The following is a 144,179-nucleotide window of genomic DNA, read 5'->3' on the forward strand; positions in this document are numbered from 1 at the left end:
GTTTGCTCTGGTCTTTCTAAGAAACAGACATTTGGTGGAGATTTTATCAAGATAAAAAAATGCAAGTCAGAAGTGTCACAAGCTCTGAGATGCAGCAGTGTGGAAAACTCCGTCTGGTTACCTTTCTCTCCTACTATATAATTTATGTTCATTTGTCTTCCCTGAATCCACTATCAGCTGAACGAGAAATTAAAGTTTATAATCTCTGATGACTCCCTTTACAGATAAGGTCTGGAAACACAGCTGGTGTTGGTGCTGTTGTCCCTTGACATTTGGTGAGGCAGCTTGTTTTAGTCACAGCTGGAGCTGGCAGCAGCCCTGGCTTCCTCAAAGGCTTCTTGGTTGCTTTTGAAATAGCCACGGCAATTCTTTGGAATTTGGATTTTCAAACTCAGTAACCCATGCACTTAATTCATTGAAAAATGATTACTTTTGTCACAGATTTGTTAAAAAGGTATTGACTGCTATTTAACGATTTCCTCCCAAAGAGATCAAGCAGCTGTAGATTTCTGAAGGTTTAATATTGGAAATGTTTCATCTCTTCCAATATTCAACAGAAAAGACTTTTCATCTGATTTCTTCAGCAGCAAAACCCAGTCCTTTCTGATTTTCCACTCTCCTCTTGTCTAGAGTAGCTTGACACCCTGTCAATCAGCTGAAATGAGTGTACTTCTCACTGGTAGGCTTATTATTTTCCACACTGGTTAATTATTATCCACACTTAGCCTGAAGCACCTTAGCTATTTGTATTGACACAGAAAGAAATGATAAAATTGAGGGTGTTTCATGACTACTTGCACATAGGAAAGTAACCGTTAATGAATAGTTACTGAACGAACAACTTGGAAGTTAGTTCCAGCTGCAGAATATCCTTTCTTTCTATGGAAAAAAAGATACATTTTTGTCTGCAATGTAGTTATTCATGATTTCCATTGAATCATCAGTACACAGCATGTAGTATTCAAACTTTTGAGTGGATGACTTACAGAAGAAAGGTAATTTCTACTTGACTTATTCTTAAAATTAATCAGAAAACATCTTTCTACATATGAAAGCATGAAAATGAAAAATAAAGTTTTCATTATTTGTAAAAAAGGACCAAAACAAAACCATTTTTACATTTTTGTAATAGTTCAAATGTCAAAATCCTTGAACATATAATAAGTTGGCTGCTCAGCTGGACAGTTGTTTGAAATGCTGCATTAATGGAATAAAGGAGACTCTTACTGTAGACTTAAGAGCTTAGTTCTCACAGTCTCTGTTACTTTTTTATTTTCTTTGCACTCAAGTGAAATATTAGTGTAGAAATTCTCAAGACTGCACCGATGGAGCCTCAGCAGATGACAGCAGGCGTATGCAGGCAGCTCTACAGTAACCTTCAACATGCTGTGAGCTGCACTGCACTGCAGACCAGCAGTTATAGAAATGCTGTATGTTTACAATTATTTTTAAAGGAAAATTGTAGTGGCAGCTTGACTGTGCAACTCAACTGAAATAGAAAACAGAGGAACCACATTTTGACAGGGATCAAAATCACTTCCAAAGGAAATTTTCATTTCACTGTAGCTACTTTTCAGAAAATACAGATTTTGCCAGAAACTATGGAAGTGCCACTCTTTTCTGAGTACATTGACAGCTAAAATAAATCTGCCATAGACTCCTCAAGCCCAAGGAAACCAAAATCATCATCACCTTAGAACTGAAAGTCTAATGTCAATATATATCTTATAATAATTTAAGAAATAATGGAAAATTAGATTATTTTAGGAAGTTTAAGCTTAAGCATACTTTGCAAGTCTTGATGCTACTGAACACTCTCACATCTCTTGGAGAAACGACGAGTAACACATTCCCCGGAGCCGGCAGGTGTAAGGTACACTCAGGTCCCGCAGTAACAGCCATACCAAACACACTGACCCAACTGGCTTTCCTCACGAGCAGACACGGTCGGTAAAAATGCCAACAGTGCTCCTCTCCCTTGCCAAACAGTGGGGCTGAATTTAGTGAGAACAAGCGCGAGATGATAATGTGGAGCAACGTGGTGTCTGTCTAAATACAAGACCCAGAAGGGTACCCAATGGTGGATTTCATCCTCGTGCCACTACATCCCCTGAGCACGGTCTGGAGGCAGTGAGCCCAAAGTCACCCCAAACGAGGAAGAAATGTCCCCTAGAAGTGCACTGAAGCCGCCGGCTGAGCTCCCGCTCCGGTTGTGCGGCTACCCGGCTGGCCCGATGCCCCGTGTGCGGGTATCCGTGGGCGTGAGGGGTGAAGCCTGGCAGGCGGGGAGAGAAGCGCCTTCAGCCTGCGGAGGAGCCCAGCCGCCGGCGAGCAGAGCTGGGGCTGCGAACACGCACCGGGGGCTGGCTGCGTGCGGCCGGCGGCCCCGGCACCTCCCTCCTCCGCGCACACCTGTGCCGCCGCCGGGGCCGCCGGGCGCCTTCGGGGAAGGCCGTGGCACCGCCTCCGCCCGCTTCCCGCGGCGAGGGTCGGGCGGCGGAAAGTTTCTCCGCGCTCCCTGGTAAACACGGCCCGGCGCCCTCCCCCGGCCGCTATTTTGGAGCGGCGTGATGTCACGGCGAGCTGCCACCGCACCTCCGCTGGCCCCGGGCCCCGCGTCTCTGGCCCGCAGGGAGGGGTGGCCGCGGCCCGCCCTCACCTGCAGGGGAGGGGGCGGGAGGTGGGGGGCAGCCGAACGGGCCCGCAGGGAAGGAGGGAGGGAGTAGGGGGGGAACAGCCCGCTCCCTCTGCTTGGCCGCGGCCAGCGGGGGTGCCAGCGGGGGAGCGGGGGCCGCCGGCGGCCGCGCTCCCGGGAGGGGCGGGGTCGGGCTGCCACGCTATTAATAGCCGTGGCGGCGGCGGGCGGAGAGCAGAGCAGAGCCGTGGGGACCATGCAGGGCAGCGGGCGGCAAGCGGTGGGGAAAGGCCATGAGGACTGTGTCGACGGGATAGGGGCGGCTGACGGCGGGCAGCAGGCTGCGGCCGTGCCCATGCTGCCGGCCATGGAGGTGGCCGAGGAGCCGGAGAAAGCTCCGGGAGGCAAGAGCAAGGACCCCAACACCTACAAAGTGCTCTCCCTGGTAAGGGCTGACGGCCTTCCCCGGGGCTCCCCTCGCCGGTGGGTGCGGGGGGAGCGGTGCGGCTGCGGGCAGGTGTTTTGCCCCGCAGGGCTGGGGATAAGTCTCTCCCCGGCCCCTCGGGGATGAGAGAGCAGCCCATGGTGAGGCCTCCAGAACGTCCTGGGGAGTCTGTCCCGCCGGCCTGGAGCGGTGTCGGGAGGGGGAAGCCGCCCTCGGCACCAGCGGCTCCTCGGGAAGCCCAGGGCGGTGGTGCTGGGGACGGCTCCTGCCCATCTCGCCTCGGGAGCTGGCTCTGGACAGAAGTGTGGTGCTTTCGCCTGTGTTATCGCCCATAGACAGCGACCTGCCTGAAAGGGGGGTTGTAATTTTTCAGTTTATTTATTTTACTCTTTTGACAGCGCTCAGGATTGAATCGTCTCAATTATTTTGTAGTGTTGATGTTTGTCCCGTTTTCTAGCATGTGGTTTTAGCTGTTTGGTATAGGGGCACATTGGGGAAGGCAAAACCGGGTTAAAACAGGAAAACATGTCTGGAAAAGCTAAAAAGAGCTCAAGAGCTGAAAGGATGTCAGAAGTATAGAAACGTGCATGTCACTGAATTTGAAGCACTGTGGATTCAAAGTTTGTCTCCAAGTGCTACTTGGAGCCCCTTTCAGCCCTGGTTCGAAGGCCTTGGTGGCCAAAGCCATTGTTAGCAGGTAGGTCACTTTCCAGTTTTAGCTATTCTGCTGTATTATAATTATCCTTCCTGTAGAGATGTGAAAATAAGAACTTCCAGACTGCCTGGAGTGATCATTGTGAGGCTAAAATAATTATTAAGGTAAAAGAACAGCAGCATTCTTGGAAGGAAGCTTCAGTGGAGCTGCCGTAGTCTTTATCACTATACATATATATATAAGCAGTCCTCTTTCAATGCATTAAAGTGTAAGGATCAAGATGCCTTTCCAAATTTACCTATAGCTTTGCAGTCTGGTTACTGTTTCAAATGAGCCATCTACTGTATCACAGTGACTACATGTTGGATGTACTTTCTGGCATGATGTGTGGTAAGTTGTATGTCAAAGTTTGTCAGAACATTATAAGAAAAATACCAAAATTCATATGAGGGTCTATGGTAGTTGTCACGTAGAAGACTTTTTGGCAAATATTTTGATGAAATATCCTCTTAAATAAAGATAGCGGTTTGTAGCTTGTGTCATTACTTTGTTGTCTTCTGGGGAGTTGAGGTCGTGCCGTAAAAGCCATCACAGTTGGATGGTGAAAACAGTTCAGCTTTTTTTCAGGCTTAGAAATAGGTAATAATAGTGGAAAATAATTATATGCTATTCAAAACCTATTGTTGCTTGGAGCTTTTTAGGCTCTAATGCCACAAAATGATTAGAGATACATAGCCACTTAAAGACTGGAGTTCAGCACGAGTTAAAAGGTTTGCAGGTACTTACTCTTCTGAATTAAATCCTTATTTTCCAAACCATTACTGTTCTTTGAGAATTGGCAAAACGTTCATCCTGTGCTGACGGAAGTGTCAGAGTGAAATATATGTCAACTATACAGAAATAATTTTAAACTTCTAAATATGAACACCCATGCAATATTGGTTTTGGCTGTTGCAGACACTGAGATAATTTACAACATTCAGAGAGGACTTGAAAAACTTTGTAAATACTGCAGGTGATATTGGATTGAGTAAAATAAGAATATGTTAGAAAGTGGAAAACTGGAGATTGAATCTAAGTTTGTTGTTTCTCACAAGCCAGTGCATTTATAATGCATTGATGATATTGTCCCTGTGTAAAAAAGAAGTGAGTAGACTTATCTGCTTAGTGTTTTGGGTTGGGCAATGTGAAACTATAAGTGACTAGCCATAGGTAAACTCTGTTTGCCTGCATTTACCTTAGTTGTATGCACTGTTGCTTTCTTTATTTGGGTAGATAAATTTACCCCAAACCAGTTTTTCTTCTATGTTGAATTTTTTGTAAAAACTGACGAGTGCATTTCTGGTGATCAGAGAATACTTGAATTACTTTTTTCATTTTCCTGGAAAGCACAGGCTGGTTTGCATTCCCCTCTTCCCTGTCCGTGTACTCGCCACCCATAGATGTTTGCACAATTCGCGAACACAACCTAGATGTTCCCAGCTTCCGTCCATGACCTGACCGTACCCAATTAGAGACAAACTGTAGAATTCCCATGCACAAAAGGTTGTACCCTGTAGAATCTACCCATGGGTTCTGTTGGTTGCTCCAGAAGTCTCTGTGTTATGTGGCAGTACTTGGTTGTTAGCTGAATGTGTGTTGGTTGAGGGAGGATGTAGGCAGATAAGAAGCGCTATAGTCACCTCCACTTCTAACAGTGTGTGTTGTGGCAGGCATAACTTTAAGTTCTGCTGTAGGTTTTCATACCATACAGGTTGCTCTTCTGTCTCTGCTGCACAGAGACTATTCTGGAAACGGTGGGATGGGACAACAGGGCTTCACTAACCCATGGTGCTTCCCTGAGGCAACAGAATTAAAACATCCAGCTTTGAGCAATCATGGGAGATGGTGATCCTTTTGTCCATTTATCTAATTTCTGTGCACACCTTTTCATTTAGTGCCTTGCCAGTTTTCCGAGCTCGTACCTTTATCCCTCGAAGCCCAAGGAGCTGTCTGCCTGTTTGTGGTCTCTCCAGGCTCACCCGTTGCTGTTTTGTGACTGAGCAGCATCCTGCTGCCCAAGGGCAGTGTAACTCTTGCTTAGGTTTGAGGTTTTCTATTCCGACTTGACAACGACTCTCAGGCTTTGCATTTGGTCTGATTCATTCGTTCCATTAAAACATTTTCCATGCATTTATAACAGCCAAAACACTGAGGAAAAGGTAACAAAAATAGGCAGTGTTTCTTTTTGACAGTTTCAGGCTTTCTTTGTCAGAACTGGAAAACTCATTTAAACTGACACTTTTGTTAGAAAATTTTGTAAGGAGTTTTTGCAACTTGAGAATTCCTGATGAGAAAAAGAATTATCAAAAAATTCCAGGTAAGGTCCAGACTGAGACATTGAAAGTGTGTTAGTCTCCTCTAAAGAGAATAACTCAAGCATTTCAGAGAGCATAAAGATAATAAATTGTGAATTTTTAAAAAATATGGTGGTAATACACTTAGAAATATTCTATAAGACTGGGGTTATTTTTTCCTTATACTTTTTTCATTAAGGCAGTCCAGTCCTTTTTTTAAGACTAGTGTTTTATGCGTGTGCCAAACACTAAGCAGTCTTCTGAAATTTTCTTTTATTCAATTGCCTTCTGCAATTCACCAAGAGGTCAGCTAGTACTTGTATAATACCTGTGAATTGAAATAGTTTTACTTAACAAATTAAGACAGTATAACTCTTGGTTCATACTCCCAGAAAGCTGCTCTATGTCTTGCAGATGCAGTGAGAAGCCGTCCAGGATATGCAGTTGCACTCCTGTAGGTTTGATTACTTTTTCTTTTGAATGGTTAGTGAACTCTCTATTGGCCTGAGGATCAGACTGAGGCAGTAGGTGGGACAAGGCCTTGTAATCATCTGTGAACTGAAGCCAGTGAAGGATACCACCATAAAGATGGCATCCTTGGGAACCTCTCCACTGATCTTGGTTGTCTTTTTATCTAAGTTAAGTGTGCTGGGCTGTACCCTGGGACTGGTGAACCGAGAGATGTTTTCTTTCCTTATACTTAGCACTTGTTAGATCCCACCTGGAATCCTGTTTCCAGGCTGGGGCCCTCCAGTACAGGAAAGATGAATTCAACAGGAGTGAGTTCAGCAGAATGCCACCAAGGTGGCCTGGGGCTGGAGCTCTACTCCTGTGAGGAGTGGTTGAAGGGCCTGGGCTTGTTCAGCTTGGGGAACAGGTGGCTTGGGTGAGGAACACCTAACAGCAGCCTTCCAATACCTCTGAGATGTCATCAAGAAGATGACACCAGGCTCTGTACTGGTGTGCACAGTGGGGGAAATGAGACAATGGCAATAAATTGAAACAACTGAGGTTCTTACTGGATACAGGGGGCAAAATCACTTTGAGGATAATTAAGTGTTGGAAAAGGTTGCACAGAGAGATTGTGTTTTCTCCACCCTTGAAGTTTTCAGGACTTAACAGCACAAAGCCACGAGTTGGCAGGTCTGAATTTGGTTTTGACCCAACTTTGGGCAGGAGATTGGACTAAAACCCTGTTGAGATCCCTTCTAGCTTTATTCTATAAATCTGTTTCTAGTTGTCCATTAGTCTCTATATTAAAATTAATGTGTAAGGTCTGAATCATAAACTACCATAAATCACAAATAAGTGAGACAGCCTCTGCCTAAGGGAGAGTAACTCTTCTCAATATCTGCTATTGCTGCAGTCAGGAGAGAGTCTGACTGTAGAAGAGATATTTGTTGGCTATCAAGGTATTTTATATGAGAGTCCTGAAAGTTTTTCATCACTTCCTTCCAAAATAACCCATAGCTGCTGACTTTCTGCTTGTACAGGGAAAGATGGGTGTGCCATGTCAGGATTTTGGAGACAGCTGTAGCTTTGTTTGTATTTTTGTTTTTTCTTCCCCCACAGAGATGAAGGTGTGGAAACAACCTTTTCTTACGTAGGTGTCTGAAAGATTACATGCCTGTTTTGTTGTTTTAATGCTGATTGTTTTCCTCCTAAATACAAGGATGCCCAAACCTTCATATAGGTTAGTACTTCCTTGGAATAATGCATTTCTATATTCTTTCTCCGGAAAAGATGAAAAATGCCTATTTTATTTAATATACTTGTCAACTTAATCTTTCCTTCTCCAACAGCAGATGTAGAAGAGAAAGTAAGATGGGGAGCAGTTAGTGGGGGAGCAGTTAGTGGGGGAGCAGGTGGGAAATGAGGTGGACTTGTTGAAGTAGTGTGTTGGCCCAGACTCTTCAAAAACTTGTTCTGCTCTCGGGTTTGGGTTCCTGAGAGGGATGTGATCACTGGATGAACTCATCTGTCTTCTGCTCTTGCTGCAGTGTGGTCTTGACTACCTGGGGAAGGGCTGCACAGAAAGCTGGTTCCAAACTTGTGGATTTTTCCCTTTATGCTCATCAGACAGGCTTGGGAATAAACATAACTCATGTGAGTAAAGACAATGATAGGAAAGTGTTCGTGCCCAAACCTTGTATAAAAATCTTCAAGGCAGAGTAGGGACCGCCTTTGTTTATACCTTTACTCAGAATTAATTTTAAATATTATTGACAAACTAGGTTGACTTTGGGTGTGGCTGTGTCATGGTCAAAGGTGTGATTGTGACTTTGCTAAGCATACCTCAGCTTGCTTTAATCTGGGTAGTTCAGGTATTCAGCATAGACGAAACAGTGTGGAGTTCAGAACAGGCTGCAGGATGCTCTCTTATGTAGCTGAGCTGGAGGATTTAAGCCACCTGGAATGTTTCGGTCGCCCCTCAGTGCAGTGTGTGAGTGCTGCTGGCTTCCTGGACTCCAGCTGGAGTGCAAAGCTTGGTACAGGCTGAAGTACACCTGGCTGTGTGACTTGTGTGCCTATGTCAACACTGCTGGCTGGTTACCTGCCTGAAAACATCCACGTTGAGCCTAGGAATTTGAGTATAGACTATCTGCTGATGGATTGGGCTGTAGTATGCTAGGATCAGCCATTTGGTCCATCTAGGTAAAATGAATGAGTAACTGGGGCCATGATTAGTGTCATGTGTGCTCAGATTTCCTGCTCAAGCGTTCAGAGCTCTGACTCAGTCCATGCCTTAGAGCTTTCATCACATTTCTTTAATTTTGCAGTAATAGTCTTTGTCTACATGTCAGGCACCAGATGATGGCAGGTAGTGCTGAAAGAGAAAGTAAAACTGTGTCCAGGAGGGACAACAAGGCAGACACAGGCGGTGGCCTCATTAAAAAGTGACAGTCTCATCATACCTAAGCAAGGTGAGCAAAGCAGGATTGGGAATGCTAACCAGGTTCAACCAATAGTCTAGATTGCCAGATGAGTATATAGTGATAAGACAGGTCTGAGGTCAAGGAAGGATGTGAAGTCTGTGAGTTAGGGTCAGGGTCAATAGAGTGCTTGGCCAGGATGGACATGACTGCAGCATGGCTCTGTCACAGCTCAGGCAGGGACAGAGGCAAGACCTGGCTAAGACAAGGTGAGGGGTGACTGCTGGAGGCTTCTGCTAGCTTGTTCTTGAAGAGCTGTCTTTGAGGCTGGTTGAGGTTTCTCAAATAATGCTGTCAACAGCTGAAACCGTGTCAGAGAACTGGCCCCAAGCACAGGCAGCCAAACTCCTGGGAGCGGGGGGCTGTGTGCTCTTGGTCTGAACACCACCACCATGTGGTTCTGCATGACTTTCTGATTCTAAAATAATAAGGAACATATTAATAGTTCAAATGTATAGACTTTCTGTAGAGACAATTATTAACTTGAATTCAGAACAACTTAGTTACTGTGCTAAAACTGTGAGATATCAGGCAAGGCAAACAGTATAAAAATTATGCAAGGCTTCCTTCTAACCCCTGCTCTTCAAAATTTTCCCTTTGCATTCTTTCACTAATATCTAGTCTTACACAAGGAGTGAATTGTTCTGATTTGACCTACCATGGGAGCTACGTTTCTGTTGCTTTCAGCTGAAAGGAGGAGCGAAGCAAATTAAAGGCTTTGAAAACATGAAAAGTGTGAAAAGTTTCTTACATTGGAGCCAATATTGGAAATTAATATATTGGCAAACATCATGGTGACTGTACGCTATGCATGGTGGATTTTAAACTTATTTTAAAGAGTGTTTTGTCTGACAGAATTTGGCAGTGTGTTGCATCTCAGTAGTGTCCCATTTGAATGAAATAGTAGAATATATGACTTTTAGAGAAGCTGTTTTATAATGATCAATGTTGGAATGGTAATTTGAAAACAGGACAGGAAAGATATCAAAAGAATGTAAAAAATACATATTTTCTGCACTGAGAAGCTAAAAATACTTTCATGCACAAGTGTTGCAAAGATCAGCTGTATAAAGTTTCCTTTAAGGATACTTATAAGGCAGCAGTGGATTTTGTTGTGATTGGGATGTGGTGGAGGACAAAGGAAAGTGGTATAAGTAAGGACTTTTGGCAAATAGGCTATTGTTTAACTGTTTAACAGCAAATAAGTTAGCTAAGGAGAAAAGGGAAGTAATGGGAAAAGATGAAATATTCGCATTTCTGAAGAAACTCAAGTGAGCATGAACCTTGTCCCAGTTCTGCAAATCGACCTGTATAGTGATTTATAATATGTGGTAGTATTTGGGTACAAGTTTGTGTTAAAGGTTGGTGGTTGTTCATAGAATAACAAAAAGTATAATGTTACAGCTTCTTGCAAAAAAGTCAATACAAACTCAGCCAGTTATCTTTCATTGTGTTTTTTTATCTCTGGTGTGGTCTAGTGGGCCAGTTTTTGAGTCCTTTTCTGGCTGAAATTTGTTTCCATGTTGTGAAGTGAAGAATTTAGTAGTCTGCCTTTTGTTTTTTCAGGGGCTGTATTCAAAGGGTGCAGAGGTAAATAATGGTCTCTGTCAGCTCTGGATTTTGTTTTGGGAAAATGTGCAAATGGTTTAGGGCTAAAGATGTGCCTATGATCGATACCAGTGTGCTTAGTCAAGACCCATAGTGAATAGCTTTGAAACTTGGTTTGTTTCATCTTCTTCCCATACTGCTTTGTGGTTCTGCGATTTTTGACATTTTGACATTCTTAGAGTGTTTTACAGGATTTCTTCACTTGCTCTTTCAGTTTGTTGTGTCTTCCTGCTCAGCCTAATATTGCTGTCATGGTGGCAGTAGCAACAGCATCTGCCATCAAAAAATGGACGTGAATATAGGTTTACTTGGTATATTGGGTGATATTATCAGTAAGCAGTAGAAGCAGTCTCTGTTTATGCTGTTATTCTTACAACTCTCATGACAGTACTACAAGTTGGAACAGCTTTAGCTTTATTCCAAAAATCTGTTTTCAAGAATAGGAAGAGCATGAAAATGGCTCAAGGTCATATTTTCTTCTCCAGTTTTGATTTTATTCATGGGTCAAGTGCAGCTTATTTGCACAACAGGTTTGAGTTGGCATAATACTGACAGCTGCTTCTCTCTATATAACTGTGCATTCCCGTGTGTGTGCCACTAAAGCAGATGGCATGTGGTGGTCTTTATTCTGTGTTTATAGTCCGCTGTGCTGAATAAAAGAATTGTGTTTGAAAGTGCATTATATACTTTTCTCATAAATCAGCATCAGTTTTCAGTCCTGTTTATCCTTAGGTTTTGACAAGAACCTACCTGCTGATTAAATAGCAGAATCAACTGCTATCTGCTTTCTGAGAACTTAAGCAGAAGTTTTATTTATTCTTCTCTGTGTCTAGCATATAGTTGCACTTTAGTTTATCTCTAAATTCTCCCACGACATAAAATACATTGAAAACCAAAACAGATGGGGTAAAATATGTGTGCTTTGACAACACCTCATGTGTTATTGCCTTCTAGGAGAATATGTACCTCTACAGTTGGACAAGCAACAAATAAGAAAAATATTTTAGATCCTAGCTGCCAGATGCTGACTCTGTATCTTTTTGTCTCTTTCTTGTTAAAAACCAGATGTTTGAATAATTTTGGAAAGTATTCAGAGAGTTATAATACAACAATGTCTTCTGTTGATAATTTTCTGCTGAATGAACAGTTATCACTCTTTGGTAAGCTCTGTGAAGGCTTTTTGTAATACCTTTCAGCAGCTCAAGCTACCTTTAAAATGTTCTTGTCCTTTGAATGACGTTAGGTTGCAATAGTGTGTAATAACAGTCTTGAACATTCAACAGAAGCAGAGAGAGAGTAGACATTCTGTGTGCTGCTTTAAGAAGAAAAACAATCCCTATATGTTTTTAGAGTAAATCTTTTCAGCTCTGAAAAGGCTTTGGGTCTAAGTTGCAACTTTTCCATCCACTAACTTCAGGATAATTCAGTCACCTTCAGTGTTTTAGAGCCCAGGAGGAGGAGGAGAACTGCTGAGGCTCTCATGTCCTCGTTGTCCTAAGTGTGGAATGTGGATCAACAGGAGCATGTCTTTGAAGAGCATGAAAATATTTACAATGGGGAAAGAAGAGATGAGTGGTGCAAGAAGGAAGTGGTATACTTGTTTCGGTGCTGATAAGTGGTTTGGGGTTCTGTTGTTGTGTTTCTTTTTTTGTTGTTTGTTTTTTGGTGGTTGTTTTTTTTAGAGTATTTATTTAGCTATGTAGCTGTGCTGGTGCTCCTTTCAGTTTGGTAAACTTTAAGTATCCCATGCTTTTGAGTAAAACTGAGCTGTCAGGGTGGGGGGGAGTTATCCCTCTTTAAAAATAACTTTTACAAGCATTATGCTGCCTTTGGCAAGTGTGGATAAGACTTTTTTTCTGTACAGTGTGCTTTCTGCTTTTTTAACAGTGCCTTTTTAAAGACAGAAAGTGACTCTGTTCTTACTTGAAATTCATTATTTATTACTATGCTCTTTACACTTCTGTAGATGAGATTCTTTCTCAAAGGTATTTCAGTGTTAAGGTCCAGGTCATTAGTCATCTATTCTAGGTGCACAAAACAGTGAAAACATAGTATGGCCTTCATAGATTCCAGTGCTTTTGGAAAATTCCATGGGTTTTTGTAATACTGGCATTACGGACCCAGTCGAGACATTCTCCCTTCATGGATAGACATGACACAACCGTGAGAGTCAATAATGGAGATTAGAATGGAAAACCATTACTTTGCATTGCTGCTTTGTTAATTGTGTTGTTGTTAATGGATGTGCCTGGAACCTTGGAGTGCCAAGTTTTGTTGGCTGTGGAACACTAGGGATGAAGAAAGGCAAATGGAAAGCAACAGAGTACATGGTAGGTAAAGAGTGAGGAAGACCAATGCAGAAAGAAACTTGATTCAGAATGATTATTACTTAGAGGAAATATCAATGCATTCTTTGCCAAAGAAAATGCAGAGTAGAAGAGAGGGAATAGGAGAGGCAGACAAAGCAAGGGAAGAGTGAAAAGGAAGGGGTGGTAGCATTTGCTGTGTAAAGGAAGAGTAAAATACGATACCTAAGGCTGGTGAGACACTTCTTTGTATGTCCCTAAGACCTGTACAGTTGACCACCCTCTTTGGGGTCTGGTGTCTGCAGCCTGTGTGCCTGCAGGCTCTGTGGCCCCTCCACCAGCTCCCCGGAACCACTGCTGAGAAATTATCTTCAGCTACAATTCTAGAGATGAGTGACGGAAGTGGTCTGCTCTCTAACCATGTTATCATATTTCCATCTGCCTAGCTCAAAATAAAAGGCTTTTGAAATGTTTTCAGAATTGCAGTTTTCCAGACACTCAACCACCTATTCCCAGCCACTATAATGTTTACAAAACAAAGCTTTTATTGCTTCCTCCCACGTAAAGGAAGCAGTGATGGGACAGAGATTCATCCCTAGATGACAATGTTTCTTGATTCCAAAACAAACTTTCTAAAAAATATTTTTAAAACAAAAAGGGACACTTCCTTCTCTGCAGTTGTTACTGTGTTGGTTTAAAAACATTTCTTAGATATTATATTAAAACCAAATCTGACATTTTGTCCTAGCAATCTCTCAAGTTACAGACCATAGAAAGTTCATGTGCTGCTTTTGTGTACAACAAGGCCAGGTTCTTTAATTTTATTTGCCTTCCTACTGAATGTTGGATTCCCATATTCTTTCATAATTGCACCTTTTTGTCAGCTCTTGCTTTCTCTTTTGAGGGGAAGAGTATAGGAGAGAGAAAACAGGTAAGAGTTTTTTCTTTTCCTTAAGAAGGCAGATTAAACCTTGAAGGCCGGAGTTATGTTGACAGTGTGGTAGTAGCTAGAGACTTGAATTTGGTGCTTGCAGCAGAATGCTGCAGGGTTCTAATGAGTTTCCTAATAGTAAGTCTTTAACTGCGTATACAGCTACTTGTCTTCAGATAGATTTAAAAAAAAAATAAATATACATAATCTTTACACAGCAGACTGAAGCATCCCAAATCTGAGCTACATGTGTGTAAGATGATTCAGGTAATATTAGTAACCTGCCTGCTGCAGTTTGCAAGAAGCAAAGTGAATTAGTCCACATTTGGGCTGCAGCAGTGAGATGGCTTTCTGTACCTGGGTGACATTTAAAGCTAGCTTGAACATTCCTCGTCATCTGCAGAGCTGATTGTCAGTGCAAAGGCTCTAAGACTATAGGTCACCTACGAGTGTAATACCTCTTGCTGTGTCTAGTCAGGACTGCTGCTGCTTTTGGCCAGTATTAGTTGCTCCACGTTGTTCCTGCTGAACATTTGTGTGGATAATATCTACATGACTGAAGTAATTCAGACTTGAGACAAAGCTTTGATTCCAAGCCTTAAACACTAAGCTGCAATTACATGGTATAGCCCACTACATTAAGCTGACTGCCCTAGAACATTGTCAAATGCTTTACCTCATTTTTGTGAGGCTTCTTTTTTAAGCATTGAAGAAAGAAGGTAAAAAAAGAAGTGTGTGTGTGTGGGAAGCCTTAGTATTTTGCAGTAAAATATTTTTAAGCCTAAAATTTAAGCTAGTGGGACTAACGTTAAGAAAGCAAAGGCGTGAATGTAATGAGTCAATAGAAGTTCCCATATCTTCATTTATTGTAGATGGACATGGTATACCAGGTAAGAACCTGGACCATATTTTCCCATGTGTATATGTAAGAAATTTGAGAGAAGAACTAATTCGTAATAGAGACATGAAGAAAATTTGTAGTATGCTGCGGTTTGTGACTCTATGAGGTTTCCAGAGTATTGCTTGCAGGAAACACAAGTTCCACTATTGCATCAAGTAGCATTACCATTTTGTAGTATTTCCTACCCAAAAGAACATTCATATGCCTCAGTGAACATAATCCTTTCATGTTTTTGCTTGTTGGAATTAATTATGTTCATGGAAGTGTAAAACTGAAAATCTGGAATACAATAAAAAACTGTGATTTTTTTTTTTTGGGGTAATATTTGGTGTCAAAATGTCAGGAATTATTTGTGAGAACTTTAGTGAGGATTTATCAGTTTTAGTTGGGAAGTATTGTAATGCTACCACTTTGGAATAGGTTTTATTTAGATGTTAATTTTATATTAATTTGGTGTCACAATTGAATTCCTGGTTTAAACATGCATTACCTACACTGAAGCCCCATAAGGGAGTATCAATAGTCCATTTACTGGCACTGTAATGTGTTTTCATTACAAGGATGCCTTAGGTGGCATAAGTCCTATAGATGATGTAGCTGTTTGATGATATTGGAATAAAGCTCTTAGAGTAGGTGTGGGGGTTGTTTGTTTGAAAGCGTGTTTGTGGTTACATGTCAGGGGACATTCTAATCTTTGATCTTAGAAGCAGGACCTGGTGGGAGTAGACAAGCAATATATCATCACCCTAAAATAATAAAATGTTCTCAAGTTGGCTTTTTAAAAACAATTGAACCAATTTGTAATTTCCAAATAATATGTAAGTTAAAAAGACCATAACAGGTTTTGTGCTCTCCACTGATTTTGCTGAGGTTTGACATCCTGCTTCTGACGTGCTACCTACCTAGCTGTGCATGTACTCTTGTCTAGGTGATATTTCATACGGAAGATTTCAAAGGTCAGAACAATTTACATGGAAGATAATACTGTTGATACTGACTTAGCAGAAAATGTTTTTGATATGGCACATGTTATTATGATTTAAAAAAAAAAAAAGGCAAGTGCAGGACTCTGCCATTGTGGTCATTCTTGACAGCTGGGTTAATGGAGACTTGCACTTTATTATCAGTTGTAGTGTATCTGAGTGCACTGGTAATGCCTGCCTTCTTTTTTTTCCTCATTCTTTTTATTATTTTCTGTCCTTCCTTGTCAATTCAGAGAGAGATTTGAACTCAAAAAGTACTTATTTCTCTGCCAGACTTCGCATTGAATAATCTGATTCCAGACTTGCCTGATTCTGAATTATAAGCCAAAGGTTCATCAGGGCCAGTCTATCAATGGATCATAGAATGGTTGGGGTTGGAAGGGACCTCTGGAGATCATCTAGTCCAACCTGCCTGCTAAGGCAGGTACACCTAGAGCAGATTGCACAAGAATGTGTCGAGGTGGGTCCTGAATATCTCCAGAGAAAGACTCCACCCTCTGTGGGCAGCCTGTTCTAGTGCTCTGTCACCCTCAAAGTAAAGAAGCTTCTCCTCATGTTTAGATGGAACCTTCTGTGCTTCAGTCTGTGCCCATTGCCCCTCATTCTATTGTCGGGCACCACTGAAAGGAGTCTGGTCCCATCGTCTTGACATACAGCCTTGAGATATGATTCCCTTTTTTTCATTAATGCTATATGGGTAATATTTTTGATCTTGATTAACATGTTTTATGATAATTTGCACTTCACAAATCCAGAATAAGATCTGAATTTCAATTCTACACATTCCAGAAATTGCTTTCTTAATGTCTATTAACTGCTTAGTGAAGAAAATTGTATCGTGAACTGTATGTTTGTTAAAACCAGCACAAATATATTTTTTTTTTACTTAAATGTACAGACTTGAAAGAAATAACCTTGAGAAATAATCAGTTGTATTTTAAAATGGGATGAGTTTTTGGCACATCACAACATGATTCAGGCATCATACTCAAAAAATCTGACTCGGCAGCTTTTGCTGATAGGAGAGGAGGAGAAAAGGGAGAGACTTTGTGTAGACATGTATATAAAGTTATTGAAGTGTTGCTTGAAAGCAATTTTTCCTCAGAAAACAATGACTGGAAAGATTACATATATGTTTCCCCCTACCCATACTTCCCCAAATACTTCTGAATAAGAGATTCTGCATTGAAGTGCCTTCTCTTTCAGGACTTTTGGCAAACTACCTTATTACATTCTACTCTTGAACAGAATGGCTATCATGAGTGCATTGTTGGCTTTCCTGGACTCTTGAATTACTGTATTTGCAATTACAATATATACACTTCTCCTGAAGAGTTTATGAACCAAATATAATACTTAATGATGTTAAAAGGAATCTTTCCCTGTATTTGAGTAAGCATTAGATCTTGCCCGAAAATGCTGGGCAAGGACAAGATGGTGCTTGTTTGATGACTTGTATGCATTCAAAATCCAAAATAAACATGGCCATAGTCTCTGGTCAGTGTAAGACACTGGTCAGTCTTATGTGACATCCCACAGTTGCTTACCATGGTGTGGACCAACATCTAGTATGAACTAGATCCTAGGAAGTGGGAAAAGGTTTTCCTGCCTAAGAAAATTATAGGTATCACTTAAGGCCCATGCCTTCTGTTTGTAGTCTGTGGTCAATGGCAAAACTTCACTTTCTTAGAACAACCTAGGAGGAAGGAAGAAGTGGAACAAAGAAAGCTTTCTATAAAATTTATATATGAGTAACCGTAAATATTTTGATTTTTTTTTTTAATTTGTGAGAAAGAAATATATCATCATGTATACGTGAAATAATTTGATAAGACATGAAATACACAGGCCCAGTCTTTAGAATATCCATGTTCATGCAACAGTAACTAATTGCAAATAACGTAACTACTTGTGTGAGTGAAAACTGCTTGTGAAAGCAGTGAAATCAGCCTCCTAATCTGCATGTTCATAGTTTTCAGTACAATCATATAGCATTATAGATAAAATGAGGGCTTACAAAACCATTCAGTGGTCATTGAAGATTAATTTCTTTTCCTTCCTGTCCCACAGGTACTCTGTGTCTGCATGTTAACAACAATCCTAGGATGTATATTTGGCCTGAAGCCTAGCTGTTCAAAAGATGGTAACTAATATGCCTTTTAGTAATTTTTCTGAGCATTTTTTTTCTTTTTGTAAATTAATTTTGATATTATTAGAATACCACCCTTTCTTGCTGCAGCAAGAGAATTGGATGCATTGCTTGAAGCAGTTTCAGTTACAGGGGAATGAAAATACCAGGAAATAAACCTCAGGTGTACTCAGTACTTGTGTGTGCCGACTTGGGAGGTAAACTGATCCTGGCACTCATTGTCTGGTCTGGCAACTTCCTTGTATCCCAACTATGACTGTGGTGATGTCACGTGGCTGTTTTTTCTCAGTTCACTATAAAAAAAAAAACCCAACAATTTCTATTTCATGTTGTCCTGGAACATTGGGTTTTCATCTTTTCCAGTCAATTATGGGGGGGGAAACAAGTTATTTTTTACTTGTTAAAATTGTAGTCTGAAAATGTTTCTTGTGGAATTCCTCTGGCTGTTTTCTGTCCTGAAAAATGTGGGTTTTTTCAATGGTGAAGTTTCTTCAGGTAGAAGGTTATGAATGATATTTTAAGAAATCAAACTTTGCTTTGGGAGCAACTATCTAGAATGATTTCAAAGTTGATTTGTTTAACAAAGAGTCCTGCAATTATTTTTAACCAAAATGCAGATTATGAATTTTCCACTAGAATTCCCATTTTATTATGGCTTTGCCATACTGGCTTATTATTATCTCATTTTCCTAATACCGTATACCTTGAGATTCTTGAGAAGAGGCACCAAATGAATGAAGGATTTGCCTCATTCCCTTCTGGTGATTGCACAGGATGAAACAGACTGACCAGCTACTTAAGCATTAATGCTTCATATCACCAGTTTATTTTTTTTTTCCCTGGCAACCTCAGTCTAGTGAAAGAATGCTCTGCCATTTTTTGCATTAAAACTGAACAAAAAGTTGAGCCAGTGAGCAGTACAATCAAGTTCATGTCTCTTGTGTCTGGTTTGAAACAGCCCTTCTGTGTTTTGAGATGGTACCTTAACCATGGTACAGCAGGATGTGGAACTGGGGCTTCTTTGGTTCCTCTGATTTGTATGAAGACAGTCATTCAAACAGGGTATGAGCATGGGAGAGTTGCAAGCATAGCCAGTGCAGTCTAGATTCTAATTAATGTTTGTTTGTAGAAAGTGGAAATCATCAGGCCCAAAAGTGGAGATCAGTGTTCTCTGCAAAAGCATTTCACTGTTAAGGGCACCCTTATTGAAAACCTACGTTCAGATTTCCTCCGACAGAGGTCTTCCATGTTCTGAATGACCATCCTTGTATCTTCTGGTGACACAGAAAGGTGGAGACAGTGACAAGTAGAGTTGTAGTCTTCTGTTTCACTTGTTTCTGCCAATAATGAAACGCTGCGTTCCTGCTAAAAAGTAACAGAACCCTGTGTTCAATATGATGAAAACAAATTTTTGTTCAATAAGAGAAAGTAAACACTTAGTTGGATAAAGAGTTTCCTTTTCTTTTGGCTGTCACTGTTCCTGCAGACATCCCGTAAGTTGTGGAATGACCAGCTGTGGTGTTCCACATGCTGACCTTATTAATTTATTTTGCATGCTGACTGACTTGGGCTCAGTCACTGACATCTAACACTATTCCAATATTACAGTGAAAACCTGCAAAGGTCGTTGCTTTGAAAGGACCTTTGGAAGCTGCCGTTGTGATAAAGATTGTGTGAAGCTTGGAAACTGCTGCTTAGATTACCAGGAAACATGTATACAACCAGGTAAGGATGGGGAAAAAAAGCTATGGGTGTGAACTTTCATGTTCTGTGACATGGGACAGCTTTGTGTATGTGAGTACTGTTGTGGTCAAGTGCCCATCACCCCTGACTTCTGCCAGATGGGCTGTGAGTGCAAGCGGTGGGCTGCTGAGCAGCAGGGTGCTTCTCATGCCAGTGGTGTCCCCCTCTTTGTGCTCCTTCCCTTGCAACCACGGGTGGAGTCTCAGTGGTGATGGCAATACTGGAGACTCCAGGGGAAACATCAGGGCTCTGGTGCAGCTGTGGGACACAAACAAAGCTTGTGTTTCATGCAGCCAGACTATGTAGGAGCTGACACAGCCAGTAGGCTGGCTTTCCCATAGCTCCTGTGCAGAGAGAGGCTTCGAGGGACCCCCTCCCCCTCGCTAAGAGGAGGGACAAGTGGAACTCGAGGTCTGAGCCAGCCTTTTGTTCTCTGTCTGGGGGTGAGAGAACAGTGACCCGCATTGTCCCTAGTATCAGGGACAGATCTCACGTTCTCAGGCAAGCCAGGAATAGAAGCGCATTTTGTATATTGCATCTTCCTGTTACCGCCTGTGTGGGGAAAAAAAAAAGGGAAGGACAGAGCAGCTCTGTGAAAACTGCTGTCGCTCTTTACCCACCTACTCGGGCCCTCTGCCCTGTCACTCTGCAGCTTGAGTGTGAAGCAAGGGTCATGTGCTGGCCTTTGGGACAAGGCAGGATGACAAAACAGTTTGCACTAACGGAGAGTGTTTAAAGTGAGAAGCAGTTCTCATCATTGGCGAGAACACAAAGGTCAGATAGGCAAAGGTGTGAAAAATACCATGGGGAAATTTTACAGGGAAAGATGTTAGTGTTGAGTAGTAATACTAGGGGCAGAACTTGACTTGTTTTCTCTAGTTTAGTGTTGCCTTAATATTCCATATGCAGCATTCTTTTCAGTTAACTATTTTTCTTCTTGCTCCCCTTTTATGTGTATTTGTAAAACTGAACAATGTAGTCTCACCCCGAAATTAAAAATTCCAATATTGGCTTTTGAAACCGAATTATTAAACTGAGCTCAGATCCCTGCTTCAACTGACTGTTACTGAAAGGTAACATTTGTTTCATTATATCACTCTCCCTCAGTTTAAAGCATTCTTTAAAAACAAATTGGAGAGTCTGTCTTAGCACTAATAATGGCAATTCATTGCTTGTTGTGGTGTGTGGTGTTTTTGTGGTTGTGTGTGTGTTTTTTTTTTTTTTCTTTTTAATTAGCCTCAGTGTCAGTGAAGAATCAAATTCTGATTTCCAAATAGTATCATGTAACTAGAGCCATAACAGATCCTTCTGTCTCTCACAGAAGTAAAGATTTACTGGCATTGGTGGAATTACTGAAGTTCAGTATTCCTGAAAGTGAGATCAGCCTCCTGAGAATGCTTTTGGGGATTTCTAATTATTAGGCATGTGTGAAGATTGTGTACTGACTGTCCTATACCCAAACATTTAAATTTGGCTTCCTTGTCTATGTTAGGACCTTCACTTAAGTATTGACTCAGTTGGTAAATTCATTCATGTTAATCCTCACTGACTGCATAGGATCTACTCGTGTTTACAACATGGTCATCTTCGAATGATATGATGTATTGGATTACTCTGTTCAGAAAAATCAATCTGATTCAGGAAAAAAAATCTATACTGAAAACAGCAGTGAAGCTGAAGTCAGTAGGTTTTCCTGTGAGCTTATGTATGTAGTCTCAAATAGTGGCAGAATTATGCCTGTGCCTAAGAGGCGCTGAAAGAAGCTGGAGTGCTTGATGATGACTGGTAAAATCCATTGTGACTTCAGTGCAAGTCAGAACAGATTACTGATGCTCAGTGTTTTCTAGGCATTTCAAATTCAGACTCAAGTTTGGGGTTTTTCTATGGGAGTTGTTTGTGCACTTCATTATAATACGCATTTACCAGATTAAACCCACATAACTTGCCATATTTAAAGAGGTCTGTAAAAAGGGTTATTTCTGTTGACCTCTTCTGATCTGTGATATTTATAGCCATATGCTACATAATCGTATTCAGATGGCTGTGCACTTGCATTATTTAGCCATGATTTTCCAAAGTGCTGAAGCTTGTAATGTTATGCATGCATAAGATACCTCAGGACTGTTTGTCAGTGAGTACACATTTGAGATAAAACTTAACACTCAGTTCAGTAATTCTGCACTTACACTGATGTTAATCATTGTTCTGTCCTTCCCTCTTGTCTGTTTTTTAGCCCATATATGGAGCTGCAATAAATTCAGATGTGGAGAGAAGAGGCGACCAGAATATCATTGTTCCTGTTCAGATGATTGTGTGGAAAATCAAGATTGCTGTGTCAATTATCATACTGTTTGTAAAGGTAAATTTCCTCAACAAATTCCTACAGTCTCTCTTATGTACTCTTATTTGTACGAAAAGAGCAAGGGCATAATATAGTTTTAAAAGCATCCAATAAAATTAAAAACTTGCATTTTTCAATAAGAATGTACTGTCTTAAAAATGCACTCATTTGTTTTAAGGAGAGGCAAGCTGGGTTGAAGAAGAGTGTGAGGACATTACTGAACCTCAGTGTCCAAAAGGGTGAGGATATTGTATATTTGCATAGCTCTGCTCTTTGCTTACACTTCATTTTTGAGATTTTTTTTTCCCCCTACTGTGCTTTCCTGGGACCTGTGTACCTTTCTTATGCATAGTAAGAGTAGCTGCCAGACAGAAGGACACTTGTTCAGCCAGCATTTGGTAACGCTTACTAACCGATCAGGTTGCTCTATCCCAGCAGCACTCCTGTATCCCAGCACTTGCTTGACTTGCAAGATATGCCTATTCCTGAACCCTGCTGTCTCACAGATGCGTGTGCTCTGGGCAGCTCTGCTTTGTGCCAGCCTCACTGTTGTCCTACAGGCACTCCAATACCCCTTGTCCCAAATATTTTGAAACCCACCCAGCAATCTCAGACTCCTAAGACTGCCTCTCTCCCCAGTCATTTCTAAAGACCTTTCCACTTCCTTGCTTGTTCCAGCCCCAGAGCTGCAAAATGTGGGCAGGTTGCTGTCCTGATTTCACCAGCAGTGGGACAGCATTATTTGCAAGCTGTCTGAACTACTTTCTTTAAAAGGTGTAAAATGCATTGGGATCCTTTTATTTTCTGGCTCAGCTTCACATTGGGCCTGCCACTCCTGCAAGTTATGTATAAACTGTGTGAGAAGTGACTCATCTAGTTGATGGCATCAGCACTCAGGCTCAAATAGTACAGCAAAGTTCCAGCCAGGAAAAAAACTGTGGGATCTACAAATTAAAGTTGACTGCAAACTATGATTGCATGTATAATTTAGTAATAGAGGTGACTTAAACATTCTTGATTGAAAAGTGTCCCACTGGAAAATAGTTTGTAAATATGTTTTGGGGATGAGTTGAGTTCTTGTCTGAAGTGTCAAAAAAATCAAAACTATTTTCATTTTGATTTTGAAACTATGGTGTGTTGGGGATATTTCTAGTAAAGTAAAACCATTTCATTTTATTCTTATGTCATCACTTTTTTGACTTATGTGAAGATATTTAAGTTGTGCTGTATTTATTCATTGGAGTTATAATACTGTAAAACAAACAAACATTTCTTTTTGGAATATTTTTACACCAGACAGTACTTTTCATTCTGATTCAGAGCAATAACAAATGCTCGCACTTCAGAATCCTCATCAAGACAGAAACTGGAGCTTCTGTCCAGTTTGGAGTCCAAGTCCCTGATGAGCCCCCATGTAGGAGGGTGGTAGCCAGGTGGTTCTGGAAGCTTTTGTCATTAACTCCTGTTCTGAGGTCAGGGGCCATTCAAGACTGTGCTGGGAACTGACTCCAGGATGCTGATTTCCCTGACACAAGATGAGGAAGTGTTACCCCCAAGGAATGGATAAGCAAGAATGAACCATGTGCAGATCCACAGTCAAAGTTAATGGCATAAATGCCATAGGGCAACTCCTGTTGGTTAACTTGTTTTTAGGATTTTATGGTGGTTATTTTTGTTCAACGCATGAAATGGATGCGTAGTTATTCTATTAAAATTGTTTTAATCCTGGCAAAACCAGAAATGTTGCAATAAAACCCAGCCCAGGAAGGGGTGATGTGTGGTCAAAGTTGAATCAAACAGTGTTGGCTGAAGGCTCATCTCAGACTATTGGCACACAAGCCTCTCCCAAAACTAACAACGCTGTAAACAGTCCACTTCTTCCTATGGTGGAGTAGGCAGGGGTGCAGGTGACTTCAGCTCAGTGCTCATCTTGAGGCCTCAGGATATCAATTCTTATTCTGTGCATATTAATACGACATATTTTGTGGGTTCAAATTGCTGGTTTTATACTGGTTTGGTTTTAGGCGAGTTTGCTTGTGTGGTGCAGGATAGACAAGACCTCAGCGAGGTGCTTGATCTGGGAAATGCCACAGATATCAATGAGACTGATCAAAGGTTTAAAATTAAGTACACACCTAAGTCTTTCAAATACTAGATTTTATGTTATAGCCTGTTAACCTTATAATACTATTAAATAAGATTTCAAGAGTGATCTAGTGCTTCCTGTTATTCTAGAAGTGAAATAATACTCTCAGAATCTAAACCTACTTAAGTAACTTATCCTACTGCTTAGCTAGATGGTTTTCCTGATGTCTTAATAGCTTTTGCTGTACTTTAAGCCTGTTACAATTTGTTCTGTCTTCATTGAACTGGAAGAGCAGCTGATTCCTTTTCTTTGCAGATCTCTCCTGAGTATTTGAAGATTGCTATTATGCCTCTTGTTGAGGCTTTATGTATATTTAGCAGAAAAGAAGGCTTTACCTCCTATGCTTTATGGCAGGATATGGGCAGCAGCGTGTGTGTGTGTGGGATAGGAAGTTTTCTATGTAGGATGTTTAGCTTCTCAAGGGCCTTTCTCTTATTTTCTTCTGTGTGTGTGTGGTGTTTTTGTGTGGTGTTTTGTGGTGTTTTTTGGTTTTTTTTTTCCTTTTTCTTTCTCCCTTTAATTGTGGTCTAACTTGCTTGTGGTGGGGCACGTCAGCTTGGCAGTGTGGTCTGTGGTTCTGGGCTCTTGATCACCCAGACTGGTGAACCTGCAAGACCACAGCAAGCCTGTGTTGCCTGCATTATGTTTCCATAGAAGCCAGTTTATAGGAGGGGATAATTACCAGTGCATTTCCTTCAGTTTGGAGTCAGGATGTGACTGTGGCATACATATTTATCCAAGAGCTGTGAAACACCCTTGTCATACTGTTTGGACGCAGCCAGCATGAATCACTGGCAGGGACAAAATTTCAGCCTCCCAGGGCTTGCTTGCTCATGATAGTGCATTTTTGGTGTAGCAAGTGTAACCTTGGCTACTGACAGGAAAAAGTATCACTGATATCTTTCAGAAATGAGCTCAGGTCAGTTTGGGGGTTTAACTGGAGCTGTTCCAAAGAGAGTGCAGTTTAACGTGGTCTGTCACGCTTTGCTTCCCTCAGCACAGGGCAGATCATTAACTATACAAGTTTCAGTATGTGTAGACTATACGGGTAGTGGCCAGTGTCCCCACTTGTGACAATGGTCTACTTTGCCAATTTTAATTTTACGGAGGTATCAGTAGCTGGATTTCCAGACAACCAAAACATATACTTAACAGTTGGTTTACTTGTAAATGCCAAATCAGAAACAGTTGTGTGAAGTCCCTTTCTAAGGTGTGGTGTTGTGTGGTGTTTTGGGTTTTTTTCCTTTTTTTTTTTTTCCTTTAAAAAACAAACACCCCCCCCCAAAAAAACACCAAAAAAAACAAAACAAAAAAAACAACAAAACCAAAACAAACAAGAAAAAAAACCCCAAACCAAAAACCAACAACAACAAACCACAACTACAACAAAAGAACTAAAAAAAGATCAAAAACCCACAACCGTAAACCACCACAAAACCAAAATTAAATTAGACTTGTCAGTAAGTAATATTGAACAGTCTTTGCCTCAAAGATCATATGTTATTGCAGGAAACTTCACAGTGGAGATTTTTAGATCTCTTCATTGAAGGGAATCAATTTGTGGGGTGGGGAATGTAGAAGGTATTTGCAAATGTTGTACAGATCAGAATCTGCAGTGCAAAAAATACTTGTAATATGGGCAAAGGTCGTACATGAAGTCTCCCTACTCTCTTCCTCCAAAGGGCTTTAGTCTTGATCTGAATATCATTCATTTCTTATTCCTAACTGCCCCTACTAGGATTTTTCAAAAGATGGTATTAAATATACCATATAAATAAAAACCAGGCTACAAACACACATCTTACAAATGCATCTTAATGTTTTATTCTGTCTTGGATGTACAGTAGGCTTTGTAATGGTTCTGACTAATGAAGTCTTTTTGGCTGAACTGTTGTCCAAATTGTTAATTAATTTTCTTATGATAGACATTTTTTGTCTGGCTAATCTTCGTTTTAATATAGTCATGTTTGTTTGGCTGAAATAAGACTAATAAATGTTTCACTTGTAAATGAGTGTTTGCATTTTTTTGTGGGGTACCTCACTAAAGAAAATGTCAACACTTTATAGATAATATTTGTCTTCTGTCCTTACTGTTTTATTTTGGGAAATTAAAATGCAACAAAGGTTTTTAAAAAAAAAATCATTTTACTGTTTGTAAACAAAAAGGAAAAATCACCTTGCAGTTGGCATGTAAAATATATTCAATTCTTTCATGTGAATCTGTATTTTCAGTGGTTGTTGCTGCACTGTGGTGATTTTTGTTTTGCAATCTTGCATGTCCTCATTTCTGTAGGTCAAACATAGGGTATTTTTTCTTCAAGGAAGAAATTACTGATGACTACTCCCATCCATGATGCAATGTTTTAAGTACTTACAGTTGGAGAGAAATCATTTGAACAGGGCTGAAGCTGGGAACAAGTCAAGGCTGGAAAACATAGGTCCTGTGGAGACTGAAAGGGGAGAACTTATTTTTGCTAGTTTTAGTGAAATCAGTTTCTGAAGGTATTTGTCAAGTTCCAGGCGGAAGTATTGTTGCAGTGTTCCTATCATGGAGCCACATTTTTCAGTTCGGCAATTAGTAGTACTTCTGATACAGTAACCAAGTTATCCTTGGTTAAATAATTTTTATAAGATGAAAAATACATGTTATAGTTGCCAGTTTAACTAATTCAGTACATTAGACTTCCGTACAGTTTTGTGCACTGTATATGTAAAAAGAGAAATTTTTTTTTTTCAGTTAAATTACAAATTGTTCAGCAGCAAAGTGAATGAAGGAAAGCCATGGCTTCACAGTGCCTTTTCGCTCTCCCTGCCCTTATCTCAGGGTGGGTGTGGAGGGGCTGAGTGTTGCTCCAGTGGGTCCAATTTTGAGATTGGTACCACCAAACCCACCAGACTGAGGACATGAGCATCTTGGCTTGTCCTTTATTTTATGGGTGTTTGTGAAATCAGGCCTTGTGCTGATTTCCCTGCGCGTGCCCAACTGCAATCCTCAGCCCCTCTGGGCAGGGCTGCTACACCAGCCTGTGAGCAGAGGGACCAGGTGGCCGCTCTGCTCACCTCTGCGCCAGCCTGGGGACCTCCTCCTCGGGGGGACTTGCTTCCTTGGCCTGGTTTGTATTCCCATAACAAACATCCCCACAATTTGGGGGAGACTTTATTGAAATAAGTAGTAGGAAATTATTTCTCAGAGTCTGTCTCTTTAATACTTCAATTTCTGTTTGTTCAGATTTACCAAGTCTCCAGTGTTATTATTTTCATTGGACGGCTTCAGAGCAGAATATTTGCAGACTTGGGGTGGACTCCTACCTGTTATTAGCAAATTACGTGAGTAGTTTCTTTGTCTAAGTAATATCATGATGTCTTACCTGGAAAATCCATAAATGCAGCTATGCTTACACTTTAAAATCCTCACTCTTCTTGCATGGAAATAGAAGTTTTTGCCCTAAATGACAACTGTGCACAGAGAGCTTGAGGTGTTGGAGGGTGGAAGGGCAAAGAGAGTGGGCATGAGGAAAGAGCCTTTCAAATTTTCAGTGAAACCTTAAAAATTGAGTAGCCTTTGCTATATTTAGGAGACTGATGCTTTTTGCAGTGAGTTTCCTTTATTTCTTCAAAACAGAAATAGACCCACTTTTTACTCTATTCCACATTGTCTCATATTTTGGTGGAATGGTTTTAGAAAATGGAACGCAAGGTAGAGAGCATTTCATTTAATTTGAAAAAGAAGATAGAGAAGGAAGAGATTAGGAGCAGATGATACCGAAGGGCTGGTAGAATATTGTGCTGGGTCTGAGAAAACCTTAATTTAACAAGCATTTGCAGAAAAAATGAGGGCCTCATAAGTACATATTTTTTTTCCTAAGGCTTTGTAGTGTGTTACTTAACTTTGTAAGTCTAAATAACTTTAGTTACTTTTCCTGTCTCTGTTTTGGCTGAGGTCTGTAAAGAACCGATGGCTTTTTGTGTCTGCAAAATATGACAATCTTCTTGTCATTCATAAATTACTACCTGGGATGGCTGGTTTCATTTTGACTAAAAATAAAAGTAAAAATGCTTGCTTTTTTGTACAGTGGTTGTTACAACTTGATCTGTTCCAGAGGACACCAAATCACAGATGTATTTGAGGTTTTAGGGGTTTTTTTGTGTTGTTCAATGCTGGAATAAAATTAGATGTTTGAAACAATTCCATTAGATGCAGTTATAAAAAACTTGAACTGAAGAAGACTTCTTGGGCATTGAGAGGAGAGACTGACTATTACAAATGGTTATATTATAGCTCTGGCTGAGATACAAGATAACAGTGTCTCAGGTCATCTGTAGGACTTCCAGGCTACGACATCCACTTCCACATGTAAAATTTCTTCATTCTTTGGTCTGGATAGGCTACAGCGCAGCTTCTTTCATTGACTTCTGTAATAAACTTATTTCTGTTTCCACTGAACCCATGATAAATTCCGACTACCAAGAAGTAGAAATATCTTATCCTCATTGAAGTCCCTTCGCTTCTTCAGAACCATGGAGTTTTTGGCGGTCAAAACTTACATTTTTATTTTAAAGTTTTTTAAAACCAGAATGCCTAATAATACATGTTTTAGACAGAATAAAATAAGGAATAGTCTGGGGAAAAATATTATTTCTGCATTATGTATACAGCTCTACATTACTCTGGAACATTTTTTTGTAATCTGATGGACTTTTATGATATACTACAGGATCTTCAGCTTTCTCTTGTTACAAAACCTTGCTTTCTAGTCCCCACCCCCGCCCCCCAGTAAAATAGTGGGTAAAAAGCTCAGATAAGGCAAATATTCTTCAGTACGAGAAAAATAGTCTCATGAATGAAAATTGGTGTCACTGGGGGGTATATCGCATGACACTCTGAGGACCTGTGGCTTCAAATCTCTATGTGCTTCATGTCCCGTGTGTCTGTAGGCACTAAAACTGGATGCAATGATATTACAAAGACAAACAGTTTTATGAGTAAGTACTGTGACAGTATTTTACTGTGCAGGAAAGGGTAATGAAATCTGTTCCTCTGTGGTAGGTAAGTAACAATAAAGGGTAAATTGCTTGACTATCGCTGAAGAATTGTACTGAATCCTTTTGAAGGTCATAGTGATCTATTTACAGGACTAGTAAAAGTTCAAAAAGACACAACTTATGATAGACAGCATTTACAAAGCAGTGAACAGTTGTTCACAATAAATAACTTACCTGGCAGCCTCCTTCTTTATTAAATTAGAACCATGCTAAATCCCTGGATTTTCTTCTTTAAAACACTTGATGACATCCTGTTAGATAACAGGAATATTTTTAATTCAGCTATGTCTACAATGAATTTCAGTCTCCAAGGAGACAAGTTTGTTAGAGCAGATGCCTGTAAGATAGTATTTCACTTTTGGCAAGTTTTATTATACATACGCACGCTGCTACCTACTGAAAGGTGGGCAATTCAGCCTGGAGCTGAGGGTTCTCAGTGAACCCAGGCATAGCCATCATGTGTACGTGTGAGGTTCAGAGAAGACATTTTCAAGTACTTCTATGCTGTGATATCATAATTCTAAAATAAATCCTTCTTTCATCTTCAGTTGTCTTTAACTAAGGCAACAAGACAAAAAGAAGAAAGATAACTCCTATGGAAAGTCCCAGCAAAACCCCCTAGGATTTTGGATAAAACAAGGTTTAAATGTATTTTTCTATTACTTGAAAAACAAACCAAAAAAACCCCAGTCTCCCTCCCTACCACTAAAAACTAGCATTTGGGAAAACAGCCTCAACAACATATTTGGAAATGGTTGAAATGTGTCAAGTGTGTTGCAGTAGCAAAAAAGATACAAGAGATGATTTGTTACTATGGAATGTAAATGGTGGGAGAGGATGTCTATAACTTGAAAGGATTTGTCTTTCTGGCTTGGCTTCTTTTTATCTCAGTTAGCTCAAACTGATTATTTCAACGGAGATCTAATCCAAAGCCCCAATCTAAATGAGTTCAAAATGCCTTAACACAACGCTTCTAATGTTATCATACCTTTCATTTCTATTTTATTTATTATATAATAATGACCCAGGGGGCCAGCGAAGACTGCCTAAAGGTGGTCTTTTTATAAGATCATTACTTTGGGCTCTTTAAGTGCCTTTTTTTTTTTTTCTTCTGAAAATCAGGGCCCATATGTTTTTCTGGAAATTTAGGCACCTAGCCTAAGTAAGATTTGCTTAAGTGCTTTGGCCTAGTTGACCCTTTGTACTAGCAAATATTGTTCATTAATCTCCTTAAAAACCTATGATTGTTTTTATCCAGGTGAAGACAATTTTAAGATTCATCCTAGAATAAAAGCTTACTTTTATTTTTTAAAAAAAAAGGCAGAATGCATAATAAATAATGGTTTGGCAGGCGATTGAGAGAGCCAGGGCACCACAGTGCTAGTGTCTGCTTTACCTCTGGAAGTGCCCAAGGTGAAGTAGCTAGCTGGCCTCAAGCTGCAGACTTCACTTACCTTGCACCAAGGCAACTTTGGAGGGTAGTGATTCCTTTGATTATTCGTTCTTATCTATGCATGCTTTTCATAAGGGCTGTAGGTTTTGCTCATGTGAGCATCGAAGTCAGTCATTAGAAATATGTAAAATTTGTGTTAGTAGCCTTTTAGTCAGCTTGTAAATGAATGTGAGAGGAAATATGAAGTATTAGCTCCAGAACTTTGAAGAATGAAAACTTTCTGGAATTTTCTTTTTTCTTTTTCCTCTTTATAATGGGTACATGTCTTCATAACTTAAACTTGCAAGGGTTTTTATTTCTGTAATTTTGCTGATTTTATTTCTTCCTCCCTCTAGAGAAATGTGGAACATACACTTCCAGTATGAGACCAGTGTATCCTTCAAAGACCTTTCCCAATCATTACTCCATTGTCACAGTAAGCATTCCTCTATGTTATATGTTTTCAATAAAGAGACTGTTCATTATTAAGTTGTCTCCAAGGGAATAATATTTTTTGATGGATTGTTACAATAATAGGATTCTTCAGAATATGAAAATTTATATATTATACTCTTTACCTAATTTAGATTAACAGTCTCTATAAAACACTACAGCTAAGTGGTCAGATCTAATCTAAGGAATCTAATTCTTCCAAGTCTAGGTGCAAGAATTCCCATGTAGGTGGAAGGTCACATCACTTTACAACTCCTCATTTGTATAATTATTTCCACTGAATTGCAGTGCTTTCTTGGAGTGAGAGCAGCCTGACTCCTTTAAACTGCCAGCCCTGTTCCAATTCTTTAAGGTAGCATGATGCAAAGAAGAGTATGAAATTGAAAGATTTGAACATTGCATTGTTGTTGACTCTGTGAGGGACTGTACCCAAACCTGGACAGGAATGTCACCAAGTTGATCTTGTAAATTTATCACCTCCTGCATATAGAAGGAAAAAGAAAAACGGAGATTTTTCAACACTGAATGCAGGGTTGGAATCCAGCAGATCCTTCTTGGCTTCATCATGTCACAACTAAAATTCAATCAGATACTTGAGGATCTGCACCTTCTTTCTTATCTTCCCAGTTTGTTAGGACTTCCAGTAAGTGAGGAGCACAGGTTCAGGAATGAGATGTTTAACCAGGTAATCCTCACAAATATCCATGAATGAATATGCAGCTGAGAGGCAATAGTCATGCCCTGCATCCATGTGAGAGTACCCCTTAATACAGTGTATTATTGTGAAAAGTGGCAAGCATGGTGTTTATCAGGGTCATGCTGGTGGTGGTGTTATATATCCTTTAATGTAAAAAGGAACTAGTCTGCTTGAAGGCAGAGCACACAGCCTGTTAAAACTACCTAACAGCTGGTGCCTCTGAGCACTTCTTATCCTCAGCTTGAGCTTTCACCCCCTGATGTGCAATTCTCCTTTGAAATGTCCCATTTTTGGTCATGGGATGGAGGTCCAGCATAGGTAATTGCTTTGTCGTTGGTACTAAAGGTACAACAAACCTATGAACTGATATGATGTCTTTCAGTTTGATCCTAGAGCAAGTTGCTTGCCTATTTTTTTTTTTCTTAAGCTCACTGAGAAACAATTAAGAATAGGAAAGTAGGGCTTGTTAGCAATGGTAGGTGATGTTGTTAAGTTTGGGTCTTGAGGTGTTGGTGGAGTAGGAGCCACATATAGATTATTCGCTGGGCATATTTGTCTAATGGACATCTGTTTGTGTAGTCGGAAGGTTCTTTTTCTTTATGGCATGTATACTCTCAATTTACAGGGGCTGTATCCTGAATCTCATGGTATAATTGATAACAAGATGTATGACCCCAAAAGAAATGCGTCTTTCACCCTTAGAAGTGAAGAGAAGTTTAATCCACAGTGGTACCAAGGACAGCCTGTAAGTATTAATATACTACTGAGAATGTACATCAGCCTGTTGTTATGTTACTTAATATCACTTGGATGCATACTGATGTTGAAAGAGTACAGAGGGTACTTCTAAATCAGCCAAGAAGCATTACTCATCATGATTAGGAATTGTAATACTAAGAGCTGCAAAGTGACAAATGAAACAAAATGTAACAGATCTTGTTAAACTTAAATGGAATTTTCTCCAAGGATAAAATTAGCTTAAAATAACTAATAGGGATTCCAGATTTTGTTCTCTTTTTAGTATGAAGTGGGCTTGCAGTTAACTTCTCTGAGGAAATGGAGAAACCAGTTAGTTTTAGTGATAATCAGTAGTAAATGATTACACTCTGCCTAAATGACTGCTAGGTCTAAGGATGTGGTTTTAAAAGAAAATGTCTTAGTTCAATCATACAGCTATGGCATATCTGCTGAGACTGCCATCAAAATGAAGTGATGTGGGAAAGTTTGAGTGAGGGCTAGCCTGAAGAACAGCAGGGGAACAGATGCAGCTATTTGGTAATGTGGGGAGGACTGGTGTTGTTTGTGTGTTGTTTTGTGTGCGTGATGTGTGTTGTGTGTGTGTGAGGGAAGAACACACAAGTGTAGACTTTGCAGGCCACAGAGAAGAAAGTGGTATACGATTCAGGCAGGAGAACACACAGAAGGCAGACAGAAATCCTCCAATCACGAGATCAGCAGTAAGATCGGAAGAACTACCCAAAGTCTTGGTCCCATATTTCAGAGTGTGTGGGGCATAGGTCCTCAGAACATTACCATGTCTTCTTGCTTCACTGTTTTTGAGACATTTCCCTTTCCTGGTGTTCAGCCCTGGTTCTACCACTGTGTTACTTCTCCATCCATGGGAGCTATTGGTTCCTGGTCCTGGCTCCCCCTGGCGTAGCAGCAGAAGGGATGCGAGTATCTGCCATGAGGAATGGGGCTGCAAGGTATATTTGGACTGCAGAGAGCAACGACAGCAAGATTGACTATCCAGAGTGCTCCTCTTAATGTTTTTAGTTTTTGATCTTGCTGAAGAGTGTGGAGCTGGTGGGGGCAGTAGTGGATCTGGCAGTTACTCAGCTAATTTGGTGACCTGCACTAATTACGGCAATTGTATTTTCCTTCTGCAGATTTGGCTAACAGCTATGTACCAAGGTCTAAAAGCGGGTACGTTCTTTTGGCCTGGGTCAGATGTAGCAGTTAATGGAACCTTCCCAAACCTGTATGAAAATTACAGTAGGTATGTAAACTCTTGTGTCTTAGGCGAATATTTTACTTTATCTGTTGTAATGCAACAGATGCCAGAGAAAGCGTAATTTTTGTTCCTGTTTTTCTAAACAATTGTACACAATATGAAAAAAAGATAGGATCCAATTGACTACATTTCAGTATAATGTAGATTCTTGGTCTAATCATGTTGTCATTCCTCAGGAAGCATTTTACAGGAAAGATATATAAAAAGCAAATTTAAGAGCAGCTAGCTTTCAAGCTTTAGTGCTTGTCTATTTATAAAAATCTTTCATGGGTGTGTTTAGAGTTACTCAATCCAAACCTCTCATGCAGTGAATGGATCGGGTCTTGATGTGATATTGTCTGAAAACTAAAGTGTTTTGCTGTTAATTGTGGTAAATTGTTCCAGTGTAAAATGAGTTTTGTTGCAAATGAAATGTGGATGCCCTGGGATTGTTCAAGGCCAGGCTGGCTGGAGCTCTGAGCAACCCGGTCTAGTGGAAGGTGTCCCTGCCCATGGCAGGGGGATTGGAGCTAGATGATCTTTAAGGTCCCTTCCAACCCAAACCGTTCTAAGATTCTATGAAGTTTTCAACTATTTCACATTAAGATAGTCATACTTTAGTCAGTGATTGCTCTTTGCTGCAGTTAAACATCTTCTTCCTAATGAAAATTCTACATACATCTGTTTATCAGCATTTCAAATATCACCCAAGAAATCAGGCTTTTTGTTTCTGTCTTCCTAGGATCATTTTCTCTTCCTACACCCTTCATATAGCATTAACATTCTGATTCTTGACTTACTACCTACTGCTTTTTTTTTCTCTAGGAACTTGTACATTGTTACTTGAACTTATGTTAAGTAGCTGGATTACTAACTTTGCAGGTGCCTCGTGTTGTTACAGGTCAACATGCTTATTGGTGGTCTACTTCATTAATTGATATAGAGCATCTACTTTGTGACATAGTATGAGAGCTTGTATTCAAACTGTTTAAACATTTAAAAAATATATATAAAAAAAGAAGAAAACAAAAAACGAAACTATTACTTTTTCAAAACATAACACAGGGATGAAAACCTGCACATGATTTTGCACCCTGAAGCCAATTATCCTCTTCATATAATAAACACAAGCACTACTGGAAGATTTATTCTAATCACATTGCAATCAACAGGGACAATACTCAAGGGAACTTTAGATCGGGCCATTAACTCCTGTGGAGTCAGGAGTAATTAGCATAGATAAACTTGCATCCTGCTAAAGAGCCATTAATGGCATCCGGTTGAATTCTGTTTTCTCTGCTAAAGTCCATTGATTTTTTTTCTAATGTGTGACTAAAAATTTTTAGCTCTTGAACATATATGGCTGGTTGATCTTGTGTTGTTCTGATACAGCTCAATCCCCTTTGAAGAAAGGGTGATGACTGTTCTTCGCTGGCTGCAGTTACCAGAAGATAAAAGGTAGGTATACAGTTGCAAGTATAAGTTCCTGTTTGAGTGGTATTACAATTAATTGCTTTCTAAATATTATTTCTGTTTTAAACAATATCTCATGCATTATTTTAGCAATCTTAAAATATTATTTAATGGAAGCCTGTTTCTATGACTGAAACCCTTTTTTTTATTGTTATATTTCTCTGTTTCTCTTTAATATGTCCTTCCTCTGAATGTCACAGTTGTTTCCAATATTTGATATCCATTGTTGAAATATAATATCTTCAAACTGTCTTAACGTGTATGTAAAATATTACATTTTTGGTACTGTTTGATGTAGACCACACTTTTACACTCTGTATTTAGAAGAACCAGATTCCTCAGGCCATAAATTTGGACCAGTAAGCAGCGGAGTAAGTAGTTTTGTAATTTTTTTGTGTGCTTTTTTTTTTTTTTATATGAAGCCTTGCCCTGACTCTATAATAAACTTCCATAATTCATGTTAGATTAACCAAGACCATGTTCAGTGTGCTTATTAGAAAAAAAAGTTGAGTAGACAGCCCATCCATAATTAACATTTCTACAAAGCATATTAGAAACAGATTATTTAATAAGCCCGATTTTTATTTTCTTTATTTCAATAACTTTTAAATTGCCTAAGCATGTTTGGGTATGTCTTGTATGTTGTTTTATCTGCTCCTGCTAATTCTTTATGTTGATTATGGGGTGAGAGAGGTCAGAAAGTTTGTATGCTTTCAATTCAGCAAGAACAAGGATTTTTTTATAGCAGTGGTTCAAGTTTTGGTGGTTAAGTATTCATGTTATAATTGTCATGCATTTTCCCCCAGTTTCTGTGCAAAGTTTAGATGACTATTGGTCTTATCTCCTCCAATAAGATTTTATGCCTTCTCAGAAAGGGGGTGATAAAAGGCATGTTCACCCTACCACAGTCTGTGAGGTACCTATTGTATAAATAAAAGTCTTTGGGACTGCGACTGTTTTTCAAAAGTGCTAAATAGCCTTACATTATAACAAACCCAAGTGAAAAATGCAAAGGAAAAAGCTTCTGGAAATTCAGGAACACTGTAAAATTCTCCCATTTTAAATGGTCAGGAGGTTTGGGCATCTTAACTACGTGTTTAACCTCAGTGGTGACAGCAGTAAAAAGCTTTTGCCAGTTTCTCTTGAGGTGTGAGCAGTTCCTGGTCCTGTAAGGAACTCTATAAGACAAATGTAAGTGCTCAGGGAAGTAGCAGACAACTAACTGGAACTGCAGTATAGGGAATGCATTTAAATTGATGATCCCTTTATGTGCTTAATAAATGGATCTAAAGTTCTATATGTCAGGAATGTTCTGGAGAGAAAGACCATGAGGGTTGTACAGTCTCCCCAGGAGCATTCATCTTATGTATAAGGCAGCTTATACAAGTAGTTCAATGAGGTAACAGAATTAATTTTAAAATACTTTTTTTTTTTGGTTTGTTTACTTAGCAACTATTCAAAAGTAGCCCCTGACCACAGCTCGTGTTTTGGCTTTTTCAGTCCCTTTCAAGTAGTTTGTTCTGAGACTAATATCCAGGCACAATGTCAAGGGCAGTTTGCTCCTGGGACTCTCCCAACAAGGATTTTGAGGAAGAGTTCTACAGGCTTGGTTTTCTCTGTTCTCCTCAGACCTCTGGTACTATTCCATCAGCATCTGCACCCTTAGGCCCTTAGGCATTCACTGTTGTCCTTGGTTGTGCCCCTGGTAATGCAGCAGACATCCTTAATTTCATACTTTAAAAGCAGCCTCACTGGTTATGATCTGTTGGTGTGTTGGGTTTGTGTGAGTGTGTGGCTTGCTTTTTTTTTTTTTTTTTTAAGGTCTTCAACTGAAATAACATAAAAATGTGTAGCTGGGTCTTGGTACAGTGTGGGGCCCAGAAAAAATTGGGACCAGGAGCTGTGTAGTGTAGATATAGCCAGTATTCTGCAGAGGGAGGTAGCCCTGAGCAGTGCAGGTGCTGGGCAGTCTGCAGGCTCCTGGTTTTATTTAGCAGTATAGGTGTACCTGTTGAGTCCATCCTCAGTAAATGTAAAGTCCATGCATCTTAAGGGTGTACAACAGAAGTAGGAAAAGGCAAAAAGCAGGTGTAATGGGGTATTGAGAATGCTGTAAGTCTCCTGTCCTCACAATTCCTCCTCTTAGTATGTGCTATATGTGCTCCCTGTCATGAGTTTGAGGGTCACTGCACAATTTTAGGTCCCCTGTGTCCTTTGTTTATGTCTGGACTGTGTCTAGACTTGAGTGATTATAAGGAGAGCTCCTTATTCTTTACTAGCATATGCTGTTACAGTTTAAATTTATTCACTTTTCCCTAGAAATAAATTTTGTTTTTAATTGAAGTGATTAGCACTTACTTTACTTTCCTATTCTTGTCCTGCAGGTCATTGTGGCGTTACAGAGAGTGGACAACATAGTAGGGATGCTGATGGATGGTCTCAAGCAAATGAACTTGCATAAATGCCTGAACATTATTATTATATCAGATCACGGTAAATTCAATTTTATAAAATATGTCAGGATTTTGAAGAGGTGTTTTCATAAAGTAATATTCTGAGCTTATATTTGCATGTTTCTGGCAAGGTTAATGAAGCAGCTAGTGGCTAGAAATTATATTTTATGTTATCAAGATGATGTAAGAGACAATGTAGGTGAGAATCAGGCTATTTCATGGGGGAGGAAGAAGTGGAGAACATAGGGAGGGATTAAATATTTTTCATATTTTATTCTTAACTCTTCTTTTTATCAGTTGATAATGATCACAAGAGATAGAATAAAAAATGTGAATTGTAAATAAATATGTTTAATTTTATTATGTCTCTTAACTATGCTACATGGCAATATTTAGCAAATTGCTGAAGAAGTGAAAATACCGGCCATATTTTCCTTTCAGTGATAAGTTCCCTGTCCATTATTAGAGAGCTGTGAATATGAATCCTTGATTTATTTCTGTAATAGCTTTTCTATATTTCCGGAATTACTTCTATGAAAAGTTCTGTATTTTACCAGTATTTTTTTTTGCTTCTTTTCCTGATGAACAAAACATAAGCACACTTCCATGCAGCACAAAATTGACTTGCAGAACTCGTTGCCACCAGAAATATCTACATGCCGAATATCTACAAAGGTTTAAAAATAATTATAAAGTTAATGAAGGGTAAGCCTGTCGAGAATTATTAAAAGAAAGAGTTCAAATGCAATATGCTACTCAAAGTCCCTTTGACTTCTGGAAACTGATAAGAAACTCTGGGAGAAAGATCAGTCCATAGTTGCTGTGCTTGTTTGGTGTTTCTCTAGACATGTTGCTGAACATTATTAGGCAGGATATTGGGCTAAATGAATATTTGGTCTGACCATTACTACTGTTCTTAGGCTCATAAGATTTCATTCCCTTCAGAGAAGAAAACTTGTCTGTTTATGGAATTGGAGTGTGTTGGCTGAGGAAATGGCTGAATGTGTGTTTCTGTATAATGTTTTGTTTTCTTCTGTACATGAGAGGTGTGATCTTCTTGGATCAGATGTCTTTGGGTAACTGATAAAAAGACCCAAGAAATTACACTTCTGACATCTGCAACTTAAGTTACATGTCTCCTCAGCAAGGCTACTCAACATTAATACTCCCATTTTGAAATATTTTTTTTTTCCTTTTACAGGAATGGAAGCAGGAAGCTGCAGAAAAACAGCATATCTGAACAGTTATCTGGATGATGTTCAAGGGTTCATAGTAGTACCTGGTCCTGCAGCTCGCCTAAGACCTAATAATGTTCCAGATGAGTATTTCTCTTGTATGTAATTGCCAAACTAATTTTTGTTACTCCGTTATACACTTTTGTACTTATGAATACAAACTTAAGATCCAAATAGTCCATTGGTAAACCTGAGTGAAGGTCAACTAGGGACAAGCTGGATAATAATGAAGAGGAAATACTGAGTAGTGCACCTGTGTTTTTAAAGACTATTTGATTTTGCAGGTCTGAAAAGTGTATTTTAATCCTACAGATTGCTTTTGTGGGCTGCCTCAGAGTGACCAACTGCAAATGTTCTTGCCTTGTGAATGGCATTCCTTTGAATCAGATCTTTGGTGCTCAAGACGGCCCCCAAATCCCTCACCCATTTCTCACCACATTTCTGGACTTACCAGTTTATATATAAATTTACTGTATTTCTCTCTTGAAGGAATGTTAGATTATTACTGTCTTTTACATACTATTTTATGAGTATTGTATTTCCTACTTGTTAAGGAATGGCCTAATGGCCTGACAGCAGTTGGGTAAACTGCAAACAACAAAGTAATAAAAACCAAACAAATAAGGTAATAAACCTGAGTAAAAATCAATGAATGCTTACAGAGTTTAAACTTCGATTTATTATCTAGTCTTATTTTAGGTGGACATCTAATGCCTATAGTTTCTGGTACTTTTTGATGTTGAATGCAGGTGTTTCCTACATGTTTCGTTGTTTTTTGTGGTGTGTTGTGTTGGTTTTTTGTTTGGTGGTGGTGGTGGTTGTTTTTTGTTGTGTGTGTTGTGGTTTGTTTTGGTTTTTTTTTCCCCTCTCTAGATTATTGTTCTCAATGCCCTTTAAAACTTGCAGGCCTCAACCTCAGTGACTTTAAGTCCTGTTTACTTCATTGTTTGATGTTATTCTAGACTGTTTTAAATGTTTCCTTGGGGAACATGGGAGTCAAATGCAGTTCCAGGTTCACCCTGGAGAAACAAGTTCAGGAAGAAGAAAAGCAGAGTATCTCCTACTTTTGACACGTACACGGTTTTCATGAAGTAGCATGGCTTTCTTTGTAGCACTGCATGTACGGGTGCAGGAATTACTAATGGTTCCCTTGCCAGTGTAATCCTCTACGTACTTCAGTCAAACATTGGGTATTGGACTCAGGGCAGAGTAACTGTGTGAAATGTAATGGGCCTGTGTTATACAAAATGTCAAACTAAATGATGTAATGGTCCCTTTTGGCTTGAGTCTAAGCATCTGAATCTTAGCCAGCTTGCACTTGGCAATCTTTCTAAGGATGCTTGCCAGATAAAACTGCCGTCCTGATAGTTGTATTTGTTTCTTTTTCTTTGGAAGTTTGTTAGCAAGCAGGAAAAATCCAGCTTGATAAGCACAGCATTTAGTTGCCTTTTTTGTAAAAACTTACTTCTCAGATTATTTTTCTAACTGTGGTAATATAGTTTAACATTTTAAAGCTGTAAATAAATAAGCAAGGGGAGGAGAGACTGTGAACTAAAATTTCATAAAAGTAATAGCATGACAGTTTAATGGTTGTTTTGCTCCTTATTGTTTTCATTCTGGAAAAACAATTTCTTCTGTCCAGAAATTTTTTGAAACTAAGCTAATTGTATTACATGATGGGAATGCTTTTGTTTTACATCTGTTTCTTTTTTGAACTTAGGTGACTAATTCTTATATATGATTCTTCCAGTTAATTATGAAGGTGTTGTCAGAAACCTCACAGTAAGTGTTGTCTTATATCTTGTTCTAGTTTAATTTCTGCTGACATTTATAGGTATTTTATAGCATCAGATGTTTGCTGGGCTACTTACATAGCATCTGGACTTTGAATCACTGACCTTCTGTCAGTCAACAACAAAAGCAGTTCCACACAGGGGAAGGGAAGGTCAAAGTTGAGCAAGGTGTCATATGGGTATCTGTGGTTGTGCATTAACTAACATTTTGTGTTCATTTCTTTTCACTGACTCTTACCTAGTACTGGATCATGTTACTCTTCAAACTAGAGAACTTGTCTATCTGGACCATGCTGGCTGAGGGCCAAGTCACTGTAAAGCTCAGCTCCATTTCCCGGACAAGCATAAGATTTTCTTGCTTACACCTTTTTAATGAACAGCTTTGAGAAAGGATGTGGGTTTTTTTGGTGGTTTCTAGCTTAAGGAATTCACTTTTGTGCTCTATACCTGGCTTTTGTTCTCATCCCTGTACCACAGTCTGTTTGCCTCTCAGTTGTGCAGACACTGCTGTCAGTCAGAGCTATGCTGTTTGTATAGGTGACTTCACTGTTCAAATATTCCAGTATTACAGTAGAGGGGTTTTTTTGTTGTTGGTTTGGCTTGGTTTTGTTTGTTGTTTTTCTTTTTAAATCATTAATGGATCTTAGTTGGTGGGAAAAATCTATTTGTTCCCCAAGTGACCACTCTAAAAACTCTTTGGATGTCTGTTACTTTCTTTATTACAGACCTGTAGAATTATTGCACTTGGATAATCTCCTACCATGTGTGAAAGTATCACGATGTTCATATCTCAGTGTAATTCTTCATTAATTTTAAGCAGTGCTGTTTGAGTCTGTACAATTGTAGGCTGTAAGGGGGGGAAAAAAAGGAGTAAGTTATGTCCATAATCCCATATAAATATTCTTTGAATAACTACTGAATGCAAACCCAGTCAGTGTTTGTTATTTAAATAGTTATGAATATTTATGTCCCAGACCAGATGACTCCAAGCCTGATGGAGTCCCATTGTTCTTAGTGGAAGCTATTGCAGACCCTTTGCAATTGAAGTGCTTTTTAAGAACTGTGCATGACATATGCAAAATCTTGGTGAAATGTACATTTTATCTTATTTGAACATTTCAGTGCATAGAACCGAATCAGCCTTTCAAAGCTTACATGAAACATCTGCTACCCAAGCGTTTCCATTATTCCTATAATGACCGGATTGAACCATTGCACTTTTATTTAGAGTCCCAGTGGCAGCTTGCTAGGTAAGTTTCAGTTTTCAGTACTTGCTTAAACAGCAAATAACTTCCTGTTTTCTCATAGCTTTTCTCTCCCAGTTGCTTAGAGTTCAATGGTAGCTATTGGAGCCTGGTATTCTTGTTTGTCATAGCAAAGGCACGGTGCAAAGAAACAAGATGTGCTTTTCTCTACAGTTTTTGCTGGCCTGAGGAGGTTCAATTCTAAACTGACAGCTATAGGTACTCTCCCTGCTGAGTATGCAGGTAGTGGCAGGTATTGTGACACAAATGTTAGAAACTAAGGTTCCCTTTGTCAGATACTTGAGCACATCTTGCCATGCTTCAGGAATTTCTGGTGAGTCATGAAAGCTAAGCATGTGCATAACTACTCAGTTGAATCAGTCTTGTGAGCGAACCACTGGTGTACATTGAACTTACTGAGCCCACTATTGTTAATTACCTTACATGTTCTGACCAGTGAATTTAAAACTCCCAGAATAATGGCATTTGTTCTCATAATATGATTTTGAACAGCTCTGTGATACTCCAGGGCTTTCATCATGAAAGGGTTTTTCAGTCCATGTATTCAGGAAGTCCTGTTGTATAACACCATAAACATATGCAAGTCATGCAAGTAGAATTTGTGTTACTAGAACTGTACAAATTTGAATAATATGTATGGACCTGGCACATGTTGGATATTTGTTTTTATTAGACTGTAAGATGCCCAGCTGAATGCTCTACATTAATTCGTGTTCTTATTAAAAAATAGCCAAACACCACATCTCAAGAACCTACTTACATAGAGTACTGTAAAGTTCTGTTACTCAAATGACAGCGTGGTGAGAATCTGTTGACCTGAGAACATACATTTTGTTCATACATCATCTGATATTTGACTTTAACTCTGGACACTTGAGAATTGCAAAAGGACAACATTTGCAGAGAAAACTATCATTCTGATTTAAAGGCATTCTCTTCCAGAGCTTAATACTTTCTATTACCTATGGACAAGCCTCTAAGAATGTCTGAATGTATTTTATGCTGATATGATTTGTAAAGTGTGAGTTATATAAACTGTGAATTCCTTATAGGAAACCACTTGAGGTTAAAACCTGCATAGGTGGATTCCATGGCTCAGACAATCGTTTCCCCAGTATGCAGGTGAGACTTATGTTAGCTCTTATTTTTAGCTCCTTCTGTTTCTGAATATTGTGTTTGTTACATGTTGAGATTTGTTTAAGATCTGTGACACTATTCCATCTGCAATTAGAGAAATCAAGCATTTGTAGGATTGCTATTGTAACATGCTGGGTAATCCACACAGGGTGGGATTCCGTTGTCGTAAGAGTTGGGCAAAAGCCCAACAGGACTTACCCCAGAGATTTCACTCTGCTGGTAAGGATATAAATTTGTGCCAAGTTATGTTGTTGTAACATTAAAAGCAGGAAAACAGAAAACTTATCAAATCCTCAAATACAGGAATTGTGGACCTTAAGAGAATTCAGCTTGGAAGGGACCTTGAGAGGTCTCTAGTCCCACTTCCAACTCGAAACAGATCCAGCTGTGATATCAGACCAGGTTGTTCAGGGTTTTATGCAGTTGTCTTCAGAACTGCCAAGGGCAGAGGCTCCACAACTTCTAACCAACCCATTCCACTGCCTGACTCTCCTCATGGTGTAAATGCCTTTACTTATAGCCAGCCAGAACCCTTCTTGTTTCAGTTTATGCCTGTTGTCTCTCTGCCTCCTGCCATGTAGCACTCAAGAGCACAGCTCTGTCTCCTTGGTGACCTCATTGCAGGTTCTGGGGGACTACTGTAAGGTCCACCTGAAGCAGTCTCTTCTCCATGCTGAACTAACCCTGTTCTTCCTCGCAGGGCGAGAACTTCAGCCCCCAACCTCCATGGGGTCCTCTGCTGAATTAATGATGATTGTTCATTGATGCCATTCTTATGTTGGAGGTGCAGTATCCCAATGTAGCCTAAAGAAAAGCTGAGTAGAGAGGGACAATCCCTTCCCTCAGCCTGCTGTCTGAGCTGCTCTTTATGCACATGGGATGCTGTCGGCCACCTTTGCTGCCAGGGTGTGCTTGCTGGCTCACGCTCAGCTTGCTGTCCACTGTGTCACCCAGGCCCTTGCAAGCAACGTTGTTCCCTAGCCAGCCAGCCCCTGGTCTGTAAGGCCAGTTCATTTTTGGTTTTCTGGGTTGCCTACGAACAGAAGTAATAGGCTTAAACTGCAATAAAGACGACTTTATTTGGTTATTAGAAAACTTCTTTTTTTAACCTTTAATGAGTACAAAAGTGCCCTAGAAGTCTGTGGAGCTTCCACCACAGGAAATACCTAATGACTAGTCGGACAAGTATCTTTTAGAAGCAACATAATTTTTTTCGATTGTCTTTTGCGAAAGTTGACTAAATGATTTCCCAACTCTGTAATGTTTTGAGCTAGTCTGTTCAGGAGAGAGCATGTCAGTCACATTTAAAATGAGGAGGATCCTGAAATTCTTCTCTTTAATGAGAAATGTGAAGGAATCATAGGGAAACATGAAATCAGATCCTTAGCTCCATCTAATTTGGGAAAGTCACTTAACCCATCGTCTGCTTTAGTTTCTGCTATCAATAAAATGAAAAGCAATACTCTTCATTTCAAAAGGCTTTTTTCAGGATAAAATACACTAACAGTTGTGAGATATTTGGTACTAGTACAGTGAGTATGTCTAAACACACCTATAGAGAACCATATATTAAAAAATTATTGAGAATGGGTTTTATGAAAGACCAACATAGTCCATGTAAAGCACAGATTGCTTTTAAAAGCCTTGCTTTTAATGTCTTGTAGAATTATGTAGTGTTGACATCAAACTTTCTTAAAATGTGTTATCCAAAACCTGTGTTAATTTTGTATCGGTTTACACTTCCAGGCATACTTTTCTACCCAATTTGACAATGGAAAACCTGTTGATAGGGTACCTAGAAAGGGGTTACAGCCAGCAAGGCCACGTGATGCCAAATGCCTGCTTAGGATATTCTCTCTATGCTACAGTTTGACTCTGTAAATTTTTTTCTGTAGGTTGACTCTATTCAAACTTTTCCCCAGATTTGGGGTTTTCAGATTGCATCCCTAATTGGTCTTGTAACAGATATAATTTGTCCTTTTGTGGCCAACGTTTTAGCAGCATGAATTTCATACTATGTAATTACCTCGTTCAACAGAAAGGAGGTAGCATGTTCCTGCCTTATCTGGTTCAATTAGGCTTGTTGAGTAAATAATTAGTTTACAGATTTTTAGTATCAACGAATGAATTCAGCAGAATGACAGCCTGCGTTATGCTTTAATCTCAAAAAAAAAAGAAATTTGAGTTTTTAGCCTCTATTTTTTGCTACACGGCTATGAAATGTGAGACAAATGTGTTATTTGCAAAGAGCTTTGAGATCTTAACCAGGAAGATGTTATAGAGTGCAAAACATCCATCACTCATTCAGTATCTTGATACCGTGGATGGGTGCAGGCTGTTTCACTTCATTAAAAATAAGCTGAATATCTCAGCATAAATTTAAAAACAATCTTTTTGGCAGCATTTGCTGCCCTTGACTCCTTGTTCTTACTCCTGCAGCAAACCCCACTCTATGACTCTGTTAGTGCAAGCTTTGCGTGGCTGCAGTGTTAAGTAGGTCAGGGAACTGAACCAGGTTTTTTTGGTGTGTGTTTTTTTTTGTGTGTTTGGTTTTTTTTGTTGTTTATTTGTTTGGTTTTTTGTTTTGTTTTTTGTTGTTGTGTGGTGTTGTGGTTTTTTTGTTTGTGGTATTTTTGTTTTATTTTGGTTTTTTTGTCATTGTTGGTTTTTTTTGAGCTTGCTCAGGAAGTGGTACAAGAACAGCAGCTGCAAACCAGGCATAGAAGCCTATGATAGTGCCATTGCTTCAACCATTTAAACCATTTGCTACCAACAGCTGTTTTTATAGCCTTAAATTAAAAGCTTCCAAATTGTTTTCAGGGCATGAAATGTGATGGTTATTTTGGCTCAACATTGCCATTAAATCTCTTAAAGCACTTAAGAAAATGAATTTAATGTCTTCAAAAGCAGAGAAGAGCAAGGGACTTCATAAATGGCTGAAGGCAAATTTTTAAAGGCAATAATGGGACTAATTGGGTTTCCTAAGACTCTTTTACTACTTTTAAAGTTTAAGAATAAACTTTTTTTTAAGAAAAAAGTGCTTTTGACTTGATCCATACTATGTTGGTAAAGATTAAATTCTTGGAAGAAAATACCCTCTGAGTATGCAGGTATTTTCCATTTCAACTTGTCTTAAATAGAGTTTCACTTTTCTCTGTAAATCCTAGGCTATCTTTATTGGGTTTGGACCAGGATTCAAGTTTCGTACTCAAGTCGAGCCATTTGAAAACATTGAAGTATATAATTTAATGTGTGGTGAGTACAATTGATGGTGTCATTTTTGTGCAGCAAAATATATTTTCAGGCATTATAAATCTTCTAATAAGTTTAAGTGTCCTAGATATTTGTCCTTAAGACTTGCTGCTGATTTTCAGAAATTAAAAGCTGTTCGTTTGTTTTGTGTGGTCTGTTTTTTTGTGTGTGTGGTGTGTGTGTGTTTGTTTGTTTGTTTCTGTGAAAGGTCCAACTTCTAAACTAACAGCTGTTCAGGATCTACTGGGCAGGCCACCTTGTATTTTTTCTTTCCACTGGTCACTCTGTGTGCTCCTCTGGCTGCTCCAGAGCTGCTGCTTTGACTCACCACAACTAAAACTGACTATTTCACAACCTCTCTACCATCATGAAGAAGGGATATTTCTCTCTTGTGTCTGACTAGAGGCTTTATCAGATATAATTGCTCAGGTGACCTTATTCAGGCAAAACAACAAAAAACAAGCATAGTAATGGATATAGGTGCAGCTGCCAGGCAGCTCGTTTCCAGAAAGTCTTGAGTCAGTCACCACCTCTGCTTTCCACGCACTTAAAGAATTCCTTGTATTTTGTCATGTGTTTTCTTATTTGTTGTTTTCCTTTATCATATTTTAAATTTTAGTTACTTGATATATGTAGGTTCTTAATTCAGATAAAATTTAGATTTTGGTTTTTTGTTTACTTGTTTCTTGTAATAAACCTCCTCCCAAATTCATCATTGCATGTGTCCCTTTGTCAACTTATATATTGTCTCTTAATACTAGATTTGGCTATTTCCCTGCCCATTCTCAACAGATGTTTGAAATATGCTTTTTTTGGTCTTTTAATGGACTGCAACTGTCTTGTTAGTCTGTAGTCCCATTGCTTTGGAGTCTCACTCCAGAGCTAGTTGTCTCTGCAACAGTCAGGTTTCCTGTTTCTCACCCCTCTGTGGTGTCACTCTGGAATTCATGGTTATTTTCTGTTCCATGCGATCTGCTTCTGCATATGAGGATCACAGCCCGCTCCATATACAGATATTCTTCACTTTATTTTTCTGACACTTCACAGTACACTCAATTAGAGCAGTCCTTGTGGCCCTTTTTTGTCACTTTCAACCACAATGTTACTGTGACTCTTTGTTCCTTTATCCCTTCTTTATTCAGTATTTCATGGTTTCTCCAGAAGTCTATTGCTAGTTCTACCTCTTTCTGGTTATTTGTTCCGCTTGAGGTCTTCACCTGTTTTCCATTATTTCTTGCCTGCTTCTCTCTCTTGCCAGGACCTATCCTTGCTCTAACATCTGCATTTGTGAGAGGCAAAGTGTTACCAAAGGGTTTGATCCGGAAAACTCTTAACAGGAGCACTGCACGTGTTTGAGATCAGTGGTGATGTTCAGGTATACCACATTTAAACCATGCGTTTAAATTCTTTGCTGGGATGGAGAACAGGCCATTGTTAGGAATCATGTCTCTTGCAGGCTTGTATGCTTTACTGTCTTATGTCATGGTTGATCTTGAATCACCCTGTTGTTCCCCTGATCTGTTCTGTGTATGCTGCATGGGAAGGGTAGAGTCCTTACTGGTATCTCAGTGTAGCAAGTTCAGTGACCGATCAGACGTTTTAAGCGCAGTCATTGAGGTCTGGGTTTCCTCTGTCCTGCATGGAAAGATTTAGAAGAAAAGGATTGTGCAAAAGCCAGCACATTAACTTTCAAATATAAAATGAAGTGAGGTGAATTACTTAACATTTTCCTTGCCCAGGGCTCGGGTGCATTCTGGGCTGCAGAAAGGCATCTTCTTTCACTTGGTGTTTTGGGCCCTAGCGTTTATCATGGAGATGCCCGACTGTACCTTCTTGCAAAGTGCAGCCAGAGAAGAGATACTGTCTCCCATTTGTCCAGCATCTCAGCACTTAAAGTATGGGCACCAAATATGTACAACTAACTCTCCTGTCTGAATTTGGGAATTTCAGCTCCAGTTTTCCAAGGCATTCAAATTGCTAGGCTTGAGGATTTCTGGGGCATTGTGAATTCTTGGATATTCCACTTAAAGTAATAGGAACATAACATGCAATTTAGTTGTTGAAGTGGGGACCTGAGTTCTGGAACTGGTTCTGATTTGTTTTTTCACTGCTTTTGTGATATATTTATTGGAGCAGGAACTGCTAGGTTTAGAAAGGTTGTTTTATTCTTCTTTCCAAAGCAAAATAGCCTTATCTTCCATGTAGGAAAGGAAGTTCAGCTCTAGCTGTTGTCCTCTAGATGAGTGATCCGGACACCAAGCTTTTGGATACAAGTGTGTCTCATCACCTGCTATGTTTTGAAAACATCTTATTTCATAGATTCAGTATGAGTTAAGTGGAAGAACGACAAACCAATGAATGGTAGCCAGGATTAAGCATGAAACGGGGCTTGATCTATTCAGTATTTTGAAGGTGACTGAAGTGTCCCAGAGCATTGATAGTAAGCAGCTTTTAGTTGTTTGAGTTACTTTAATGGCAGATATTTAGGTGTTTGTGGAGTAGAGATGTTTTTGTGGTTAGACTGCTTTTGGAATTTTGAAGCTTAATGTTTTAGACTTATGTGACAAGCAGAAACCTATATTCTGTCTAGGTTCTTTCATGGCTTTACCCTTTAGTGATGCTTATTAGCTAAGGCTTACATATCTAATTTCCAGATGATTTTAAAAAAAATAAAAGCGCCCCCAAACTTATTCCCCACAGCTTCAATGTTACCTAGTCACTAGCATCTGTGTTTGAGATTACCATTCTGTCCCCCACTGCAAGTTTAGATGCTGCAAGTTCACGTCCCCTCAGATGTAAGCCTCTGTCATTTTTTGTGCTTGTTCTGTCCTTCTTTACAAGCAGACTAATACCATCCTGAGCCCTAGCTAAGAACATCTGTGCTTCCTTTTAAAGGGGCTACATTGCTTTCCCTTTGGTGTGTTACGAGCAGCAAGCAGTGCAGCTTTATTGACTCACCCATACTTGTAATCGCAATACAAGCAGCAATGTATTACAGTCTTTCTCATTCTGTTACTATTACTTGAATTCTTTCATAGATTTACTTGATTTGAAACCAGCCCCAAACAACGGAACTCATGGACGCCTAAACCACCTTTTAAGGAACCCTGTTTACACCCCCCACCATCCCAAAGAAGCGAGCCATCCTTCTGAATGCTCTGTGGTGGGACAAAGAGCCTTTTCAGTGAGCCCTGGCTGCTCCTGCAGGGCAGGAGTAAGTACTGAAATGGTGAAGGTTGTGGAGGCAGACACCTGTGTTGTATTCAGAGTGACACTCTGGATTCTCTAGTGTTTATCTTTAGCTGCTAGTTTTGCAGTCCCCTATGACTGGTTTCAAAATCAAACCTTGCTTGGGGTTAGTGGGTACTAGCCTGTATTTGTATATTCATTTCTGAAGTTTGCTTATGTAAAGTCATATTGAGCTATGAAGAGCCTGGAAGACGCCACAGAAGCAAGCTTTGATGCAGAAGGCATTCATTTCTTCCTTGCTTTACTTAATCATATTGCAGCTTCCCTTCTGTGAATGTTGCATGTTTGGTCAGTGGTTTTCAAGGCTGTAGATTTGCTTGTGGCAAAACCAATTTGTTTCTGTAAATTCTCTGTAGCCTTTTTCCAGTAGATGTCAATGAGTTCTGTACAGGGATAATTTGTAAGGCAGATGTTATGTTCAGTACTTTAAGTGTAGTAGTGGCTCATAATATGCTTTGTAGAACACTTAGAATCTCACTGGTTTTACTTTGTAATTACAGGGCTTGCCAATAAGGGATTTTCATCAGCGTTTAAATCTCACTGAAACAGAAGGTAAGAGCTTCAGATAGTAATATAAAATTATAACAAAAATGTAAGAATTGCTAAAAATATAAAATGTTTGTCTAAACTTTTGAGGAAATCCCTAGTACATCAGGTAAAAATTCTTTGAAATACTCACTGGGACTGTAGTTCTGAGGCTTTCAAATACAGTCCTACTGAACCATTTGTTCTCAAATAAATGTGTATCCTTGTACATGTGTCTTTATGGCACATGTATTATGTGATATTTTTGAATTTTCTAGCACTGAAGTAATGAGCATTCCAGAGTGGGAAGAAAAAGCAGAGTATGGGGAAGTATCTGATAAGAAATCCCTGCAAATACCGCTATCACGATGGCAGCATACTTTTAATGAAACGTAGGGGGTATTTTACGTGGTCAAGTTGTTACATGCTCTTAAGCTGTTGTTTGTTTTACTTCTACTCTATTTCCATTCTTTGGACATACATATGCCATATTTGAGATGCAGTTTGCAAGGCTGTAGATGTGCTCATGACTTGTGAAACAAAATAAACTATTTTGAGCATGAAGCAGTTAAGACAATACATAAATCATGAAAACTAAGTCAAAATTGAATGTAGTCCTTGGTGCTAATATCTTAAAAGATCAAATCATGATGCTTAGGCTGTCAGAAGGATAAACAGGCTGATAGAAACCTTGCCTAGTGTGTGTACATGAAACTTTGTTTCTATTGCAAATAAATTCTGTATTTGATGACATCTCCGTGTAGCTCACTGCTAAGAACTGGACTTCGATGCCTGTTACAGGCAGGATCGAGTACTTGCTGCTAATTTAAGGCTTCTGTTGGTTTGTGTATTTTGTCCTGGCACAAAGAGTGGAGAGAGCTTTCTTGAATGTTTTCCGCTAACAACGGGGCATCTTTTTAACATGTGTCCCAGAACCCTTTTAAAATAATTATTTCAGTATTGTAACACTCGTGAGAGCAACAAAATGAAATTCAGTTAGTACAATGTGGTGCGCTTTCCCCTGAGCATGTAAGTGGTTTCACTGAAACACTCTGCTGATGTGTAGGTGGACACCCGAGTGCCTTGCTGAACCTGGCTTTGAGGAAATATGGCAAGGCCAGGTGCGTAACCTATTTCAGTTCCGTTTTGTAGAGACAGGAACCGAAGGCTTTCATCCTACATTTTTTAAACAGTAGGATTTTGGTTTGGATTATCAGTGAGACCTGGTTTGGCACTAGTCTTAATAGCAGTAGTTTCCTTATAAATTGTATTAATTAAGCACATATTAATTAATGTAAAAAGCATTATCACAGATGAAAAGAATTCTCGTAACCAGCCTAGATGCTCCTTAAGACTATTTAGAGTTTATTACTTACCGATGTTTGCATATTCTCTAATTGATTGTCATAAATTGACAGCCTGTAGGAACAACAGAATATAAACTGCATTTCTAGTTTTATGAAAAAAATGTGAATTGTTCGCCTTTTCCCACATGGGTGAAGAAATAAATGTCATAATCTTGACATCTTTTTGTGTTGTGGAATTACTGTGGAAAAAAACTACAGCATTTGTTGCTCAATTTCTTTGCCCATTTAGTACAGTTGCCTTGAAATTGTAGAACTGCATAATTTGTGGATGGTAGTGACCTATTTAATTCAAAATATACTTTAATGCCATCTTTATAATTCCAGTAATGTAATGATTGAAAAATATTTGCATTTTCAATAGCAAAGTAATATTTTTGTTATTATAAAATATTTCCATGATGTGCTAGTCTTCCTCAGTTTTGATTTTACATCAGAGAACTTGAAATTTGAAAATGTTATTTTTGTTGGCAAAAACTTACATATTCAATGTCTTGATGAAATTGAAGTCTACCTTAGGGCTTAAAAACTGAAACTTTTCTGCTGACATTTGACTGCAGCAGATGATCGCAAGAGCATGTGTTTCTTATTACTTTGTTAATTTGTTTGGGTTTTTTTCTTTAAATGGTATTGACTCTAATTCTGTTGCTAACTCTGCTTTACTTTTCAACTTCTGCCTAATAACTAATAACTTACCTGCTGCTGATCCCACATAGCTTCTTTCTGATAAAGTTTTAAAGGAAAGTCTTCACTCTTCTCCTGGATATGGTAGTTGGCTGATAAACAGGCAATGCCTTCAGTAAGGGTCTGCCAAAACCCCTGTGCAGTATCATACATAAAAAACTTGGAGATATCTTTCTCTGTACACAAACTTTCCAAAGAGATGTGGTCCACGAGAGAGAGGGAGAAGGAAGAGTTTGTGACTGTCACACTCGTTTATTTAGACCTCTATATTTCTGAGTCCTTTAAATGTCACTTTTACGTACGACTTTAAGTTTGTTTCTAAGGTAGTCCCCTCAGCAGATTTCAAATCGCCACAATTGGTTCCCGTCCCATCTAAATGTTACGCAGAAGCAGATCCCACATTACACATTTAAATTGAAACATAATGTCAACAAAGACTTCAACTTTGCAACTTAGATCTATCTCCTGTTTTAAATGGCAAACTGTTTTGTTTTAAATATGAATTTAATTTGTACAGTATAAGTTTAAATGATTGCTTTATACTGGCTTTGTAATTTAATTTATTGCCTTAGTGTAGAAACTATACCTTTGAGACAAGAATGAAATTTTTTTTTGTTCCATTACTGTGACTTCTCTGGCAATTGGAAATTGCAGCAGCCTTAGCTTTATAAAAGAGGAAGATGCTTAACAACCAGTACTGACTGAAATGTAACAAGCACTCTTTCTGCTGCAGTTAAGAAGATAGAGCAGCTTACTTTGCCCTACGGACGGCCCAGGGTTCTGCAGAAGAGACATAATTACTGCCTCCTTTACCATGACCGCTATGTGAGTGGATACAGCAAGGACTACAGGATGTCTCTGTGGAGTGCATACACGGTTAACAAAGATGTAAGTGTACAAAGAAAGGTTAGAAGCCACCTTGAAAGGTAAAAAGCTGGAATGTCAGTTATTCCTGAACGCTTCTTAAATCTGCTCGTGTTATCTCCCAGGGAACTACGTAGAACCACATGAGACAAAAAAGAGGAATTTTGTATAAGCTTTTCTTCACTTTCCTATATTAATAAAGATTGTCTTTGGCTCTTGTCTGTTTCTTGGTGTGAGCTGAAGTTTTACTTCTAGAGCAAGCAGATCCACCAGCAAGTGAGAAGCCCATTGTCATTGATAAAGAAGCCCCACAAGTCTGCACTGGCTCAGTGCTGGGCAGTGCAGGACTGCTATAGCTCTCTGCCAGTGCTGTCCTTAAAATTTGGTCTCCACATGCGTTCCATGCTCTGAAAGCAGTGTTTGCAATGTGGCAGGATCCTTTCGAAAAAATAATCTGGACTATCTTGAACCGTTCATGCCCTGATCCAATCTTTCTCTCAAAATATCATGCTGACTGGGAGGAAAAAGAGGTCAGTGGCGGTAAATCTTGTCTTTGCTGTTCTGAACCACATGCTAGGATGCACATGTTCACGCAAAGCACTGATTTTGTGAATGAATGTTTTTTCAAGTTGTCCTTTCCCATTCAGAGAAAATTTATAAGCCACATCATGCTTAAAAGGAATTAGGACAATAGAGGATGCTTTTTAGTTTGATTATCTAGGAATCATAGGTTTTATTAATGACCGTTATAGTTAAATTTAGCTAAACTCTGGTAAAGTTTGCTTGATCCTAAATATTTTGTGGTTAGTGGCATAAGGCAACCAGTTACTGTAACAAGTGGCCCACTGGAGAGAGATGGCAAACAACACATCTGGCTGCCTCTGATTCGTAGCCTAAATAAACAAGTACCTTTACAGTAGATCAGGCTATCTTTAATGGGCACCTCCAGGTTCTCTTTTGGAAGATGTTATTTTCAACTCAACTAAAAATGCTGCAGTTCTGTTCACTTTCTTTTCAAAATATATTAAATGGATGAGGGGGCTTGTTTTTCACTGACAAGAGAGGAACGATTCTTGCATCTTGAACTCCCTTCACACCATTAAAGGTAGTTGCAGCTATATATTTAGAATTCTGCAGTACCCCACACTGAGACAATTATTGGAAGGTGGCTACCCATTTTACCAGTAATACTTTATTCTCCTTCAATAGGACAAATGGTTTTCTGCTACAGAAGATACCTCCAGCTGTTTACACAAGGATGTTCGTATTCCTTTTAATCATAACCAGACATGTTTGTTTTACAACAATCATCCTCGCCTAACTTACGGGTTCCTTTCTCCTCCAAGTAAGTACATTGCCTACAGCATATCTGATTTAAATAATTTGTAATGTAGTAGGTGTAGTCTTTTATAGATGTTCTTGGTAACTAATGAGAGTATGAAACAGTAGTTGCTGAATTGTTGCAGTTCACTTCAACATATGAATAAGAAAAACGTTTTAGGTATGTCAGAAGTCAGGTTGTCCAAGGTCATTTAGTGCTTCCTAGAAGCTCAGGAGCTTGTCAGGTTTCTGAAGTGGCATCTCATAAAAGAAACTGGAAGGAACATGTAAACCTTGAGTCAAGTCTGGCAAGCTAGTAACTTGCAAATTCATTTTGTATGACAGGTGTTAGTTGGAACTATCCAAAGTAAAATGTGAGGAAGTTTCATTAAGTAATAATGCAGGTTTAAAAGTTTATTTTCTACTTGAAATATACTGTTGTGTGCCATGTGTGGTCTCCAGTAAAGCAATTCAGCAGTGGTCAGAAGAATGTAGCTCTGATTCTCAAACATGTTACAAAATACTTAGCTGTTTACAAGTGGTTAAACTGTTTTTAAACTGTTGCTGACCTGATTTGGAAGGATTTTATGCTCACTGTACAGCATAAAGTGCTGAGTAGTAGGTTATTTAAACATCCATATCAAATGTAATTTGCAAAGTTCCAGTAGAGCTTCTATTTTTATATCTAGATTCTGCAGTTGGAACAAGTTGGGCTGACTCTCATTAGAAGAGTTTTATTCCCTTCCCCACAATTCAGAAGTCTGTTCTGATGGTTTTTTAATCTCATTGTATAAGTGCAATTGCTGCTGCTGCTTATGAGATTATTTATTTTGAATGGGATCCACTATGTACTGAAGTTAGCACTTAGACTCACATCAGCTTTGAAATGTGAAATTACGTCAGCTCCACCTAATGTTATTACACCAATCTTTGAAAGTATGAAAATGCAAGTTTAAAGTAACAAACCCAAGTAATGACTTTGCTTTTTTGTTTTAGATTTTATGACAGATGCAAGGAAGCCTCACTTTGATGCCTTGCTTACCAGCAACACTGTGCCAATGTATCCTGCATTTAAAGGTATTTTATTTGTATGTGTATTTTGTGTGCACAGCTGAATGTAAGAAAGACTGCTGGTTTTTCACTTGCTTTGAAACCATGCAAATGATCCCTGATTCACCTGCCTCTTTAAAAAAAAAGACCTCTCCCAGCTGTGGGCTTCTTACTCCAATGAAAAGTTCCTTGAAGTAGGATTATCACTCCTGTGAAAAAGGCCCACCATTGAGCTTGTGTTTCCTAATCAACTGGCTCATTACATGGAAGCATATTGTGTCTCCTATGTAATGCCCAACGTTTTTGTTTCCATTTCCCTACCTACCTAAACAGGGTTTTATACTGAACATGTTCTGGAGAACCCAGATAGCATATATAATTATGTGAGTTAAATTCATTTCCAGTTTAGGAATGTTTTCTAAACACAGATGAGTTTCCAGGCAGGAATCTAGAGTCTCAGTCACTAAGGAAATGGGAAGATAATCATGTTTGTAGTAGAAAATATATGAAAACCTGGGCTTTCCTGGGTGAGAAAGAATGTGAGATGGTTGGCTGAGGGAGACTGAGCATATTCCTGATAAAATGAAGGATAATTATGGCACTTTGTCTGGACAAAAGAGATGTCCCATTTTGTAAAGGAATAGTGGTCAACTCTTAACTGCGATTAAAAATATCATGTTGGTAAGATACTTCCCAGCTCATAGCTGTGGGTGTACAAGCTTGCCAGGCTGACCTGATAGTGGGGCAAGACACAGGCAGGCACAGTCTTCTCTCACCTTCCCAAGGGCACAAGGGAGCAGCGTCACTGTGCCTCAGCCAGGTTTGTGGTTAGGGTGACTGTGAAACCTCAATGCCAGCAGATACCTCAATGCCAAGAGATGCTGCAGTGCATGCTGCTGCTCAGTTAGATGCAACCTTTATAAATACCCATATAACTTATTATTTTCCTAGCTTATCATGTCTGTTCATACTCCACTGAAAACACCGCAGAGTTATATTAACAGATTCTGCCTTGGAGATTGTTTCCCACTTCCATTTCTGTGTTTCAGTGTTATGGAACTACTTCCATCAATACCTGCTACCTGAATATGCTGCAGCCAGGAGCGGTGTCAATGTAGTCAGCGGTCCTGTGTTTGATTATGACTCTGATGGGCTCTATGATACCCCAGAAAAGGTGAAAAGGTGAGAACCTTTCACATTCTTATCCTATGTTTCTTTCCTTGGCTGGTCGAATGACCCTGAGCAGATACACAAGTGTAAAGCTAAGAAATAAGCAACAAGCACAAAGAGAAAATGTACCCTCAAAATGTGTCACCCTAAAACCTGAAGGTGAAGTGTAAGAGAAGCTAGTGCATGTGGAAGAATGTTTGCTAGCCCGAAATCTTATGACATTGTCTCTGGGAGTGGATGAGGCAGGGGCTTATCCCTGGTGTCATGGCTGACACTTCTTGGGCTGGCAGTGTTCCATTACCAAATTGTGAGTACAAATAGGCTGGTTAGCAAAACTGGTTCAAGCCAGCAGGCAGATGGTTTTCTGGGCTCAGACTGAACTCTCCATCTGCTCTGGATTCTTACATATTTATGATAAATCAGTTTGTTGTTATATGTCATCAAACTTGTTACTTAGATCACCCTACAAGCCAAACCTGGTTAGCAAAATAGTAATCTGGAATTTCCTTCCAGGCTTAAACTTTCTTTGGTCTAAAGAGGTGGACTGCTAAAATTGATATGCCAGAATATAGCTGATTTTTGTCATTTGTTCTTTATGCAAGTACGATTTGGTGCATTTACAGAAAGATCTTTTGTGTTTCAGGCATCCCAGTAATTCAGAAGTTGCAGTTCCAACTCATTTCTTCATTGTGCTGACTAGTTGTAAAAATACTTCTGAAACTCCTCTGGAGTGTGAAGGGTCTCTAGATGCCTTGTCTTTTGTTGTACCTCACAGAGAAGACAACAGTGAAAGCTGCGCAGTAAGTAGTCTGTTCAGTCCCCACAAACATCTGAAGTTCAGGCTTGAGCTTGATTTGCTTGTATATCAGTGATTAACCAGTTAAAGACTGTAAAAACAGTACAGTCTATCATGATCATCCTGGGATAGAAGACAGTGTTTTTGTGAATAGAATTATGTTAAAGTCTGTATGCTCAAATGTGAAAACAGCAGTTATCTGTTCAAAGAGTAAAACTTATAGGTCGCAGGGTACATTGAGTCAGAGTACATTGAGACCATCAATGTGATACATACATAGACTTCTGTAGTGCAAATATCCAGTCAACAGCTGCGAAGGATGAAGAACTTCTAGAAGATGAGTCATCCACAAAAAAAGGTCAAGGCTAGGCAAAGCGCATACCCAAAAGAAGACCCAGATGTTCCTGAAGAGCATTGGTTGCCTCTAGTTCAGGTACCTTGGCATCATGATGGGAATGCACATAGCTACACTCCATAGAAACCAGAACAAAGTGTGGAAAGTGTGCAGACCTGTCCTGCAATGAGGAATTACACAAATCACTACTCAAGTCAGGCACAGGTCTCAAACAGTTTTACCATAGAGTAGGGGTAGATGCTGGACCTCGCCTGCCATTTGCTGTTATCAACAACTTCCACTGATGCAGCTACAAGTTCTAGTTACTTGAGGAAGTAACAGCAAGTACTAAACTCGGGCAACCTCATAGCTATTTGAAATCCAGTGCTCTTTTTTCTTCCTTTTTTTTTTTTTTTTAGATGTTTGCCAACAGTTTCTGCTTTCTGTCTTTATGAAACAACAAAATGTCCTTTGCTAATTGATGTCAGAAAAAAAAGATGTTTTACAAACCTCTTTTTTTTTCTTTTTTTTTTCCTTTGCCCCAATAGGATGGCAAGTCTGAGTCCATGTGGGTTGAAGAGAGAATGAAGTTTCATACAGCTCGGATCAGAGATATAGAATTACTTACTGGACTCAGCTTCTATCAAGACAGAAAACAGCCAGTATCTGAGATTTTACAGTTAAAAACATATTTACCAACTTATGAAACAGTCTGATTTTTTTCCTATGGAATGCTGTTGTCCATTTCACAACCCATTTGTAAATAGACTGTTTTTAATTAATGAAACCTGTTTTTTTAAAATAAGCTGGAAACAGTTATTGAGTACTCTCGACCAAAATGCCAGTAGGGAGGAGAGGGGGTGCCATATTTGTATCTCAGGGACTCCTGATGGACTATCTATGTAACACAGGATGGCAGCTCCTGTCATTCCCACTTGAATGTGGTAGAACCATGTCCCTTATTTAATGTTAACAGCATTTGATCATCATATTCTGAGACACGAACAAAGATGTTATCTTTTATATGCACTGGAGAGGGAGAAGTTTAAAAAGCATGGGTTATGATCAATATTCTACTTTAAAAATACAGATAATTAGCAAATACAATTCTGGGAAATAGCTACATTCTTGTTGACCATTAAAATAAAAACATCAGCACCTCTCACTCCAGTTTTCCTTGAAACGTGAATTACATTCTGAGATTTGGGTTTCATAAAATAATGCAGCATTATAGTGCAAGAAGCTATACTGAGGCTAGCAAGAAATGTAACTGAAACCTCCCCAACACGGAAAAGATGCCTTGTGATGTTGCTGCCCTCTGGTGTCTCCAACACTGAAGGAAGATTTGATGCATAATTTGATGCATGTTGCATATGCATCCTCAGAATGAGCAGGAATAGGATGCATCAAGTGACCTGCAAATTAGAAGGAATTAATTCAGGAACATCACTGAGCTCCAAGGAATAATTATCTTTCTTCAAATTAAACTTAAATTTGATGAAAAGATTTTTCTTTCTTAAAGCAAAAATGTGTTTTGAAATTTCGTGCATGATTTTGTCAGGTATAGTTATGTAATCCCACTTCTGTCAAGAAAAGGTAATTTTAGACTAAGATTGTTGCCTTAGTTAGAAAGATAAGATGATCTTCTCTAATGGCACATCACATCACTACAGTAAATGCCCACAGGCCCTTCAGTTGTCTCTTGGCAGCAAATGACCAGATTCTTGCTGCATTCGTAGCTCTTCTTAGTGCTACATCATCCAAATTCCAGCTCACATGAGTTACCCATCCTGGATGCAGACACTGCCAGATGCAAATTCTGAAGAAGCAAGTAATGAGCTTTCTTGGAAACTTTCAGGCTACACAAACAGCTGCTACAGGCACTCAGGAGTGTAGGAACTCCCTCTTTTTCCAGTACACATGCTATCACCTTTGTAATTCGCCCACTCTCTCTAAAGCTGATGAGCCAGAATTGGCTCTGTTACATATGAAGTTTGGTGTAGTCAATTATACATTTATGTTCTCATTTGAAAAGAAAATACATCACGCACAAGAATGTTAGAGGAATGAAGACTGAGCGGAAGCATTTTACCTTACAGCTTGGTCAGGGGATGTTGGAGGCTGGATTCAAAGCCTGCTGAAGTCAGTGGAAGTCCCATTAACTTCAGTTTGAGTGGGCTAAAATCCTGGGACCATCTTTTCTTTTAACCAAATATATTTTCTTGATCTTCTGTTCCAAGCATGATTTTTTTTTTTCTTAAGTAGTTTCACTGTGTGAAATTTAATTGTGTTGTAGCAATCTCACATTATGATACAACTGTGACAGCATTATTCAGTGTAACTGCTTTATAACATTGCCTGTGACCAATAAAACCATCAGAAGTAGTATGCTGTTCTGACCCTTTCTGTACCAAATACTACAGGCTGGTTAAACACTGGTGCAGATACAGAGCAGTATTTCACTTTTTTTTTTTTTTTTGAGTGGAGTTGTAGGGTGGGGATTGCTTCAATTTGAGTTGCAGACAACTTCTCCAACTGGAATGTTGAAGTTAACATTCATTATTGGAAGGTGAAGCTGGGAAGAAAGATGGTCAAGAGGTACTTTTTTTTTTTTTTTTTTTTTTGGAACTGGTACTGTCTCCTGAATGCAAATGACAGAGATGTTAACGTCTTCAGAAAGTTGAAGCAATGCCAATTTCATTTAAGAGGCAGGACTAGCCCAGCTCCTGGGTAAAGATGGAACAGGTTAGGTTTCAGGGAGCAGATGACTCCTGATTTGACCTGGGGAGGGTTTTGAAAGGGAGAGTGGCTGTGAAAGGTATTGTAGCCATTAAGAGAGAGTAGTGGTTGAAAGGGGTTTGGGATGTGGCTTTGCCAGAAATTGACAAGTCAGCTTCACAAGTAAGAGAGCTCCTCTCATTTAATCTTGGCGTAAGTAATTCTGCTTCTTTTATTTCTTCATCTTTGCTTTTTAGATACATTTGTAACAGTGGTGTCAGAGCATTGTGAATAAATGCTGGTGCTAGTCATGGTGTCCAGTGGCTGGTGATACCACAGGATGGCAGGTACTGGGCTATGTTTTTGAAGCTTGATGGGCCCCAAGGAACATGTTACAGCCACCATCGAACTCATAATTCTGGAAAAACCCTACAGCTTTGTTTATCTGGATGTAAAATATTCTCTGTTTCAGCTGATGAATGGTGTCAGAGCTCCACTGAGCATTCTCAGTAGGTGAAGCTGGAAGGTGCCATAATGATACTGTTGTGACATGACTGTCAGTGTTACTCAATGTAGCTGCTTCTTAACATCAGCTTCTGTTTAGTCTGGCCTTCCTGCAGGTAAAAATGACAGTGGGGGGCAGACTGAAAGTCATTGGTCTGGATGCGCCTGGCAGTGTCTTGTGTCACCAGGCATTCTCAAGGGAGGCACCAGGAGATGATGTGGGCTGCAGTTGGTGCCCACTGATACAGGAAAGGTGCTGACAAGTCTCCATCTCCTAAGCAATAATGTTTGCTTAGGGTAAGGAAAGGATGGCTGAGGAAGGGGGAGGTAGGAGCCTTCACAGATGTCAAAGATTGTTCACAGGTGGACAGAGCTAATCGAGTCCTTGTCACTGCTATGTTCAGGAAGAAAGGAAAGAGGGCCTGAAGGTGCAACAGGGGACATCTGGTTTAGGCATGGGCCATCTGTCTGTGGGATGAGTTAAGCAATGGTATGGGCTGGTTACTTAAGGAATGAAATGGGTTGTGAAATTATTTTGGTCAGGCAAACCTTAACATACCTGAGAAGCTGATGGCTCTTTGTGGAGTAGGAATGAGCAGTGGGACAGAGGACATCTCAGGGTGGTTTTGCTACTGAAAAAGTACATGGAGTAACTGTGAGGTAATTGGCTTGACTAATGTGTTACATGTTTCTTGCTCTTATCTCAGGACATACCACATTTTAAAAAGCAAATGAAGCAATATCTAGCTGCCTATATTTGAGTTGGGCCTCCTCTGGCAAATCTGTTCTTGACACACCCAGCCTGCACTGAACCACCGTGTCCAGCCCCGTGCACAACAGATGTCCACTACCAGGACCCGCCAGAGGCTGCCCTGTCTCATCTGGCAAGTGGGTGGCCTGGGCTCTGCCTTGCCTTAGTCTGAGCAGATCCAAAGTACAAAATTATCCCTTTAAATACAAAGTTATAAACCAGGCTTAGCAAGCTGGGAGGAGCTACCCCTTTGCTGCATGGGGGAGGGGGCACCCACTTTTCCAGGAAAATTACATTCATGAGGGCCAGAAGACAAAAAGAAATATAAAAGAAAGTCTAAATCTGTGGCTCTGTGGTTAGGGCACCCACCTGGGAGGAAAGAACTCATTTCTGACCTCCCTCTTCCAAAACGTCCCACAAAGCTCAAGCCTGTTGCTGAGAAGGCACCTGTGCCAGGATCAGGTGCCCATTGTACCACTCAGGAGTGGATGCTCAGGGGTGACAGCACTGTGAGGGACTTGTCCTATGTCAGAGCCTCAGGGAAGCTGCTATGACATTCTGTGCCCACAGTAGCACTACTGATGAGATTGGGAAACCATCCCAGGACTCACGGTGAGGGCCGTACTCAGCTCTCTTACTGCCATGCTAAAATGTTTTTGCTCTTCTGAGGAGTTCAGGGACTGAGTTAGTGTGAGCCCAGCAACTTACTGAACGGAAGTTTCCAAATATTTTTTGTTTGGGTACAAGCATCACCAGTGGCAGCAGCAGTAGTGACTCTTGCTTACCCTAGTACACCCTGTGGTAATGTCTGGGAGGTGTTCGAGCACTACACTGTGGTGGCTTGTGTACCATGAACAGTACATCTACCACAGTTCAGGATCCTCCATATTGCAGGAAACCAGTCCAGGTTTGGCATCCTACGACTCAGACGCCTTTGGAAAGGAGTCCAAGTCCCTCACTGAACCGCAGTGAGTCACCACACCGGCCCCGGGCCTCAGGAAAGGCTGCTATGGAGACCATGGACAAACTTGCAATAATTATGGAAGCCTGGCAACAGATTTTAAAGGATGCCATTGCAAAATATCATATTCCTCCTCAGCTGCAACGTGTTAAATTTGCGTTGCCCTTTATGGCAGATTTAGTCCTTTCTGTTTTTAGTTTCTCTGCTGAAATAGTGGATACAGAGGGATGGAAAAATTTTGAGTCACTCCGAAGCTCCTGACCGATCTCCCCGTGATCAGAAGGCAGGGGAAGCACCCTTTGGTCATGTCCATAAGGCACGCATGAGTGACTGGAAGTCAGTCTAGATGGTGTTCACGGCACTCTGGAAAAACTGCACTTCAGCACCAGCCTCCATCTGGGGCCTGAAAGAGAATTTGTTTCTGTCTCTTCCTATCTCTCTGTTCTGGAGGCTTTACCTTTGCCACCCTGTGACTGTATCAGAGCTTTGAGTTTCTGGCTGGTAGAAAGGGCACTGCTTGGGGACGATGAATTTGCTTTTAAATGTTATTCCTGTTGGATGCATAAGATGGCACAGCCCACTACAAAATTTTAATTATAATCCTTGTCACAGTGCTGTAGCTAAGTGAATACTGTACCTGGCCCCTTTACACTGGAGAAAGGAATGATGTACGCTTGGTTCTGCTGTTCAAAATAAATTATTTAGGGAGGTGCAAAGTTTGATAGTCATGTATGGATACAATTTACTTTGAACAAATAGTGAATGCAGCTGCAGTTGCTGGTGATATCTGGCCCTCTTCTGGTCTGATATGAAATAACTTGAAAAAGATTGTTTTCCCTCAGTCTACATTTTCTAAGGAAATATGGTCTCACAATAGTAGAAATCCAGGCAAATCCCCTGGAAAAGAATGGACTTTCTTAAGCTTTTTATGAAATACTTCACATTCTTGTAATTAGCTAACGCTCCTACTACAATTTTTCAGAGACAAGAGCAATTGGAAGACTGAATTAGTGGGGTATAAAGAATCAAAAGTCTTTTGCAGAAGAAGGTTATGCTATGACTTCCTGTGACTGAAGAAGGTTTTATTCATATAAATTATTGTATATCCTGTGTATCAGGCATACCAGGGGATCTAATTACACTGCAGATGTTAACACTTTTCTTTCCTTGTACAAATGACCTCAAATCACATAAAATGCTCATTGCTAACTCCCACTGCTGGCTTCAATAGAGCAGAAATGCTGTGTAACTCTACATCATCTACTTCACCGCTGCAGGGAATAACTGTTCTTGGGATATCTTGCAGAAATGACTATCATCTTGGAGCTTGCATAATATAAAACAAGTTGTCCATAGCTTTCTGCAAAAATGAAGAAAAAACAAAACCAGCAAAGCATGCCACCAGACCACTTGCCCCCACACACTGCAAGATCAGAACACATTGCAGCCAAAACAGCCTGATTCAAACGGGAGAGGTGGGATGGTGTTGTGACAACAAACACTCATGACTTCAGATGAAAGTTAGCTAATGGATTGGGTGATAAAGACTGTATTTTGATTAAGTCAACATATTTTGCTGCAGATCTCAGGTTCCAGAGGACAGGACTGGGACTGATATGCTGTTCACATGGAGGAGAAGAGTTTTAGCTTTACTGGACCCTTCTCAGTATATACAAAGGGCGAAGCAAAGAAACTCGGGAAGATCAGAAAACAACTTGAGGAAGAAGGCACCAATTGTTAGACATACCCACTATCTGGCTCCCAGTCCTTATCAGGAGTGTCTTTTAAAATGACTTGCAGACTACACAGCTTTGTCACCTGAGGGCATAGCTGTAGCTCTGGGAAAAGAGTTGGTGACGGCCATTCCAATTCAGCACCTGATGAAAACTTCATTCAACACACGTAGCTTCTTGACATCTACCTCCTTGAGTATATAAAGTGTGGACATTCCTGCAACCTCCAGAATGAATCCTTTGCAATGACAATTTGCCAAAGCATCATCCATGCCAAAATAAAGCTTATGAGAGATGGACTTTTTTGGCTCCAAAGACATAATGGTGAATCCAAAGCATTACAAGAAAAAGACCCACCTACAAGAAAATGGCATGAGGAACTTGATATCAGAGTCCACAAAAATCACGGAGCTGTAGATATTTCAGCAAGGCTGCGACTGTCCCGTTACCGAAAGGCTGTCAAAAGAGGGGCAGTACTTTGAGAATTGGAGGGAATAGATCTATTGGTTGAGAACAATCACATACCTTTTTTAAAAATAAAAAGCAATTAATCTGAAGACTGTTTTGGTCTGGAAGACTTGGATAAATATGTAAAAAGGAAGTAATTTCCACTATTAATGAAAAGATAAATTTGGGGGACTTGGCAGTTGGCAAACACCTTCCTAGAGTGCCATCTTTCAAAACAGAACATACATTGATTTTAGCCCACTCTTTTGAAGATGGTTTTCTCAGACATCATATATAGCAGATGTTGATGGTATAAGAGATGGTACTTTATGTAGGTGATGGTTTTGTTGAGGTGTGTGGGCGACAAGAATTTCAAAGCCATTCTGAAAACAACTGGAACAGCAGTGCTAAGTCTGAATCACAATACAAAATACTTACATGGGGAATTTAGTGCTTGGGAGAGAAATTACCTGAATATATTCTTATACCTGCTTGACTGAGCCACCTTTAACACGAAAACAAGGGGGGAGAGGTATTTCTGTGTCAAGCAAACTACATGAGGAAACGTTTGCCTAATCTGGATCCTTAGACCTACAACTTGAGACCACTACTTGTGCACAGGTAGTTCTGACATGTAGCTGTTGGGAGAGATTAAAAGCTGAAGAATTTGTTCATTTATGACTGAGCTGATGGTGAGCACAAAGCTGGACTGTCCACAAGCCTTTCTAAGGAGGTGGCTGGCACTATGAGAGTGAAGAGTTATTTCTGAACTCTGCCTGACCCACCAGTACTGATATCTAAAGGCCTCTGAGTCCTGCACCAGTCGTGAGGCTTACTGAGCATTTCCAGCCAGGTTAGTTAAGAAGTAAGTGGCAAAGGTCTGAAGTTCTGCAAAGACCCCTTGTTAAAAGTTGTTCACCTGGGAAAAGTGATGTTGAGGAAACTTATCTCTAAAAAGCCTCTTTTTTTTTGTTCATGCAGAAGATGAGGTGCACAGTGCTGCTAAGGAGCAGGTAATGAAAGCAATTCTCAGGTGAATGTCTGGATCTGGATGGCTAAGAATGGCCAGTCCATCACTGCTACTATTGAATAAAGGTATCATTCAAACGAGTTGTAAAAATCTTCATAAGTGTTTGTTTATGAAGGAAGTATATGCACCTAACAAACACCCAGCATTTCTTACAACTTTTTTGAGTCTAAATAATGTAGATGTCCACGTACCAGACTCTTCTCAGCGTTTCAGCTGGGGGGGCCAGCTGCAGTAGAGAGGATCCAGAGGCCAAGGCACAGCAGCCCTCTTGGCCATTTGTATGTCCAAACCAATTTCACAGAAATGGGTCTCAAGCAAGGAGCTTGATCAGCATTTTCTTTACAGCAAGTTTGGGTTGGATCCAGAGCATCAGACTCGAAGTCCTATTTAGCAGACCAAACCTACACAAAATGGATGCGACTCACTGTCTATGCATGTTGAAGAAGTCAGTAGGGAAATGAGTTTCCCTTTCAACAATTAGCCTAAAAGCTTATTGAAACATAATTAGTCAACTGGAAAAAGAGATGCAATTACATAAAATTGTTTCATGGATTTTTGACAGATCACCAGCGCCTACATATGAACCTCTACCCGCCTAAGGAGGAGAAGCCAGCTCCGCTAATTCAAAAACTTGGACCTTGGAGGGTTGATGAGTTTTTAAGAAGCACGCAAGATAAAAAGCAAGACATTTAAAATGTACTCTTCTTTGTTATTGCCTTTAATAAATAAACCTCTTTTTCAGATGATTTCTCCAGGTACCTGCTGGTGACGACTACCGTGATATATTGTGACATATTATTGTGATCTGTTCTTCCAGCAGAGGATGCCCAGGAAGGGTCTGCAAGGAGCACCTGTTCTGTTTCCAGTTCAAAGCATAGCAACGGCCCAAAGCAGGAGAGAAAGGGGATCAGTGAGACCTCATCGGTGTTTTGCAGCTCATTCCAGAGGAGTCTTAACTGCATACTTGGATTTTTACTATCTGCATCTTTAATATAGATAACAGTGATTAGCAGAATGGGTAAACATATGGCTGAGTAATGCTTGGTGCTCAGACACACCTGTGTAGCTACTACTTCAATACTTTATGAGAAAATAAGATTCCCTACATTTCAAACAAGTCTATACCTAGCTCACCCTTCTTAGCAAAATAACAGAAGTTATTTCAAGTGACTAATGAAATAGCTACCACGGAAAAGAGCATAATGAATTTGTTTGCCTTCATTTATAGGCAGGCAAACTCCGTACAGAAGCAGAAGGCAGCAGCTGCTGCTGAGAGCAGCCACACGGGGTCAGGCTGATGCAGAGGACGAGCCCGGTCTCTCCCTGGGCCCGGCTCTGAGCCCAGCGGGGCAGCCCCAGCAGTAGAGCCCGGTGCCGACGGGGACCCCACTAGGCCGGTTTGGCACCCAGCATGGGATGTATTCGCTGTTGCAGGGGTTGTTTGTCTGATACTCGTTCAAGGGCTGTATTAAGTGCCAGCTGGGTTAAATATTAGAAGATATTTCCATACTTCTTGCAGCATCTATTAGCAGCATCATGTAACAGAAATAGCATGCTCTAAATATGCCTCATTAAGAAAGTTATTTTTTACCTAAATGCACTCATGAAATAGAACGACAGACCAACTTTTCCCCCCTCCTTGTTTTGGAGAGCCAGCCAGGCAAAATACAGGTGCCAATGCACAAATTTTTATTTTCTGACTAAAGGACAGGCTGTTTCTGTGCAATCCTATTAGCTCACAAGTTGTCCTGGTGTGAATATACAGAACAAAAATAAAATTCAAGAACTGTTTTAATGAAGTCTGATAAATAATCTTAGAGAGATCATAGAATCATTTCGGTTGGGAGGGACCCTGAGGATCGTCGAGTTCAACCATAACCTAACCTAACTCTAGCACTAAACCATGTCCCTAAGAACCTTGTCTAAATGCCTTTTAAACACCTATTAGACAAAACTGTTAACTATTTGTAACAAGAACCTGTTGCCTCTCACTATCAGCAGTCACTGTACAGCACAAGGAGATTTTGATCAGCCAGCATTATGGTTGCTTGTTTGGCTCTGAGTTTTGTTGAGAGGGTCATCATCTATGTCTGCGTGTGGTTGCTAGCAAATATACATATTGTTTCTAAATTGTTTTGTGATAAGGTCTGTGGAGAATGCCATACAGGAGCCAGAGAAAACATTACATAAACGGTCTCTAATTCTCTTTTCAACTGTATGAAATTAAAGCACTCTTAAGGATAGAAGAGTCTTGCTTGTAGATAGTCTGTTAATTCTTCATACAGAAAATGAATTTTTACCCAGAGACTCCTTGCATTCTGAAGGCTGGCTCTATTTCCAAGCTTTGCTGTGTTCATGATATACTTGAAGAAGTCAGAAAAGCCAGAACTAAAAGTCCCAGTCGTATAGAGTTTTCCAAAGGGTAGAATGAGCATACTCACATTCGTAGAGTGGAATATTGTATAAGATGACACATTTATATTATAACTGCATCGTCATGAGAATAACTCCATAATACAGAAAGCTACAATAGGGATGTATATGTGTGTGTGTATAAGGTTAGACCTTAGGAGATATCCTTACACTAGATGTATCCTGTGTTGACTGCCTCTAAGAGTCTGGTACTCTGGCTGTTACTCAAGGTTGGTACCATTGCCAGTTCTTCTCTAACAGCATTTTGTTGGATATCTAGTCAAATAACTGTAAAATAAAACGGCACTTCTGTAGTGCTGTTGATACTGCTATGGAACACAAGCATGAGCAGCAATGCTGAGCCTATAACACAGCAAGCAAAGCCGAATGTTGCCTTCCCTTGCAATACTGATCCCAGGTGGCTTCTCACAGGCATTAGCAATGCTGGGATCTGCTTGGGATCACTGGCTGGGGCATGTTCTGATCTGCGTAGGGCTTTCCAAAGTGGCTACTTATCGGCTATGAAGCTGTGGCTGGAAGGATCAATGGAAGGAAAAAACCACTTCATTTCTACGCCATCTTATAAAAATCTTTGGAGTCACATGCAGAAGAAAAACCTCAGTTGAGCAGATTTCCCCACATGGGCAACTATAGCTACAACGCTGATGGGAAAACCCACTGATAGACAATCGTGGCAGTTCCCAAGGTAAGATGAGCTGGCCTTCTTCACTAACCCCTACCATGTTAGATTTCAGAAGCTTGATCAATTTATTGACCTTGGACTTTTTGACCTCAGAAGAAGCCTAGGATTAGAACAATATGTATAAATGGAAAAGGTCAAATGTGGCTTTTTACATATTTCCATTGCTTTGCCTGTTTACTCTCATGTATGCATGGTGTTCTTGAGAATCAAGTCAAAACAAATACTCTTTTCCACTGAGATCAATGAACTCTAACACTGACTTTCCTCAGGGTGGCATAAATAGGAAATATGTGAAGTATTTTCTCAGCAAGACCGTGTACTTTTCCTCCCTGGCTTTACAGTGTGTAGTGGTCTTCAACAATTCTCATGCTTTTAATTGAATACACATTTCTCTCTTGCTCTTGATGCACAGATAAGAAGGTACAAATTTTGCATAGTATTATTTTTCTGTCTTGCTCTTGTTGGCTGTGAAGCTGAACCCCAGAGGGATGCTCACCTGTTTATCTGACCTGTTTTCTCTTGTTTTAGCAGTCCTCTCCTCCTGCTAGGCTCTCCACCTGGGGCTGGAGCTGGTGACAGCAGAGCGGCCGTGCCACACCTGTTCTTGGATCAGTGAATGGCTCGGCACGTGTGGTGTAACTAAAGCCTGAGAGTTAGGGCAGAGGAAGTTCCTTCAGAGCATCGTGGTGTGGCAGATCAGAAAGTCCATGATGAGATGATCTCTCATCAGACAACAACAAATGTCTTCTTTGGTTAAGAATAAAGACTTATTTTTTTAATCGCATGATTTAAGAAATACGTAATTAAGAAAGCATAGTTGACACCACACTGTATAACGGTGTATTAAGATTATATCTAATACCTTCCCAGATGTTACACTGTCTAAAGCATGAACAGTATTTCAGATCTATTTTCAATTCTAGTCCATCACATTAATTTACCAGATACACTGGCTTATCACTTCCCTAGTAGCTTGTGCTTTTAGCTATTTACAGAATACTTTCATGTGCAATTTGTGCTCCTCCAGGTGCTTATTGCCCAGCAAATGCCACAGGAGCCAGCCTGTGGCCTCCTGGGAGCCCTCCCAGGCACACAGCCCTGTGCAATTCCCCTAAATTTGTACAGCCTCAGGACTTTGGGCCACAGGTGGTTGAAACCAGCGTGACTGCAGATATGTCGATTAGCTAGGCTGACCTAAGTCCTGAAAACTGACTGAAAAGCTGATTCTTAGCATTTAGCTCAGGAGCAGGAAAACATATTTCATAGCTGCTGAAAGCTGTTAAATACCTGCTTTTAATAGGAGTAATTTAAAACAACAAACATTTATTTGGATTATGCATTTCTTTCATGCAGTGACTCAATTAATGGGGCCAAGTAATGAATGGAGGCACTGCTGGACTGTGTTTACACTGCAGTACTGCGTTAGCAACCTTTTGGTCCTGCTCGTGAGGCTGTAAAATGCTTTGTTCCTCACAGCATAAACACTATTATACTACTATTAGGGTTGGATTTACTTACCATTAGCAAACGTAAATACTCCTGCATTTGGCACTGCCCCAATGGCAGAGAGGAGCTGAGGAATGCTGCCGCAACACGCAGTCGGAGCTTTCTGGAGGGGATTTCTCAGAATGGCCCCATACTCGCTGCTCTGGGGCTGTGGGCTTGGACTAGCACAGAGAAGAGCTGGAAAGGCCGTGGCCAGCAGCATGGACGGCAAGCAGCTGTTCTCCCATGCAGGAGCAACGCTGGGCCGTGCAGCCGAGATGGGACCTTAGTCATGCTCCTAAACTCTGTTCAAACACTAAATGTGTTGAAGGCTTCAGTAAAGTTTGGGAACAGGTTCCTTGAAGAAATTCCTGGTATTTCCTGGTTCCAGGCAGGCTGAAAAACACTGTGAGAATGTGGTGGCTTTTGGTATGTCCATTTATGGGCATGAATCAAAGGAACTGCAGGGAGGAAAAAAAGTGGAAAATGAGAGGAAAAATAAGTTAACTGAGCTACTTCCTCTCTCGGATTCTTCTTGGGTTTTGGGCAAAGCCTTACAGTGGTATTGCATCCCAACTTCTCCTTGTTAACTACTTCCATATGTAGGCATAGTATAACATCAGTTAAAGCCACATTTAAGCACTGTTTTTAAAGAACTTTGGTTTTTGGTGGTAGGGTGAAAAGTCAGAATGGTTGAATTATTAGATGTTTAGGTAAGAATATTACTGTTTCTTCTTACATCTAATGACCTTTTCAGTGTAATTGTACAAGTGCTTTCTTCAAGTGTGATGTCTGAAAAAGCTATGCTGCATGAAAAAAAATACAAACGATCTAGTTAGAGTATGCTATTTCTAGTGGTGTCCAAAAGTCAGTTTTCTCAGCTGAGTCCATGTCTTTGTGAGACAAACAACTGGATACTGTTCAAAGACTTATTTGTTCCTGTGTGGTTATGGATCATTAAAAGTGGCTCATTCTTGAAGGTTTTCTTAACTAGCGTCTTTTGGATGTTTCTTAGCTCTGAGGAATCTGACAAATTTCCATCTGGAGGGTAGAGCTTATTTCATATGAAAGGGCTATAATCCATGTCTGTTGTTCACATCTGTATTGTGTTAGAAAGTTAAGCTGCAAATTCATGCAAAAGTGTTGTGATACAAAAATCCGAAATATGATGGCTTAGAGATATTTCACAAATTATTTGATACTCTTGTCTCCAGCCACCTTGAATTCCTGTTTAATGATTAACTGAGTATCATTTATTAAATGACTATTGACTTTACAGTGGTCTGTTACCAACTGGATTATTAGTTTTGCTGGAGATCCATTTTAAGGAGCTAGTCATTTGAACGAATATACTTTTATATATGAATATTTTAAAAGTACAGCAGCAAACCTGCACGATACATTTTTCTGAAGATTCAAACATCCAAAAGCAAACTTACAAAACAAGGTATTTTGGAAGGAATACGAACCAATGTTCTCTCCCATGTAGGTGACTTTGGGCTTCTGAACTCAAGTTTTTATTCCTACATCTATGTAGTTTAGGCACAAAGAATGAAATCAGGAAACATCTTTACAGTTGAAAGGCCCACATTTTAACCATCATTTAAGATGCCATAAATTCCACACAATTGCTGCTTTTTCCAGCAATACCTTTGAAAGAAAGTCTTACAAACAATATGATGCCTACCTACACCTCTAGAAGACCTTACAACAAAGTATTAAAATTTCTTTACCTTCAGAGATAAAACCTTCAGAGGTTTAACACCTATGAATGCATTGTTCTGTCAGAAGACTACATGCAAATCATTATAATGCAGTGATAGCTGAGATTTGTGATCCTTGATATACCGAGGGGAGAGCAATGACTTGCATATGCAGTGTACTTATTTTAATTCACAGTGGCAACAGCAAACTGCCATTGAAATATTCTGACAGGAGGTCTCTTTTGTCCTTCCCCTAGACCTGTGAAGCAGTGTGATCATCTGTCAGATGGCAGGTGAAGCACCTGCATCATTGCATTACCAGGCAGAGGACAGGTTTGTGGTCTTGAGCTGTTTTTGGGGAGATGCTTTGTGCATGTCTAATTACAGGTGGCCCTTCCTAAACCAGAGCACTGCTGCTGCTCTCTGACTCTGTAGTTGTGTACACCTGGCACAGCTGGGAGACGGCGCCAGGGAGGCCACAGCACTGTGCATCTGAGGTGTCTGAGATAAAGGCCACACCCCAGAGGGCCCGGACCAGAACCTGAGTGAATGTCATGAGCCAGTCACGAGGCTCAAGAGCTCAATGTGATAAGGAATGGCCTTTCACTATGATGTCTGATATCAATTTGTAAAAGAATGCAGGGCAGAGTTGTTAATGAACAGGCTTGAGCAGCATCATATACACCCCATCTCTCAAGTCCCAACCTGCCAGGTATATTGTGCTTCTTTCTGTTCTGACCCTGAGAGCTTCTATAGTGAGGGCTATGAATGAAGTACATGTACGTCCTGTCCTTGCTGGAACTAGAAATGAGAGTTTTCTTGTTATTTGGGGGTGGAGCCACAGTAGCGGTTGGACAACCAGTCCTTGTGGCTGTACGAGCGTTTGAAGTCTTTCCAGGGTGAACTGAACGGCTGCATCATATTCATAACCTGAAAAAAAAAATAGAGGGAGAAAAAATGCCGGAGAGTCTCAGGGAGTGTAAGAGCCAGAGGCTACCCAAAACTATTTCATATGGAACATAGAAAGCCACTTCCTCATGCCAGGAGAATTCCTCATATTTTTTAGAGGAAGGGGAAATGCTTCTATGGCCTTTTGCAAAGCCTGGTGAGGCCACTGGCACAAATCCCATTGACTTCCCATTAGTTTAGAGCTCTGTTGTCCGTCATTAGTCAAAGCTGGTGTTATGCTGATTTGCTGCTAATGCTAGCTGAAATCAATGGGATTGGAAAGTGCTCAGGAAGGATGGACATTTTTGTAAGCTAACACTCTTTCGCCACCGGGAATTTCCAGATTGAACTTGTTTGCCTGAAAAGGATTCTTGTTGGAGAGTACGTTTGTTTTTGTTTTTGTTTTTTCCTGAAAAACAAGAACTAATGCTTCTAGTGCAAAGGTTAATTTTAAATTCAGAGAATCCCCTCGTCTTAATAAAGAGACAAAGAAAAGTCTGTTATTATTGTAGGACCTAGCACAGGACTGAAGCTTTTCTTCTAGCTTTAGGGGGATGAGGGAAGTGACTCAATACAGTCCTTATCCTGTTTTTGCTTATCTGAAAGGAACATTTGGATCATTATGAAAATGTGTAGCTCTTACAACACTTCTCATCTGTGGGCCTGCAAGAGTTTGAGTCAATGGACAGTTTATAGACAGAACTGCCACGTAAAATGATTCGCCCCTGGTCATCAAGTAGGAAGATAATCCAGGTATTTGCATCTGAGTTCAGTACTCTGTCTGCCACACCATACTAAGTCTTAACTGAAGTAAAACCACATCAAAATGAGTCCTACTTGGCATAAAGGTTAAATCAGAAGATCTAAGAGGCCCCTTCCAACCCATATTATGCTGTGATTTTTACAATACAACTCATTAGTTCTTCACTGATATTTTTACCAAATTTTTGACTTCTGGATTTGACTCTAGAGTCAGGAGCCACTTCAATGCAGATACTTTAAAAACCATTTTCCTTGCCGTAGCTGAAAACAGATCTTAACCAGTGGAACACGTCAATGAAATTAAGTATGCTGCATGGAGTATTATAGCAGGAGTTGAATACTATGGTGACCAGCTGGCTCATTTTAAAGCCACCACACGTGATGCAGGAGGAACCTGCTGCACTTCCTAATGCAATACTGGGCTTAACAAAGCAAGCCTGGCCCTGCACTCCATTCTAAATTCAGAAGAATAACAAACTACAGTTGGTTCACTAGCAACAGAATAAGTAGCCATAAATCATCAGCTTATTCATGAGTGTATGTACCTCTGGACAAAAATCTCCACCATGCATTATTGATTTTCATCTAATGCAAAGGCAAGCCCTTTTAGGAATATGTAAACAGCGAAGACCAAAGGTAAATGAAATACCAAGCCATTTGTATAAAAAATATAAATACTTTATTTTCAACTAAAAAGGTGCAAACATGTAACTTTTGGTCACACTTCTCAACAAATAAACTGTCCAAAAAGAGTCATAGTCAAAGAAAGAAACAAATGCTCGAGTGGAAAGACTAATGAGCTACAGAAGAGCCATTTTTCTTAAAGCCACTTGTTCAATTAAGTGGAAGTAAATGTATTTTGCCAGATGAGTGCTTAGTAAGGATACAGGCACCTCAACTCAGTCTCCATCTGGATCACCATCAACTCACCATTTGGCCCTATCTGAACAATTTCCACTAGAGTATCTATTTCACACTTTGAATGCATTGTCAGACAAGCTTTAAATCCTACCTATCTTGTTCCAAAAAAGAAGGCTATCATTGAAATGTCAAAGCATTAAACAAAGGCACAAAACTTTAAATTAATTTAGATAACTGTACAAATATATATACATACAGTATTTACAATATTAATAAAAAGTAGCTTGTTACAGGTAAATTAACTGCCACAAGCTGTCCAGTCTAATAGACATGATTCTGATTCTTGTTGACCAAGTCATATGAATCAGTGTCAGAGCTGAAACATTACTGTCCCGACTAACAGAACACCTTCTGCTTAGCACTTGGCTGGGCGAGGGTTTGCGTTCCAGCTGTTGCTGTCACTAAACCAGCACCAAAGATGCTAACGGGGTCTCCTTCTCAATTGCACTACTAGACGAAGCACGCTGTACCACATTAAGGGAGTGTTTGCTCAACTCTGCTTTTCCTGCCTATTTCCCTTAACCCCTTCACACCACCTCACAAACAGCGTGTTCTGAAGCTGTGTCTTGCTGTGGTCCCACCGTCCATTATACCTTCTTCTTCAAACCACCATTTGGGGTCAGTAGAAAAGTTGTCTTAAGTCACATGGAGCAGTTTGTTGAAAATGAAAACAAAAAATGATTTAAATACCTTGTGCTATCGAATCATGTTTACAAAATGAGATGCAAATCAGTTCAAGTTGAAAATCTAGTTAGTGTCTCCTTCTGGCTTTATGCCATGTCTCCATACATCTTCCTGTAGTACAGAGATTCAAAGATGTCATTGTCTCCAGGGCAGTTGTAGTGGCACGCGCAGGTCTTGATGAACATCATTTTCCTTTTCATGATCTCTCCATCGGGGCACTTGAACTCCACGGGGAGGGTGGCTGTTCTGTGGGGTGTGCAGCAACGCCCATCAGTGCAGACACCACAGAACTTAGCTCTGTAGGTCTTCACGCTGGTGCAGCCAGACAGCTCAAACTTGACAGGCTTGGAGATTTTGGGGGTGCGAATGCACTTTTTGCCTTTCTGTTAGGATGTAAGGGAATATAAAATGTTTAGAAGCTAAGCTTTCACACAGCATGAAGTTTGCAAGCGAAGGGCATGCAAACATGCTAATCCTTATTATATTTTCATTAAGCAAGAGTGTCTTATATAGTGCCATAACACAGCATGACAGAAAATTAAGGGCATTCAATTGTACACAATTCACCACTGCAGCAAAAGTCAAATTTCAAGGTAAACCATGTGAAACTGACTGCTTGTCAGAACTGCACTTTTTTTGGTAAGACACAGGGTTTTGCTAGTGGGTGGAAGCATCCTAAGTAGATCATACATAAAGATGAGACTATTTACCTTGATATTCTCCTCCAGGTCTGCTTCACAAGGCCTGACCATGCACAGTCTACTCTGTTTCTCCAGTCTGCAGAAGGCATTATCATTGGTGACCCTGGTTGAGATGCCCATGCCACAGGTCTTGGAACAAGCACTCCATTCAGTGGTCTGCACCAGGCAGTTGGCACGCATCATTGTTGGGTCTGGACCATAAGTATCTTCCAGCCTGTATGCTGCAGGGGACAGACAACCAGGATGAGACCACTGTCTGATCTCATGCCCTGCTAGAGGTTCTCTTCCCTTTCCTTAGAAATTCAAGCAGCCAGTTATCCGTGGGGTGAACCCGCTAACTGCTGCACTCCAGCTGTCAGTGTGTCCTGTGTCAAATCATCCCATTGCCGCCAACCTCCATAGAGGATGCCCCTTCCCCCAGGGCTGCCATCCACAGAGGGAACCCCACTCACCAGCGAGAGCAGGTCCCACGGCGGTCTGCTCTTTGGCTTCGTCGCAGACCCACTCCTCGCAACACTTTCCGGGGAGCTTCACCCGGCGTGGGTAGGGGCAGTCTGGGCTGGGCAGGCGGACGTCCATGCTGCAGAGGGGCACGCAGCCCACCGCCCCGTCCAGGCAGGTGCACTGGTACTTGCAGCTGCTCTGGAAGGACTCTCCGCTCCGATACACCATGCCGCTGAAGACGCACGGGGCACCGTCCCGAGCTGTGAGGGGCAGGAGGTGGAGGGTGAGGCGGGCGGGAGGTGAAGCAGGGCAGGGCCGCAGCCCCGGCTTCCCCCTTCCCCAAACCCCAGCCCGGCAAGACTCCCCGTCCCTGTTCCCCCGGCAGGCGGCAGCCCCGGCCCTCACTCACCGGTGCAGACGCCGATCCTGCGGTTGGCGGGGGAGCCGAAGTCGCAGAAGAGCCCCTTGTGGTGGTCGCAAGGGTCGCGCTCGGTGCAGAGCTCGCCCAGCTGCTTAGCGCAGACGCGGCAGCAGCCGCAACCGTCGAGCACCAGGGAGACGCCGGCGGGGCAAGTGGGGCCGGGTCCCGCAGGGCACTGGCACTGCCCGCTGCACTCCTGGCCCTGCGCCTCCTGCGAGCGGCGGGGGGAGAAGAGAGACGCGTCAGGGCCGCCGCCGGGACCGCGCCGGACGGGTCAGGGGTGGCGGCGCCGCGGGCAGCGGCACTTACCGGGTTGAGGAGGGCGAGGAGAAGGGCTACGGCGAAGCTGGCAGGGGCCATCCCGCGGCGGTCGTCGGCTTGTGGGCGGCGCGGCGTCGGGCAGGCAGCGGCGTCGGGCTGTCCGGCGGAGGGGCGGCGAGGTGAGCCGAAGTGGGTGTCCCGCCGGGCGATTCTTCTCAGCGGCACTGGACGGACGGGCCTGTCGCGGTGTACGCTGGGTCGGCGGGCGGGTGGCTGCTCTGTGCTGCTCGGCTCCGCTCTCCTCCGCTCCTTCCGAGACCGGCAGGAGAGTGGCTGTGTGTGTCTGCCGAGTGCCGGGACGGCCGCCCCTTTATACGCGGCGGCGGCGCGGCCTCGCCAATGGGCTGAATGGGGCCGCGGACAAACAGCGACATTCCGCGCATTCCTGCGCGCCGCGCCGCGCCGCCCGCCCCGCCCCGCGCCGCCGCCGCCGCCCCGGAGCGGCCCTGACCCCTGACTCCCGCATTCCTCCGTCTGTGCGCCCCCCCATCCTAACGCACCCCCCCCCCCCGCAACGTCTTTTTATTTTTCATCCTGATGTTTTTTAAATATGAGTCACCGCCGCTACCAGCGGCTCTCGGCCGTCCTCTCACCCCCCGGCAGCGCGTTATTTCGAGGCGGGCGGCGGGTCCGGGGGGGAAGGGGCGAGGGGGGCGGTGGGGCGGTTGCCAGGGGCGGCCGGGGGAATCCGCTATTTCCCGTCCTCTGTTCTCTCCCCTCGTCCCTCCCCCGGGCAGAGACGACGGCAGGCGGGTGGTTTTGGGGGTTGCCCGAGCCCATCGAGCTCCCCCGGGCCGGCCACCGGGGCCCTGGCCTCGGGGTGCCTGGTGGCGAACGGTCCCGGGGCTTTGGTACCACCAAAAAAAGGTATAATTACGCTACCGGGTATAAATTGACTCTATGTACCACTGAATCATACTGGATATTTGTAATGTGTTCCTTCCCTAATAGATGCTCTCTATGAATAGAGAGAGTGCCTATTTACTCAGAAATATTTGGCACGGCGAATGGAGTCTGAAGTGTGGAAGAAGTGGCTATTATTTTCCCACTGCCTGTGTGCAGCTGTCATTTCAAAGTGACACGTTCCTCGCACATCCCTGCTTCCCAACCTGGCTGATGGTCCACCCTGGGGCTGCAACAAGAAGAGACTAGGATGCCACTGCACTCAGCCAAAACCTTAACGTTGTGGTTTGTACTTAACCGAACCCAAGACCTAAGCATTGTGGCTTGTATTAAATCATTCCAGATAACTGTTACGGTTTTCCTTCTTTTCTCTTCCTTTTTTTTTTTTTTTTTTTTTAAGCCAGGAAGATGTTTTTCCCCTACCTCCCCATGTATCATTTCAGTATTCAGTGATGTCATGTTGTTTGACCTCCGCTTTAATGCAAGGAATGCCAGTGTTTTGGCTTCTGACCTGTAGAAGTATATTAGTGTTTAGTAAGAGAGACTGGCTTTATGCATCTCATTAGGCAAAATTAAATCTGATGGATCTCTTAAAAGATACCATCTTTCGCATGTTGGCATTCTCCCACTGCCATACTCCCACTTCTTTCCATCTCTCCGTATGTAGGCACACTTCCACGCTATGATACAGCAATATGTATGCACGGGATTCCTGAGGGAAAAAGAAACATTTTCATGTAAAGCCCCAGTAGGATATATAGTACTGTAAAACTGTTATTTATATTCTGCCAGCACTGTACTTTGGCTGGTAAAGTCGTTTGGATGTTGTTTCTTCTACTTGAAATTCTCCATTAAAAGAAATCAGATTGGCTCTGAAAGAAAAAAAAAGTCCCAGAGGAACAGTTATGGTAAATAATATATGTTCCCAAACCCATGAGGCCTCCTGAAATCTGTATTTACTTGAAGGACTCCAATGGCCTTAGTGTTGGGTAAATAATATGTGTACCAAACTATGTATGACATGCATACCAAAATGCAAATGTAACCAGGTAAACAGAATGCCTTTTTTAAATGCCTAAATATGGCAGGAGAACATCAGAGGGAGAGAGGCTTTAGACATGTTTTATAACTTTCCATGTAAGAGGTTTTTTCAAAGAAACAATTTTATTAAACAAAACCTAAGAATCTCACTGACAGAAAAAGTATGCTTAAAAGTAACAAACCACCAGAAAGCCAGGAAATCCAAAATTAAAGGATAAATCTGTCCTATGTCCTCACACTGCGGGCCAAGTAAAGCAAGTCCCATCCACTTGCTGCCCAGAGAAAAAAATACTTAAATAGGCATTTGGACTTCAGAACTAATTCTAGTCTTGCACCTCTGCGAATCAGGCATTAGCCCACTGAATCACAGTCGTATGAATCCATGAAGGTGGGCAGGAATCAGGGTCCATCAGGTTTGCCTTTTTGTCATTTTGGTTTCTGTGCTGTTAGATGTGACTCCTCAGGTACCACGTTTGCGCATGTGCAGGTATGCACAGGGGTGAAGGGAATCTGGAAGCGAAGGCAGTTCTTTCAGAGTCCAATGGTTCTTCAGCTTATCCTTTCTGATGACAACATGTCATGGGTTGGAGAAGTACATCTTGGCATTGACGCATAAAATGGTTAAAATGCACTAATTTTGACTTCCATGCAGGTGTTTATATAGCACATGCTTTTAAGATAGTATATTTTTTCTGCTGAAACTAGGAATTCACTACACCAGCCTTGCAGACTTGTTTACACAGCTATATACGGTATGTGTGTGTCTACATCAGCTTCAGTTGGTATAGGTCCTTTGGTGAAGTCTTGTAAAATGTACAGGTGTGGATATGCTACATTCCTCTCTTGTGTTTTTCCTTCTTTTTTTTACCTCCTTCTCCCCAAAAAGTCACTTGATCAGGTATCAGACATCCTGAAAACTTGGCAAGACTACAGGAAAGCGGCTAGACGTGGAGTATTTGTGTACTTAAAGAAAGAATCTTGCACATTTTCAACTTTCAGTCACAGATATTTTTTATAAGAGCAATTGGAGGTCTGAGCCAGCCCTCAAAGCGGAAATCAAAAGCTCCCAGAGAAACACATCCAAGGAATGTGAATCTGATCCAAGAACCATACGCAATGCACATACAGTACTGTCAGTCTTATAGGAAGTCTTGCCATATATGGACATCTGGACCCTGAGCTGTTTATCATCATGGTAGGCTTGTAGCTGGCTTCAGACATTTCTGGCTTGCCTCAGGTTTAGTATGCCAATTAGCTCCTTTCTCAAAACGCTCACCAGGATATTTCTTAAAAATTGCAATAAATATATCTCAAAGTCCTGAGAGGTCTAGTTAAAGTTACGTTAGGAGGCTTTTGCTTAAAGTGCAGATTCCAAGCAAGACACTCTGCTAGCTCAGAAATTGACACAGAACAAAAATAGAGATGTATTCCATTGTGAATGTGGTTGCCTGGAATTTGTCTTTCTAAGAAGTCACCTGCTAACTTATTCTATGTATCTGTAGGCATAGAAAGTGCTCTATAGTACACCACTTGCTGGACTTTTACTCATCCTTTCTGGAGGGACACGTGAGTGCGTGAATCAACAAAGGCAAAGCGAAATAGAAAACTTCATTTCCCAGGAGCTGTCAAGCAAGTTCTGCATGTTGTGCCATTTGTATTGCTTTATTAGTGAAGCACGTGGTGCAAGCGTTTCGCCTTGGAGCTGTGACAGTTCACATCAGCTCATCATACCAAGGAGAGGCATTAGCTCTTCTCCAAAGTGAAGCAAACCAAGAAAGCTGGGCGGTGCCGTGGATGGCGTAGGGCCTATGGAAATGTTCGCTGCTGAACTGGTGGACCTAGTCCAAGTTCCTCGAGATACTGGGTCAGATTGTCTGCTAGAGTTAGTTGGGCAGATTCACTGAACACACTATTGGCCATCAAAATACTTGGACTTGAGGAGTCCAAGTCCATTGAGCAGAAGCTACTCAGCAGTATGAGCAAAGCAAAACCATCAGATGTGATTCCCATTAGCAGTTCTGAGTTCTGTTGTTTTCCGTAATCGTCATCATTCAAACTTATGTTCTAACATGTAATATTTTGTTACTTTTAGAGTCACTGAAAATGCTGCTTTAAGCTCTTGGCTTCATTCTTAAAAAGTAGTTGGCATTTTTTATGAATATGTGTAGTCTTAAAGCAACAAAGTGACTACTGGAAGTAGAATAATCTAAATGAGCATTCAAAGCACATGTAAAACTATTTGTATGAAAGACAGATTATAAGCAGCATGAAGTCAAAGGTCCTTTACCTACCAAGCCTCAGGTTCAGTATATTTGATTTTATTTTGAAAAATTTGCAATAGATCTTATCAGCAGTGTAGGGAGCAGCATTCACCACATCTGCACAGAGGTTGGCTGTATCCTGGGTTTTTGTGGGAAAGCACAGAGCCCTTGCACAGCTCGCAAAGGCAGTAAGGAGGGAAGAGACTTTCAGTTGTTTATTTCTCAGATTTGACTGAGGCGTGCAAACTCTTGCAGAAGTAAGTCAACTAGTGTAGAGCTGCAGTGAGTCACTAACCAGTCCTTTGACAATTGCCCTGTAAATGGTTAACAGTTCGTAAAAAATGAGTGTCACTGGCTGTCGAGGAAACATGGTCAGGGACTTGATTCAGAACATCCACCAGAAATCCTTTGAGGTCCCTCTTGTAGAGGAACCATGTGGAAAACAGCTGGAGGAACACTTCCTCCTATTTTGTCATGGCTTCTGTGCGCAAGAATGAATCAGATATGCTTATTCTGAAATGCATACAATTTTATTTTCTGTTTTTCAAGCTGCTTCTCTCAGGAGCTGTCAAATTAAAGTTTGAGGTTTTGAGGTTTTTTTCACCCAAGCTGAGAGACATTGCTATTTAATTAAGACTTGACCAGATTAGGGACTTCACTTAACAAATGCAGTTTGTTCTGCTGTAAACTGTGGGATCTCTTAATTGATGTTGTTGCTGCTGTGGAGAAGTAGAGGCCCGTGGAGAATCCTGTGGGATACATTTGTCCATGTTGTCTGATAGGTAGGATCAATTTTGTACATTCGAGGATGATGGATAGGGCATTTTCTTTGGGGAAAAAGCGAGATCACTATCTGTGAAATATGTCCCCTTTTTGATGAAACCTGATTCACTGACCTTGTTATAGTGTAGCATGGGCTTCTCTGTTTACACAGGCCTTCCTGAGAAAGCAGAGGAGTTGGATTATTGTAGAGGTCTGTAATGCCTATGGAGGAATTGACAAGCACACTGCATCAGCTGACCTACAAGGGAACGTGATGTCCTCAACGTATTAATGTATGATTTCAGAGATTGCTTGATTTTCAGGAAAATGGCTCCCTGTGGTTCAGCTGCCAGCTTGGCTGGCTATTTTTTCAGCAAGTGATGTGTGGTATGTGACCTGTGTAAATACATCTGTACAATTGACGCAGACGGGGAAACTAGGATGTAACCTACAACAGCCAAGGTGGCTTCCTTATTGACCTGCGGATGTGTGTGAAATCTAACAACTACTGGGCTAGGTCTGAAAACCATCTTATAATGTGAATCTCTCTGGTGTTGGTGGGAAATTCCCTGTCAGACTGTTTTTCACATGGAGCTGAGAAAAGCAGATACTCGAAGAAATGTGCATTGTCAGGGAAGTGGGGGCATTTCTAAGATAATTTGATTTCCTGAAGAAACTAATCGAGGAAACTTAGTTGTTTTAAACAGCAATGGTTCCCAGGTCGCAAGTTTACAACCATATCACTACAAATGTCTTGGCGATGAGTGGCTTTTAAGTAATAAGCATGAAGTTGTAAAAGTGGTAGGATTTACACTAACAGCAAGTGTTTCTGAGCATATTATTCCATTTATAACATTTTTATTAAAGGGTTTTAAATAGAAATCAAGGTTAGGTTTTTACTGTACCTAGGTGTTTGTTTTGACCATTTTGGACAATGGAGTCTTTATGAAATTGGAGTCTATGAAGTTATTTGTAGAGCATTTCTTGTGAGGAAGTTACCCGTGATGGATCTTGTGGAAAAGTCTAACCTTAATAGCATGGTAGATCTGAATGATTAGTTAAGATTCATTTATGACATGGGATTAAAAGACAGTTCATCAATTGCCTTTTTTCATTACCTAAGATTTGCAAGGTATTTGAAAATTCTAAAAATGTCCTAACCAGTGTTCACCCTGTGAGTTAGGAACTTTGTAATATAAAAATTTCAGGTGAGTTTTAAAAGCACATATGAACTAGCCACATCTTTTTCTTTCTCCTCATGTCACTCACAATATACAGAGGGTTGAATTTCAAATTCACTGGGAACAGCTTTCTTATTTTACCATCTTACATTTAGTGAGACCTCATCTAGGCCCTTATATATACTTTTTTTTTCCTACATAAATGGCTTGCAAAGAGTGACGGTAGATGACTTGGGAGCATGCTTTGTATTTCTTTTTTGCCACCAGGCTGCCACAGGGGGGAGTAGAAGTTTGCAAAGGACTGTGCTGCCCAAGAAGACACGGATGCGGGTGGTGTATTCCAGGTGCGTACCCTGGCCAGTCCCTTAAGGGAGGAAGAACGGGCGCAAAAGAAGCGTGGATGTGCTAGGAATGAAAGGGTTGGTTAGAAGAAGGAGCTGTAAGGTTTCTGCAGCTGGGACAGGCGGAATGGTTCACTGCATCGCAAAACCACGCTGTTTTTCTTACTCATTCCAACCAGCTTTTCTGTCCAGATGTAAGGGGAATGTGACTGAATTGTTTTCTTGCCTCAGGAGGGAAGATGACATGTGGGAGTTGTACAGTACTTGCAAAATCCCTGTCAGTCTGATGAAAGGCTTTTCCCACGTTATGGCTATTTGCTAACGAAGAAAAAATGCTAGGCAGAGGCAAGGCGTCTTTGCAAGGCAGAGGACAGGGTGAAGAAAGTTTTGCCAACTTGATAGAAAAGGGTTGTTCTTGTGGGACTACTAGCACTGGTGAAATCTGCTCTGCTTGCTTAACGCCTGAGTAGCTGGATGCTCTGCAGGCCCTGTGCAGTGAGGATGAGGAGGGAAGATGTGTTCCTCATGCCTTGGCCCTGGCTGCGGGATTACTCTCTCGTCCTGTGTCTGACCACAGCTGCTCCTGCAGTGCATGGTCTGTGGTAGCAGCATCTGTCAGCCACCGTCCTGCCCTGCCAGTGGCCCTGGGGCAGTTTTGCGGAGGAGGGATGTGGGCAGAGATGGGTACATAGGTGTGGGAGCAGAGGGAGCGGGCTGGGATTTTGGAGTAGCATAGCATGACAGGAGGGTGGAAAGGGACTTATCCCTCCTGCCAGCTTCACACCCACGTGGTGGATTTGAGCCTGTACCCAGAGACAACCAGCCGTGGTGCTGAGTGGGAAAGGGCAAATAGGGCTGAGGACAGAGGTACACGTACGTGTTTGTGTGGGAAGGACCGGGGGAGGACACAGAAGGAAGCGGAGGAAATGGTGTGCAAGGAGAGTGATGTAAATGAACCAGCCAAGGATGAGGTGGGCTTCGCAGCTTCCTGCCCACCACCTTCACAGAGCTTTACTACTGAGAAACAGTGTCCAGGTCTGTTCTACCACAGGCAAACTCATTTGCCAGAAGAAGAGAGGAGATGTGTCTGCAGTGAAGCCTGGGTGCTCCTGTTCTGAGCACCTTGGGGTGTCAGTCCCCGTGTTCCCTCGTCCTTCTGTGCTCAGGAACATGCTGTGCTGAGGGGCACGGTGGAGTCACTATGTGTGTCTTGCTTTTTGGGTCTGGGTTGAGGAGTTCTATCACTGAACAACCTACACAACAATTTGGAGAGAAGAATGAAGTAATTTTCAGGAACTACTTAATGGTCAGGAAAGCAACTGAAAGGAGTGAATCAGGCACATTTTCTGTCATAAAATCCTCTGGATCTTAGTGTGCAGATCTGTAACGAGACAGAGTAAGCAAGGAAAAAGGAAGAATTAAAGGAGAAATGCAAAAATTATATTTTTGTAACCTATCAATCATGAGAAATACCAATGCTGTTTATTACTTGCTAAATGTGTTATTTTAGAATACAGAGGAAAATATGGTAAGCAGGTCTTTGCTTTTGATTTTAATGGTGGAAGTAGGATGGGAAGGTAAACAATTCTTTGGGTGAACTTTTTCTGTGCTTTTTGTATGTTCTGTGATTCCTGGACTGTTGAACTATCATCAAAAGGAACCTGGGAGAAGTCCACATTCTTTGTTTATAGTATATGGCTAAATTCAATGCCCGTTCCACAACCTCGTGCCTAACATACACAAAAAAAAGAGAATTAATGGTCCCATTTCCAAAGAAGTCATAAGGAATTTGTTTATGCTTTTGGGAGGTAATGTATCTAGGTTTGAATGGAACTATGTTAAGTATATTGAAAGTCTCAAGGAATGCAAGGCTGGTTTTGTTCAACAATAAACATCTAAGATAACAAGAGCATTTATACATTTGGCAAACTTGTGCCTAAACCTCATGTTTCTTGTTTTTTCTTAGGGTTGGTTGTTATAAGTTCAGGGAGTTAACCAGAGATAAAAATGCAAACAGAAAAAAAAAAATAAATTCAGAGCAACTTTGAAATTTTCCCTTGGTTCCAGTGATGCACAAGTTATAGAAAGACTTAAAGTCAGAAACATACTGAAGGTTGTACCATGGTTTATTTCACCCATCTGGACTCTTGCAGTAATAAAAACCCGGAGAACACTGACCTGAAGCAGTGTCACATTAACTCACTTTTAAAGATACCTACACTTCTGTCCTACTTTTCCTAAAGCACATTCAACCTGGTTTGTCAAAGCTTTTCTTCTTAGAACATTTGCTGAGGAAATTGACAGTGACGTGTGAGCATATAAAAGAAGAGAATAAAAAGGCAGGCACCTAACAACGTAAAAACCTAGACCCTGGTAAAAGTACTTCTGCAAAGTACAGTGTCAAGATATTAATTATGGACATGGTGTGTTTTTTGTAACATTTGAAGAATCAGTATGCATACAAAGACAAAAGGAAGAGCAAAACCAGCATTATGTGGTTTGTATTTTCAGAATATTTTCTATGGCTTTTCCTTTCAGAATATTTTCTATGGCTTTTCCTTTCTCATTGCTTTATTGTTTTCAGGAAAAAAATAGAGTCTGAAGTTTGAGGGAAATCATAGCAATCCTTTTTGAGGGTTTAAGGCATCCAACACTTTGGCTAGATGTGTTAGCCCTCCTATTTCTACTCTTCATCAGTGTATAGAATGAATGGATAGCATAGTTACTGTAGTGTAATGGAATAATTCTTTTAGTTGAAAAGGTATAGCTGTGCGTTTCTGGTACTAGAGGTCACAGGTTTGTTCCTGTGGGGACTCCATTTTACATTATTATGTTCAGAGTTGATTCATAATGTACTTCTGACATTTGAAAAAAGTTATTTTATTGCAATATAATTCCAGCAAGAAAACCACACATGCTGTGCTTCAAACCAAATTAGTTGATGAATGGATGAGGTGTTGAATTTTTATATCTTGAAGGCCATCAGAACAAATCCTGCCAAAGTTATGTTTTTGCTCAAAATTCCTTCATTTGTCCTGTTTTTCCTGCAGACCAACACAGAGCAGTACATTCTCATCACTTATTTATATAAAAAAAGTTAATATGCAACAAAAAAAAGCCAAAGCAACAAGAAGTTTTGTCCCACAAATATTTACCAAGCAAGCCAAGCAGGAACATAGTGGCAGGACTTGAAGCATATTTGATATTCCCAGACTGAGTGAACCAATGTATTGAAATTTTGGGGAGAACTAAGATGGGAATAACAGGGAAAGTGGAGAGAAATAAACTCCAAAGGTTAAGACAGTACAGCGCCCATAATTTATGTGATATGGGGCCATAGTATCGATGCTTCTGGTGAAAATAGACCAAAGGTCTGTGATCCTCTTGCCTAATGACATTTCTTGCTTGGAAGGAAGTTTTGAATCAGTAAGTAAACGTAGGGGCTGAGATAACTGTTAGACATAATAGAATTCCCAGCTATAAATAGCTTCAGCAGATTGACCATAGGACAGTGGTGGCATTCTGCCTAACCAGCTGTGACATGTCATCACCAGGGCACAAGGGATAAAACTTTCTTCCCTGCCCACCTCTGCCCTTTGCACCTTGCAAAGTATTCACCTACTTTTGCATCATTTGTGTATCAAATCCCAGTTCATTTTAGAAGCTTTCTCCTTTTCCTGACCGTTATTTTCCCATTGCTACAGCAGTCCGAGTTGCCGTTCCTTTCCACTATCTTTCCCCGTTTCACTTGGGTCTGAAGTGAACTGCCCCATCTTAAGCATGGAGGTAAAGCCGTCGCTCCTCACCACCTTCAGCTCAGCTTCCCACGAACCTCTGTCTTCAGAGTAATGCTCCCCTCTTATGACAGGTGACTTCTTGATGTGCTTCTGAATATAAGCTGATAGTTAAGACTACTTTTGCAAGCTTAGGGGAGAAGTTTTCATGGGACAGCATACAGATGAATGTGGGAGGCTTTTTGATAGACCATCGAGGGGTCTCAGAGATATGTTCAGCCTGTACAGTAGCTTGGATGATGTTGTTAAAACATCTCTGCTTTCCAAGCTGGAAAGGTCACTATGTTTCTTTAGAATATTTTTGGAGATGTTTCTGTGGTTTTTCAGATCTAAAAATAAACTATGATCAACACACTTAAAAATTATGACAGGATTTTTTTTCCAAGAGTATATAAGGCAGTCAGATATTTGTTTTCCTCTTACAGAACCAGTCAAAACTATGGACTGGCTACGAAAATCCCCTTCAGATCTCTGGGACTTTTCTTTTGGTGTGTGTTTAAAGCTGGGAGCAACTGCCTGACTATCTATTCATCTGTCTTAGGCAGTTTATACAGCCTATCATTTTCTCAGCTGAACATTTCTCACCAGGAACATTTGTGGTCTTTTCTTCTTAAATTTCTAGGGCAACTGGGAAGCTTTAATCAAAGTTTGTTTTCATTAGAAACAGGCATCCCGATGAAATAGGCCCTGTGCATCACTTTTATTAATTTTCAGCAAAATGAAATTTAGATTTTTTTTTAACATGTCAGTGTTATGGTTTGATTTTGGAAAGCAAAAACATTTGGGGGGTTTATTTTGAAATTCGCTTTGTGTCAGTAACCTACTGGTCTTGATTGGTCTGAAAAAGATTTTTAAGTTAAGAGACTTTTTTAATGTCTGTCACTGGAAGTGGGGCTGAAGAGAAGTTTGGAATCCTAGTATTCTTCAAGGAGCAGAAAACCCATTTTCTGAACTACATCAAGGAACACTTAAAATATTCCTTGATTCATTTTGAGTCACTGAAGCCTACTGTGTAAAAGAAAATTTGATAACACAGTTTTAGTGTTTTTTGTGTTCCTGAAATGCCATTGTTGTAAATGTCTGCAGTACAGGGCCTTGGACTGGGTAGTTCAAAGGCTCAGTGTTGGATAACAGGCCAGTGAGTCCAACAGGTAGGGATCTATCACTGATAGCACCTTTGGAGACCTTCAGCCATCATTCCGTGTCTTCTTTACTTGAGTTGGGAGTGTTGGCTAAAGTCCCTTGTAAAGTACTTGTAAAGAAATGGTATTTGTGTGTCGCACTTTTCATGGCTGGGGTTGCAGGGGGAGTTCCTGAGACACTGAGCAAGAGGGACTGAGTATAGTGAGGGCTCCTTTGGGGACCCAAAGGTACTAACCCATTGTTCTCTGATGGCACTCACGCACAAGAGTCTTATCTCCTCTCACAGCTGATTCATGACCATTTTGTGTTTATTGTGTGCCATCTAAGTGGCCCTACAGAATGGATCTAACACCAAACGGCTCTCCAAAGTAGTCATAGTTTGGTTTCTGCCATAACCACTCAAGCATCTCCCAGAAGGGTGAAGTGCCAGGGTTATTTTCAGAGGGCTCAGGTGTGGGCTGCATTGCCAGTGCCTGCAGGTCCGAGAGGTGGTGTGGGTTATTCCTTCAGGGGTTTTCCTGCCTTTCATAGCAAGAAGCAGTGGCGTTCAGCACTTCTCAGTGTCACCAGCAGCTGGTCTTTCAGGCTCACTGCTTTGCAGGCTGGCATGGGGAAGAGCTGATGTGAGAACCTGATCTACCTTGTCTACCATCTCCCAAGTGCTCAGATTAGAAAAATCATCCTTGCCCTTAAAAAAAGAAGAGGAAGCAGCATGACCGATTTCAGTGCGCCAATTTAAACTCCATCCTATTTTAAATCCCATCTTCATCAGTGAGTCTTATCGCTGGCAGAAAAAACAAAGGATGCTGCTTCTCATCAGGCTAGAGCCTGCATTTAGCTTTCTTTCAAGTGGTGCAATAAAATATGGGAATAGGCTTCAGCTTCCCATGTTTTAATTCTTCCTTTTTAATCCCTGTTTTCATTTTTGAAACTACTTGGATCCGAGAAGACATTTTTCTCTCTTTCCAATTCTGATTTGTTTTTTGGAGCACTGCCTGCTCACCTTATTTGGATGTCAAGAGACACTCTGTTTTTCCATTTCTGGAATAGTCATTCACGACTCAGTGTTTCTTGTGCAAACCCTCAGAATTTACAGTGTGTTTATTGGTCTCTCACCAACTGCAGTTTCTCTCTTGTAATATTTTGTTTCAAAGTTTCTCTCAGATACTGTTGTATAGATTTTGTTCACAAAATAATTCTGTTGTAAGCCTAGAAGTTTAAGCGACAGTCTTCCTAAAGGATCTAGCTAATCAGCTAATTAAAATATAAGGGACTTTTATAATTTGTTGAACTAGTAAATTTAAGACATAACTGAGGGCGTAATACATTTTTAATAGTAAACTAGCGTGCAAAAGATGCCAGTTGTGCAGAGTGTTGCAGAAATGCCCAGTAAAACACAGCCTCTGTGTTGAAAAGACCACACTCGGGTCCTGATTTTGCCAGTTGTGCTGCACAGATTAAGAGCACATTTGTATGAAAGAGCTTGTAAAATCTGGTAAAATAGGGGGAGAACCAATAAACTGGGATGGCTATTTCATGAGAGCGCAGGAAAGGTGGTTTGACTTTAGGGGTGTTGCAGTTTAAAAGGAAGTGAAGGTTAAGTGCAAGACCATAGTGGCAAAAGAACATGGGGACTGGCAAGAGGCTGAGTGTTATGAAGAAAGGAGATTGAGGAAGAGGAGGAGTGTGGCATAAACTGAAGCAGAAATGGCAAGAAAGGAGAATGCTGAAGAGAAAATCAGCAAACTGCAAAGCAGAAAAACATATGGAGGCGTGACTGAAGGAGTAGCCTGTGGCAGGTTTTATACCAGGGCCCATTGCAGTTCTGCCCGATGCCTAATTACCTTTTTACAGGGAAACATTAATGGGCTCCACAATTGACTCTTTTTCATTTTTACGGCTTTGGAAGTTGAAGTGTGGAAGGAAGCTGTAGAAGCAAATAGAAAGCTGGGATGTGCTACAGGTACATGAGAGAAGCCTGGACCACTGAGCAGTGCAATGGTGCAGGAGCAGTGGGTGGAAACCAGTATTTTCATTCCATAAAATGAAACATCTGCCAAATCAGACTTGCCCTATGACTGCATTTCTCATTTTACCTCCTCTCTGTCTTCCATTAAAGTGTACAGCTTTGGAGTACGTACTTTTTGGAGACTGGCTTAAAAAGGAAAACTGCATCTGTCCATTGTTTTGAGTGCTACCCTTTAAGCCTAATGAACTGGTTTGTTAAATTAATATAAAAATCATGCTTTAGACATAGCCTAGTTTTAAGCCTAGGCATGAAATGATTCTTTGCTGAAAATCAATAATGTTTTGGAATCTTTCTTTTCCTGCTGTGGCTCTTGCTGGTTTTTTTTCCAGGATGTCCTTGGAAACGCGAGCTCCAGATATATCATGAGACGGTCTGTGTTATGCGGCAGCTGCGTGTTTCAGAAAAAAATGCTCGAGGTGGCTGAATGTGCATGCAAACTTCTGGGTGCTCATCAGCACAGTTTCCAAATTTCCTTTTTGGTTGCTGATCGCTGATTAACAATGTGAAGCAGCACAAACAAGATAGATAGCTTTAACCACTAAAAATGCTCCTCTTCCGCTCTCACGGTCTCTTTAGACTAGAATTTTGTAAACAGCCAGATGCAGTTTTGCTTCCAGAGATCTCACAACCCAGATTTTGGTCCCAACTAGTTATTTCAGGCCAATTTAGACTCTACTGAAAGATGAATTTATAAGGAAAATGTTGACATATCCTGGCCTCTTGTATCACTGGTGGGAGCCACGATAATAATAATGATTTCCTTTAATAGTCTTTCATCAAATGTTCAAAGCTTTTTCTTTGGTGCAAACATCAAAAATGTGGACAATTTTGTTTTCCTAAGCTTGGACAACATCTGTGTTTCCACCATTTACGTGGGAATGCAGTACACCCTTTTCCAATTTTATTAAAAACCACCTTTTTGGCTAAAGTGTGTGCCATTGCAAGCACTTTCATTATGTCTTATGTATCTTGTTCTAGGAAGCTGGGGTCTGCCTGTATCATTTCTCCAGGACATTATTACTGTGAGGAGTGTAGATGAGAACTGTGTTTTTCCTCACAGAATGCCTTCAAGTTGCTTGCCTTCCTAACCTAGATATTGTAAGTGTTTCCAGGTATTTAAATGACTCTCCAGTGACAGTAATGTTTTACCGATACTTACGCTGCTTGTTGGCCCAAAGCAGAATTGATTTCAGAGGTGACTGCAGTGAGCTCTGACATCTGGAAAAAAGTTACACTGAACCCTGGCTGCAGTTTTGTTCTTTACCTTTTGGGACAAGCCTCTTGCATTTGATCTGGGTTGGAAATCTTCAAATCAGCTTTGGATGTACATGTGGAAAGATGGATATACGAGAAAATGCAGAAGGATCTCACTGTTTCCATTGTTGTGGTTTTTAAATTCTATTCGGTTGGAAGGAAGGCACCCATCTCATGTCAGGCTGAGAGAACGCTTGTCAGTGCAAGGTAAAAGTGACATCTTAAAATGTGTATCCATGTCCTATAGGCAAACAATGTGTTTGTAAAGCAGTCTTAAATGCCTGACAGGAATACCGAGGAAAGATTTGTGCTGGCTCATGGTATCCCACACACAGCAAGAAAGTGCTTTCCAAAAAAGGAACTAACTTCTTTCTGAGCAGGAGAAGGGTAAGAGTTCCTTACACTCCTCTCAGTTTTGCTTGCGTGTTTGTAAAAAGGATTGGCCTTGCTTACATGCCTCTCATCACAAATGGAAATAGGCAGGCCATCCGAGGGAGTGGTCTTATTGACATGGAAACTGTTTTACGTAAGAAGAGGAGGCTGGTCCAGCAAAGGTGTGGTTTTATTTACATCCGTGCTCTTTCCTTATGATTGGAGGGTGTCCGGAAGGTGTGGTCTCATTTACATCCTGCCTAGACTGCCTTTGGCTCGTCTGGATTCAACCCTTGCCCGTGGCTCTAAAAGGAAGGAACTACTGCAAGCAGAATAAAAACGACTGTGTGAAAAAAAAATGACTGTTTTCCACCTCTCTTTCTTCAGTGTATGCATTCCTGCTGGTATGTACCTGAAAAGGGAGGACCACGTTCCCAGGGAGAGGGTTTGTAGGTACGTGTATGTATGTTCATGTGTCTGTATGTATTTGTAATGCCAAGGTGAACATACCAGGTGTTGTGCTACTCTGGGTGTTGGAGGGTGCTAGAGCTGCTGTTTCTGAAAAAAAGGTCAGAAAAGCAAGTTCCTATTTGTTGGTTTTTTGGTGTTTTTTTTAAGGTGCATATGCAACATTTCAAAGGTGCTGCTGACAGCTCTGGAAGAACGCCTATGTTTATTATGTGTTTGTGTGACATATCATGTAGTCCCTTGCATCAAAGTGAAGCCAACGTAAACATGGTAGCAGTATTTTACACAATCGCTGAGCTGGAATAGAAGACCACAGTACAGAATATGCAGGGCAGTCAGGAATTGGCTACGCTACATGCAGTTGCCATGCAATGGTATGTCCCTTCCTCAACATGTATACAATGTATATTCAACTGTAGGGGCTACTGGGCCTTATGGTCAGGAAGCAATTCAGCTGTTAATGGCCTCTATCTGCATTAACTTTGGGATGCAGGTAAATTTTTAGCAGAAAGTGGACCGGGGGAACTCCTTGCATGTGGATTGCAAAGCATCCAGAAAGCCTTCAAGCCTCTGTTGACTTGGTTGGATTAAATTTACTGTGATTAGTCCTTCCCTATTTTTCTTTTTCCAGCCATGGCTGATCAGGCACCATCTTTGTGAATTCCAGACAATAAGAAAAGATGAAGGCAGAAGAGATAGTTTGCTGATTTAAAAAAAAAAATGTTTTCTAAGAAGGAAATTAAAGTATCTTGAGTCTACAGCAGGTTGATGATTGGTCCAGATGCACATACATGAGCACCAATGTTGTTTTCACTGAGAACAGAGCTATCATGTTGCTTTGGTTGTGAGTGGAAGGTGACCAGAGAGTCGCTTTGACGTGAAGCTCTGATTTGTGACTGTGTCCAAAAGCAATGAACGCTGAAAAGAACAGCCACCAACGTGCTGGGACTGGCTGCCCCTGCCATGTCTGGGATTACTTTGCTGCAACATGCTGTTGTGCAGTGCAAGAACAAGGCACTTCCAAGAAGGGAGCCTTGGGTGGGGATGTGCAGGTCGCGGTCCCTTTAATTCTTCTCACTGCTGCCTGTGCTTCCTCTGATTATACTGTAACTCATGGTAAACATCTAGGCATGACAGCCTAAAGATACTAACATTTTCAAGTTAGAGTCAGAACACTTTCTCAATTTTAGATACCTCTGAAAGCCTTATAGACACCTGGCAATGAGCCACTTCTCCTTTGCCTGCAAAAGCTTGGTGAAACTGGAAGTCTAGCTATCTACCACACTCTGGTTTATGAGATGAAAGTTAATAAAATATTTTATTCTTTTCTGCAACCAAGGCAAGCTGAGGTGCACAAAAATAAGTGAATGCCAGTCCACCGCAGGAGGAAGAAAAGTGTCTGGCTTTGTGTCCCTCATTGCAGAAAGGCAGGAGAACCAGAAAGTTTGTCACTGGGATCCCTTGCACATACTCTGAGTCTGGAGCTGAAATTTTTAAGCTACACATATGTATTGCACAACTTCTGAAGACAGGTCCTCCAGATGATGTAAACCAAGTGAGTGACACATGCTAAGGACACCAATGTACATTTACCTTTTTACACCTGAGAAGCTGACTGGTCTGAACTGCCATTGCAGAAGCTGTGAAAGTCAGCCTGGGCGGTGTGCTGTGCTGTTCTGCTTGTCCAGAGCCAAACTAGGCTGTTTAAATAACGCTTGTGAATCTCTACACTGCCCTGCATTCATGGCTGAAACTGCACTAAGACACATATGCCTCATTTTTTAAATTGACGTAGGTTCCAAAACACAAGGGTGCCTTATAAAATTTTCTGGCTTCCTGATCTTCCTCTCCTCCTTGAACTTCCCTCCTCAGGCTTACCTTCCCTCCTTCAACCCCAGCATTGTGCCCAAGCAAACACTTTGGTTAGATCTACGTGGGCAAGTGAAGGTGTCTGCCTCCAATGGCAGCTTTCTGGTAGACGTCGAACAGCTGTTCCCCATGTCCCAAAGGATGTGACAGCCCTTTATTTGCTGTGCATGCACCAAAATATATTGTTTCTCCTGTCAGAAGAAAAGATGGAAAGCTTATAACTTAAGGAAAAAGGGATCTAAGGGAGATAAGAGTGTAAGAGACATTGCTGCAGTTCTATATTTGGAATCGGTTACGTATATGTGTGGTAACCCAAATGATGGGTGGACTGCACTTTTGCATTACCATAATTACATTTCCTTTCATAGCAAGGGTTAGGGATGCATCCAGACATTGCAGAACACATCAGTAGATTTAGTGTGGCTTACTCAGTCTCCATTTATCAGACTATGTCCCAATTATGTTACATTTAGGAAACAGAATAATTTTCTGGTTATAGCACACAAAATTTGTGGCATTCTAATCCTAGTCACCCTGCTGTATGACCTTGGAGAAGTTGTTTTACTTCTCTTTGATGGTAAAGAATTAACTCACCCCGTGGATGGATTTTAATACCATGCTAAGTTTAAAAAAAATCTGAAGCTAAAGTTAGCCTTCTAAATCCGTATTTAGGGACTAAATGGGGCAATTTGTTTTCCACGATCCTGAGCACCCAGTAACTGTCTTCCACCGAGGCCAACTAGAGATTTTGGGTGTTCAGCAGTCCGAAACATGAAGAAAGAGTGAAAGCATCTGCTTGTGGGAAGATGAGGAGAAGCTCACTGATGTGGTGTGGTAAGTCAGGGACAGTCGTCTGTCTTTCCTGGGTGGTTGTCACACTGACAGCAGTGGGGAGATGTGGGTGGGATTAATCTTGCTAATTTTACCATCTATAAGTGGGATGTCTGCCTTAGGCTGGTTGTTCAAGATCTTTCCAGTGGATCCCTTGGTTCAGTGGATCTGGAGCAGCTCTCAATGGGGACAGATGAACAACCCCCAGTGTGTCATCCTGCCCATCTATCTGGAGGTGTGATGTGTTATCCTCCAGAGATACTCAGCTCTGTCCATTCAGTAAAGCGCTTCACAAATGCTTAGACAGTTTGCTTGGGCTCTGCCGATTGTAAAGTCAGTGGGTGACTCATGGTGTGTTAGGTAAGTCCAAGAGTGTGGCAGAGCTGCTCATAGCTGTGGAGAGCAGTGAAACCCCATCACAGGCCTAAGGAGTTTGGTTGTGAAAGCTATGGACAAGTGAAAGTGGAGAGAAATAGTTGAGTCTTGCAAGGAAAAGGAAATATAAACCTGACTGTAGTAGTTGAAAACCTATTCTGTATTGATGGCATGGTTTGTTTCCACTGGAGAGCTTTGTTCTTCTGGGCAGTGTTTGAGGAGGAAGATTAATTTTCCCACGGGAGAAATAAGCTTTGAATAAGTCAGCTAAAATGGATTGTTATGTGCACCACACATCTATAGGAGAAACAGAAGACGTTTACATGCTCCCTGAGGAGGAACCATGACAAGCAGACAATTAACCAATTCCCCTGGATCCCGAGATTTAAAGAACCACGTAATGGCTTAATTGAGTTGAGTTGCTGAGAGTGCGGCACTGTGCTGAGATTCGTGCTGTGAAGTGCGCGATTCCCAGAGGCATCCATCAGGTTTTAAAGAATTGACTTTCCATGCTAATTGACCCAGATGTGCTTGATTTTACCTCACAATCTCCACATTCAATTACTGGTAAAGAGAAGGGAATGAGAAAAAAGGACTCCATTTGTCTCATGTACTATATTAAAAGGAACCTTTCCTCAAGCAACATTTTGTAGTGCTGAACAAATTGTTCAGCTTGAACTGGAGTGGCATTTATTCCATTTATTTTTTTTTATTTCCTGAGTGACTGAGCACGTATTTTGCAAGGACTAGAGAATGTTCATTAAGCCTGCTTGGCAAAGGAAGAACAGGCATCACCACTAGAAGAATGAGGACGGTACAGATGGATGGATAGTGTCTGACCTGTCTGACCAGGCAGGGCTGAGCAGCACAGCGTGGGGGCTGAGCACTCTTATGGCTTCATCCACCTGAACGATCAGTAAATGAATAAATTAAGAAAAAAAATCACAGTTTAACTATTTTTATCTTCAAAACGGCAAGGATCCAAGTTTGAGGAATAGGCTTTGCAATCTGAATTAGCAGCTGAACTCTTCCATGTACCAGGCCAGTAGGCACCTCATTTTGGCAAGCTATGGTCACCTTTTATGTGTGTGTAAACATCCCTAGAGCACGCAGAGTAATTAGTGTAAGACTGATGTTCCCAGTGTGTTCTGTGTTTGCAAAACCCCGGGTTTTGTTCCTTGTCAGTTCACAAGCCTTATTTAATTTACAAATCAAGTATCTTTGTGTGGTAGGGCCTGAGTCCACCTCTCTAGATACATTCCTGGAACACCACAGGAGGCTTTCTTAGGTAAGGAAGCTACTCTCTACCTGGTTAGTGGTTTCAAGCTTACCTCGAACAGCACCAGCAAGAGGCATGTCAAGGAGCTTTTGTACATTCACATTCAAACAGGCTGTGTACCACTGAAATTAGAGGAGTTAATCTGAGTTTGCACCATTGTTAGGGGAGCAGAATTTAGCCCCTAATGCTTGTGACTAGCCATATTTTGTACCAACCAGTCAAGTTATGGAGCTCTGCTGTGAAAGGAAAGTGTTCAAGGAGTTTACTTCGTTGTTAAAATTTGTATGCCATATATGGTCAGTTCGGGTTTTTTTTGCTGCTGTGTTTGTTTTTTGTTTTTTGGGGTTTTTTTGGTGGCTTTTTTTTTGTTTTGTGTGGTGTTTTTTTTTTACTTAAGAAGGCTCTCCTCCAAACTGCTGAATCATATTGCAACCCTAGACCTGGTGATTTTTCAGAATTTGAATCATAGCTGAGCTCTCTAGATATCAAGCTGTGAAGCCACACGTGGGCTCAGCAGTTTGGCAGCCACTGAGTACAGCTTTGGCAGTATCGTATTCACAGTCCAGATGTTGGATGATTCAGCCACAGTGTACGGCATGGTAGAATAGAGCAACAACGTGACTGAAAATTACTGTTTACTCTTCTTAATTTAAATACCATGGTTTGTACTGTTCTTGATGATTTAGCCTGGATATTATGAACCAGTCTGCTTTAGATCCGTATCCCATCCTAGAAGAAAGTCTCATGCAACAACCTCACATGCAGTGTGAAACCTGTTCTGGAGGCTTTGCTCTTGCATTCTTCCTGCCAAGGTCCCATGTGAGAAGCTGTCCCAGTTAGGCCCACTTATGAAGTCATTTAGTGATATATTCAGGATTAAGAAAAAACATTACAGAATCGTGGAATAGTTGGGGTTGGAAGAGACCTTCAAAGGTCATCTAGTCTAACCCTCCTGCAATGAGCAGGAACATCTTCAACTAGATCAGGTTGCTCAGAGCCCCGTCCAGCCTGGCCTGGAATGTTTCCAGGGGTGGGGCATCTACCACCTCTCTGTACCAGTGTGTCACCACCCTCACTGTAAAAAATTTCTTCCTCATGTCCAGCCTGAATCTCCCTTCTATTAGTGTAAAACCATTACCCTTTGTCCTGTTGTAAGACACCTTTCTAAAAAGTCTGTCACCATCTTTCTTACAGGCTCCTTTTAAGTACTGAAAGGCTGCAATAAGGTCTCCCTGGAGCTTTCTCTTCTCCAGACTGAACAGCCCCAACTCTCTCAGCCTGCCCTCATAGGAGACATGTTCCAGCCCTCTGATCGTTTTTGTTGCCCTCCTCTGGACCCTCTCCAACAGGTACATGTTTTTCCTGTACTAGAGGGCTCCAGAGCTGGGTGCAGGACCCCAGGTGGGGTCTCACCAGATCAGAGCAGAGGGGCAGAATCACCTCCCTCGACCCGCTGGCCACACTCCTTTTGGCGTAGCCCAAGCTCCTTCTGATGCAGCCCAATAGTCCTGTGGCACTAGAAATAAGAAAGTCAGAGCAGTATCTGAGATTTGTAAATGAATATGATCATGCTTTGTCTTAATGTTCTGCTTTGCCCTTACAAGCTATAGTGATTAATGCCATAGCAATAATTAGGAGAGATAGAGACAATCTCCGTTAAAGCAGGATTCTTCTTCAAAGCTGTTCTTCTGCAGACTCACTCACTTGTTGAGCTCCTTCCTGCATGTGCTTCATTTTAAATAATGTCCTATATTCAAGCAATTGTTTTGACCATGCTTGTGCACATGATATGAGAAACTAAGGAGAGTCTTGACAGTTCAGTTTGTATATCAATACTTCTTTATGAGTAAGATACTTAGCCTGTGAAAAAAGCTACTGTTGTTTCGCAGGGCATTTAAAAGAAAGATCTTTATTTTTTCACAGTGAACACTAAATCTGGAAAGGAATAAGCAATTGATCACCTAGGACAAATTATTTTCTTATGTCTGCAGAAAATACACTGACAAAATTTTGTTGTTTTGTTTTGTTTTGGTTTTTTTCTTTTTGAGAATGACTGTGAGACACATAGCAGCAAATTGTTCATTGATTTGATCTGATTTATTTCAGCTAAATCCTGAACTGGAGACCTAGACAGAAATGAAAATAGGGAACATGTATAAAGAGCACTTATACAATGCAAGAAGGTTCCTGTGAAATTATGGCTACAGAAGTTTCATCCTTCAGGCAGGAGTGATGATTCCCCTGTTGCATTAAAACTGCACCTTGAAGCTACTGTATCTGACAGTTTTCTTCCCTTGCCAACCAGTAAACTGAGCCATTTTGTGGGAAGAAGTAGCACTGGAGCTGAGGAGGAGTTGTGCTGGAGTAGGAGATGCTGCATAGGTGAGCAGGAGGCAACTTTTGTGTGCCAGTCCTGGTGCTGAGCAGATAGACAGGAGGCTCAAAGGGGAATATTGTCCCTGAAGGAAGAAGGGGTTTAGGGACAGGGAGAAGGGATGCATGTTGGAAGAAAAAGGCTTCTTGGGGTCTATGACATGGAAGAGTGACTAGTTCTGTTGTCTTGGTGTGGAGAAGACTCTTAAAAGAAAATGAGAAGAGCAGCAGAAAAATATGATGTAACCAAGACTAACACTAACAAAGCAGCTTTTATGATGCGTGTTACTTATTATTTCTGCCCTGTGTAGGAGCCCAGCAAAGAATGAATGAAATCCCTGAAGATAGTCTCAGTAGTTGACTCACACATTATTGTGGTTCTAGTTTTGACAGAAGAAGTTCAGGTCAGAGATTGACTGGTATGTTGACAGTTTACTCTGAGTTTAATAATGCACAATACAAACATTTTGCTTTTCCACAGTCAAAAATAATGCTCCCAGGAAGAAGTCACAGAAAAATGCTCGTGGTAATTATATGCAAATGAAATCTATTCCGTGAGTTTTATTAAGAGAATTGAAAAGAAACTAGAGGAAGCTTAAAAGCAGAGGGTTTTGTTTCTTGGGAAGCAAGACAACCGTAATGGAAGTGGATGCTTACATGGAATACAGGACTTACCACTTAAAACATCCAAACAGCAATGCAGCAAAAGTCTTGCTGTGTTCCTGGAATTATGAGATATACATGAAATGCTTCTAAAATGCTTAAATTAGTCAAAGACTTAGTCATACCGAGTGCAAAGAAATCCATATGCTAAATCATCTCTGCCTAGATTCTAAGCTATTAAGTGTCTTAGATACTGTTAATCCTATCCTGCATTTTATTTCTACAGCATAATATTCTTATACTAGAGGTATCAGACACCTTGCCTCAAATGTTTCATGATACACAATTCCAGCAGATTTATGCGTGTGCTTACAGACAGGTGACATCACCTTTTACTGTGTCAGAAGGGGAAATGCTAACTGTCCTTATACAGACACTCTGTGTCATTTTATAGGTGGCAGAAAAGACAATGCTCTTGTTCAAATGTGGAGTTCAGAAACAACAGGAACACGTTACATGGTGTGTATCGAAATGTCAAGTCTTCACACATCTCAAGTGGAATCCCCAAGAATAGCCTCACTTTCTTCAGTGCAATGGCTGGGGGTGTTGCACCAGGTACAACACAGGATTTACCAAGAAACTTTAGTCTCTAAGTAATAATTGCCAAGTACTAGCCAGATACCTCAATTCAAATACTGTTCAAAGGGAGAAACAAATCCTAGAATAATTTCTCATCTTCGAATTCCAAGCCCCACAGTATGTTTGGAAGAAAACCAGACACAGCTAAACAATGGAGAACTATACAGAAGCCTTAGAAACCTGTGAATTAACAATCCCTGAATTAACAACCAAATAAAGAAATTGGTTTTGTTACCTCAAGGCAAGAAACATACAGTGTGTACTGAACAGGCTTAGCTGTGGAGTGGAATTGAAATGCCACAGGGGTTTTCATCCTGGCAGGGAGGAGAGCTAGTACAAAGCTGGGAGGGGATAATTAAAATTCTTCAGTCCATGGTATAATACATGAAGAAAGAAACATTTCTTAGGAGATATATTGTATCAGTGGTTGCTATATATATCTTATGTATGTATTTCTTGAAATGAGCTAGTGGTTTTCTCACTGCTCGTATGTAGCACAGAACAATTATTCACTGATTTACCCTGTGATTGTTGGGACCTTACTTGTTCCTTGGTTTCATTTTTGCTGTATAAGAACAAAATCTAAAGTATTTGGTTTGGGTTGCTTTCTTAAACCCACAGTTTAATTGGTTTCTCCCTTCTATTACCAGAAAAATATAAGAGGTACCTTTTTTTTTAGTGCTTGAATCTGAGAAAACCTTGGTTGTCCCAACCCCTCATAATCACCCAGTGAGATCTTACCAAGCTTATGGTTTTGTTTTCCTTAATGCTTGGACTCACTAGAAGAAGGTTTTGAATAACAGATGCATGCATTTCTTCAAGAATGGAATATAGGTAAAGAAATTGAGGAGTGGCAAGTTTACATTCAGTGAGATCAGAGTCCCTGTAGGACCGAATGGAAAAATGATGGCTAGGAAAATAAAAAGAACAAGAAGGTTTAAAACAGTTGAGGCAGGCATTAACTTTTCTAATCCACTGAGAAGGATGAGTGTATTTCCTGGATCTGTGTTCCCCCATCCACGAAGCCAGAAAATAAACTTCACAGTTTAATTTCTAGGAGCATGGAATGGTTTCCAAAGAACATTATTATCTGGGAAATAGATTTTCTTTTTCAAAGTACACATTCTAGCTGTACTAGACCTAAAGAACTTGCCTGGCAAGCACATTATTTTCTTTTACATTGGTATTGCAAGAATTAGTTCAAAGAGGTTTTTTTCTGTACTAGTTCTGTTTCTGTAGGCCCTGCAGGAAGATGGTTGTTGGCTGTTTTCCAGTATATTCATGGCAAAATAGCCTTTTCAAGAAAATGAAATCAAGAGCTTTCTCCTCTCTCCCTGCTAGAATACTTGTCCCAAGGAAGAGGATATAACTTCAAAGGAAAATGAAATGCTGGTTTGTAAGTAGATAATGAAAACACAGATAAAATCCTAGATGCTATTACACTTTGCTTAGCCTCTTCGTCTCCCCACAAAAGCAGTGGGTTTACCTACATTGTTTGTGACTTCTCAGTGGAAAAGAGTAGGAATTGTATTCTCTGTTCTATTTTAATGTCAGCTGGCAATCAGCTTCAGGACAGCATTCATTAATTATTCTATGTACTTGAGAACAGCAAACCTTTTTTCCATGTAGAGACCTATAGTGCTTGTTGTAGTGCTGGATCTCTGGGATTGGTAGGAAAGTTGGTTTTCCAGATGGTATTTGTGAAAAGCTTTAAGCCATAAGTACAAATGAATCAAGCAACACCGCAAAGAAGGGAGACAGCATAAAGTCTTTTATTTGTATTCAGAGAACCTATTTATCTACTGCTGACTGTATCACCATTGTGCATGAGTAGTGCGGTGGATGAGTACCACCATGATGCACAGATGAGTATAACCATCATGCACAGATGATGAGTATCACCCTCATGGTTTCTAGGCACAGATTTACTCTTTTGCCTGTTTCCCCTCCTTTCTACCTGCACCACTGGCACAGGAGCACTCGCTGCTCAGATCGTGTGAGGCTTGCCCTGTTCTCCTGCCTAATACCTCTTGTAGCTGCGTGCAGCCTTTCATGTCTGCTTCGGCTTGGAGTTGTGGGTCTGCTGGGAAGGAAATCCAGCCACGAGACACTTTAAGTAGCAGTTTGATCTTTGTCAGTGAGATCGACTCAATTTAGACACGTACTGTTGAGAGGTCAGATCCAGACTGGAATATGTTAAGGGCTGTCAGAACATTGTAAGCAGGAAGGGCAGACATTGCAGCCACCAAGTGTTTGATTCCAGCAGAGAGTCTCATAAATAGGGATGTTTAATAGACCGTGGAGAAGTTAAAAGGAAGGATTAGACAACTGGTCGGGTCAAGTGCACTTAAGTAATCATAAATGCATAGGGTAGTGCTGTAATTAAAAATGCTCCTGCACTGCCTTGGTTGGCCTTGGCATTGGAGCCATGCCTGGTACAGGCATAACTTCGGTTCTAAGGGGCTTCTATAATTGGTCCAAATCATATGAAAGCCTTCAAACTTGTACATATGGTTAAACTTAAAAAGACAGGGTATGAGAAAATACCCTAATCATTCAGACTCTTGAATAAACAAATTTAACTACTCTGTACTCTGCAATGAAACTATTTGTGATAGCTGTCTGGAAAGCAAAACTTTGCAAAAAAAATTTTCCATTCGTATTTTATCATGTTCAAAAGAGACTATTTTTAATGAGTATTTTTATTAAATGTGTTACCTGAAGAGCCTTGATAATGTTTATCAGAAGCACTTTGATACTGAATGTCTGTAAAAAGCATAAGCAACTTTTGGGCTTTTTTTAAATAAAAAGGCATTTTTTGGTTAAAAAAAAAATTCTCTTGACTATTTTTACTATCTCCAGCAAACACAGAGTTATGCAACTGCATTAAATGCTTAAAATAATATTTCCAATGCACACTTTGCTTGTTACGTTAATGGAGTGCTTTCTTATACATCAGGCCAGAATCACATGATGAAATTTGAACTGATTGCTTTAGGCTTTCATTCTCTTTGATTACTTATTTGGGTCAGGCATTTAGAAAGAAGATAAATCTCATATAAAAAAATATTGACCTTCTCATGAAAATACATTTTTAAACAGCTACGAGAGTTGCTGCTCTGTGCTTTGTGATGTGCTTCTTGCTATATTCAAGTTCAGATTTACTTGTATTTTTTAAGGGACAGGAAGTTGACAGATGCCCTCCTCACACCAGCAATGGAAATGTGTGAGCCTGAGGTCTGTAACTGCTGGAGAGAAAGAAGAAGCAGGAAAGGGCTGCCTGCTAATAAAAGGATTATTCAGAACATGATACTTATGTGACCCAAAATAGCACTTCTGTTTCTCTCATATTATATTTCTTGTATTTGGCATACAAAAATTCAGCTGGGATCCTGGCTTCTTAAAAACCCTTTTTACATGGAAAGAGAAGTGATCTTTCTTCCTTAAATGTCCTGGCCTCTCTTGCTCCTGATACAAATTTCAGACATGTGGAGTGGAAGAAAATAGTTTATCATGCCACCTTAACAATGGTTTTCAGGAAACCGAAGTTAGGACTGGATCTGGCTTTTATATGGAAACTGGTGGAGCTACAGTGGAGCCTGTTGAGCAGCAATAAAACTGAGGAAGATTAACTAACACTGTACTACTAAGAATTTTTTAAATGCCTTTTTAATACCTTTTTCCAGCAAAGGCAAATGGCCACTGACGAAATCAGAGACTGCATTGGACAACCACAGTTGAAATGCCTCACCAGGACAGCAGGTGCTGGAAAGGATTACAGGAGAGGGAGATGGTAGAGTTGCCCTCTCAGAGTCTTTGTAGGCAGCACCTTCAGGTGTTTCGAACAAACGTCTTCTAGGCCATAGGCACAGAGAGAAAGACAAGGAGATGCAGGTTTGGTAACACTTGGGAACTCGTTTGCCAGATGTCAGTAGTGGCATTTCAGGTATTTTAACATGAAGCTCTCAGGTGACTTGTGAAAACCTGGAGTCCCATTTCTCTGCATAGACGATGAAGACCCATTTTTCAAATTGCCAGTATAATGTGCAGAGAGCATTTGTTCCTATATTCTATCTCTGAAGGGGGTATGTGCTTTTAGTACCATATATTCTGAGACTGGGCAAAGCATGAGAGCAAAATCATGAAGAGCTGTATTTCTACCACGTTCTTAGTAAGATAATAGGGAGTCTCACAGGGGATAGATGTAAGCAGATTTGTTACTTATTTTCTTAACGTTATTTTTTGTGTTTTGCCCACTCTGAACTGTGCAGGCAGGGAAACTAAAAAGTTGCCTTTCATCTTAAATTATTTTGCACGCCACTGAGAGTACACCCCCTGTGCCTTTTCATTCCTATAGAAACACTTCATAGAATCATAGAATAGTTTGAGCTGGAAGGGACCTTCAAAGGTCATCTAGTCCAACCCCTTGCAATGAACAGGGACATCTTCAACTAGATCAAGTTGCTCAGAGCCCCGTCCAGCCTGGCCTTGAATGTCTGCAGGGATGGGGCATCTACCAGCTCTCTGGCAACACGAGTTTGCACAGCACCAAGAACAGCAAGGCCTTTCTCTGTGACAATAATTTCAAGCAATGAGTTCCTAAAAGTGGTTTGTCGTGCAAAAGCAGATCTGTTCTCCAGAAGTGATACCCTGGTCTCCACTGGGAGGAAGCCAACAAGTTGCTCAGCACCTAGCAGGCATGGCGGGGGTGAGTCCTTACAAGCACTCTCCTGCTAGTTCCTTTGGCCAAACCACCTCCTTTCTCCCAAGCAGATGCCACCAAAGACGTAGTAGGGAAGGCTGGAGCTGTTGGCTTCTCCAGTGGGGCCAAGCCCTCTCCCTTGCAAGCAATGGAGCTGCTGCTTCGCCCCACACACTGTTGGAAGGTGGGTGCCAGAGGCTATGCCATGCAGCAAGCGCTGGCAGCTGGAGGCAAAGTGCCAGGGAAAGGCTGTGAATCATGTGGTCTCCAGGCAAATGTTCAAGCAAGGGTTAAAATGGCTTGACAGCTTACCCAATAGAAAACAGAGGTTTTTTCCACAGTCACTTCTCAGCCTTGGATATACAGTCTCTAGTTACTGGAGGGATTCAGAGCTGGCACAGGCAGTCTCCTAAGTATTAGGCTGCCCTGTGTGCTTGGCACCAAATTCAGACAATTTTGAGAACAGTTCAGATCTTCTCGAGGGCTTTTTTTTGTTGTTGTTTTGGGTTGGTTTTTTTTTGGTATTTCTTTCCGTAAGAAAACAGTTCTATTTTTAGGACTTGGCCCAAATTGTTGAACCTGGTGGCTTGAGTTTTACTGTTGTTGTTTTTCCTCTTTTCCATCAAAATGAAGTGGTTCTGGCTGATCTGAGCTGAGCAATCCTGCTGCTTCTCTTAAAGTTATACTCGAGGAGGTTTTGTGAGTGCATGGGTGCATATGTGTGCATGGAAAGTTTCTCTCCATTTCAGGAATAAAAGGGGTCTTTGCTTCCTCCAGATCTATACTGTGTGCTTGTAAATGTCTCTATTAAGATTGATTTTGTGGAACACTGTGAAGGGAGGCTGGCCTAAAATATGCTATGTCATTGAAGTGAATTTTGTATTTGAAGCTCCTCTCCCCAGTCTCTTCTGTTTTCCTTCTTGCTGAAATTGTATACTACTGTGTTTTAATGGCTAATGTTTGTCTTCAGCCCACATAGATACCAGAGCACACTGTATTTGTCACCTGTGGAAAATCAGCCAGTGTAACAAACCGATGACCAGAGACTGAAGCCAAGTATCCCTATCCCCTATCCCCTTTGACTACAGCACATATATAGACACTGCATACCCAAGTTAACTTCTGGATAAAGGCAATATTGCTGCCTCTGCGTGGTGCTGTGCTTCAGGTAATTAGCTTTTTTTTTGCTATGCTGCTTCCGGGGCCCAAGGGATTAAGATTAACATGGAGGTACTCCGTACACTACACATGGTGTATAAATTGCCGCTTCCTCTCCCTTTGTCTGAAAGAGTCTGTCCTCCTGTTGCACAGGGTGTCTGAGCAGGCGACAGGGCCCATTCCTGTTAGTGGCTGGTTTGGGAGCTTTCCAAAGAAATAAGGAAGGGCAGTGCCCATTTCTCCTAATTTTGGAGGGCCAAGGTGAGCAGCAGTCAGCCACTACCCATGTAACTCTGAATGTCGACCAGACCACTGTCCTGGGGTCATTTTTGCAAACATGGCTGGACACCTCTGCTCTGTGTTGCAATTTAGACTGTTTTCCTAGATACTGGGGCTTTGGTTTGAAGAGGGGAAGGTGCCTTCCAATAACTCTGAGTACAACACGTGGGCCATTGAGGACAGAGTTAAAAGCTGTGCCTGTCCTCAAGGTTGCCCTGTTTGCTGGTTGGTGAGGCTCCCTAGTCAGTGTCAGTCTCAGCAGCTCACGGGATGGATGCAATTCCCTGTAGCCACCCCCTGTGCAGAGCCTGGTAGCAGAAGCCCAGCATTGCAGGGCTGGAGACTGGCTTCCGAAACACCAGGCATCCCCACAGTGCCCAATCTGGGTCACTTTCTGGATGTAAACTTTTGCTCCTGCTAATGAGTATAGGCATAAGACCTTCCTTCCAGGACTTAAGGGCATCCAAAAGATCTCAGGCTATTTTTTAAACATTTGAGTGCTCTCATCAAAACCATGACAAATTGCCAAATGATTCTCAACAGTTCCCAAATGTAAGTCTAGCCCCAGGTCTTAAATCCTATGGAAAAAAAGGCATTTGTATGGAGTTTAGCATTTCCTGGGTCAGAAGTATCCCAGATTCTTTCTGCCTCTGGCCCTAGCTTCCAGAAGTTCAGAAATGTGTGAAGCTCAAAGCAAGTCTTATTTTCCCCTGATTTCCATTTTGCTCTCCTTAGATCATCATGGCATTTTTTTCTTGTATCAGCTTGAATTTAATAGACATTCAAGAAACATTCATTCTGTTGTTTTTCTTTTTTTTTACCCTAACTTGCTTGCCAACACTCTTAACAATGCAATATGCACCTAGCTAAGAAACTTAGATGAATTATTATACACTAGAAAGTACATTTTTCAAACGAGTGGAGGTGTTAGCTTCAGTTTTCTACGCAAATTCTCATATATGTAATTACATTCTGTCTACTGCATTCCTCTGCCACCTCAATTGGATATGGTGTTCTTCCTCAGTTTGTGCCCTGCACTTTTCCTTGCATTATCAAGTACTGTTAAATATTTGTTGTCCACCATCCCAGCAGTGACTTTAATATAGAGCCACTGGAAAAATTGGTAGCATATTTTGTGGTATTTACCATCAAAAATACTTGTTAGTCCAAAATTTTCAGAGTAAGATGTGTTTTTAACCATGGCTAAGTAGTACAATACTTGTGACATAAGTCAGCAACACAATTAACTACAGTTGCTTTTAAATTAGGAATGTTTGATGGTGACTTGGGTACACAGAATCATAGAATCATAGAGTGGTTTGGGTTGGAAAGGACCTTAAAGATCATCTAGTTCCAACCCTCCTGCCATAGGCTCAGAGCCCTGTCCAACTTGGCCTTGAACACCTCCAGGGATGGGGCATCCACAACTTCTCTGGGCAGGCTGTTGCAGTACCTCAGCACCCTCCTGGTGAAGAATGCAGCAATTTAAGAGGATTACTGGGGGTCATCTGTACTGATACCTTCAAACTGTGACCACTGTCTTACAATGGAAGCTGACAAGTTATGTTCGTGGGTGAATTAGAGTGTGTCTCCTGTGAGCAGAGGAATAAAATGATCAGGACCATCCAGCCCACAGCAAAAATCTGGAGAGAGGAGATAAGGGCTGTTCTTTTGGTGTGTTCACAGTAGGTATGAGCTGTTCACAGTGGTTGAAACAGCCTGGTACATGACAACTATAATAGCTAATTCCAGGGAACTTTTCCACTACTCTCTGATAATCAGAGCATTTCACAGCTCCCTGCCAGAAGTAAGAGTCTTTTTTACCCCACATTTCAGCACATTCATTCAGTAGTGGCAGAATTGGGACCCGTGAAACTAGTGTTAGAATGCTAATTTCTGCTTTCCTTCAATTTCACCATATTACAGAAAAAAAACCCCAAACCTTAATTTGCATGGTCCTTTTTCTGGGAACTCTCAGCCTTTAATGCATTCAGTGTAACAAACTAAAACCACTGCTACTTTCTTCCACAAAAATTATGCCAGTAAAGGAAGGGACCCCAAGTCTGAACCATCCAAACTTTTAAAAGGAAATAGAATTTAGATGGGTTTTGACTAAAAAATTTCATTGCCTCTAAATATTAAAGTCTGCCTGCTACCAGCTCAGCTGCCAGGTGGTGGATACTTACAGATACTACAGCCCTCCTGATTGTTTTCCTTGCTGCTGCTTCTTTTTTCCTGAGCTCATATTCTTCTTTTTTACCAGAGCTCATATTGACCATCTCCATACACTAATGGCTTCAGAAACCAATCTGAGCAACAGTTTTTGAACTGGGAGACAGAATATTTTTCTTAAGTGCATATTCAATTCAGAAATGTTTATGACTCTTTTGCTTAGTCTATTTGATTTACAAATATTATCTATTCTGCTACTTTGAACTGAGCAGGACAAATGTTCTGCTACTTGGAATATTTTCATGTACTTAAAGAATGCAGGAAAAACAAGGAAAAATATCATAAAGAATTTTTTTTGTTTGTTTTCTTGAGTTGCCCCATAAGTCTCACACAGCAAACATTCTGAGTTTGTAAAGTTGCTAAGCTTCATCTACATGTCTCCAGTTTTTTAGTATTCTTTGAAAGATGTTTGCACTAGCGGATTTCACAAGTATGTTGCTTCACAATTGCTTCATGTCTCATAAATCAAATGTCTTTTCAATTTCTCTCAGCTGGGAGTTGTGGATGAAAGAAATGTCCTGTAACTACCATTGTTTCTTGCTCAACAAACACCTGGAAAGAGATACTATTTGTTTTGTGAAGGAAGGTTGTTTCAATCAAGAAGCCAAGGAATAGCTCTCACTTCTTGTTGTTTTTTGCTTTGAGTGCTGCTGAGAAGAATATTCACTTTTTTGGGGACCGAAAGTGTAAGTATTGTATTGTCCTTTTTACTGCTTATTTTTTCCTGGTAGGCTCGGTCTGTTTTGGTTCAGTTGAATGTTTATATGCATACAGATGGACGCTGGCAGTCTCTCATCAGATTTGAATTCAAGAAGGAGTAAGTCCTGTACTCTCCAAGTTTTTTGCTTTCCTTTCCAGAAGAAACCTGAGAAAACAAGGTCTTCAGCCTCTCATCACACTGCTGAAAGTCCCTGAGGCTGTGGAGCACACAGGCAGCAGACAGGAGGTTCCTCATTCTCTTGACATTTCATCAGGAGTGGAAATGTCAATAAAGGTGTATGTAGGAAGCAGTAGAATGAGCAGTGGTTTAACAGAAATACATGATGTAAATCTATGAAGACCCCATTCCTACAAGGAGACAGTGGTGTTGTGATCGCCAGTGTGATTAGCAGAAAGAATCATAAGGCTGTTGTCCCAGTGACAAAATCATAGCACTACTTGGTTAGCACACATGGAGCTTGTGCCACTGCATTGGGAGAGGATACTGGGCTGTTGGCCGTCAGTCATAGGGTGTTGGGAACATCCCTGCCTCTGTTGTGGCTGTCAGCCTTGACACCAGCAGTGACACCAGCAGGCCTGGTCAGGGGACGTGAGGAAGTTGGAGAGTAAGGGGAGAGGTTGAGGCAGGACTTCCAGAGGTGTCTGTACAGTCCCGCTGGTGTGTGGCTGTCACTTAAACCTGCTGAAGTGCTCTGTGTGTTTTCACAGGATCATAGAATATTTTGGGTTGGAAGTGACCTTCAAAGGTCATCTAGTCCAACCCCCCTGCAATGAGCAGGGACATCTTCGACTAGATCGGGTTGTTCAAAGCCCCATCCAGCCTGACCTTGAATGCCTCCAGGGACGGGGCATCAACCACCTCTCCGGGCAACCTGTGCCAGTGTTTCACCACACTCATTGTAAAAAAGTTCTTCTTTGTATCTAGTCTGAATCTCCTATCTTTTAGTTTAAAAGCTTTACCCCTTGTCCTATCACAACAGGCCCTGATAAAAAGTCTGTCCCCATCTTTCTTATAGGCTCCTCTGAAGTACCGAAAGGCCACAAGAAGGTCTCCCCAGACCCTCCTCTTCTCCAGACTGAACAACCCCAACTCTCTCAGCCTGTTCTCATAGGAGAGGTGTTCCAGCCCTCTGATCATCTTGGTGGCCTCCTCTGGACCCTCTCCAACAGGCCCATGTCTTTCCTGTACTGAGGACCCCAGAGCTGGTTGCAGTACTCCAGGTGGGGGGTCTCACCAGTGTGGAGTAGGGGGGCAGAATCACCTCCCTTGATGTGCTCACCGTGCTGCCCTTTGCTTGGCAGCAATGAACATTTCCCCTTTGTACAAAGAGGGGAAAGATTAACTTGAAATTTTGGAAGAAAAAAGTAATTATTTCATCTAATAAATAAAGGTCCTGTAGGTGACTGAGAGGTTCCCTTGCCATGCTGGTCTCCCTCACTGCAGAGGAGGGAGGAGAAAGTGGGTTCATGGGGTGAGCTTGGCTAATACCAGAAAAGAAAAATTCTCTGTGGTCTTCCAAAAAAAGAGAAGAAAGAAAATCCCATACCATGAGGCATTTTTTTTTCTTCTACTGCATTATAAAGGAGAATCTAGATACACTTTAAATCTAAACCAAATAGTGGATCTGATTCTTAATGTAATTCAACTCTTTGAACAGACAGGGCACTTCATGCAACACCGATAGTTATTCTTCAGGCATCAGTGGGCCTCTGTAGGGGTTTGACCTGGACATGCTCGATTACCTGGTATCCTAAGAGCTGCTGTTCCACTGACATCTGGGTGAAGACAAATGTTTCAGAAGCAGCGGTCTGTCTGCGCACACACGTGGCTACCTGAGTGCAGCTATATGGCCATTGGCTCAGTGGTGACCCTGGAGCTCTGAAATGCTGCCCTTGCATTAGGCTCAGCTTTCAAGAGCTCATTTGACTACCAGGTGTCACAGCACATGGGAGATGCAAGGCCAGCCCACTCTGCTCACAGGGAGGCTTACATGGAAGGCGCTAAGCACCATTGCTATATGGGTTTTCTCAAGGCAAGAGGAGCCTTCTCCTGGCCCAACAAGCCTCCTGCAGGACAATACCTCAATTTCGTTGCACAAAGTTGCTCTTGTATAGGCAGATCAAGACCTTAGCCTCCTTGTGCTTTTCTGAGGTCTGTGCTTTTCAGTCCACATGCGGCATTAGTTGCTTTCTATCTCCCCTTTCACAGACATTTAGATACATGTCTTGTAGTGGAGCTGTTTTTCCAAGAAATCATTCTCCTTTTAAAATATATTTCACTGCAATCTAAAAAGCCAGACGAGCCTAGGTTTTATTAGAATTACTGGCTATCAGATGAGACCTGATAAAGAGAATTGACTTGATAATGGAAAGAATTTTTTTTTTTTAAAAAAAGATCATTTTACAAGATGAAGACTAGGGGTGGGGAGGGAGGGGAGAATTAAGTTTAGGCCTTAATTCCTCCATGCTCAACAGCCTCATTTACAGGAAGAATACAACAAATCTCTTGTTTTTGCAGCATAAGGGCTTTATACAGGTAAACATGTTGAGAATGTTGCCTGTAGTGTTTGCCCAGCTAGACCATAAAGAATTCCTGTGAGCGGGGGTAGTGAGAGCCATTGCGCAGCCCTGGCGAGCTCTGCTTTCCTCCTGCCTCCATCTGCCGCCATGCCAGGGAGGGAGGCCGCTGGAGTCATACTATTCCTGTGAAGCCATCCAGCACATTTATTCTGAGTACAGACACAGTGGTCTTCCATTTTGCAATTACAGAAACAAGGATATCCTGTTGAGCTTTCTCGCTTTCCTCCCTTCCCCACTGCCACCGCTTGGTATGGCTGTAGGGAATATAAATGGAACAGGAAATTTGACCACGTCCAGGATCAATGTCATTAAAGACAAGTCTTGTTTTAAAATCTAATTTTATATAACTGCTCCGTTATATAATATGCTTTTGTTTGTCGTCTTGATTTTTATCGAGGTAGTGTACATTCCCCTGGACCTTTTCATGAAGGAATGTTTATACCTGTGGGCAAGCGCTAATGGCAGTGAAAGGCTTGCATTCATGGGAACAGCATTTAGCAATTCATGGTTGCCAAGGTAAGCAGCAAAGGCATGCCCTCTGCCACTCCACTGCGTCTAAAAGAAACAGTCTCTAAGGTAACAGGCTAGCACCCCTTGAGGCCAAAAATCTTTAGCTTTTTAGAGAGAAAAACACATTAAATAATACCAAGAAAAGCATTTTTTTTTGTCCAGGCATTTTTTCTTCACAACAGAAGAGGGGCTCAAAGTGTTCTATTTTTGGTTCCGCAGAGGAATTTAATTCAGATGCTGCCCAGTGCTTTGTGCACTCAACACCCCTTTGACAGTTTAGTTTCAGGGGCACATAGGACTAATGAGCCAAGGCAGGACTGCAGTTGGAGGCTGGCGTCTCCCAGGCCTGTGACTGTTGTTCAAGTGAATAGGCAATTTCCCTGATTAGCTTGGAATTTGCAGCATTATCTGGATGATTATTTGGCATGAGCCCTTTTTCCAAGATCACAGTCAATGTGGGAGATTGAGTCACCTGAAGAAAAGGTCTGCAGAGGGAGCACTTGCTAGATTCTGTTTGTGATGGGAGAGTGGGCTTCTGGATTCCATCTTGCTCTGCAGACGCTTGCCAACCTCTTTTATATTACTGTAGCAAAGGGGAGAAGTAGCTGAGTCATCACATTTTCCCAGTTCAAGATCTTAATTAGGAGAAGAAGCAAACAGTAGAGGGTTGTTTTTGAAACTGAATTCTAACAAAAAGTAAAATGCAACATCCAGATCACCTTTCTGCTAATGTTGATACACCAGGGACCCGTTGCATGCAGAGGACAATTTGTCTACGTTGTCATCTGCAGGACATTCATATGACTCTAACACCAAATGATACATTTTTTGGATGTGGAGAAAAGCAAAAGAAGCATTTTCTGGAATATTTTTTTTTTCTAAATGACTCAAGCTACTACAATTGCTTGACAATTACAAAGTGACAATTCATGGAGTGTAACCGAGTAATACAGGACCTGCTGGCTGTAATATGTCTTTCGCATCTGGTGGAGTTCCTGCAGTTCCTGGAGTAGTTACAAAGGGGAGATGCCTCCTGGAACCCTTTTGCAACGTGTTGAACAGGCTTGAATCTGACATTAGAACGTTTTCACTCAGAATAGAGGCAGACTGATAAGCAGAGCTTGCTGTATCTTCAGGTGTGCAACACATGCCTCACGTTTCAGTGAGTCTTCGGGAATAAACCTCTTCTTATTGAACAGACTTATAACAGTGCTGGGGGATAATTATTTGCCTTCTTTCAGTCTGACAGAAAGGATATACCCTGAGTGCATTCAAAGAAAGGACGTACATCACCAACAATTTTCTTCTCCACTTACTTTCACTTCATGTTGTACATACTAGAGTAATTATGGAATAACTGTGGGCTTTCTAATGGTTAGAAGCATAATAACACAAATAACATTAAGTTAATTAGTTATGTCATCCACCCTAGAAACACCCGCAATGTGACAATTTGTTGTTAGGCAAGCTAAGAAGTACACAAATACTCCTTTTAAGTTCAGCACCTTGTTGTGCCCATATTTTGGTACAGCATATGTTCACATCCTGTTATGCAAGAGAAATCCTGTTCCATTTGAGACACAGATTGTCTGGGGCTCACTATATAAGAAACAATTTGGTATTTGTTCCTTGCACATCTTGCTCTTTATTCACATCTTAGATGCATACCTGGACTTAAATTTAACTTCGGGTAGGATGAAGACATGTAGCTGTCAGAGCAATTTGTGAGAAATGGCCTGTTTTCTGGGGAAGAGTCTGCAGGCACCTGAGCAGCCAACACAAAACTGTAGGAGATTTGATGGATTTTCTTGAAAAGAATGGACATTATATGGAACTGAACTGAACAGGCCTGTGAGGCCTATGTGAACAAGAGCAAAACAGCCTACGTGCCTTACGTGACTTCGAGCAGCCTTGAGCGAGAACAAGAGAAAGTGTGTCCGGTGAAGAAATCAAGAGTCAGCAAGTCAGCAATTTTGTAGTGAAGTAATGCTGAATGTTAGAGCTCGTGCTAAATGTTAAGATCCAATCCGTTGTTATTTTGCGGCGCGTGAACAGTAGCTATTAAGCAATTACATGCAGCCTGTAAGCGCATGGACAGAGCAAAAAGATACTTAAGGAGTATCGTAACAAGAAATAAACGGCTTCGACTGAATCCATATTGGATTGTGTGGAGTCTGTGGAATACGTCCTCGCACAAAACATCCCTACGATGCCTCAGTTCTGGGGGTTTTGCTGACTTGTCTGAAGATAATAGTCTCTTTCTGCGGTTTTGTAAGCTGAGCAGCCCCATGCCTAAGTCCAATGGGACTGGATGTTGCAAGCAATGGCTTACCGTGCCTTGCACATGGCCACAGGGCTGAGTTCGGCAGTCACGGCCACTTCCAGCTGAAACATGACCAAGTTTTGAAATTAGTCTGGTCAGGAAAACAAAAGCACTGAGTCTCAAACTTCTTGCATATTCTCAGGAACATCACTGTAGATTTGACTGAAACATTTCAGAACTGTTCATCTTGAGGAAGATGTACAATATGCAGAAGTCCAATCTGATACACTTTTAGCTAACAGAAAATAAGTTCGTGAGATGTGATATTTCAGAGAACAGTGGTAATAGGGAGCAATACTAGATTTGTCCAGGAACTAGCAAATAATAAAAACTAGAGAGTGAGTTATAAAAAACCAGCTTTTTAAAATGCTGGCTTCAGTTAACTTCCCTGCACTCAGTGTTGATATTTTTGTTGACTCCACAAAATAGATTCATATGAGAACTCTACTCTGTATATATAATTATAAAATATTATTTGATGTCTAAACCATCTTATTAGCTGAACAGTCTGAACTTTTTTTAAAAAAAATTATGATTATTTTTTTTCCCCCAAAGAACCATTATGCTGTTACTGTGGAAAGACAGAACCTTGGGAAAATTAAAGTACAAACCGATTGCTCATACTCTGACAACGTGGTTTATAAAGCCTGTCTTTCAACAGCTATAAAATACTTGCATTCCTATGTTAAAAACATGAAACTATGTAACTGCCATTTGCTTAACAGCTCTTAACTGTGGCTGGAGGATGTATTAGTTTCATCTGACTTAATCACCATCATATTTGTTTTTCTCTCGATCTCTATATTTTGATCTGTACTTTTGCAGATCCTAAGGTGCAGTGTACACATGCACTTACATAGCATTTATATTCCAATGTACACCTAAATTGACATTTGAGAGGCTGATCCAAAATTCAACAAGGTCACTAGAAAGGCTTACAGCTACGCATCAGTTTATCCCCCTAGAGCTCTGAGCAGGACTTTTTCTCAGAATGTATTCCCTAAGTTTCAGTTGCTGCTCCCAGAGTAGGTACAAGGACTGCATTAATGAGATTTTTTTTTTGCGTTCAGGTTTTATTTAATCATTTAGCAAAAAGTTGACTGATGACTGAGTTTCAAACAATGTGTTTTATACAGCAGATGGATATTGTAGCTTTTAGGATATTCTTCGTATAACTTTTAAACTTACCCAGTGCTCAAATATTTTTGTCCCAAAACATTGGCAACTTCACTTTAATTTGTGTTTTCAGTTTGGACACACATTGGAAAGTCCAGATTGTTATCCAAACCTTATCCGAATAAGTCAAATGTCTTGATACTGCAAAATTGTAGAGGACGTGATTTGAATATAAGACTTTCTCGACAGATTTCCAGTGTTTCTGGTCCCAGTTGGCACTGCCACAGTTTCAGCATTTCTTTTGTAATGTTGGTATTTATTTCCATGTCTATCCCAGATCTAGAAGCACAAAAGTAAAAACAGTTGTAAAAAAGGCCAACCTAACATTTCAGGAAGCAAGGCAAGCTTTGGGCAGTACTGATTCTGAGAATAAGCAAAGATCTTTTATTTTGCCCATCTTTACCTCAGCATTTGCCAGGAAACCTCAAGATACTAAAATGCAGACCTCTTACATGAACACAGACAAATGAAGTGATGCCTAATGATACATGTATTAGCAAAAGGAAAATAACAGTGAACTGTGTTATCACAGAGGAATTAATTGTATTTGCTACATAGTGGCAGATAACTCATGAAGGGAGAGAGAAGTTCTTGTCTCAGACTGACGTATTTATGGCTAGACTGAAGTCTAACTTCTAAACTGTTTCTCTAAAAATGCCAGTAAAGGTCATGTTTTTTGTCACATTCTGGCTTAAAAAAAATTAATCCATTTACAGGTAAAATATTGTTTTTCTTTCGATCCCATGGGTCATGTGTATGTTTGATAAGTCAAAGCTAGTAATCTTACCCCTGTGCACTGCCACTTACCCCACCACAAATAACATGTCTTGTTGTTATAAATGATTTGCACCTTGTGGTGCTTTCCTGGCATCTGGGCTTCTCAAGATCTCCCTCATTTTCTACAGTAATGTCTTACTGCAACTGGGACTAAGTTAGACGTGACGATACATGAGCCAAGAAGAACCCTACCTTATTTTCAAACCAAGAAACAGCTCATTCACCTGGCAGCTGAAACCACCAGCATCCTTTTGCTTTTAAACCAAGGAAAAGTCATGGGAAGTCACTGAAAAACAGTAAACGTGAACCACTCTTAAATGCCAACCTGGCTTTAAACAATGTTTTGACAACACACAGAAAACTATTTATTTTGAGGCTTACGGGACTTCTGCAGGAGTTGGTGCAAATACAATGAAAATCATAATGTTTACATAATCTATAAATAAAACAGTAAAGAAACCCAAGTCCCATCAGGATCACAAGTCAAAAAGGAGTAGGAATAAACAAGATCATTAATACACAGACTGGTTGATTTTTTTTCCATGTTAAACAATGAAGTCATTGATATACACATATCTGCAGATATATGTATAAACATGCAAAACTCAGAGAAAATGAAAATGTTTATCAAGGCCCATTTCCCAAAATACTGCTTATGGGAAGCAGTCAAAGGTTTAACAGAAAGAAACTGGATTCTTGGATTTGTAACTCACTTTTTTTTTAAGACCGTGAGTTAGATCCTAGAAAGACACTTAGGGCATTCAGATAACATTTTCTAGAAGCAAAATTAAACCTAAAATACAGCCTAATGCAGACAGAAACACAGCCTGACACTGGGTGCATGAAATTGTCCTCATCTTTGTCTATGTGTTTGCTCACTCACTCCAAACATAAAATCTACTCTAAAAAAGTGACCTTATTATCACATAAAAGAGAAAGATAACTCTTGATACACTGGGTTGGAAAAGTATCAACCTCAAGTGTTTGAGGGGGCAGAGAGAATTATATACTATGGTTCTTAAACTTCTTTAGGATATATTTTGACAGTTCATCTAAAATTAATGGAAATGCCTCTGAGTCCTTTGGGTTCAAAGTAAAAGGAATCTACTACCTATAAAAAGACAACATTTCAATTTCTAATCTTCAAAGTAAATTACAGCTGATGGAGATGTAATGCAATAAGCTTAGTTAGCCTCATTTCCATAAACACACTATTAATGAAAGTCTATTTTTCTTGTAGACATACTAATATCTTTACACTAATGGTATAAAAATAACCTTATTTTTGGTGAAATACACCAGTGAGGGAATTACCAGCCATACAGATATAGCAAGGTTTGAAAAATGAAGATAATTTTACCAGAAATAAAAAAGTCTGCTCTGGGATTTGAGGAAGCTGAAGTTAATGACGTGGAATCCTTAAAAGTTACTCATACTTCCCACAATGTTGGCAGAGAAGAAGAAAAATACATTTTAAAAGTTGCACACACAATCCCACTCCCCCAGTTTTCCACCACAGGGAATCCATGAGCTGCACTGAATAATTGCCCCCCATTTTAAACAGAAGGCACAGCCACTGGTATTTGGCTAAGTATGGCTTTATTCACCTAGATGTTAGTTAAGGACTGCGGCTGCTGACCTTCTGTCACTGTCTTCTTATAGAATCATGGAATTGTTTTGGTTGGAAAAGACCTTTAGGATCATGGAGTCCAACCATTAACCTAGCACTGTCAAGTCCACCTCTAAACCACATCCCTAAGAACCTCATCTACATGTCTTTTAAACACCTCCAGGGATGGTGACTCCACCACTTCCCTGGGCAGCCTGTTCCAATGCTTGACAACTCTTTCAGTGAAGAAATATTTGCTAATATCCAATCTCAAACTCCCCTGATGCAACTTGAGGCCATTTCCTCTTGTACTATCACTTGTTACCTGGGAAAAAAGACCAACACTCTCCATGCTACAACCACCTTTCAGGTGTTTGTAGACTCCTTCTCCTTTTTTTCCAGGCTAAACAGGCTCCGTTCCCTCAGCCTCTCTTCGTGAGACTTGTTCTCCAGACCCCTCACCAGCTTCATTGCCCTTCTCTGAACTTGCTCCAGCACCTCAATGTCTTTCCTGTAGTGAGGAGCCCAAAACTGAACACAGTATTCACAATGCTAATGAAGCTGTGGCACACCCTTCAAGAAAGCATTTCTAAGAGCAGTCATAGGCAAACGTCTGTCACGCATGGCCTGTGTGTGCTTAATCCTGCTTTACTGCTGGAAGACAGATTGGGAGCTCCCCTCTAGGTGTTTCAAAAGAACTACTTTTTCTACAGCTTAGGAAGACTTTAGCACAGCATTTACTACCTAGTAGCTTGAGAAATCGTGACAGCAAAGTAAGTTATGGACTAGATTTTTTAGATACTTCAGGTTGTTTTGTGATTATTACACTGATCTTTTCTTTCTGCTTCATCTTTGTAAATGTTTGCATACTTAAATAATTGAGTGTATTGAATTGAGTAATTAGACGTACTCAGGTTAAGAACTTACCATTTTTTTTGACAGCGTGTCTATTATAGAGAAGAGTTTACAGTTTAACCTCTTGTTATCTGGAAGTTCAAAAGCCAGAAAGAAACAGAATATGTGCCAGTTTTTTTGGTTTAAAATTTAAATCTACAGCAATAAAAGCTTTGTACTTCTTTATCTTCTCTTTGCTACTCATCTGGATTTTATCGGGGAACAGAAAATAGCTAGGAGTCTTCCCCTTGTAAAATGTTTCTAGCATTAAAATTGTTCTAGCATCTGTGTACATGGGAGTTCTCATTAAGTGCCTGCAGTTTAACTCAGAAATGGAAATATGAACTGTATTTTTTTCCATACAGTATATATTAGGTTGAATATGACTTCCAGTCACTGAGAACTATACGGAAGGAGAAAATTCTTCCATGCTTCCTACTGGTATTATATGGTCAACTTTAAGGAAGGCATGCAGGGAAAGATTTGAAAGGTGTGTTTTGTTTTTCAGTGGACCACTAATGCTTGGATTGGCTAGATAAGAGATACAGATCCTGGAGATGGCAGGCTGTACACCAGGATTCACAGATTAGGCAGGAGTTAAGTTTGTGCATGCAACAGAGTTGCTACGTTCGCAGACTTTCATAAGAAGTGGTATAAAAGCACATTTTCTGAGGCTAATACCAACAGCGAAATACCGAAGATGACGACAAGCTCTCTAATTAGCTTGAACCATTGGGCCTAGGAAGCTTACAAAGTACTTACCAGGTTTTCGAAAACCTTATCGAGTAAGTTTTCTAATATCAGCAAGGAAAACTCTTAATCATTAAATAAGGATTTTATTTTTCTAGGCCTTATCAGCAAACACCTACTCCTGAGCAAGTGTTTAGGCTTTACACCTTAGCTGGTGATAAGCGAGTTCCAAAAGCCCTGTGTGACTGCCTGCTTCCACTTGCATTGCAGTCAGGGGAGACTTACCTTCAGTTTTTATGGATACTGTACAAGGGTGATTTAAGTGCCCTCCAGAAACCTCTTTCTGGGCACTGTTTCTCAAAATTTATTTATTTATTTTTTTTCCCACAAACCCACAATATCCTTCTTATGGATTGGATGCTTTGACCCAGATCGAGTAAATGTGGAAATCAATGGGACTGTTACTGCTGACTTTGCTGGGAATAAAGTCAAGCCCCTGAAGTTTTTGGAAGTGTCAAGCCAAACCCAATGTGGCTGAGGCAGCGAGAGGCCTGTCAGAACATTGTTCCCAGGCTCTCAATCCCCTCTTCACCAGAGCAGGTATCCAGCGAAAGCTAGCTCTCCAACTTGCTTGCACAGTAGTGACTAAGATTGGAACGACCCTACTGGAATAAAACAAAACTAATAGGAGGAGGTCTTTGTCACACAAAGTTCTAATGACCTTCTGTTTAAGGATATAGAAAAAAGTTTTTTTAAAAGCCCATGACTTTTCATTTTTCTGCTAGTAAGTAGGAATGGAGCACAGGCAGCTGCTCTCTCTTCTGAACCATAAACATTTTGGAAACTTTCAGGAATCTTGAGGAGCCTCTCAGCAGATAGGGATGAGCTCAGCAGTCATTTGCACGACCACTTATGGCTCATTATGAAGAAGACTGCAGAGAGTGAGGGGTTGGTCAGAAATGTCAGAGAATGTGGATATATCCACACTGTAACTCAGGTGCCCAGCCTGTTCTCAGGCTCTGGCCCTTTATTCATTTTCTTCCATGGATACTGGAGTCCTAGGCTGCCCTTTGGAATAAATCCAGTCTTCCCTGAAATGAAATTCACATATTATTCTGGGGATAATTTACTCCCAGAAAACAGTAGCTTGTTCTACTCCATGCAGTTTTTTGTTATTCTAGCAAATTTGTGCTCTCGTATACCTTCACACAGATTCATACCATGGCCCATGGTGTTCATTTTTAACATCATGCTGTAAAGACACCACTGCAGCAGACTGAAATGTTCTGAAAGGTTACAACATAAAATAATTACGTCTTAGGGCTATGGAGGCTTCCTATGGGCTCCTGAGAAGACAGCATGTGAGCTGCTGCACAGTATAGCCCTAAGCAGTATGGATGTGAGTCATCCTGTGTTACCTGGTGTAGGATCACTCCCTGGGGGGAAGCCTGTAGTAATGTGGTTGCAGTTGGAGCTGTAGAGATAAAATGGAAAGTTCCTAAAACAGGGAAGAAATAGAGGTATTTTTAAGGATTCCCAGAAGAATGAGGAAGTCCTAAGGAAAAAAAAATATTTACAATCTATTCAGACAATAAAAGAGATGATGGATGAAAACCACACTAGTTAGATAGCAAAAGTTCATTCTACTTCTGCCAATACTTCCTTGTAATATGCTCAGCCAGACTCCAAATGGTGATTTGCTCTACCATAATTCCTGCATTCAGTTACTAGTAAAATATATTTATTGCTGGTGGTTAGAATCCAGATTTGAAATGGTGCACTAAGTGTATCAGTTTTTTAGTATTTAGCCAGAAAAAATAATTGTTTAACTTTGTTTTGCAAGTATTCTGAAAGACTGAGGAAGGCTCTTTTTATTTTGCTCCCCAGAGGTCAGGTGATTCCCTTGCAGAATTTTTGGCATCCAAAATCGAAGAGTTAAATGCAGCAGCTTTTCTCCTTGAGCAGGGTGATATGCACTGAAGGCTGGCTCAGCCCTCCTTCCTTCCCTGTATCCCAAATCCCTGGAGAAAGAGGCAGAATGGCTCCTCAAACCTTCACGAGCCTTTGCTTCAGAGATGCTCTAGCAACAATTGTGCCACTCTGGCAGGAAACAAGGAACAATTTTTCTTTCTGTTCTTGAACCTTCTCTTCAGAAAAAGACAAGGACCTGGGAGAATGAAAGGTCTCAGACTCTAGACGTCCTGTGGCCAGCACACAGCAGAGCCTTCTCTGCACACCACCATCTGGAATATGCCACCAAGCAGCACTTGCAGCCTTATGGGAAAATGGAAAATGTGCTACAAATACAACAGTCTTTGTCAAGAATTTCTGCTTCCCAGAGAGATTTGACAATCCTGCCTCAGCACCAGCTGGTGTGTGCCAGGCAGGCTGGCTGGGAATATTGGCAGAAACATGGGCAAGGGCCATGTCAAATCTCTTCCGTCCTGTGCTTGGCCTTCTGGCATCCCGTGCCGAAGTGAAGCAGTGTGGAGGCTTGCAGCAGTGATTTCTCCTGGAGGTTCAAGTGCTGGGCAGCCCATCTGTCAAAGTCCTGAAGTCGGCTTGGACAAATTGGGTGGGTGCACTGACTATTTTATTGACCTCTTGGGCTTTCTTAGCAGTATAAGGAAATGAAGGATCTGTTGCACATACAGGAAAAATCATCTGCATTTGTTCTAAACTTTAAATCTGAGGCTATTAACATAAACACTTTGACCTCTAGAGGAAGAGCAGTGAGAAACAGAGGAGTGGTATTTTTATATCACTTCACCCCCAGGACAGCACGAGAAGAACCACAGCCTCAGGCTCCTTCTTGGTACATTCCCTCCACTTAATAACTTGTATTTTTTTTTAATGTTGGGCAATATCAAAATGCTGGCACAGCAAAAAAAGAAAACCCTCAAACTATTCCAAAAGCTGTTGTAGTCTTAAAAAACTGAGTACTAAACTAGATAATGTAGTGTGCCTGGTAGTTCCGTTTAGATGTGATAGACACATATAGTTATGTGCAAAATGGCTGTCACTAGCCATCACTTTAACACCAAAGTAAAAAAAAAAATCATCCATTTACTCAAAGTCTGTTCTAAATAATGGTCCTCAACTAATGATAATAAAACCCAGTTCTACAGGCACTCCCTGGTTTGGTTTTAATTGTAGATATCTTAATTTATGTGCACAGTTTTATTTTAAGATCCTAGAGTCCTCTTTCAGGAAGATTTTTCTTCCTCTTTGGGGAGCTAACTCCCTTACAGAGTGCTTTCATAAGTACATACATCTATTAGGCACACCGAAGTTCTGTGAACTATTTTATTATTGATTTTATTTTTTTATTTATTTAGTTATATTTTAGTTTAGTTTGTTTTGTTTTTTAATTATTTATTTTTTTACTTTACTTCACTTTATTTTAATTTTTATTCATCCTTCTTTTGCTCGTACTTCTACATGCAAGTAGTTCCAAACTGAGCAAAATTGCTGAGATGGGTATCTCGTTTGGAGAGAGTAAGTAGAGTTAAAACATGCATAGGTTCATTCAATGATCAGGGGATGTTCTGCACTGCCACTGCTTTCCTTGTGCCCTCTTCCTCACCTCCCTTGAACATATACTGTGGCACATCCTGAAAGAGAAGTTTCCATCCACCATTCCCTTGATATTGACACAAAGACAGCTTCACCTCCACCCAGATTCTTCCCTTTCCTCAGTGACCATGAAAACACAACATCCATCTTTCCCTCTCTCTCACTGTGTCTTTGGACTTTAAGGCAGGTAAGAGTATGAGCTATAAATTGAAGTGAAATATACAGCTGGGTAAATAAAGTGAGATGAAAGGGAGAAAAAGGGAAATGTGTTTCCTATCATAGAGTTTAAAAAACAGACTTGGCACACAAGGGGAAAAAACAAAACAGGAAACAAGGTTCTACGTATAAATTAAACTTTTTCACCCTGAGCCTTTTTAGATAGCCCAGGAGTAATAAGAATGTGTATTTCTTGGACCAGCAAAGCAAGCATTCCAACACTAAATGGCTTCCTGTTCAACACGTTCAAAGCCAGAGACTGTTTTTGGGGGTAGGTTAGAAATATGTGTGAAGTATGCACTTTTACTTCAGGCCAAATCAAATGTTTTTAATCTCCCCTCATGCATTCCCCCACCAAACACAAAAAAACCAACAAAAAAAAAAAGGCAAAATGTGACCAAAGTTTTCTCCTTTGCTGAGGAAGTTCACTAATTAATCTTCAGTTAATCTGCAAACATTCACACTTCCCAGCAAAGATACTTAAAAAGGAACTGGTCAATGCCATGTTGCACTGACATTTGAGACTGTTGAGCTGAAATGAGTAGATGTATACAAGAGCTCAAGAACTTGGCCCCATGCAAAGACAGGGAAACAGCGAATACTTGAGGGTGTGAAGTGTGCTACAGCATTTTCCTCCATTGGTGTCAAACCTATAATTCACAAATTGTTGATCCATTTTCTTCTACCACATCAGCCTCAAATGTTATTTGGTACTGCATGTTCTTTGCAGACAGATCTTTAGAGGGGTTTTTTTTAGGTTTACAATTTTTGATTACATGGCCAAAAGTGAAAATAACACACATGGGAACAAAGCTTGGAGCACCATGTGCCACGGATGAGTTAATGTGAGGATGTTTTCCAGCTCCTCACTGAAGCCACAGGGTACGTTTTGCAAAAAAAATCACAGAAATATTTTTTTTTTTTTACAGCTAGTGGCCAATAGTTACATGTGTAACTAACCTGGGCCTCAATTTGTCCCTTTCAGTATAATTTCAGAAGTCTCACCAATTATGGCTTCTAGTAACATTTTTTTATCCCAACCCCAAACAAATAGAAGCCATATAAGTGGTAACCAACTATTTTCTTTTAATATTTTTTCATTCTAGTGTTTTTGAGCAAACTCCGGTTCTAAACACTGTTCTGTTTCAATATTTGAAGAATGCTATGTACTGAGTACAGTCCAAGATGGTATGTTGTTGTGAGACATTGGTCTTCTCTCTTGCTGTTATGCCACCTTGAATGAACCAAGCTGCATACTTTGTTTTGGTTCTTTCTCCTTAATTTTTTACAAAAAAACTTTAGCAGGCCCTTATAAACATATATTTTTTGGTTTTTGCTTACAGACACTGCATCCTAGGAAGAGATTTGGATCTCCAGTCTCACCTAAGTCAGTAAAATTCAGTCTGCACTGATTTGTATCAGTCTAAACAATGATTTTCTTTTGGCCCAGCCAACTATAGTACTAATTTTCAAAAGTACTGCTGAAGACGATAGAGCTAACAATAAAGATAATGGGACATAATGAATGCTACATAGACTCCACCGTTGACGTATCCCTGGACCTCCACATACTTCAATATCATATCATATTTGATATCCAGAGCTATTGCTGGAGTTCAAGAAGGGAAATGACCAATAAAGGATGGGTTTCCTTGATCTGTCCCTCTTTGAAAGTCCAGCTTTCCCAGCAAGAGTTGTAGGATCTCAGTTTCTAGTGATTCTGTGGCAGCTGCTCCGTGAAGCTATTCTGCCACCTCCCCAGCACGCTTAAATTCAATTTCAGTTCAACTCCATGTTCACATTTTCTTCTGCCCTTCAGACTCCTTCCTTCCTGCAGGCCCATCCAAAATAAAAGCATCATCTTTGTTTGCTGTGTCTGAATGTTGCAACTTCCTTCGCCCTGACTTTCACTATTAATCCTTTTGAGTTTCTGGTCTGGCTCCCTCACATCTCATACCATATTTTTACATACCAGTTATTTTTCTGGTGTGTTAAATCAGTCATTAGCAAACTAACATGAATCCTAAGGAAGGGAAGTAGGTTTAGGTACGTCCCATGGAAACTGCAGGGTCCAAACGTTCTGCAGAGTCATACTGGCAAAACTACAGGCTCCCAGCAGTAACCAGTATCAACAGGTTAAAAACCAAAGGCATACGCTCTGGTGTAAACAATATGTTTCTTGTACACTTCTTTAGAAGAATATGTCTATTCTTCTAGAATTGACTTTTGAAACACTTCCTTTCACTTGGGACAAGGGAAAGTAAAGATCTGCAAAATACTATGGAGATACACGTGAATTTTATGAGTTACTGATAACAGTTACTCCTAGGTCCCCTCCCGCTCCCCACTTTTGAAGAAAGACAGAAATAAAGGATGATTAAAAAAAAGAGCATAAGAAAGAGAGAAAAGGAAGGAAAAGAAGAAAAAAGAAAAAATGAGCGGAAGGAAGGAGGGAAGGAAAAAAGGAAGGAAGGAGGAAAAGAAAGGAAGGAAGAAAACAAAGAAATATGGTTGAGAACAGAAATCCAACTAAATATGGAAAAGAAAGCCAATGCAAAAGTAAGATTTCAGGGATAATTTATGGTAGTTTAAATCCCTATTTCTTTTGCCAGTTAGAGAAATCCTCATCCTGTTACATGATCCTAACATCTTTCCAACTGCTTCAGTGAATCATTGCCATTACCAATATGGGCAGAAATTTACTATATCAGCTTCCCAGACACTGAACACAGTGTTGGCAGAGCTGATAGATATTAGCTCAGTGAGTCAGATAGGGTGTGCTTTTTTTATCTCCAAGGCACACAGCAGCAGCTCCAGCCCTGTCGCCAGTGCAGCTGCTGCTGAGAGCTGGGCAGCCAACGTGGTAAGTGTGGGATTGCTGGTCAGTGGTACTGCAAGCCTTGCATGGTAAGTGCAAGCTGTCCCAGCAGGTAATGTCAATCATTGACATCCTGGAGTACTTCCTCAAGGTCATGTTGGTCACATTCAGGAATCTAGAAGAAAACCCAACAAATAACACTACAGCTGTCATTATAATGATGCATGGTTGCAGGCATAATTATCTTAGTTGATAAGCTTTTTCTTGAAACTGTCTTTTTCAGTCTCACAATGATTCCAAAAGTGTTCCTCATTGGAGCTTTGTACCTGTGACATTTTTTACTGTGGAGAATATAACATTTTGCTATTTTTTCTTGCTTGCTTCTAGCATACAACACTTTCAGAGACATCTGCTTAAGCAAAACTTTATTTGTTTTGTGGAAGGAAAGTCCATACATCTACTCTTTACATAATAGGAATAGGTTTTGTTCCTTGGCAGGAAAAACTGGCTTTTCTTATATATCTTTGATAAAGAAATAGCTAGGGCTGAAGGTGATAGTGATAGAGGAAAACAAAGAATACACTCTGCACTCAGTAGGAACACATCATGAAAGCAATCTGAAGGTGCTCTGAAGCAGTTGCGTGTGCTGTGGAGTCATTATATGATTGACTTCTGCCAAATGGCATCAGTGGATGAAGTAGCAGCCAGAGGCTCATGTTGCTCTTCAAGAGACACCAGACTTTGTTTTCTCTAATTTTTCCATTCTTCTCTGCTTTCAATGTTCCATCCTTTGAATCATTTATGAAGTCCAAATTTCAAAACCAAATACTCTCAGAAAAAGCCAGGCTATGCTGATCTATAGCTAGAAAACTGCAACCATTTCTTCCAGATGGGTGCATCACTCTGTGCTTGTCTTGTCCTTGTGATTTTCCCCAGCCACAGTCAGCCACAGGTCAAGAGAGAATGCTAGGGAGATGCATACATCTACCTCTCCTTATGAGCAAACCTACCAACCAGAGTCCACCACTTCTCTGCTACCATACTGCATTATTCTGAAGCAATCTCCTTTGGGCCACCCCATAGTCACCTCAGTTTCCACACTATGGGGGACTGATGCTCTAGGTGCCAGTAAAATAAATTCACAAACATTGGTCTCCGGCTCCAGTTTCTGTCTGTGATATGTAAACATCAAACATATGAGACTTCCGCATCTGAGAGTTTAGCAGAAGGGACTCTTTCTTTCCAACAGCACTTGTGCTCATCCTCTTGGTCTGCATAATTTTGATGAAGTTTCATTTCAGGCATATTCAGGACAAAAGATTGGATTCATTAAATGATTTGGACAGTCTTATCTACATAGTAATTTATTTTTCAACACAGTTACAACCATATTGACTCATCACATTGCTGCTGAACAACCAGATGGGTACCAGTGCACTGCAGGGAGATCTGGGGTGCTGTGCCATACTGTCATAATACACGTTTCCATGAAAAATAATGGAGATATTGTTTTTCAGTTGTGCAGTGCAACTCCGAGCGTTCCTCTTGGCAGCAAGGTGGATAAAAGGAAGATGAGACACCCTGCTAACACTGTTTGGTAGTGCTTCTGTTCATGTACTGGAAGTGTTATTTGTACAAGGCTACGGGAGTCCAACCTGTTGCATCTTTGCTTCTGAAAGTTAAATATCTGAGTGTGAACAACCTGTTAACACATCATGTACATCATATTTATGCACACGTAGCCAGCTTGATTGTATACATAATTAGCAGGTACTATCTGCCATGACACAAGCATTCAAAATGTGGTAAAACTCTGGAGACAGCTTTTCACTTAACACAAAGGAGTTTGTGCTTTCTTTCAGTGCCATCAGCAGAAGTTGTTTGTTCTGGAAGAATTTTATTATTTGGCAGAATGCTGTATAAAGCAGCCCACGTGGGTTTTTTTGTTGTTTCTGTTTCTTTGTTGCTGTTTTCTTTTCATTGAAATGTGTTGTTTCTGTAGAACGAAAATTAAAGATATTGGAGGCTCTGGTACAACAGGTTCTCTTACTGGTGAAAGCAAGCTCCTCAGATGAAACACTGTTCTGAAGACAGGATGGAGTGTTAATTGCTCTCAGAAGAAGATTTAAAACAGGATTTCCAGCTATTGCCAGCTTCCGGGGTCTTTTCTAGCTCACCAGACGTAAGGATGCGAGTCCTGACAGTGTAACTTCAGGTTTCTTGAGTGCTATACTACAAGAACAACCAACAGGTAGCCCAGCAATGGACTAGAAAGAAACAAATTGCAAGCACCAGCAGGAATTTCTTTCCTAATCTGCATAAATTACTGGTGGGCTAGTCTAACATTTAAGAGAGTTTATTTGACTGTTATCCAGTGGCAGCTGTTAGGGCTCCAGGTGCAATGACTGTTTTGCTCCGTCTGCACCAAGCAGTGATACTCTGCAGTCCTCCTCTTCCCCTCAGGGCATCCCTCAAGAGTACTAAGTGCCCTGATGGGAGATTGAACCAAATGCAAGTGTAAGACCAGTCTAAGTGATTGATTATGAGTGATGTTTAGTGTTTATTAGCAGTCAAGCCTTTTCAGGAACAGCAACTGTCTCCCTTGTTCTCTGTCAGTATATATACACACACGTGTGCGCACACACAAACACACAGAAGAGTTCAAATTAATTTCAGGAACGTCCAGATGTTCCTGAGCGTGCTGGAAGGTGGCATCAATGCAAAGCTGATACCATGAATATTATTACATTTGCATGTTGCCATTACTAGAGAAATGCTCTAACCTGGTAATTCAGGATGGGAACCAAGCCATTTTAGCCAGCTTGTTATCAAGACACCATATATTCATAGCAGACTAATTAATCAGCATCTTATAACAAACAAGGCCTGGAGATTTGCCATGTGACTTGGTGTTATCTGGAAGTCCCTGACAAAGCTTCTGAGCCACATGGAGAAATTCTGTCAAGAGGCATTGAAAGTGGAAAGATTCAAGTAGGAGGGAAAGAAACCCCAGAACCTGACCATTTGGTTATGCTGGGGTCCTTTCCTCTTTCTGTGAATGTAGAAAGCAGCTGATCCAATATATTCTGCAAGTAGATACAAATTCACATACAAGAGCTGGGAACATCTTGTACACAGACCTGAGTCAGTTCTTGGCAGGTGGCTAACTGGAGTCAGATTTCCCAGACAATAATCACATTTAAAAAAAAAATTGAAAAGACAAGAGAAGAAGAACTAATTCCCACCAGTTGAGAGTATGAGCTCTGAAATGAAATTCCCTTTTCACATAATTGATTCTACATCACTTGAGGTGTTGCCTGCAAAAAACATCCTGGAAAGCTATGATGAATCTTACGAGGGCATCTTTTTCTAAATGAGTGAAGATTATACTTGAATAATCGTTTCTGTCCTCCAAGCTGCCCAGCCAGTTCTGATCTGAAATCTGTACACACATAATAAGAATGTAGTATGGTGTTCAAACATGTCCTGTGAAAAGGTCACGAGAAGACCCCAGTATCAGTATAGCTGGCCAAGGAGAATGGCATGTAACACACCATTGGTTTTATTCTTGGCTGTGGGCCAGAAAAATGTTTCCTTAGGAAGACACCAAATGCACCTTCCAGACTACGAACTCAGGCAAGTCTGCTGCTCCTATGGCAAACAGCATTCAGCTTCCTCTCAGCCCATTTTCTGATTTCAGCATGAACAGATGTGGCCAGAACCACAAAGCTGTAGGTGGGTTATGAATGTGCGCATTGGAATTTGACTTTTTATATTGATTTCAAATTTTGCTTATTCTCTGATAATAAGTCTTTTTACAGATGTTTGAAAAGTGTCTTTTAAAAAACAACAATACATGAGAAAATGTTTCCTTTTAGTAGAAAATCTGTGTATGTTTACCTGCCTGTCTACCTACCTATATCTATCTATATAGATTGCTAGCTGTGAGGAAGCAGAATGCCAGGAGTCAAAACAAACTGGTTTTGGGCACGGCAATATAGTTGAAACTTTGTAATCAAATTTTATGATGGAAGGGCACATGCCTGTGTTGGCCTCTGGCTCCTCTAATGAGCCAGATCTCCTCTCTTAAGTGGTTGTGGTGTGCCCTGGAAAATGTGGCTTAAGCAGAGAGCTATGCCTGAAGAGGGAAATAGGAGCATAAAGCCCTCCAACTATAACATGTTTAAGGTATTATGATACCATTTCTGTTTCCAGTGAGGGCTGAAATATTCTAATATTTTAATATTTTTTGTTAATTTGTTACCAAATTTTCTATGGAAAGCCTTTGCTACCTTCAATGTCAGTTCTCAAGGCACCTCCAGATGTTTTATCTGTTTAATGCAGGATAGAGGCAGTTCATGGAAAAGTGTGATCCATATAGAGGTGGATCATCTCAGAAACTGTGTGTGAGACACAGAAACTGTGTTAGGCTGTGACTCTTCACGGGGTTCTTTAAGCTCCAAGCTGCGGTGTGACCAGGATTTTATTGATTTTGCTGTAACAATGACCATTCACACTGTGACATTCACACAGCAGTCCAAAGCTAGGGGGTGGGTGGGAACCACATCTTCATGAGAGCTGGATACCACCACAAAACCTGTGGGATGTAATACTTTCCAAGTCACAGAAGTGCCCTATCTTGAGATGTGACAGCAGCTCGGAACAGGGAATATTTTTATTCATTTTAATAGCAGGGGTAGGTGCTTAGTGAGGGACAAAGTGCAGAAGCTAACAGGTAGATTATATACAAAAAAGCCGCACAAAAATACTTTGGTGGGAAAAGTCAGATTAAATATTGCAAGAGATACTTAAACTGTTATGATACTTGAAGACTAAAACAAAGGAATTTTTTTATATCCTCAGTGTCCTTTTCCTAAGCAAATTCCTAGGGATACTTATGGCACACAGACTTACAGCTTCCAGTTGTTTCCCATGATTGAAGGCTTCCAGGTTACCCAGCAGCTGTGAAAGGCAATGCTGCTCTTGGCAGCAAACATCGGTGGTGGTTTAGTCCTGACTATGGCTGATGGGAATCTTCTGGTTGGCCAAAATGCAGCTGGATTGAACCCTAAGGGATTTAGCTTTCCGAGGCTCATAAGGCCACACAAGTTCCTAAGCACACATTTGTCTTTGGAACCATCATATGCATGACAGGTTTCGTAAGAAACAAATTTGGGCTGACAACACCATCCAAGGCGGCACCTAGGGTGCACCTGAGGAAGAAGGGGCAGCCCTTTTACACATGGTGCTCAGCCCTCTTCATATTGCTGTGAGGACAGCTTCCTGATGTGGTGAGGCCATTCTGCCCAGGGAAAGGACACCCAAGGTCCACTGATAGCTTGTAGAAAGCTTCTAAAATACTGGGTATACTTAGCAGAAAGCTCTTACACTTTGTCAGTAACAGTACTCACTGCTGAGTAGAAGTCCGTGTAGTGGACTGGTAGTGAGGATCTGGCCCCTGTTCTTGTTGCTTGCATGCTTTTGGCCTTTCTGAGGACATGCGAGCTACTGAAAGGGAATACGTACTCGATGGCCTGAAATACTCTCTCTCTTACTGGGCCCCAGATGCAAAATGACACGATATAAAAAGCGTGTTATAAAAAGAACTAAATATTGATCTGTTCCTGTGGTGAATGGGTGTGAATGGGCTCAAAGTGCTGTTACTTTTGTGGACCTCTTAGTAGAGATCACTGTTTATAAAAACAAACAAATAAACATAGAACTAATTAAAAACATTTCAAGTCTAGTCATATCTGAGCTTTGGGAGTCTGGATGCCAGCTAGTTCTGAATTGGGGATGCAGTGTCCAGTTCTGATTTAGGGGACATCTTATACTCGATGAGCACTTAGGGTAGGATTTATCCTGCCTTAGTCCTCAAATTACTTAATCTAATAGTACAGTTGCCCAGTCTGTGGGATGTCTATTATACTTTCAGATGTCCTTGAAGAATTTCTTAATCATCTGGCTTTTGGAACACTTGTTTTCCACAGCTTCTGTTGAAGAGGAAACCTTATGCAATGAGGAATCCAGCACTCACTGTGCCAGGAGAGGGAGAAGGAGCATGACACCAAAGGGTTAGAGGTTGCAGGGCAGTTTCTGTGTTTTAGGCGAGGTTTGCATAAATTGGCTCACACTTCTTTGGGCATCAACCGAAAACTTGAGGAAAGCAGGTACCAAGGCTCAGTCTGTCCCATCTGACTGGCTCTAGGCAGCTGTGAGTGATGGAGTACAGGTGGCTTAGTGTTCAAGTCCCAGGTGCCCAGCTCTGCTGAGGTGTAGTACAAAGGAAACCGGAGATCAAAGCTTTTGGGCACAGCCAGGAAAATTAAATGTTGCAACTTTGAGAACTTAGTTCTGCTTTTGGATCTAATGTCCAATCTGATCCATGCACACTCTATGTGTCCTGTGCCTTAGTGTGCTCCTGCATTTGTTCCTCTTATCCCCAGCTTTGCTGTTCCTGCTTCCTTAAACAATTATTTTTATTTTGACCTATGACCAAGCAAGTATTTTTTGATAGGTTGAGCTCTGTATCAAAGCACATTTTCCTTTTCAAACAAAAATAACACATATCATAGGTATAACAATCTGTAATTGCCTCTAATTTCTCTTCTCCTTAAGTGGTCACTTGAAATGTAAAATGTCCACTGTTACCAAATGGAGTTTTGTTAATGGGGCACTGACATGAAATAAACACTTTTACATAGTGTTTTTGTACTTCAAACCACATCTCATTATTACTGTTTATTCTAAATTGAGCATAAAGTTATAAATGGAGAGCATACCACTAGCATCTATTAATATAGGGCCAGATTCTACTGCAATTGCTACATCCAAAAAGTGCTTACTTGCGCTAGCAAGTTCTGTTTAAAGTAATGGTGTTTTAATTCCTTTTTGGCTGCCTAATCTGGCCCACGCTTAGGGATGCAACAAGATTTTTTAAAGTGTTGGTAAGATGATAAAAACACTTTATGGAAAAAATTTTAAGCCCTTGAAGAAAGTGATAACTGATATCGTAAGTATCATTCTTTCCATATCCTTCTTATAGCAATGTAGAGTCAGGCTCTTCCTCTGAAATGGTTGCCAGTATTTCCAGTTTCGCCCTCTTTTTCAAGGGGTTATGACCTCCCTACCAGTAGCTGGAGCAGAAGGTTGTCTTGGAAGTGTTTTTTTCCTGTCTTGAAAGAGTGGCATTGGATTTAAATTGCAAACTAAAGTAACTCTTAAGGTTCGCTAGATACTTTTCTGAGATGTTCATTCATATATTAAAACTACATGTAATAGGAATTAGCAAAATCTTCACTTATTCTAAAAAGAAGGAAGCATAGATTGGATGGAGAAGTGGTGAGTAGTGTTATTTTTTCATCCCTTCAACCTTTGTAAGACATCTGTTTTTAGCAGCAATATGTGTTGTGTTTGTACCAAAAAGGGGCTTGAGTATTATGTAAATAAATGTGTCTGCAGTACCTCTTTCAAGAGATCTAGCATCCTGTATTTCAACCTATTTTCTGTTGAACAGAGAGCTTTCACCTCTCTCCTAGGATCAGACATAAAGCTGAGAGTTAATCTCACATTCACAAAGCCATGCTGCTGCATGGCTCCTACAACGCCGTTGTGACAACCATCCTAGCTGTGTCTATGGTCCTTGTGTTCCCATCAAGTCTTCTGTCAGTGCTGCTATTCAATTAAAGGCTCCTTTCTCAAAAAAAAAAAAAAAGGAAAAATACTCCCTGTGTATTGTCTTGCCAAATAAAACAAACCATCATCTTACCTTCTTTGTAAATTTTTTAGCACTCCTGACATTTTTTTGGAGTCTTCTTGTACTTCATCTGCACTTGAATATAGGTGACTATACCTATATAAGTGGCTGTACCTCTTCACAATAAAACAGATGGACTCCTACCTGTGCACAATGCAAAAAGAGGCTTTGATGATATTTCTGCTGCCCTTAGCCCTCCCCTGGAAATATTTTCAAATGGTGTACGATAAGAATTTCTGGTGAAATTTATCTATCTGCTTGAAACCACTATTTCTACTGTTATCATTTTCCATTCACTGTGTGCTTGGGGACCCCAACTCTTGTCACCAGAATACAGATTAATCTCATTTAGCCATTGCCGTTTGAAAGCTGACATCTAGTTCATGCTAGCTTAAGGCTGTAATTGATGTACGGCAATTCAACTTACTGATCTTGGGGGAAAGTCTTATATATTAAATAATGCTTTATCTTTTCAGACTACAGAAGAAACCAGAGGAATTTACTTGACTAGATGCCATAACTTTGGGATGGTTATGTGAGATGAGTCCTACTCCAAATCTGAATAATACTTGAGCATTAGAGATGAGATGGTGCAGAAAGTTTCGAAGGAAGAGACAATACTGTATGTCACTAGTTCCATTTATAAGAAAGAGGGAGCATACTTAAAGCTGCTGGTTCTGCACAATAGATTAGCAACAAAGTGCTCTCTGTGCTAAAAAAGGTGGTGAGCAAAAAGACTCCTGAAAATTTAAGTGGAGAGTTCTAAAGAGAAATACGAGAGTTATTATGAGTGGTTCAAATTTCTTTATCAATACTTTAATATCATCTAGAGAGTTATAGCAAAGACTGCAATTTTGACCTAAAGAATGAGAAAATGTTAGTCTTCTTTGAATGTCAAAACACTGTTCAAAGTTCATGATCTACCAAGATTTCCTAACCTTATCAGGAGAACCTGAAAGAAAATATCTGAGAGTGGGTGTCACCAGACAAAAAGAAATAAACAGGGGCTAACATAACTATGAAATTCAGCATGTGAAAAGATACTAGGCAGACAGTCAAAATTAGAAGAACAAATACACAAGAGGGCAGAACTCTTACTGCCAACAATTACAGCAGTATTACATATCACTTGTGTTCTCACTTATGCTAACGTTATGCTAGTACAGCTCACTTGATCTTTCTGGAACTAGTCCTGATTTTCAATGATGTGAAAGCAGAATCATCCAACATGTACCCTTGCTTTTACTCCTCCTTGGAACTAAGAGCTGAGGAAAGCGGAAACTTCTTGGGACTGTTGATATTATACCCTATGGAAGATTGGGCTGAGAAGCAGGACTTTAATATATTTGTGTATATTCTCCTGTTACACAAGAAATTATTTTTGAATGCAATCAAAACATTGACCCTGGATCCTGTTGCACTTAACAGTGGTGTTAAGAGTTCTCTGCAAGCTAGCTGAGCAAAAATAATGAAACACTAGTGAAAGTTCAAAGCCAGGCCTCTCACTTCTGATGAGAAAATCCAGCAGATTCTCCAAATCTCGTCTTTCTCTGGTTCTGGCTTTGAAGAGTTCACATGTTATTCAAGATATTTTAAAATACTTTAACTGCATAAATAGTGTATTTTCAGGAACCAACTAATTTTGTATGTAAAATAATTTAAAAGTACTATAATAAAACTTTTTGAGTGTAGGGGTTTTTTTGTTTGTTTGGGTGTTTTTTGTGTTTTGTTTTGTTTTGTTTGTTTGGTTTGGTTTGGTTGGTTTGGGTTTTTTAATGTTTATTTCAGTGCTGATGTATAGGTCAGCTCTATGCCTGGCTACTACAGTCATTACCATTGCTACTACAACTACAGCTATGCAATAGAGAAACATCTTGAGAAAAGGAAACTTCATCACTCTTAACATAAAGAAGAAACCTTAAGACTTGAAGACCTTTTTATGAAAGGTCTAGCATGAGCAATACTACACTCCCACTATTAGCAGGCTTTCCTGGTTGAGATGTAAGATAGATATAGGGAAAAATGTCAGGAGTCCAGGGAGGTTGTTTTTCTTCCTCCTGAGAAATAGGCCAAAAGCCCAACTGGGCAATTTGCTGGTATCCTGAACCATTATTATTCTCTGAGTCTCATTAAAACAAAAGAAAACAAAACAAAAACCCTGCCTTTGTCTCAGGTCATTCCAGAACATTTGCCCTCCCCTGTTATGTATCCAGGCAGGAAATGTTTTTCTTCTTTTAAAATGAGCAATGCAAGGATATTGTGGAGAATGCATGTAGAGCATTATACTATCAGCTCCCTCCAGTTGTTTATCATGGCCATTTTCAGCCCAAACAGGGACACTAAGTTCTCTTGGATTCTCACTGTGCTGGCAATGTTGTCTGCGTGTGACAACAAAAAAACAACAATCACTTCCTGACAAGTTTCAGAAGATCAGTTTTCTCAGCCTTATCTCACAGTTTAATTCCACTGCTGAAAAGAAATGCAGAATTTTGCAGCAGTCTTGCCTCTTTACTGTGTATTTGTCGGTGTTACCTGTACAGTTTGCCTTCTCACATTCTTTGTTTCTTTCTGGAGGAGAAAATAAAGGTGACTTACTCTCCTTTGCCCTGTGAATGGATGTGGCCTATGCCTAAGGTCACTTCAAAACAACAGACTCTCAGCTACAGTTGTGGCTAGGGCCCTTTTCTATAAAAATACCTTGTTTTGCTGGAGGCAGCAAACTGGGCAGGGTTATAGCATGCCAGCAATGCACAGGAATGCAGGGCTACTTCCTAAGCACAGTTTCCAATCTCAGCATGTCTCTCCACAGCAATGTTGGGTTATGAAATGAACGTGGATGTTTTACGCAGAAAGCTTTACCTTATGAGGGCCAGCCATGGTGCCACTCAGGCCAGAAGGGATTCCCTATCAGTTATGTCACCAGACCAAGAGCGCGGCAAGGGGAAGACATCTTTCTGCACACAGTAAGAGGAGGGAACTGGCAGGAGTGGAAAAGTCCTCACACTTCTTCAGTCCTTTTTCTAGAGAAAGCAGTTTTCAAGCTATTCAAGGCTCAGTGGTGTTGGCTGCTTGTTTATTTTATTCCCTAGCTCGTGAAAGTTCTCCTCTAAGGATATTTTTTATATGTCCACAACAAATAGCATTTTTAATTGCACCCTGAATAGAAAGCAAAGCTTATTTTCCAGCTGTGGGTGCCAGCTGGAGCGTACAGGGCTTGTTTTCTTTCTAAAACATAGACTTTCTTTTTTGCCTTAGCAACTACCTCCCACTTACTCTCCAAATACGTATTTGATGCTTGGTAATGATTACTCTGGTGATATTACCAATGAGAGGAAAAAGGCAGGAGGATGATCAGGATGATAGCTGCAAATTTAAGAAACTTAAATTAAAATCTGTCACAGACCTCCTGTGTTATCTTGCACAAATCACTGAGCCATAGGGCCACAACAGGCTGCATACACCTCGATTTCTGTGCTTCAGTTTACGTCTGTCAAATGTGAAACGTAGGTTTCTATTGCATGAGTTCATGTAAATACAAATTGCCAAGTTCCTAGCTATTTGCTGTAATGGGGACCATGCTGCTGTTTAAACTAAGGCTTCTGAAAGGGATCATTAAGATACATGGCAAGAGGAATTGCTTTTACTTATTTGTTTGTTCTCATCATGAGGAAGCTCGGTTTGAACACAGGAATAAGTGCTGTGGAACTGCAGAAAAGGATTTCTTCATCGGGAACAGATGAATAGATCCTTGCAACCTTGTTAAGAGAAACTGCTCCTCTCTCCTTAGGTATTCCAGAAGAATAAGTGTAAAAGAATGGTTGAAATAATAAATTCTCCTGAAAAATTAGGCTTTCCTTTTGAGTAATCCAAGGTTTTATTGTTTCTCAGGAAGCAGAGAGCTGTAGCCTGTTAAGATGAAAAAAAAAAGAAAAACAACAAACAGAACAAAACACTAGCTAGTACAGACTAACAGAGTACCTGTTAAGAATTAGTATTCATTTCTTGACATGTCTCTGTAGTGTATTCGTTGCTCCAAATAATTCCACAATGATCATTTTCTGCCTTTGTTTGTTTTGTGGGATTTGGAGTCCATTGACATGAGTTATAACTTAGAAATACAGGAAGATAGGAAACAGTTAATTTCATTTCAAGAATTCTTTTATTTTCTTCTTCTCAAGTATCTATCCAAAGCTGTCAGCAAACTCATAAATATAAGTCCTGATACCAGGCCCACACTGGTAGAGAAGGAAATGATTACTCCCAGTCAGAGTTAAGACAATGGGCTTTTGCAAATGATAAACATACCCAGGCACTGTGGTCACAGGGCTTTTTTGAGCGAGCCAGCATAAGGTTCAGTTTGCAGTTATCTACTGTAAGTGTACTGCTGCTGAGGGAAAGTAGTCCCTGTGGTCTAGGGGCTGAAGGTAAGTGCTGGAGTAGCCAGCACCAATGTAGTGTGAGTAGCAGGACAGAATCTGCCCACAGTTTCCCATAGCTTGATCCAAACTCGGCAACACCTACTGGCAGCAGAGGTAATATTTCAACTGGACAAGTTATTCTTCAGTTTCTTGCCATAAAAAAATAATGCTTAGTTTTGCTAGTGCAATGCAACCATAAACCCTTGTGCAGCAGTGACAACTTCAGAGTGACAGCTGTTTCCTACCCACCAATGTCACCCGCAAAGTTTTTAGTGAGCTGCAATGGTAAGAAAACTTAGGAGAACAGAGTTATTTTAATGAATGCTTTTCTTCTGAAACCTTAATGTTGTTAACTTTAAGAAGTCATCAGAATGCTGGCATGAGGAGGAGACAATGCTGATGGGTTTTAATGAATGCAAATGTGGGGAGGAACTCATTTTCATCTTCCAAGAAACAGAAGGGATTAATCTAAAATGACATCCTTAATTACTTCAATAAGGCCTTCTTCAGGGAGAAGTAATAAAAATAATAGCCTGTGCTTATTTCTATATTTCTGAATAAAAATGTTGATGCCATTGACTAAGGAATATTTCAGTGACAGTTTGAAACAAATGTCTCCAATGCACTTTTAATGTAGGTTTTAAAGGTTCATTATTCTTGGCTAATTGCATGCCAGTTGATCATTAAAAACAGATTTGCCAAGGCTTAGGAAGCATGCATCCTTTACATGAATGTTAATCCTCAATAAACATGCTTTTAACAATCCGTTGTTTCACTTTATATGTATAGCAGGGAATTAAAGTCACAGAATGTTCGTAAGATGCTTAAAGTACTACTATAATTTCCCTATTTATCCTGTACTGTCTTCTCTAACCAAGTGGAAACCCGATTGTTGCATAGACACAAGACACTTTTCTCATTTGGCTTTTGCCAGATCTCCTCTTAGGAGAAGTTAATTTCTGATAGATTGCCCCAGTTTAATACTGAAAGTACATAAATAAGATGTTGACAGAAAAATAGTCTGTCAGAAAGAAAAAGTGCACCTCTTTGTTTCATATGAAGAACTATTCCATGTGAATCAATCTGTATTTTCTGAAAGACATAGTTCTGCCCTGAGCCTAGTGGCAATTGATTCAGGCCTAAAGGGTTCACAATGGTCTCTCCAAAGACTGGAAACAGACTAAAATTTGTCTAGTGTCTTGCTACAGAGAAAATTTCATATGCAGATTCATTCAAAGATTCACAAACATCTGCAGCCGTTTAAATTGTGTCAAAACAAAAAGCCTCACTCTGAATTCTCTTAATCTTTGAAGACAAAAAGTTAAAAATCCAGGTCTCAATTCTGTAGCACAGTTAATCTCCTCCATTATCTAAGGCATGGGTGAAAAGTGTTTTCAGGTAGAAAACCTGTAAAAACAGGCAATGTCATCTTAAAATTGGGCAAAACTTACTATTCTAGCTTAATTTAATTTTGAGTTCTTGACTTTATTTCAACACAAAATTCAAAGCAAATGAAGATTTGATAACATAAAGAACTAAGCAGACACAGACACTAAGCGGAACAACAAACCTTTCCTCATTCTAATTCCAGTCTTTTTGTGAGTTGGAGCATACAGAGATTTTCCCTCTCATTCTGATATCAATGAAACATTCATGCAGTGGTGTTCTTTTTTTTGCCTCAATTCTTTATACTTTTTCTGGAATTGTGAAATATTTCTGTTGAGCTCTCTATTAGTCTATGTATTTTTTATCTAAAATACATTTATATGTTGACACCTTCCACCACAACTTGAAAAATAAAGCATGTGGTTGCTCTTTCTGGCAAGTGTAAGGCTTTAAATCCCTTCTCTACTCAACCATATGGCTAAACAGAGAGGAGATCTTTGCTATATGGTGTAGCAAAGATAATTGCTTGTCTTCTTTCAGCTCTTCAGTGCCATCTACACAATTATTCAATACAGAATTAGTTATTTTCACATCTTTTGGTAACATTAAATATACACATCTTTGTATGTATGTCCCCTCATCCCTGTAGGAGGAGAATGCTGCATCCTGCTGCTTGCTGTTTGTTCTGCTAAAGACCTGAGTAGAGGAGGACAGGAGGCTGCCTGCAGAACTGCCATGTGAGTTGGCCCAGCACCGTTCCATATAATCCAACTGACTATACTACCTGTAAAACCCGTTATCATATGGTAGGAGAATGCCCAAAGGATCACTCTAGAGCAAAGTTTTCTGAGATTCACAGATTCTTACTGTAGAGAAACTGCAGAACCTAAAGCTTTTGTAGGGCCAGGGAATGAAATCCTGGTTTCATTTAGGACAGCAAGGACTTTGCCAGTGATGCTAGCAGGTGAGATCTGGTCAGGTGAGGTGCAGGAGCCCTTACTTCTAGTAAATCTCTGGCTATCAAAGCTTCTGAAGTAAAGCATTTTATCTCTTCTGGAGGATGGTATGAACCCTTCACAGCTGAATGATCTGCAGGAGGTGGGGCTAGGAAAAGATTCATCTTTTCCCCTGACTATTTGGAGTGTTCTGTGGTTATGGTGCAGATCAAGCAAATGACATAACATTGTTTGCATATAGGTATGTGGTTTACTACAAGAGATCACAGGCTTAACGAACAGTAAGGTTTCTTCCTTTCTCCTTTCCTTTCCTTTCCTTTACTTTCTTCTTTCCTCTCTTCCTGTCTTTCTTTCTCTCTTTCTTTCTGTCTCTCCCTTTCTCTCTTTCTCCCTTTCTCCCTTTCTCTCTTTCCCTCTCTCTTTCTTTTTCTTTCAGAATTGCTCAGACCTGAGGTTCTTCAAACCACAGCTACTTTACAGGGCTTTTTTCTATCCAAGCCCCCTGGGTGAAACAGCAGGTGCACTGTAAGGTTGAGAATTAGCTTCTGGGCAAAATGCTAATGGTCAGGCTGCTGACCCACTTTGCACAGCTGGCAGGTACCTGCTTCCTCTGAGGACATCCCTGCTACAGAGAAGATTTGGGTTCCTGGAGTGTTGTGTGTGTGCAGCTGCTCATAGGAAGTGCAGAAATAGGCCTTCTTTGCAAGCAAGTTGTCCTATTAGTCCCAAATCCAAGACTGACCTTTTCTTTTCTGGTTGGAAGCTAAGACTGGGTGGCCCTTGGCTTCTTGCAAATGGACATTTGATTATGAACAGGGCTCATGTGATGACATTAATGATTGGTGATTAGTACAAGGAAATACCAGGCACATGGCCTGTTGTATAGGGGGTCATCAAGCTCAACATGGTAGCTGTATTTCAAGAAAATGCCTAATATCCTGAAGGTTTTCTAATAGTATTAGAAATTTAATGTTCTGGAGTAAAGTAATCAAATCTCATGCTTCAGGGGACACGCTGTTCTCTGCAGGAACCAGGAAGGCATTTCCCCCCGCAAGAGCTTTATGCAGTTGTTTGAGTGGTTTCCATCTTTCCCAGTGTGATGGTAAACGGAGGCTGTTGGAGGCAGGACGCTGAACTGTATGGAGCGACCCCCACATATCTGTGTCCCCATGTAGCTCTTTAAGGAGCTAAAGATTTCAAATCCTATAGAAATGAATGCATTATGACAGGAAAGCTCCAGCAAAATGCCTTCAAAGTGAAACCCTGGGCCAGCTTTCAGTCTCTATTAGGTAGGTGCAGTTCTCATTGAATTCACCCCCAGAACAGAGAACAATACTTGGCAAGCTGTTTCTAGTGAGGAAAAATGATTAATGCTTTGCGTCAAGTGCTTGTAAAATGGTGTGGCACTTGCACACAGTGTCTTTTCTCTTCTGAGGTAGGATGCTAGCGACTGCATCAAAGCAAAGCAGAGAGTTCATAGCATCAAGCTTTTGTTCTCCAGCTCCTTATGCACTGTCACATCAGCCACCTTTTCTGTATGCCCATCTGATAGAATCTGTGCCATGTTTTGGCTGGCTTCTGCTCCTCTTCTACTTTTAATTGTCTCTGTGGCTTTTTCTCTTCCCTTTTTTGTTTTGCTTTTCATTCTCTTCTGCCCAGCTGGAGGAAATAATTTTTCAGCTATTGAATTTTTTACTTTGATCTGGCTAATGTAAAATATTTTAATCCAGCACAGAATATGATACTGCCACTTTGTCATTACCATTTTTTTTTTCTCATGGGAATGTTTCTGTACACATATATATGTACTTAACAATAGCATGGACAAAAGCAAATTGCTCCAGCAGGGCAACTTCCACCATGAGTTCAAGCAAAGACTTGTTTTTTTCTGCCTGGAACAGAACGTTTAAGCATATTTTTCTCATGATGTCACTGTCAACGTCCTTTTTGAGCCCACAGTCAGCATTCTTCCCTAGATACCTCATATTTATTGTTATTGTTTTTCACAGCCTTGTAAAAGGTGTGATGTTTCAATCAAGGAAGAGTTTTGAAATGCTACATCTCAAACACTTGAGTCTAGAAAAGTAATTGTCTCCTCAGTCACTTTGTGAGTTTAATCACCAAAACTACTTGAGTTTGTGCAAAATGAAAGCTAGTCCTCTATCTGAGAGAAAGGTAGCGAAGTGGAGAAATTAATCTATCATTTCTTTTTTATTTACAAGTTAAAAGGGGAAAAAAGCTGTCTCCTCTCTAGTGGAAAATATAGAAGTAAACAGGTGGGTAAAAATATAATGTAGTCCATAACAGTGTTACCTTTGCCATTCCACATGGAAACCGCAGAACAAGGCAAAATGGTTCACAGAAAAGTACTACCACCAGAAAAGCCTGCAGCTTTCATTCTTCTTGGGATTATCCTTTCTTCTTGAACACAGACTATTGCTGCATGTTGGGGTCTGCCCAGACAGACTGGAGCACATGAGCTCTCAAAGCTGTGCAGCTTTGAGGAGAAGCAGCAAACAAGCGATGAGGCAGGAAAGCAAGG

At 40.7% G+C, this 144,179-nt stretch overlaps 2 protein-coding genes and 1 long non-coding RNA gene across 3 annotated transcripts; 2 read left to right on the plus strand and 1 right to left on the minus strand.

Moving 5' to 3' along the window:
* Positions 1 to 2,874: 2,874 nt before the first annotated feature.
* ENPP1 (ectonucleotide pyrophosphatase/phosphodiesterase 1) lies at positions 2,875 to 58,481 on the plus strand. The gene is made up of 25 exons (XM_065632607.1): positions 2,875 to 3,080; positions 17,804 to 17,876; positions 19,491 to 19,607; positions 21,859 to 21,984; positions 22,145 to 22,205; positions 27,342 to 27,439; positions 30,944 to 31,023; positions 32,363 to 32,482; positions 33,627 to 33,736; positions 35,123 to 35,188; positions 35,502 to 35,574; positions 37,588 to 37,696; positions 38,858 to 38,989; positions 40,642 to 40,673; positions 41,807 to 41,934; positions 43,002 to 43,071; positions 46,254 to 46,341; positions 49,377 to 49,552; positions 50,088 to 50,139; positions 52,894 to 53,048; positions 54,234 to 54,369; positions 55,341 to 55,421; positions 56,444 to 56,576; positions 57,208 to 57,364; positions 58,243 to 58,481. Exons 1-25 carry the CDS (start codon positions 2,892 to 2,894, stop codon positions 58,408 to 58,410), a joined length of 2,730 nt encoding a protein of 909 aa, XP_065488679.1. The 5' UTR covers positions 2,875 to 2,891; the 3' UTR covers positions 58,411 to 58,481.
* Positions 58,482 to 74,507: 16,026 nt separating this feature from the next.
* CCN2 (cellular communication network factor 2) lies at positions 74,508 to 77,416 on the minus strand. The gene is made up of 5 exons (XM_065632287.1): positions 77,332 to 77,416; positions 77,011 to 77,233; positions 76,610 to 76,861; positions 76,167 to 76,378; positions 74,508 to 75,839 (listed from the first exon to the last, which is right to left on the minus strand). The coding sequence occupies exons 1-5, from the start codon at positions 77,380 to 77,382 to the stop codon at positions 75,543 to 75,545; spliced, it is 1,035 nt and encodes a 344-aa protein (XP_065488359.1). The 5' UTR covers positions 77,383 to 77,416; the 3' UTR covers positions 74,508 to 75,542.
* A 15,322-nt stretch (positions 77,417 to 92,738) lies between these two features.
* Positions 92,739 to 112,291, plus strand: LOC135987557 (uncharacterized). Its single transcript, XR_010606024.1, has 4 exons — positions 92,739 to 92,828; positions 106,534 to 106,731; positions 109,724 to 109,918; positions 110,969 to 112,291. It is a non-coding gene; the product is annotated as an uncharacterized LOC135987557 (long non-coding RNA).
* Positions 112,292 to 144,179: the final 31,888 nt, after the last annotated feature.

The sequence above is a fragment of the Caloenas nicobarica genome, chromosome 3 (genome assembly GCF_036013445.1).
Source record: "Caloenas nicobarica isolate bCalNic1 chromosome 3, bCalNic1.hap1, whole genome shotgun sequence".
Classification (NCBI taxonomy): Eukaryota; Metazoa; Chordata; class Aves; order Columbiformes; family Columbidae; genus Caloenas; species Caloenas nicobarica.

Excerpts from the sequence above, each read along its gene's own strand:
- CCN2 (XM_065632287.1), bottom strand. The coding sequence starts at position 77,382 with ATGGCCCCTGCCAGCTTCGCCGTAGCCCTTCTCCTCGCCCTCCTCAAC. Across the intron at positions 76,862-77,010 it reads CAGGATCGGCGTCTGCACCG|CTCGGGACGGTGCCCCGTGC; the intron begins GTGAGTGAGGGC and ends TGCCCCTCACAG. Across the intron at positions 75,840-76,166 it reads ACCTGGAGGAGAATATCAAG|AAAGGCAAAAAGTGCATTCG; the intron begins GTAAATAGTCTC and ends ACATCCTAACAG.
- ENPP1 (XM_065632607.1), top strand. The coding sequence starts at position 2,892 with ATGCAGGGCAGCGGGCGGCAAGCGGTGGGGAAAGGCCATGAGGACTGT. Across the intron at positions 32,483-33,626 it reads AGTGGTACCAAGGACAGCCT|ATTTGGCTAACAGCTATGTA; the intron begins GTAAGTATTAAT and ends TTCCTTCTGCAG. Across the intron at positions 33,737-35,122 it reads CTGTATGAAAATTACAGTAG|CTCAATCCCCTTTGAAGAAA; the intron begins GTATGTAAACTC and ends GTTCTGATACAG.